The sequence below is a fragment of the Lithobates pipiens genome, unplaced genomic scaffold (assembly GCF_037356315.1).
Source record: "Lithobates pipiens isolate NorthernLeopardFrog02 unplaced genomic scaffold, aLitPip1_a1.2 Scaffold_13, whole genome shotgun sequence".
In the NCBI taxonomy this organism is placed as follows: Eukaryota; Metazoa; Chordata; class Amphibia; order Anura; family Ranidae; genus Lithobates; species Lithobates pipiens.
The window spans coordinates 449,995,645-450,104,828 of NW_027507718.1; the positions used below are offsets into that span (position 1 = coordinate 449,995,645).

Here is a 109,184-nt window from a genome sequence, read left to right on the forward strand (position 1 = left end):
ATGAAATTTTTTGGGAAAAAACTAACCAGTAAAGATGGCCCAATTTTTTTGGTATAGTGTGAAAGATTTTACGCGATCTTTTATTCTAAGCAAAAAAACTTGATTCTCATTTTGGCCAGAATCGTGCAGCTCTATTGGCTTCTTATTCTGAATTTTCCATTGAAATGCATGGCTGTCAGGGTTGCATATTTTATGATTTATATCACTTGGCTGAAGCCAAATTAAACTTTCCTATATAGTAGGATGCCCAATGAGTATAAAACAAGTTGAATTTGGGTGAGCCAAGATGGTTTTCATATAGTTATTTATTCAGAATTACCCCTTTAAATACATGGCAGTTAGGGAGACAGAATTGTTAAAGGGGCGTTCTGGCCAATACATTTTTTTTTAAAAGTCAGCAGCTATAAACACTGTAGCTGCTGACTTTTAATAAGGACACTTACCTATCCAGCGATCCCGCGATGTTGGCCACCCAAGGCCATTCCATCAATTGGATCGGCTGCCGGCGCCTCCATCTTAACAAAGGGAAATAGGCAGTGGAGCCTTGTGGCTTCACTGCCCGTTTCCTACTCCGCATGCGTGAGTCGCGCAGCGCTTTGTGAATGGCCCCATTGTTTTCTGGGACACACACATGTCCCAGAAGGCAACCGAGTCGCTCACCGAAGAGGAGGAAGCGCCGCGGAATAGGAAGAGGCAGATTAGGAAGACTGCCTAGCAACAGCGGTTTCAGGTAAGTGAAAAACATTTTTTTTTTTTAAGATTATTAATGCTTTTTTTTTTTGGGTGGCTCTCCACTTTAAAGTTCACAATTTGATTATAAACGTTGCAGATGATTGTTTAGTAAAAAATCACTTTTGTGAATAAAGATCCAATCTGAATAAGAAGCTGGCCAAATAAGGCTTCATAGTAAGATGATAGTGCTGATATAATAGCTGAATCAGATAAAATATATTCAAAATATATAACAGCAAACTTCCAAGAACACATCGAGAAATCTGCATTCTGGATCTTTGGTGCAGGGGCGGATCCAGGGGGGCAACGTGGCAATTGCCTTCCCCAGAGAAAATAGATCTTTGGGTGAGCGGCTTGGCAGGCAGGTGAGAGAACGGGAGGCAGGGAGGGTGAGAGAGCAGGTGGGCCGGGCAGTTGGGCGGGTCGGCGGGTGAGAGCCGGGCAGCTGGCCAATTAGCGAGCCGACGGCCAGGGGGAGCAGAGAGATTACATCATCTCCCACTGCCCGCCCTCACCGTGCAGGCAGCCGTGGACAGCAGAGAGATTACATCATCTCTCTGCTGCCTAACTCTGGGACACAGCAAGAGACAATCCCCACCTTAGCAGCAAGTGACAATCGGCAACGAGTGAAAGATGATGTGGCAAGTGACAGTCCACAACTTGTGGAAGGTAACATGGCAAGTGACAATGCAGATCTAGTGGCAGGTGACGTGGCAAGTGACAATCTGCATCTGGTGGCAAGTGACAATCCGCATCTGGTGGCAGGTGACGTGGCAAGTGACAATCCGCATCTGGTGGCAGGTGACGTGGCAAGTGACAATCCGCATCTGGTGGCAGGTGACTTGGCAAGTGACAATCCGCATCTGGTGGAAGGTGAAGTGGCAAGTGACAATCCGCATCTGGTGGCAAGTGTCACTCTCAGGGTTCCCACTGATTCTGCATTATGGCGAGTTGAACTATTTCATTTTATATAACAATATAATAATAGAATGCGCTTCAATTATCCTAACACAATAACACCCATGGTGCTGTGATGATTGAAGTGCCAATGCCAGCCATTTACCCGATAAATTGCCTGCAAAAAAATAAGATTTTTTGTAATCACCATAAAATCCTTTTCTCTGTAGTTCACCGACTGACACAGCTCCTCTCTTAGACCATTGGGTTGTTACGCCACCTTCAGGAGAGGACTAGGCATAACATGTTAACATGTAATAGTAAAACTAGAACTTTCTAGTTCCGCCCAAGGGGCGGTCCCCTTAGGTAACAACCCCACAGCCTGCATTACAGCTTCAGTACGTCAACAAGCAGTATAACGTAGAGAAAAATAGGAAGGGCGAGTGCTGTGTCAGTCGGTGAACTACAGAGAAAAGGATTTTACGGTGAGTACAAAAAATCCTATTTTCGCTTACGTTCACCGACTAACACAGGTCCTCTCTTAGCAGTGCCAAAACAACGGGTGGGAAAAAGGCATAAAACTTCACCCACAATGGCATGTGGAAACTAGTATAAAAACTTTACCCACAAAAACAACAGTGTGTGGGAATAACCAAAACTTTTTTACCCACAAAAAAACAGGGTGCTCCTCAATTGGGAGTCACTACCTCCAAACCGCACCAGAACTGCGGTAACAAATGCAACAGTGCATTACTTAAAGGTACTGCGTTTTTACCAAAAAAAAACAGGAAAAAAATGCAAGTGCAATTGCAATTACACGGCCGCCCGCAAAACTTTGCGGCCAAAACAGGCATCAGCCGAAGCACTGACATCTACCTTGTAGAATTTTGTAAAAGTGTGAACAGACGACCGAGTCGCGCTTTACACACTTGAGCGACAGACGCTTGATGTCGGAAGGCCCAAGGCGTTTTGATTGCCCTTGTGGAGTGGGCCGTGACCGGAAAGGGGGGCACCTGCCCCTTCAAAGCGTAGGCCTGTACTACAATCTGTCTGATCCACCTGGAAATGGTGGCCCAACGAGCCCACCATGCCTTTTTTCGGACCAGCCACCGAAAACAAACAAGGACCTGACTTTCGAAAGGGAGCCGTAGCAGACAAATACACCCTCAGAGCCCGAACCACGTACAGAGAATGAAGGGCCACCTCCTTAGGATGTGTTGGCTTAGGACACAGAGATGGTAACACAATGTCTTCATTGATGTGGAATGCCGAAACCACCTTCAGCAGAAAAGAAGGTTGCGGACACAACACCATCTTAACCTTATGGATAGCCAGATAGGGCGACTTGCAAGACAAGGCCGCCAGTTCCAAAACCCTCCTGGCTGAAATAATGGCCACTAGAAAGACCACTTTCTGGGAAACAGTCAACAGAGGCATCTCTGTGATATTTTCAAATGGCGGTTTTTGAAGCGCCGATAACACCAGGTTCAGATCCCACGGGGGTAACGGTGGACTCACCGGAGGAACTACATGTCGGACCCCTTGAACAAAAGTGCTCACTAGAGAGTGAGACACCAGGGGCGGCTGAAAAAGGACAGCCAAATCTGATATTTGTCCTTTAATGGTTCTTAGCCCCAATTTCTGGTCTACTCCTTGCTGAAGAAACAGCAGGATCCTGGAAATAGAAAAGGAACGCAGATGCCATCCTTTCTCCTCACACATGGAGATGTAGGCCTTGCAGGTACGATTTTACGAGAGGAAGATTTCCACACTCTCAGCATAGTTGGAATCACCAAGTCCGAAAGACCCCGGTTCCTCAACACCTGGCTCTCAATAGCTATGTCGTTTAAAACCAGCATTGGTAAAGCAGGATGGAGAATTGGACCTTGAGATAGAAGGTCTTCTCATAACGGTAGTCGCCAGGGGATGTCTGCCACCAGGTGCACTAGGTCTGCATACCAGGGATGCTGGGGCCAATCTGGGGCAATCAGTATTACTGGAATCCCCTCGGCCTCCACTCTGCGGAGCAGACGTGGCAACATTTTCAGCGGAGGAAAGGCATAAATCAGCTGGTACTGATCCCACGGAGCCACCAGTACGTCTGACGCGTCTGTCCAAGGATCTCTTGTCCTGGATAAAAATTTCGGTACCTTCCAATTGAGATGGGAGGCCAGAAGATCTACGTCTAGTTTGCCACATCGCAGACACAGTATCCTGAACACCTCAGGATGCAACGCCCATTCTCCTGGGTCCAGCATCTGGCGACTTAGATAGTCCGCCTGCCAGTTCTCAACTCCCGGCATGTAAATGGCCGACAGGGCCGGTACATGTCGCTCTGCCCACTGAAGGATGTGAGCGACCTCCCGTGTAGCGGCCGAGCTTCTTGTTCCTCCTTGGTGATTGACCTATGCCACCATGCGGCGTTGTCTGACTGGATCCTGATCGGACGCCCTCGAAGACTTATCAACCATGTGGAGAGGCATAGCCTGATCGCTCTAAGCTCGAGCAGACTGATCAGAAACTTGGATTCCTCCGCCTACCAGAGGCCCTGGGTCGACTGAACTCCCATTACTCCACCCCAGCCTGTTATGCTGGTGTCCGTTGTGATCACTGTCCATTTCAGAGGTAGGAACGACTTCCCAGACCGAAGTGCCGGGGACCTCAGCCACCAGATCAGGGAATCCCTGGCTAACTGGCTCACCTGAATATGCCAATCCAGGGACAACAGAGATTTGTCCCATTTTGTCAAAATCTCCTGCTGCAGGACTCTGGTGTGAAACTGGGCATACGGTACTGCCTCGAAGGAGGCCACCATGAGTCCCAAGACTCGCATGCTGAAGCGTAGCGACCTGCGGTTCATTAACAGTTTTACCACGGCTCTGAGAGTCTGCAGCTTGTCTGAAGGGAAAAACACTCTCACTTCCATGGAGTCCAGCAGTAAGCCTAGGTATTCCAAACGCTGAGTCTGCACAATCACCAACTTTTTTAGGTTCAACAGCCACCCAAATTCCTGCAGGGTCTGCATAGTGATCGTCACATCCTCCTCTAACTCTGAGGCGGAAGATGCTCTCCTGAGAAGACCGTCTAGGTAACCCATGATCGTGATCCCGATTACCAATGGAAAAAACATTTACATATTATAAGTCATGTATATATTATTTAGAAATGTCTAATCAGAATGTCTATGCACAAACTGCATGTGGCACCATAAGAACTCTATGAGTGGGATGAGGAGGTGTGCTACGTCTGAAGATCAGGGCACAGTTAATTGCAACGATTTGCATTACTCTTATCCAACAAGTGACTAAGCCACACCAATTCTACTCCCTGCACTGATGCGCTCTATTTCTCTGACGTCACGTGGGCGTGGCAGAAGGAGCTGACCAGCACGCGCCACAGAGCATGCGTGATAAAGCGATTGGAGGCGACGCTTCAGCAACCTCTCACAGCACGCATGCGCGGTGAAATGTTGACGGTGTTTCGTCAGATTAGGCGACTCCTCAGAATTTGTAGAAGTGACGTTCCGTTGCCGCCATCTTGCTACACCAAACACTCGCCCACGGTAACGCTACACTGAGAAGGCGGAAAGCGGACATCTTGTTACACCCACCGGAGTCTTGCATTTCACACTTGTGAGGTGAGGAAGGAGGGCTGCGCGTGCGCAGAGCGTGTTAGGCCGTAGTTGCGCACTTGTAATGAGGAGGAGGGTTGTTGCTGTTGGATTCCTGTGAGCATCGCTGGAGCCTTCGGTGGGCCGCCTGAGGACTCTGGACGCGCAGAGCTCTGTATGGAGAGTGGAGAATGGCTCCTTTCCCTGATGAGGTGGATGTGTTCACCGGGCCGCACTGGAGGATGAAGCAGCTGGTCGGGCGGTACTGTGACAAGGTGAGAGAGCGGTGCTGGGTACGGGGGGAGGAGGTGTGTGGTGGGGGGTGCAGGCCATTGTACAGGAAGCGCACATACGCCCCTCTCAGGTCATCACATCATCTGTGAAGGTGTACATAAGGTGACCACATACGGTACAATCGCCTGTACATCTACCACATGGGTAATCTAGTCCTGGGCTCACTCACCCCCGTGTGAGGGTGTTTTGTATGGGCTTCTCTACATGGGGGGACCCCAACCCTTTTTCTAAAACTCAGGAACACAGAACTCTGAGTTGCCCCCCCCCCCCCATCTGCATTATATGTTCTGTATTTGGGAACGTGTGTTGATTATGAGAACCTAGCCGTCTGCGGGATGGCGTGATATAACCATCCAACTTCCCACAGGTACCCGCTGCCAAAAATGCTCCGCTCTTTAGCAGATGTATGGCTGTGCCATTATTAAAAAAAAAAAAAAAAAAATATATATATATATATATATATATATATATATATATATATATATATATATATATATATATATATATATATATATAATTTGAAACTTAATCGCCGGCAGAAAACAATGATCACTGCTGCCAGCTAAAGCCACCAGCATTGATCAGGCAGACAAAACCCCCAACAGGCTGCTTGTGCTGAAGTCGATCGATGGATCAACTTAAAGGGGAAACTCTGCTCCACCCTCCTCTTCTTCCACATCTGGCACTTTTGGAGGGGGGTACCTGGTTTTGACAGGTACCTGCGCCAACCACCGTGTAAGAATGATTAACCGCTTGCCGACCAGCCGCCGTCATTATACATTATGGCACCATCGCCCAAACTGTCGTAGCTGTACGTTGGCTCCTCTAAGTGGGATAGCAGGCAGGCGCCAGTTTTATTGAAGCAAAGTCACATCAATAAAGACAGTGCAATGTTTCAGAGCCACGCAGGACCCCTATGTCAGGACGATGCAATCACATGCCTGACAAAGGGGTCCTACGCGGCTCTGAAATGTTGCACTGTTTTATTATGATGTGATCTTGCTTCAATAAAAATCGCTTGGACTAAATTTTGATGATCTGTGGTGTGCTGGCAAATCTCTTCTTCATTGTGGCTTTGTCATCGAGTCTTCAGCTGGTAGTTGCTACAGCACCCAACACTCCAAAGCGATGGGAGTGTGGAGTAAGAATGAGCTCAGGCGTGTTCGCAAGCTGCACATGTAGAGCTTGCCAAGAAGTCCGCACTGTTCTGCGCTAATCACAGGCAGTGAAACATTTCCCGATCTCTGCAGCCGTACATCGGGACAGTGTCTCACTGCCTATGATTAGCGCTGTGCAGTGCCGACTTCCTGCATGTGCGGCTTGCGAACATGCCAGAGCTCATCCTTAGCGCAGAGTATCACTTATGGGTAGGGGTGCAACGGTTCGTCACTGATCCGAACGGGTCACCCCGCTCGGATCGGCACATGCCGCGATCCGTGGTCTCGGCCTTAGGAAAGGCCACGGCTTTGGCCTAGCTCCGAAGCGGCGGCCATATTTCTACACCCATGTCGTTTACAATGTGATCGCTCAACAGAGCGATCACTTGTAAACAAACCGGCGTCATGCCAATACCCTGCCAATGCTCTGCCATACCCAGCCATACTCAGCCAATATTACAGTGGGGGAGATTGTGGATATTACAGTGGGGACTTTATGGTGGTGGAATTTTCAAAGGTTTTTGCAAATTCAATTATTTGCTGATCCGATCCCTGACTTTGATCCGAGGAACGATCCGATCCATGAGTTTTTTTTGATCCATTGCACCCCTACTTCTGGGTAAGATTACCGCGGCGTGGTATGTCTGGCCCCACTAGCCTACCCCCAACACATCTGAAAGTGCAGCACAACTCGCTCATGCGTAGTAGGAAACCAGCTGTGAAGGCTTAACTGCCGGTTTCCCTTAACAAAAGATGCCGGCTCCTGCACCCGAAGCCGATTGAAGAATTGGCTTGGATGTTGACATCGCTGGTTTCCTAATAGTCAGTCGTTACAGCATTTGGGGGACACTGGAGCTCCTCCCTTTTTAAGGCTGCTTTTACACTGGGGCAGGAGTTGACGGTAAAACACTGATAGCTTTAGCAGTGTTTTACAGTTGATTTAGGGGGCACTTTTAACCCCCGCCAGTGGCTGAATAAAGGGTTAAATGCATCCGTGTAGTGCCGCTGCTGCAGCGGTGCCCATTCATTTCAATGGACAGAGGCTGTGGAGGAGTGGTGTATACATCACTCCTCCACCGCCCGAAAGATGCTGATTGCAGGACTTTTTCTAATGTCCTGCAAGGGCGCCCCCCTGTGTGAAAGCACTGGGGCTGCAGGGGAGGTGTTTTTCAGGTGCTTTACATGCTCTATTTTTAGCCCAAAAGCTCCTGAAGAACGCCTCAGTGAGAAAGGGGTCCAAGTATAAACAGCCTGCCCATAGATGGACTGAAATTTTGGCTTATCCATGCTGAACTGACCACATTTTGATCTGGCAAGCTTAAAGTAGAAATGAAAGGCAAAACATTTGTGTACAGATATGGAAAAAAAAAGGGGTTTTATATATAATATATCTTTTCTTTTTATAAGTGATCACGTTGGCTCTGTTCTCAGCTACATGAGATTTGGGGGAGGAGAAGCAGCAACAGTACACTGAGCTTCCCTGTAAATGGCTGTGTGAGGGGGAAGTGATGTGTCAGGACAAGTCTGATGATTGGAGGAGAGTACACTGAGTTCCTATCACAGCTGGAGAACTGACCACAATGTGCTCTCCTGCTTAGTGTGGTCCGTTTTTAATAGGAAAGCAGAATGACTGGTAGGAACACCAGGGATGCAATACAAAGAGAACAGGATACTTTCTCATACAAGTACATTGTATAGCAGGCACATATCGAGGATATGAAGTGTTGGGCTAACAAACACTTAAGGGACTGACCGATGTAACTGTAAACTGTAATGTAAAGATAAACTTTAACAAGCCATTCTGTTTGTATACAAAGACTTAAAATCAGGTTGTAGTGTGTATGACCTCCCTCAAGCTGATGGCACACATTTTATGTTCTGCTTTGTACAATCTCCTTTAGGTCTGCCATTAGCTAGGTGTCATTAATCTGGTCTTACACCGTACAATCTCCATACAGTCTTTTTAGATGTACTAAAATTATGTAATTTGAGGTAAAACCTAAACAATCCATTCAGTCTGAGTTTGATCAGGCAGGCCCTTGCGCTACATAGTTGATTGCACATCTAAAGGAGATTGTTCGATTGCATTGTATAATGTATGGCTAGCTTTATATACAGGATAATGGTGGTACGATCGGTGCGATTCCCTTCCTGTCATTGGTGACCTTTGCACCTCAGCAGATAGATCCTGAATAGTAGAGATGCACTGTTAGGCGATTTTGGTGCTGAAACGGAGAGGTTTAAGAGAAAAGAATTTTATATATATATATATATATATATATATATATATATATATATATATATATATATATATATATATAATCATTTTTGACTTTTTAATTAATATTATGAATGTCGGCCATTATAGGCACCTTTTTAGCTCCAGAAAAATGCATACTTTTACATTCTGTGAATAGCCTCACACTGGTCCATTGTGGTGTTAAAAAGCCTGGTTGCTGCATTTTTGATCAGTTAACCACTTTCAGACCGGACCAATTTGCTGGCCAAAGACCAGACCACTTTTTGCGATTCGGCACTGCGTCGCTTTAACTAAAAATTGCGCGGTCGTGCGACGTGGCTCCCAAACAAAATTGACATCCTTTTTTCCCACAAATAGAGCTTTCTTTTGGTGGTATTTGATCACCCCTGCGGTTTTTATTTTTTGCGCTATAAACAAAAATATAGCGACAATTTTGAAAAAAACGCATTATTTTTTACTTTTTGTTATAATAAATATCCCCCAAAAATATATAAAAAAACTTTTTTTTCCCTCAGTTTAGGCCGATACGTATTCTTCTACATATTTTTGGTAAAAAAAATCGCAATAAGCGATTTATTGATTGGTTTGTGCAAAAGTTATAGTGTTTACAAAATAGGGGATAGTTTTATAGCATTTTTATTAATAATTTTTTATTATTATTTTTTTTTTTTTACTAGTAATGGCGGCGATCAGCGATTTTTATTGTGACTGCGACATTGTGGGGGACCCATCGGACATTTTTGACACATTTTTGGGACCATTGTCATTTATACAGTAATCACTGCTATATAAATGCAGTGATTCCTGTGTAAATGACACCGGCAGTGAAGGGGTTAACCAGTGGGTGGCAGTGTAGGGGTTAAGTGTTCCTAGGGGTGTGTTACTAACTGTGAGGGGGTTGGGCTTTCATATAGTGAACACTGATCTCTGCTCCAATCACATGGAGCAGAGATCAGCGTCACTAGTTGCTAGGCAGAATGGAGAAATGCTGTTTACAACGGCATTTCTTCATTTAGCCGCTCCGTGAGACGATCGCGGGTATGCCCGCGGCGATCGAGTCCGCGGGTCCTGCGACCGGACTCACGGGGGTCCCGACCAGCGCGGGAGCGCGCCGCCGGCTGCGCGCTCCCGATGGCAGGGCGGCAAATTTAAAGGGACGTACATGTACGCCCATTTGCCTGCCCGTGCCATTCTGTCGACGTACATCGTCGTGCGCTGGTCGGCAAGTAGTTAAAAACAGCACCTCCCTGTTGAAGTGTATTTTCGGTGCAATTAACCCGCACCCCTCCGCCGGTTACAGGAGCTGTTGGTAGCAGCGGAGGTGATCGTGTCCTCTCACTGGCTTGGCATGGAGACAAGTGAGGGGAAGGTGGCCCCCACCCATCTCCATACCATTGCAAGGCGAAAGCAACGTCAAAACATCGCTTCCTCCCATAGCTCTTAAAGATATATATAAAAAATTTTTTAGTGTAAATATAAGATCTGAGGTCTTTTTGACCCCAGATCTCATATTTAAGAGGTCCGTCATGCTTTTTTTTTTTCTATTACAAGGGATGTTTACATCCTTTGTAATAGGAATAAAAGTGACACAATTTTTTTTTTTTTTTTTTTTAAGAACAGTGTAGAAAAAAAAAGGTAAAATATATATATATATATATATATATATATATATATATATATAAAAGCACCCTGTCCTGCTGAGCTCGCGTGAGCAGTGCCGCGTTTTCAAACGACAGGTGAGGTGGCGCCACGATCGCTAGACCTCCTCTGTAACTCAAAACATGCAACCTATAGAATTTTTTTTTTTTTTAATCATTGCCTATGGAGATTTTTAAGGGTAAAAGTGTCGCCATTCCGCGAGCGGGCGCAATTTTGGAGTGTGACATGCTGGGTATCAATTTACTCAGTGTAACATTATCTTTCACAATAAAAATAAATAAAAATGGGCTAACTTTACTATCAAAGTAAAAATCTTTTTCAAAAAAAGTGCGCTTGTAAGACTGGGTATAAAAAGGGCATCTTAGAGAGTCGGTCTGTCTCAGAAGTAATGATGGGTGGAAAGCTGCATCAGAAAATTGTCAATTTTAGAATAATATTACTCAACATAAAATTTCAAAACTTTAAATATATCAACTACAGCACATTGGCAAGTGGATGGCGGAATACGGATCCGCACATGTGAAAGGGGCCTAAAGTAGTTATGTTGCTGTTCCTGCAAAATGTGAGGTAAACTTTGCCTTTAATGCAGTTGGATTGTGTCCTCTATGGTCATTTTAACTTGCATATTAAGTCATAGAAATACATGTTTAGGGTTATTCAGTAGACATCTCAGGCAGCACCAATCAGTCAGAAATCCACTCGTGCTGATTCATCCTCCACCATCTCACAAGAATGACTGTAGACATCGTGATCACTGACATGCTGTGCTGAAATGGACAAGATCAGGTGACCACCTTCAGTAATACCGTGCAGTCACAATGACTAGTTGCAGTGTATGGGGTCAGCTGGCAGAAGATCAAGCCTCGTATGAGAATGCACAATCGTTGACACATCACATGTAGTGAAGCAGAAAGAGTCCTGGAAGTCGCGCCTTTAGGCCCCATTCACACCTGAGCGTTTTGTAGCTTGAAGCATCAAGCTACAAAATGCTGGATGGGAAAAAAAATCAATTATTCTCTATGGAGATGGTTCACATCTTCACTTCAAAACGCCTGAAGCCAGAAGCTACAAAATGGCTGAAGCTCAAACAAGTTCTGGAACCTTTTTTTTTTTTGGCAGATTTGTGCGTTTTTCTTCTGTGTGCATTGACCTTTTGCCCTGCACAAAATTGCGGCAAAATGCCTCAGAATTGCGCAATGTTCTGCTTGAAAACTCAGGTGTGAATGGGGCCTTAGAGCTTGATTACACTCGCTCCCAAACATGGCTTCAGACATGCTTTGTTAAAGCTCTCTGAATGGCAGTCAAATCTCCTGTCCTTAACCACTACAATACAGGGCACTTTCACCCCCTTCCTTCCCAGCCCAATTTTCAGCTTTCAGCGCTCTAGCGCTTTCAGTGACAATTGCGCGGTCGTGCTACACTGTACCCAAATGAAATTGTTATCATTTTGTTCGCACAAATAGAGCTTTATTTTGGTGTTATTTATTCACGACTCCGTTTTTTTTTGCGATATAAGCGCAAAAAAAGCGGAAATTTGGAAAAAAAAACAATATTTTCTTTTTTCTATTTGAAAAGAAATCCAATAAAATCAAATTTTGTCATAAATTTAAGCCAAAATGTATTCTGCTACATGTTTTTGGTAAAAAAAATTCCGTTAAGTGTATAATAATTGGTTTGTGTGATCACGGACATATGTACGCAAATGATCATGTACATATGTGTGCAGGTGATCACGTACATATGTGTGCAGATAATCATTGGGACATGTGATTTTAGTGGGACATATGTGGGGGACATGTTTTTATTATTAGGGACATGTGTTTTTATTTGGGGACATGTATGTTTTGGGGACATGTGTGTTTTGGGGACATATGTGGGGACTGTGTACTGTGTGGTGTGTTGTGTGTTTACACTACACTGATGATCAGTGAGTAAAAATCTGTAAAAAGCAGCCCATACTCACTGATCATCAGCCGGCTGCAGCGTTCTGCTCTCCTCTCCTCAGCGGTGACTTCCGTGTGAGGAGAGCCGATTGCCTAGCAACCGGCTGTTTGTTTACATCACATGACGGCCGTGATTGGACACGGCCGTCATGTGATCAGGAGGGCCAATCACAGAGCCCTCCTGCCGATCTGAGATGTGGCGTGTCCAGGTGACACGAGCACATCGGGATCGCGCCGCTGCGCGGGCACGCGCGCGCGCGATCCCGCTACTCCTGAAGGACGTTCCTGAACGTCCTATCAGGAGTAGACGGCTCCCACCCGGCCGTATATATGCATTGGCCGGGTGGGAAGTGGTTAAATAAAATGGTTATCTTGCAGTCCTGTTTACACATTGTGTTTGTTATAAAAATACTTCAAAGTGCTTCAAAGCCTCCATAGAAGCCTGTGGCAAAGCTCCCTTGAAGCACCTGCAGCTTTTGAGAGGGTTTAACCGGTGTTACTGTGGCAGGTTGGCTCCGCTGCGCAAAATCAAGTTATATTAAGTGATCGCGCGGGGCTTGGATAGCAGACGCGTGCGTGCCCGCCACAAGCTCTGTGAGTTCAACCGCGGGCCACACGGACTCTTTGTCTGCGGGGATACCCGCAATCCTCTCAGAGAGGAAGAAACGCTAATGTTTATAAATGCTTGTTTACATTAGCATTTCCCCGTTCTGCCTAGTGACACTGTCATTGATCACAGCTCCCTGTGATCAGTGATGTGTCACACTTAGCCCGTAGTTACCTGCATGGGATGAACAGGTGTTCCATGTATCTGCATGCAGGCTGTCCCATTTATGTCAGTTGGAATGCAGTGGATACACAGACACAGCCGCTGTACTCCTTTTGATATCCTTGTGGGTGCAGGTCCCCAAGTGCATACTGTCTGTTGGAGGGACCCAGACGGATGTCTTATTGGGGGCAATGGCTGAGTCTGTTGACGATTAATAAAGATTAAAAATTTGCAATCTCGTTGTATCATTTATTAGGTCAGAGGGATGAACTTCTGTCTGTAAATGAGGTCAGTTTAACCACGTAAAGTGATTGTAAAGGTTCGTTTTTTTTTTTTTTTAAATAACAAACATTATACATACCTCCTCTGTGCAAGGGTTTTGCACAGAGTGGCCCCGATCCTCCCTTTCTGCTGTACCCCGGTGGCACTCCTGGCTCCTCCACAGCATCGAGGGCCCCCACAGGAAGCCGCATTCCGTGGGGGCACTCGTGCGGGCTCACTCCCGAGTCCTGCTGCTTACATTGACACAGACATCAAGAGTCCGCCCCGGCTCCCATGTCACTTGATTTGATTGACAGCAGCGGGAGTTATCAGTCTATCCAATGTGGACCCGAGAGTGGCTGGAGCTGCTGGGCTCATTTTTGTTGTAAAAGAGGGGGACTCTGGGGGGCAGCTGCACCACAAAAGTTTTTTCACAGAATGCATCAAGGTTAAACACCATGAGACTTTACAACTCCTTTTAGGCTGGGTTCACACCATTGCGAATTGGATGCGGAATCTCCACATCCAATTAGCAATAGCAGGATATTTTTACCGGCTCCCTATGGAGCCGGTTCACATATCTCTGCAGCGGGTCTGCTGCGTCTTTTTTGGTCCATTTCAGGTCTGAATTCAGCCCAAAATTCAGGCTGAAATCGGACCTGGAATGGTGAACACGCACGCACTGGACCCCCGCTGTGAGCCGCATGCGGTTCATATGTGAACCGAGCCTTAGAGACAGACTTTTTGCTTACAAGTTAAAATCAAGTAAGTGTGTATGTGTGTGTGTATATATATATATATATATATATATATATATACACACATACACTCAAAACTGATTGGCGGGGGTAGAAAATTGCATCATCTATGGCCTGTCTTAACTTTAGATACTTCTGGTTGCATGTTAAGGATCGTGGGTCATCTGAGGTCCTACACTTGTAAACAGCCTGATCTTGCACACAATCTCCTATCTTCTGAAAACACACCTTTATCTTAAAGAGACCGTTGGCACAGGATCATTTCTATACAGTAAAATGCAGCTAAAAGGCAATATATATATCTTTTAGAGCCCATATCTCACATCTTGCCTTTTAAGCATCTGATCAAACTAAGATTGGTTTGATCAGATGCTTGTATAAACCGGTAACTGTAAACAAACCAAAGCCAGAAGTGACAAACTCCTAGTCACTTGCAGTTTGATTTCACAGTGGGAAAGACATCATCAGTACTTCTGTGTGCCAGGAACTGGTGCTGCCAGTTGCATCCTTACTGGGCTCCCTGATTGCTCAGCAGAGCCTGGTAAAGGTGGGTGCAGTGGACCCCCTTCCTCAATCTGAAAAAAAAAAATCCAGCTGTTATGTTGCTGGTCATCAATTGGTTATTTAAATGCCTGTGGTATCCTGACTCAACATGCTTCTCATAAACCAAGCAGTGTGTTAAACATACTGTATAGCATGAGCTAAAACTGATGAATATGCATAATGCTCGTGTGTTAGTATGTCCATAAACACTTGCTGCACGTAGGATGTCCATAGATGTCCTTAGGTTTCAGTGATTATACTGAGATTATGTCTGCATGAGGTCATACAGTTGCCCAATAATTGCGCACACATAGCTATTCTCCTAAGAAAGCCAAAACCTCACTTTTAATTTCTTAAATACTCAGGTTTTAGGTTCACTAACATTTTGGATCGACCGAGAGCACTGTAGTGGTTCAATAATGAAAATAACTTGCCTAATGTACTCACAGTGTACACAAATGCTCGAAAAATGCACAAACCTGACACTCGGGTGCAAATGCAGCCTATAAGATTCTACGTTTCATTCTTCTCCACACAGATGAACTGCAGTGAGTCAGAGCAAACAGTCCTGTACAGTTTGTTCTTTACACACTTTCATTAATTGGGTGTACATTAATTGCTAATGATTACATCTCTGCCTTACACTGGGGTGAACATTAAATCTGAACTCCAGGAATTCAGACACTTTGTACAATGTGTGCTAGATTACCAGGGGTTCGGTCCAACAAGGAAAATGTAACCTCATGGACTTTTATTTGCATTTTGTTGATCGTTTTATTGAACACAGCATAGCTATCGTTCTACTTCTGGCCTTCCTACCTTCTGGTCTCAGCGCCTGCAGTAAAAAAACACCAAATATGTTTATGATTTGAACAAACTCTGATACAGATTTAGCCACCCAGGACGTTTTGAGGAGGCCTGTAATGCTGCACAGTGCTCTGGACGGTGGTCTCTGGCAGGTCTGTGGGATGGCCTGTAATGCTGCACAGTGCTGGATGGTGGTCTGAGGGATGGCCTGTAATCCAGAGTGCCCTGGATGCTAGTGGGCAGAGGAGGCCTGTAATAAAAGGTTGAACTGTCCTGTACTGTTTATGCACAACATTAGAAGCTTATGCCACACTTTTTTAACCACTTGAAGACAAAGCCCTTTCTGACACTTTTTGTTTACATTACAATTCCTCCCTCAATATAATTTTTATTATTAAAGATAAGACCATTACAGTAAATCACAACATAACCGTAGAGTTGATACAAAAGGCATATGTACATGCTCAATATTCTTGGTACAGCGTCTCAGCATAATTCAACATTAGACGTATTCCAAATATAGTTAAGTATAATTCTAACTGAACCTATTAACAGAATACAGCAAACTACATGATAATGTGATGTAGCAGGATGGCCGGTTTGGACGAAAGTTCAGGGTGCAGGTCGTAGAGGTGGTTCTAAAATCGTTCAAGTAGATCCAAAGTGTCCCCTCTTGACCTCTGCACCCCTAATAGGACCACACTGTGCGGGGGGAGTGGGGAAGTGAGTTTCTCACATCATAACGGTAGTATTGGTCTACATTTTGGAGTGAGACGTGCCTCTACATCGAGAGAGCCTATGAGCATAAACCGTAGTCCATATCATTTTGGGTATAGTTCAGTATATAGGGGAGTACTAATACATTTTTATGTGAAGTAGCTGTCTAGAAAGGGCTTGTAGATGACCCTATTTGCCAAGGTAGTCCAACCTTTTGGGAATCTAACATCCTGTCTCCTATAGGACATGTTTTGGTGGATCTGCCTTTATGTGAGGGCAATCGGTGAAATAACGTTCATTGTTTAGAGGAAGGGGCAGAGAGACATGGTGGATATGGTAGAATTTTAAACTTATAGGTATTTAGATTTGTGGAGCAACATTGCTCACCTACAGAGGCAAGCGCCCTACAGATTAAAATGATGGGTGTTGATTTTTATTTCCACGCAGTATTTGCGCACCTAAAATTATCTTTGAATTTTAATGCAATAAAACTGATTTATTGCCCAAATGTTTGCTAAAATATAAAAGATGATCTTATGCCAAGTACGTAAATACCAAACATGACTTGCTTTAAAATTTCGCACAACCGTGCAGAGGTGACAAACTACATAAATTTTTAAAGGCCTTTACAGGTTACCACTGCTGCCCTCGATCTGAAGTTTGCAGTGATGCCTCGCATGCATGGTGCAATTGCTGTTTACATATGACACAAGACCACCGATTGCGTTCGATTTGCATGCCTTTTGTTATTACAGACAATGTATCCCCTATGATAGCAATAGGTAGTGACAGGTACTCTTGTAAAAAAAAAAAAAAAAAAATAGAAAAAAAATGGGGTTTATTAGACCCTAGATCTCTCCTCTGTCCTCAAAGCATCTGTCCACACCAAGATTGGTGTGATCAGATGCTTTCCCAATGCAGCTTTTTATATCCGGCGAAACCAAAGTCATGAAATGCTCATAGCTTCTGGTTTCTTAGGCCATAGAGATGATTGAAGCCGTTCTGGTCTCCGATGGACTCTATGGTCAGCTGGTAGAACCACCGGCTGCATTATCGGGTTCCTCGGTGGGACAGGAGAGCCCAAGAAAACCATGGCGGGGGTTTGTTCCCTCCCGCTGATTGTAAAAGCAGTCTAGCGGCAAATTAGCTGCTACGATTGCTTTTACATGAAAGCCAAGCGGCGGCTGAGAAGAACGATACCGAGATAGCTAAACCTGCAGGCATCATTCTGGTATAACCACTCAAAGTCCAGCAATATACCAGTATGTTGCTGGTCCTTGTTGGGCTTATTATTATTATTATACAAGATTTATATAGCGCCAACAGTTTACACAGCGCTTTACAACTTGAGGGTAGACAGTACGATGCACATTAATACAGTAGGGATCAGAGGGCTCCTTAGAGCTTACAATCTATATTGTAATGTTCTTCCCCCCCCCCCTTTTTTTTTCTTTTTTAACTGTGGTGGTGAAATTGCCTCCTACAGTGCTGCAGTTGAATGGCGTAACTACAAAGAAAATGATGGTTAACAATAAAACACAGTAAATAGTAAAGTATAAAAGATTTCCATTAGGGATGCACCGAAATTTTGGCCGCCGAAAATACCCTTTTCGGCAATTTGCCGAAAGAGAAAAACGGCGATAATGGTGCCGAAAATGGGGCGTGGTCTGGGTGGGGGCCCCTGGTGCTGCCCATCATGGGGGTGTCCTATAGTGCAGGAGAGCCACCTCTGCTGCCTGTTTGATCAGAGCGCTGGGAACATCACAGCTTTCATTTCAATAGCTGTGTGTTCCCGACCGCGTGCTATCACATACAGCCCCTCCCCCTTGTCCGGGCACTTTGATAGACAGATCACCCATCCCATCCTGCGGGTGATCACAGCCAGGAACACACAGCTATTAAAATGAAAAGCTGTGATGTTCCCGGCGCTGTGATCAAACAGGCGGCGGAGGTGGCTCTTCTCTCTTCTCTCTTCCCTTCACACTGGCTGCAATGGGGGGCACTCTGGCTGCATGTGACGGGCACTGGTGAGGCTGCATTGATCTCTTGTATCATGTGTGCAGTTTCTGACCATTTCCTGTACCACGTCCCCAGTCTCTGACCATCTTCTGTAAAAAAAAAAAAAAAAAAAAAAATTTTTTTTAAATATGTTTCGGTATTGGTGCTGTTTCGGTTTTCGGCCTAGTGTATTTTTCACTTTTGGTTTCGGCACCAAAAAACCCATTCGTTGCACCCCTAATTTACATACCTGCAAAGTAAACGTGATAAAACATAGTAACATTAATCACTTTCAGACCGCACCATTTTGCTGGTAAATGACCAGAGGTTTTTTTACAATTTGGCACTGCGCTGCTTTAACTGGTAATTGCGCGGTCATGCAATGTTGTACCCAAACAAAATTTGCGTCCTTTTCTTCCCACAAATAGAGCTTTCTTTTGATGGTATTTGATTGCCTCTGCGATTTTTATTTTTTGCGATATAAACGTAAAAAGACCGCAAATTTTGGAAAAAAAATGATATTTTCTACTTTTTGTTATTAGAAAAATCCAATAAACTCAATTTTAGTCATACATTTAGGCCAAAATGTATTCAGCCACATGTCTTTGGTAAAAAAAAAGTAAATAACTGTATATTTATTGGTTTGCGCAAAAGTTGTCACATCTACAAACTAAGGTACGTTTTCTGGAATTTACACAGCTTTTAGTTTACGACTGCCTATCTCATTTCTTGAGGTGCTAAAATGGCAGGGCAGTACAAAACCCCCCCCCAAATGACCCCATTTTGGAAAGTAGACCCCCTAAGGAAATTGATAAGTGGCATGTTGAGCCCATTGAATATTTTATTTTTTTGCCTCAAGCGATTGAATAATGACAAAAAAAAAAATTATTTTTTTTTTTTTACACAAAGTTGTCACTAAATGATATATTGCTCACACATGCTATGGGTATATGTGAAATGACACCCCAAAATAAATTCTGCTGCTTCTCCTGAGTATGGGGATACCACATATGTGGGACTTTTTGGGAGCCTAGCCGCGTACGGGGCCCCGAAAACCAAGCACCGCCTTCAGGCTTTCTAAGGGCGTTACAGTTTTGAAGGCCATAAAATGCCAAGATGGCACAAACCCCCCCCCAAATGACCCCATTTTGGAAAGTAGACACCCCTAAATTTAGGGGTACACTAGTGAGACTAGGTAATAAATGGCAGGTGCCCTGAAACTATAAAAAAATAACTAACCAACCAGCGTCACCTGTAACAGTTATATGGTGATCACTGGTGAAAGGGTTAACTAGGGGGCAATCAGGGGGCTTTATGCAGTAGTATATGGGGGTCCCTGGCGCTATAAAAAGCTGCGGCGAACCTAAATGCCTACCTACCTGCCTAACTAGCGTCACCTGTGACACTAATACAGCGATCAGAAAAACGATCGCTTATTAGGCTGGGTTCACACTGGAGCGATGCGGAAACGCCACGAATCCGTGGCGGGTTCCCGCATCGCATGCCTCCCGGCGGCAGTTCACACTGCCCTATGCGAACTGCTGGGAGTGTCAGTGAAATGTTAATGACACCCCCAGATCAGTTCGCATATCGCAGTGCGATCTGCAAACTCGGATCGCATGGTGTGAACACCCATGCGATCCGATTCTGCTGCGGACCAAAAAAGGGTCCCGTGCGAATTTGCGGCGGGTGCGGCGCGAATTCAGCCATACTATCTGTATGGCTGAACTCGAATCGCACAGAGATCGGATGTGATTTGCACTGCAGTGCGGTGCGAATCACATTCGATCTCATAAACCGCTGCAATGTGAAACCAGCCTTAGTGACACTGGCGACGGGGGGTGATCACGGGGTTAAACCTTTATTGAGGGGGTTAGGGGGGTACATTAGAACTAAAGGGGGCTAACCCTAACTGCCCTAACAGTTATTACAGTCACAAATGACACCAATGCAAAAAAATAAATAAATTAAAAAAAATGACATTGGTGTCACTGTGACTTGGGGGGCAGGGGTAATTGGGGGGGTGATCGGGGGGGGTGTGAGTGTGCCTGGCATGTTCTACTGTGTAGTGTCGTGTTGGTGCAACTCACCGATCCTCTCTCCTCGGTGTCGGAACGAAAAATACCGACACGGAGGAGAGATTACATCACTTCCTCTCCTGTGTTTACATTACAGGAGAGGAAGTGATGTCACGGAGCATTTTCATTCGTCGGGAGCGATCGCGAGGGGGTGGCCATGAATGAATGGCCGCCCCCTCATCCCGGATCGCTCCCGAACAAATACCGACCGCCGCAGGCACAGGGGGGGGGGCCCGATCGGGCCCCCCACCCGCGGGAAGGCAGGGACGTACAGGTACGCCCATATGCCTGCCCGTGCCATTCTGTCGACGTACATTGTCGTGCGGCGGTCGGCAAGTGGTTAAAGCATTGCAGTTATAAAATACAGTGAAACAGAGCCGAACAATAGAGCGAACAATAAAACAACTATGTTTGGCTTTTTTATTTTATAACTTTTTTTTTATAAATATTTTTATTTTTTCCAGGTTCGGGTCTCTAAAAATGCGATGGCATCTTTGGAGACCCTGTGAAAGTGTGTCCTATGACTGTGCAGTGCTGTACCCTACTCTAATACTCAACTAGTGTGTGGTAGCGTTGGAAACATTCACCGATGCAGAGACCAGGTTGGTTACGACAGGAGGGACAATAAAAGCAGGTGTCACGCCTGTAGCCGTGTTTTCTATAGACATATCTTTTTTGGGGTGTTGTTTGGCCTAAGGAACTACAGAGGACTTCAAGGAAGTGCCTCTCGTGGAGACGGTTCACTGCATTTGCATTGGGAAGTTGGGCCACAGCACCATCTGGAAACGGAAGGGCTGTGATGAACTCTTCGGAATTTAAGGAAGGATTCAGTTCGTCCTGATGCTTGTATAGCACACAAGTGTTCAACAGAGCCAATTGAAATAGGTATACAGGTATACAGACTCACCACCCCCCCCCCCCCCCCCCCCTCTTCTTTTTTTTTTTTTTTTTTTTTGGTACCAGTGTCTGGCCTTATGGCCAATTGGGTGCGGTGCCAACAACTGGTCGTTGAGGTCCACCCCTCCCATATTAAGGTTGTATTCGTGGACCCAGGGGTTTCTCCACATCACCAGTCGCCGTTGGAATTTGGACTGCCATATCTGCGTGAAGGGAGGACAGAACAAAAACATTCCAATTATCCCTCCACTTCACAGCAAGCAAATTATTACACTTCAAGCAGGCTATCTCCCCAAGACTAAGATGGGACGCTACAAGTCGGTGGGGTAAGCCCCGGCGATTAGATCACACAGTGCCACATGCGCCAATTCCATGACCAAACAAGTGACTAAAAAGTGGCATGCTCGTGTAGTAATTGTACAAGTGATACCCCTTTCCGAATAAGGGTGACAACAAGTCCCACACTATCTTACCAGCGCTCCCTATGTAGTTGGGGCGGTTCTCCGGCCTTGTGTGACTATCCTTTTCCCTCGTAAACCATAAAACTATATGTATAGCCTGTTGCCCTGTCACAGAACTTATACATCTTGACCCCATATCTGTCACGCTTGCTGGGAAGATACTGTTTGCTAGACAAGTGATAGAAAATGTAACCGGGGACTCAACGCAGACCACTTGATCGGGAGTAAACAAAAGCTGCAAACTGTTGCTTGAAGTGGTTTACGAGGGGCTGAATTTTGTAGAGCTGATCAAATTCAGGGTCACCTCGAGGACGACAGAGTTCATTGACATTGAAATGCTTGAACCATAGAATCTGCTTGTATCATGTCCTGGATATGGATGCAAAGAACACGGGCATATGGTGAATTGGGCCAGTGGACCAATATGACCGCACTCACTCGCTATTTTCAACTATGCCCATGAGGAGGGATAGGACCAGAAAGGTCTCAAATTCAGAAACAATAACAGGCTTCTAATCTCTGGCAAGGGTCAACTGGGGATTAGCGGCAATGAATTGACCAGCATACAAATTGCTTTGGTTCAGAATAGATCTATAGAGATCTTCTGTGAAAAATAGTGAATAAAAATCAAGTGACGTAAAATCAACTGTTTCCACCTGAATTCCTGGTTGGCCGGTGAATGGGTGAGGGACGGGCGATGCAGAACTGGTGGGCTCCCAATTGGAAATTGGCAAATACAGCAGGAAGGGCACTATGAGCTCAACGGCCGGTGTTTGTCTTCTTAGTGGCTGTGAGACACTACTTGTGCTAGCCACCGCACCAGCTTGAACTGTGCTTACCGGACTCTCCAAGTCACCAAGTGTTACTGCAGTGCTGGATGTACGACCCGGATGTTCTAGGCTGCTGGTGCTTGCCAGCTCACCAGAAAGATGAGCGCCACTAGTACTGGCTCTGCTCCATATGAAAGCCCTGCAGTTCTTGCACCTCAACAACAGAAGAATGGATTCGGGTACAGCTGACCTTGGCTCTGACGACAGAGTAGTGGTCCGTGCTATCTGTCAGGGTGCCACTGCTGTCTACAGGTTTGTATTCTGAATCTGACAGATGGGCGAATTCCTCTTCGCTCTCATCTGTCATGCTCAGAAATGTGTAGGCCTCTTCACTAGTGTACCTTCGATTGGACATTGTGGCCTCCTAAATCTACTGGTACTACTAGTGAAACCCACAGGAAAAAAGAGCACCTGACTGTCAGCAACTGCTAACAAAAACTGTTAGCAGGGATCAGGCCTGACGCTGCGAATGCTGCAGTTATGTGTTTAGTGTTTTGTAAGTGATAGCGATCGATTGATGCTGCACTTGGGTGAGCTGGGCTGGCTGGAGGGGCTAAACGCAGGTGCTAGCAGGTTTCTGGGATGATCCCGCTAACGCTGTGTTTTTTTTTTTTGGGAAACCCTAAACTACTGGGGTGATGGTATTAATCGGATCAGATAAAAGATATTGATCTGTTCAGACACTATACTAGTAAGGGAGTTGTATGGTGTGTGGGTGTTGGCACTAATCTGACTCTCGCTGAAGCTGACCCTAAAACCTATACTGGGGGAGCGATCAGGGGGTTAAACCTCTGTTCAGCAATATATGGTGGATACCCTGATGCTATAAAAGCCTGACAGTGAGAGTAACCAGTTAACTGGCTAACTAGCATTACCCGTGACACTAAACAGTGTACAGATCTCTTTTGTGAACGCTGTCACTGGGGATAGGGTGAAGGGGTTAACTGGGGAGCGATCAATGGGCTAAAACTTTATTAGGGGGTACCTGGGCCTACTACTAACTGCCATAATGCTGATTAGTGTCACAAATTTAAACGTATCCTTTCACAAAGCACACTCCTGCAAGTATAGCTATTAGTAGTGACATTTGAACTGAATTTGTTCTGTAACGCTAGAGACTTTTCTCACGTTATCTAAGCCGCTTCTTGCTTTAATGTTTGCATAAACTATGAAACGGCTTCAACATTATAAAATCTCAGTTCAATGTGACTGGCTGGCTAGTATTTACTACTTATACCATGGACCTAGATAAATGAGAACTTTTACAGATCGCTGCAAGTGATACGAAGTCCAAGGAAACGTATTCACGGAAAATGTCAGTGTACAAAATTGAGACATCGGAAGGAAGTGATAACTGAGTAATGTTTCAAATGCCAAAACCCATATGTCTTGAACTACCACAGGAAAACAAATTGGAATCAACTCGGTAATGTTGATTTTTCAGTAAAGTTATATACTGCATAATGAAAGCATGTGTCGTGGACACAGCCTGGTGCGTTCTGTAAAGCGCCCTAAGTTGAACAGCATAAGATAATACACAATAGTAAAAGCCAGAAAGTTCTCAGGAACAGGGTGTATGCAACACATCTGAGGAGGCAGACCTCTGATAGCTGCGGCCACCAAGCAAATGCATTGCAATGAAGGGTTGTCAGCGGCCACAGCTATTCATGGCTGTTCGCATGACCAGCGATTGCCTGTGGTGATTGAAGCTGGATGCAGTGTTTTCAGGCTTCACTTGGCTGCTTGCTTGTCCTAGGAAATTGAATAACTTTAAGTAGAAGTCTGGTCTAAACCTGCTTCCACTCCCATTCTAAGTCCTATACCAGTGATGGCGAACCTTGGCACCCCAGATGTTTTGGAACTACATTACCCATGATGCTCAACTACACTGCAGAGTGCATGAGCATCATGGAAAATGTAGTTCCAAAACATCTGGAGTGCCAAGGTTCACCATCACTGTCCTATACTAACAAGCCTGTAGAAGAACGATGTCTATACTTATCTCAGGGGAGAGGAGAGATTGGTGACAACGGCTGCAGTGCCTGGGTGCTGACCTCACCAGTAGGCCTACTAGAGGCATCTATTGTCAGCTGTCGCACTTCCCCTGAACCCAGCACTGGGAGCTGATCACATGACCGTCATAGAGCGCCCTTAAGCCTCGTACATGCGATCGGATTTTCCGGTGGGAAATGTGTGATGACATCCCGTTGGCGGAAAATCCGACCGTTTGTATGTTCCTTCGGACAATTGTCGGATCTTCCGCGGAAAAATGTTGAATGACAGGCTTTAAAATTTTCCGAGCATGTGCACACAAGTTGTCTGGGGAAAAAAAAAAAAAAGTACAAACATGCATGCTCGGAAGCAAGGACCAGCCAGAATCGGTCGGTCTTGTAAACTAGTGTTTGTAATGGAGAATTGACATTCGTGTTTCAGCAAATTATGAAATCTTGAAATGCAGCGCACAATTCTCTTCTTCTTTTAATAGGTTAATAATGAAGCTGCTTTGCTGGTGATGCTGATGGAGTTCTGCCAACCATCTTAAATGACTTTTTATTTTCTAGTGATTTCAAGAATATTATAATTTTTTTTCTCTTTTGGGCAAGTTACCACAACACCATTATCCCCGTAGTTTTTTTAAGATCAAAGATACAACTATGTTGGTGTCCCTTGTTAATTTTACATTGGTAGTAGGCAGTTACATTTAAAAAAATACAAACTGACATTTTGAAGTAAAACACATAGCCAAGTATTATTCTCCACCATTTTTTTTTTTTTTTTTTATTGCGCATTTAAAAAAAAAAAAAAAAGGCAAATAAAATTAGACATGTTATCTGCCAATAGAACTTAACCCCAAAGTGCATTCTATGTATCCAAAAATCTAGAAAATATACCAAATCAAATCATTATTCAATTCAGTTCCTGGCCAATGACCTTCAGACAAAAGTCTGAGGCTTTGTCTGTAGAAAATCCGCTCGTGTGCACGAGGCTTTAGAATAGGTAAGTATACGCCTTTCGTCTACAAGCTTGTTAGTATAGGACTTAAAATGGGGGAGGGAGCAGGTTTATAATTAGACTGGACTTCTACTTTATGGCCTTGGAATGCCCATAACATGAAGATCTAGTGCTACAACCCCTATATCTCATGTAGAATGTAGCAAACGCCAATGGTGCCAAGCTGTAACCCAACATCCACAAATCCAAAAGGTTAGCACCCGGTTGTGCAATTCACTTAAAATCTTCTTACTTCCATACCCATAGGGATTCAAAATAATGACATACCCCAAATATTGACACATTTCCACCCTTACGGCCTTCACTCATGGCAACTTATTGCTTTGGAACCTACATTTCTAAAATCCACCAATGGCAGCTTCCATATTTTTATTCACAGGTTCTCTTTTAAACAGAATTGGTTTACTGTTTACAATTTTAATCTGACCAGGCATAATGGCTTGGCACACCCAAATGAAACGTCTTTCTGTTTTGTAATGTGCACGCTGTTGCATGTGTGAATTCCAGTTAGGGCCTTGTTGTTTTATGTGTGCTCTGTATTTTCGCAATAGCTGTCATCAGCATTTTTATGCACAGCACTGATTTCCACGTATATGTAACACACACTAGTTTGAGCTTGGTTGATGTGTTGCTGTAAAGCTCATTCCTTTCCTGTGCGCTTCTCCTCCACCATCATGACGTTCATTAAACTTTGCACGGCTTGTGTGCTAGGTTCTGAGTGTGTGTGGTCTATCTTTTTCTCTTTTCCCGTGCTTCTATTTTTGTAATATTAAAAAAAATATATAAAAGCGGAGTTCAGACTAAAAAAATTAAATAGTAGCTAAAAATACTGCAGCTTCTGACTTTTAACAATCAGACACTTGCCTGTCCCAGGGTCCAGCGATGCAGGGGGGGACGAAGCCCCGCTTGTCTCCCCCTACTCCCTGCGGCGCCAGCATTGTCACTGTGGTTGAACAGGGTAAGATAATACACAATAGTAATAGCCAGAAAGCTCTCAGGAACACGGTGAACTTCCGAGGCCGTGGTGTCACAGGAGGAAGTGGGAGCTGGAACCCTCAATCGGGAGAGAGGGGGCGGGGCCGGGTTGGTAGCTGTGTCTGAATGGATACACGGAGCTCTGACTTTGCTCGAGTGCCCGAGATCTGCTGGCTGTGGGGGTGCTTAATAGGGGAGAGGTGCCCAGGAGCAGCAAAGGGGACCTGAGAAGAGGATTGAGGCTGCTCTGTACAAAACAAGCTGCACAGAGAAGGTAAGTATAACGTGTGTGTGTTTTTTATTTTATTTTTATTTTTTTTACCTTTACAATCACTTTAACCAGTTCCCGTTTGGCAGGTTAGCGCTCCTGCGTGAATCGCCGCACATGTAGGGTGGGCCACGCACTAGCTTTTTTGCGGGCCCGCCGTGGGAATTTGCCCGATCTTGGGAAAGAGAGGCAGAAGGGGCATCTGCCAGTGTAAACATCAAATTTGTTTGTGTACAATGTTGCACATCCATGCAATTGTCGGTTAAAGTGATATATTGCAAAAAATGGCCTGGTCATTATAGTTTTAACCTCCACGGTTTAGGAGATATTTACTAAAATGATGAACAGTGATGACTATGGCGCATGTGCCCTTTAGGAAGGGCACATCGTGCCGTTTCTAATAGGGGTCATGCCGTGACTGGTGGCTCTTCCAGGAGTGAAGTCACGTGACTCCGGCCAGTCACAGAGCTGGAGTTTGCGGCCCTGGAAGGAAGAGGGGTGAAGATGGACACTCCCTGCTCGTGGGGACAGCGGTGACAACGTGGGCTTCGGTGCCCGGTAAGTGACACATAATGGGCTACTATGCGATGCATAGTAGCCCATTATGCTTTACCTTTGCATGGAAATAGAGGAAGTAAAACCCACCAGGGTTTACTTCCTCTTTAAGGGGGTAAATCCTTTCTGAGTGGCCAATTAAAAAAACTTCCTGACTTTTTTTAGTTAAATAAAAAAATCTGTGCTTAAAAGCCAAAATCTTTCCTGTATATGTATGGGGGGACAACTACTTTTGCCCATTATGGTAGCCTTGATCAATTGTTTCACCAAGATTGGCAACGTTTACCTATTTTCCACATGATTAAATTAGGTGTGTGTGTGTATATGTATATGTATGTGTATATATATGTGTGTGTGTGTATATATATATCTATATATCTATATATATCTATATATATATCTATATATCTATATCTCTAATCTCTATCCCACACATGGTCTGTTGGCTACATCACATGTGTTCAGAGGCCTGTACAGCGTGCAAGAGCCGTTTGTGTCTGGAGCAGCGTGCGGGTAGCTTATGTTGGTCAATGAAGATGCAGCGACTGTACAAAGTCGCCTACACTTCCAAGGATGACCGGCATGGAGGGACAGGAGCATGACACCGGATGCATACTAATAGCATTTGGGGCATGCCGTATGGGCCTCTGTGTCAGTGAGGCTTTGTGTTCTACCCGTCCTCTGTCAGCACTAGACTGACTGAAAGTAGTGCAGACTCTAGATGTGGTACCCGTCTCTATCTTGACCAGTACTAAAACAATAGTACAAATTGTGTTTAGTATATTGTGGGGCAGTGTGTGTATGATGTTGAGTGTGTCTTGCTCCCCTGATAATTAAATGGCAGCTCTTGGGAGATGGTGGGAATATAAATTAAATCACTTTGCCTCTTATTCTAGAATCTCCTTCACCCTTAAGCTGGCTATAAATGACGGTATTTTTCGTTCTGCCAGCAGCTGAATGAAAACTGAGCTGATTTCCCCATCCGCACATTTGAGGTGGATGGGAAAATCTTCCCTGCTGTGTCAATTGTATTCTGAAAGGGGGACGTTGCATGTGATTTGCGGTGCAGATCACATGCGATCTTGCGGAGCGCACTAATGTGAACCGGTACTTATGGAACGGACAGGTTTATTTTGAGTACTGTTAGTAAAGCAATTGCTACGTTTCGTAGACTATTGTTTGTTTGGTTTACTTATATTTGCTGAGCATAGATGTGGTTTGTTGTGAAATGTTTACATCATCACTGGCTGTTACCTGTTGCCCAGATACTGATTAAATGATAATTTAACAAAAATTATCTTAGGAAGTGTACATGTTGTGATAAGGGTGTCATAGCTGGACGTTGTCTCACTGAAATGTACAAATATCATCTACTACCTTCTGTACAACATAATCTTACAAAGCCTGATCCTTGCCCATACGTTACATTTGTTTTGTAAATCGCAGACGAAGCCCCCTGACTGCCCCCAATTAAAAAAAAAAGAAATCTTAAACACCCCAGCCACCTGGCAGCCAAACATTGTTACATAATTGGTTATAAACCCAGGCCTCTGGGATTCCAGACCTTTGTCATACCCTCCATAGTCTTATGCTCCTTGACAGACTAGACACACAACAGCACAAAAGAGACTATGTTTTTTTTTGTTTTGTTTTTTTAATCCATACTTACCTAGGTGAGCCCCCCCCCCCCCTCCCCGGAACCTCGAACACTGAGAACCGAGTGATCGAACACTGCTGATTACTTGTTTCTCACAGCTCCATGACCAGAGAGCTGGTGACTGTCAATCGGCAGCTCTCTGCTCTGCCCCTCCTCGCTCACTGGAGCGCAGATCTGTGGAGCTTTGGCTGTACTTCTCCTTTTTAAGGTTTTTCAAAACATGGACCCCATTTATGATCCATTATTACCCAAACCCCACCTCCTATTGACTTGAGTGTTCATTTTCAAGAACACTGGTTCCACTTAGGCCAACTAACAGGTACCCTCAATCCTCTGGAACTTAAAGCTGAACTCCAGCTTCTGCTACACTTTACATAGTTCGTTTGTGCCAGCTTGGCCAAAATGAACCATGTCCCTCACTAACATGAGGCCGCCGGATGTGCTGTATAAACTGTATGTGGCTGAGGCTACATACAGCATGCGGCACTGTGTTCATCCAATCTAGGAAAGCAATGTATTCTAGCAATAAATACAAATCTTCAGCTGGCTGAGTCAGAGGTTGTGACATCATCAGCCTGCCTCTCTGACTCAGCAAATCTCAGAGAAAGCTTTGTAGTCATTGCTAGAATACATGGCTTTCTCTGATTGGCTGAGCGATGATCAGATGGATACTAGTCTGTTCCGGTATGTTCCGTAACACAGAAGTACAGTATGCTGTATGTAGCCTCTGCCACGTACAGTTTATACTGCACATCCAGCGACCTCACATGGTAGTGAGGGACATAGTTTGTTTGGGATTTAGCCGGCTTTATCTCTCTCAGCTGAGCTAGAGCAAGCTGTCTGTCACTCAGCTGGGTGAATCCTGACAATATTCTTCCAGAGCCTGAAGTTGGCTGATCCTGTGTCACAGGAGAGCAAGAGTAAGTGCACTTATATGACCCACAAGAGAAGTATGGCCAAAAAAAGCTTTGGTGACCCAGGCCATCATGTGACCGTACACCGTAATGCACTAGTTTGTGGCCCAAATGACGGCTACAGCGCGGATCTCCTTTTCCGGGACTACGTCTATTGACGTCGTCCCGTGCACGAGGGGCGCGCACGGCGCGCTCTGTGATCGGCGAGTCCATGAGACTCGCCTGATCACCGATCCGTGCAAGGGGTCGATCCCGACCCCTTATCACGTGATCAGCTGTCAGCCAATGACAGCTGATCATGTGATATAACGGAGCCGGTAATCGGCTATTATTCCTCCTCGCGCTGTCAGCGCGAGGAGAAAAAAAAAAAGCCGATCACCAGCGGCCGTGATCGGGACATCAGTCCCGATCACGGCCAGCCCTGCCAGTGCCCACCTGTCCCCTGCCAGTGCCCACCTGTCCCCTGCCAGTGCCCACCTGCCCCCTGCAGTGCCCACCTGCCCCCTGCAGTGCCACATGTATTAAGTCAGTGCCACCCAGCAGTGCCCACAATCTGCCTCAAAGGTGCCGCCTATCAGTGCCGCCTATCAGTGCCGCCTATCAGTGCCGCCTATCAGTGCCGCCTATCAGTGCCGCCTATCAGTGCCGCCTATCAGTGCCGCCTATCAGTGCCGCCTATCAGTGCCGCCTATCAGTGCCGCCTATCAGTGCCGCCTATCAGTGCCGCCTATCAGTCCCATCTATCAGTGCCCATCTGTGCCCACCAGTGCAGCCCATCTGTGCCCACCAGTGCAGCCCATCTGTGCCCACCAGTGCAGCCCATCTGTGCCGCCTAATCAGCGCACTTCAATGAAGGAGAAAAATTACCTGTTTGCAAAATTTTATAACAAACTATTAACCACTTGCTTACTGGGCACTTAAACCCCCCTCAGTCCCAGAACAATTTTCAGCTTTCAGCGCTGATGCACTTTGAGTGACAATTACACGGTCATACAACACTGTACCCAAATGAAATTTTTATAATTTTTTTCCCACAAATAGAGCTTTCTTTTGGTGGTATTTAGTTACAGCTCAGAGTTTTATTTTTTGCTAAACAAACAAAAAAAGATGCAAAAAAAAAAAAAAATCATGTTTTAATAGTTTGTTATAAAATTTTGCAAACGGGTCATTTTTCTCCTTCATTGAAGTGCGCTGATTAGGCGGCACTGATGGGCTGCATTGGTGGGCACTGATGGGCTGCATTGGTGGGCACTGATGGGCTGCATTGGTGGGCACTGATGGGCTGCATTGGTGGGCACTGATGGGCTGCATTGGTGGGCACTGATGGGCTGCATTGGTGGGCACTGATGGGCTGCATTGGTGGGCACTGATGGGCTGCATTGGTGGGCACTGATGGGCTGCATTGGTGGGCACTGATGGGCTGCATTGGTGGGCACTGATGGGCTGCATTGGTGGGCACTGATGGGCACAGATAAGGCGGCACTAATAGGCACAGATAAGGCGGCACCGATGGGCACAGATAAGGTGGCACTGATGGGCAAAGATGGGCACAGATAAGATGGCACGGATGGGTGGCACGGATAAGTGGCACGGATGGGTGGCACGGAATGGGCACTGATAGGTACCACAGATAGATGGGACTGATGGGCACTGATAGGTGGCTCTGATGGGCGGCACTGCTGGGCACTGATGGGCGGCACTGCTGGGCACTGATGGGCGGCACTGGGGTGCAGCACCTTTGAGGCAGATTTTGGGTGGCACTGCTGGGTGGCACTGTGGGCACTGCTGGGTGGCACTGTGGGCATTGCTGGGTGGCACTGTGGGCACTGTGGGCACTGCTGGGTGGCACTGACAGGGGGGCACTTACTTTATTTCAGGATGGCACTGCGGGTGGCAGGGGGCAGGTGTCCGCTTGAATTGCTGGCCGTGATCGGAACTGATGTCCCGAACACGGCCGCCGGCGATCGGCTTTTTTTTTCTCTCCTCGCGCTGTCAGCGCGAGGAGGAATAATAGCCGATTACCGGCTCCGTTCTATCACATGATCAGCTGTCATTGGCTGACAGCTGATCACGTGATAAGGGGTCGGGATCGACCCCTTACACGGATCGGTGATCAGGCGAGTCTCACGGACTCGCCGATCACAGAGCGCGCCGCGCGCGCCTCTCAGGGGGCGCGCAGGCCGCTCGTAACCGGGACTACGTCAATAGACGTAGTCCCGGAAATGTAGGTCCGCACTAATGCCGTCATTTGGCAATAGCGCGGATCTGAAGTGGTTAAACATGATTTTTTTCTTTTTTTGTTTGTTTAGCAAAAAATAAAACTCCGAGCTGTAACTAAATAGCACCAAAAGAAAGCTCTATTTGTGGGGAAAAAAATGATAAAAATTTAATTTGGGTACAGTGTTGTATGCCCGCGCAATTGTCATTCAAAGTGCATCAGCACTGAAAGCTGAAAATTGGTCTGGGACTGAGGGGGGTTTAAGTGCCCAGTAAGCAAGTGGTTAAATATCCTGCTCCCCTGATATTTTTGACCCAGTGACGTAACCCCCCCCCCCTTTGCTCCCTCACTCTTAAAGAGGAAGTAAACCCTGATGAGTTTACTTCCTCTTTCATTCCCTGCAAAGGTAAAGCATAGTAGTCCATTATGTGTCACTTACCTGACACAGGAGCCAGCGAAGTCACCGCTGTCCCATGTAGTCCAAAGCATCCATCTTCTCGGTGGGGTCTCACAACTACGCCGCTGTCATTCGGCAAAGCCGCGATGACGTCACTCCCACGCATGCGCACGGGAGCCGAGACGCGCGGCATCTTCGTCATCGACGATGCTACGCTCAGTGCGACCGGAACGCCGCTGTGCCCGTCATCGGGCAAATATCTCCTAAACCGTATAGGTTTGGGAGATATTTCTTGGACCTACAGGTAAGCCTTAATCTAGGCTTACCTGTAGGTCAAAGTGGTTTGTAAGGGTTTACAACCACTTTAAATGCAATCCTCTTCTGATGGTTTTTGCAATGACCAATTGTTATATACAGTAGACGTTTTGTTTTGCACACGGTCTTATTCATAATATCCACTAGCCTGCCTTTGTTCTATAGTGGTTATACATGGAAAAATTTAACTTTCTGAACTGTCCACAGATTGCACATTTTTCCAGTTCTAATGTGTGTGTTACTATCTTTCTAAATACACAACACGCTGTATATAGCCGATATCCTTCAATAAAAAAGTTAAAGTGGAACTCTGGCTTTTCACTTAACTAGCCTTCAAGCTATCCGCCCCCCCCCCCAAACATGGCACATGTGCTAGTTAACCTGTGTAAGAAAAATGTGAAGTGCTTCTTGTGAGGCCACATGATCTCCCCTGTCAGCCAGCAGCAGCTGCAGGGGAAATTGGAGAGCACACAGACAATGACTACTATAACATGGAGCAGTGATGTCACACCTATAGGCTTCATCTGATATTGGCACTCCTTCCTCTATTCTGAAGCTGCACTGGCTTACATAGTGAAGTAGGATTATGTGACCGGACCGGAACAGCCTGAAAATAGGCAGGCATGTATACCTTTCTCACACAGGTTAGTGAGAAAATGTCATTGTGCTGTTTTCCCAAAGCCTGCTCGGCTGGCTTAGTCTTCCAATTGTGCTGACATCCATAGACCTAAAGATTATCTTCTATAGAGCTGAAATCTGCTGGATTGGTTGGCTGCCATTTTATGGCTAGAAGTACCTTTTGGAGGAAATGGTGGCTGCAAATCGAAGATGTCAAGTCCCCTTTTATTCCTTGATCCATAAAACATGATGTAACACCACAGGATGGTAGCAAGTATGGGTAGACGTGTTTCCCACAGTGCTTATTCATTAATGAATGATGACTGTTAATAAGCACCTTGTCACTGTGTGAAACACGTCTACCTGTACCTGCACCAGCTACCATCCTGTGGTGTTGCATCATGTTTTATGGATCAAGAAATAAGGGACTTTGTCATCTTTGGTGTGTAGCCACTATTTCTTTCTCCCGTATGCTTTGTGTGGCAGGCGAGCCAGGTTTTGTACCCGTAGGAGGCGTCCCTTCCCCAGCTCACCAGGAGCGGAGTTTCTTTTTCCTATTAAAAGTAGCTTTGCTTTGTAAAAGTAGTCCTGTGGGCAGAGCTAGAAATCAGCTTTTCATTTTAGTGGAAATGCTTGCCACATTGCTGCAATCATGTCACCAAGTTCCTTATGTTGAAATGGTCAGCTGTTCTTACTGATTTCAAAGAAATTGAGCGTGCCGATTTTATAACAAAAAAATGTCAACACTCTCAATCACGAAAATACTTTTATAAAAAAAAAAAACTGCTGTAAACTACTTTAGTAGTGAATATCCTGCACTCTCACGCCTCAGATCAGCCCCAATTCCTGCATCTTCACACCTCGGATCACTGTACTACCCGACACGTCTGCCCCACCGCCGTATCCCTGTGCTCTTCTCTCTCACTACTGAATCACCTTCTCATCCGTCCTAACACTGAACCCATCTGCCCTACCAATGTAACCCGCTTTCTCATTTGTCCCACCAATACACCTCCTTTCACATCTGCCCCACTGCTCTACCCCCCGCTTTTCTGTCCGTCCCAACACTCAACCCCCTTATCTCTTCCATCAGTGGTGACTGGTACTCACTGGGGGGGGGGGGGGGGGCACTAACAAACCGAAACATAAAAAAAAAAAAAAAAACCCCAATTGCAGCCACTGTGCCTCCGTGGGAGGTCCGGACCGGCACAGTGGCACTTACCTTGCTGTGTGGTGTCCTCCCCTGCTGTGTGGGCACTGGCAGCAGTGATGGCAGGAGTCTGCTCCTCATAATTCCGGTTTTCTCTCTCAGGCACAATGGGAGAGAGAAAACGGGAAATGACATCTAACTCTGTCAATTAAACCGCTACTGGGCGCTTCGGAAAGCGACACGAGGCAGGACAAAAGCCCGCAAACGAAGCGCCATAGATGTGGTGCTTCCCATAGTGCACTGTGTCTGACACCCAAACACAGTGCACGTAAGGAACTTTTTTTCTAATTAATTTTTTTGTTTTTTTACTACCTGGAAAGGGGGGGGGTGGGCACACTACTGTCTTCAATCATGATCGTACCTCCATGCTCATCTGCTCCACCCTCTTCTCATCTATGGCATGCAGAGATGAGACATCTACCTGTCCTGGCACACTTATCCTGTTGATCCAATTCTCGCATCAAGCCCAGGTGATGTATAGGCTTGTATGTATTCTATACATACAAGCATATGGAATGAATGTGCAATGATGAGCTCAGGTCAGGGGCATTTTCTAAAAGCCGTGGGCCTGTGTGCAATATCATAAGTTGGGCCCCCGGCCCCCGTATATGTATGTGTATATGTATATGTGTATATGTATGTATATATATATATATATATATATATATATATATATATATATATATATATATATATATATATATATATATATATATATATATATATATATATATATATAATCTTTTTTTTTTTTTTTTTTTCCATTGCACTAAACACTGGCTGTGGCTTAAAGGGACACAGAGGACAGAGGGGCTCAGTAGTAAGTGACTCAAAGGTTCAGGAATAATTTCAACAAAGTTCCCAGAAGCTCAACAGTAATTACACAAACGGTCACTTGATTGTGGTTTTCTTTATCGGTCAGAAATCCCTTCTTTCTGCAATTGGTAGTGACATCCAAGTGAGTCATCTTCCTCCAGATGGTGGGTGGGGCTAGCAGGATTGTGATTGGCTTTAGCAGTGGCCAATGACTGTTCTTCTCCTGGAAACAGTGACAGCCCCCCTCAAGCAGAACTGCACCTGGTCTCTTCTCCATCACAAAAGCTGACAATCGCAACTACAGCAAAGTTAGAGAACCAAACAATGTTTCCCATTTATTAAGATGTGTAGGTGCGGTGTGGGGAATTCTGAAATTGGAATGCATTAATGTCTCACTGACACTTCCCTGCGCTGCTTTGCTGATGGGGAGGGAGTCGAGTGACGGCAAAAGAGGCTTTGAGTGTCGGGGGTTACCTACACCTGCTTTAGAGTTCTGAAAACATTTTGTTGGTCTGCTGGATTGCAATATCAGGTTGTTGGTCAGTACACGGTTCTGCCCACTGTGTCCTGCTCTGTAATTTCTTCATACTAAGGTTATTCAGAAAGTCAGGAGATGAACAGGCTGCAGAAACCTGTAACGATTAGATTTCAGTTTACTGTGGCCACATTTCAGAAATGGTGTGGTTGGGATACTATTAAACATTAGGAATTGGTCCTCTGTGGAACTGGAAGGTTTTCTTTTCCTAGTGGATGTGTACTTTCATAAATAAGTGTGGTATTAATAAAGACCTGAAAGAACTACTGCTTCATCAAATTCTATAAATCATGCATTCCTTTGTACACATTTCTGTTGTAGAAACTTTTAAAAGCATCTGACCTATAATGTAATCCTAACTTATGAGATGAACTGTTTGAACAGAACTAATATGTATGTTGTTCTTCTCTTGCAGCTTTCCAAGACCAACTTTTCCAACAACAATGACTTCCGAGCTCTTCTGCAGTCCCTTTATGAGACATTCAAGGAGTTTAAGATGCATGAGCAGATTGAGAACGAGTGCATCATTGGCCTGCTGCAGCAACGTAGCCGGACCGTGTACAATGTACACTCTGACAACAAGCTGTCTGAAATGCTCGTTATGTTTGAGAGGGGTCTGAAAAACATTAAGGTAAACTATGCGTTAGGAATGCTTGCGGTCACCGTTACCTAGGATGGATTGAACAGCTGATTAAAATACACACCTGCTGGCGCTTAACGGCTCAATAAAGAAAAAAAATACATTTGTGCAGAGGTGTGTTTTAGCCTAGGTTCACGTTAATAATAATAATAATTGGACATGAGTCTGTAGTGTTAATACATGGGTTTCATGGGGATATTTACTCCTTGATAAACCCAACGTGTTTAATACTCTAAATGTGCAAATTCGTTTTTTGTTACACAAAAATTACAGTATATATAGTTATAAATATATACAGCGGGTAAAAAAAATATTGAACACTTCACCATTTTTCTTGGTAAATATATTTCTAAAAGTGCTATTGACTTGAAATGTTCTCCACATGCCGGTAACAGCCCATGCAATTCATACATACAAAGAAACCAAAACAGATGTGTTCAGAAATTAAGTTATGTGTAATAAAATGGAATGACACATGGAAAAAAAGTATTGCACATTACCAACAAGTCCTTTGTTGGTAATGACAGCTTCAAGAGGTTTACCGTATGGAGAAACTAGTCGAAAGCATTACTCGGGTGTAATTTTGGCACATTCTTCCACGCAGTTTTCAAATTGGAATAGAATAACACAGGGAAAAAGTATTCAATACACGAAGAAAGGTAGTGCAATATATTTACCTAGAAAAATAGTGACGTGTTCAATACTTTTTACCCGCTTTTTTTTATTTATTTTTTTCCCAGGTGGCCCACTTAAAGATTTACTGGAATTCCAGCTTTCCTCACAGCTTGTGAGGCAAGTCTTCTACCAGCTTTGCACATAGATCCTGCAATTTGTCAATCATGTCTTTTTCCATGTCACTTTTCTATAAAGCCCAGCTATATGGGGAGTATTGGGTTTCTAGACCTCTCATGGACTGTGAAACCGCTTTTGAGATCAGGGTATTTCTTATTTAGCTTTACCCATGGTCTCTTGGTAGCGTCTCTAATATATTCCTCAGGTAGGACATAGATTACTCGATTTTCATTCTATTCCCCCCCCCCCCCCCCCATCAACACATTTGGTGTTAAAGCGGAGGTCCACCCTACGTCTTCCGACGTAGATTCTGCAGAAGGTACGCCCCTTTCTGCAGAATCTACGTCTCTTTCCGAAGGTCCCCCGCTGCCTGCTGGGAAACACATGGATCCCAGAGACAGCGGGGACCATCCTTATTGCGCAGCGCGACTCGCGCATGCGCAGTAGGAAACCGGGAAATGAAGCCGCAAGGCTCCATTTCCTGATCCCCCATACCCAAGATGGCGGCAGCGGGAGTGCTGGGCGGGTAAGTGTCATTATTTTAAAAGTCAGCAGCTGCAGTATTTGTAGCTGCTGGCTTTTTTTTAAAAAAAAAACAGCGGACTCCCGCTTTAATGAGGGGATGTCTCCCAAGGTACTTTTGTATTCTGCCAGTGGGGGGGCACAGAGCGCATTCTCGGCAGGCAGAATACAATGGTTACTGCTTGTGGCTATAGCAGCTGGCAGTCATCGTATGTAGATCCAATCAGCCTGCCTGCCCATTCATGGACTGAAATTCGGCTGGTCCCTACTGAATCGGCCAAATTTAGATTAATGTATGGCCAGTTATACTCAGCCTAGAAGTTTTAGGGGACAACCTTATTTAAGCACCGCTGCTGTTTGTCTACTTTTAAATCGATGTAGATGATGATCAGAGCCTACAATATTTTGTTACAACCTCACTCTTAACTGGTATTTCTCCAGAGCTTTATCCTGGATGTGTTTTATGTAGCTCCTTATGGCTCGTACACACGATCTGATTATCGGAAGAAAAATACCGCTTTCGAATTGATCGTACGATAATTGGATAGTTAATACAGAGCTTTCAAGAGCCGATCATGACAGTTCATCCGATATTATTCGATCGTACAAACACAAAAAAAAATTCTCGTACGATACCAGATTGTATGATTTTCGTTTAAGTACAGTTGTCATTCGAAAATACAATAGAAATACACATTACATCACTTCCAATATTTTTTTTTTTTTTTTTTTTTTCTGTCGTGCGAGAATTTTTGTCACTTCGGTAACCTCTCTGATTTCGATATGCGACTAGCATGCAAAAAAGGGACAGTCTGATGTCTGATTTTCGGATCATGTGTATGGGCCATTAGTGTTTTTAATGCTATTTAGGTGTTCTGTTAGGCTACAATCACACATCCTATCTGCAGATCGCTTTCTGCATTCGGAAATGGCTAAACACCTCTGTACAAATCTGACTGCTGCAACTCTGTGCAGGCATTGTTTACAACCACAATCTACTGACTCTTACTGGCAGCCACCCCTGGCCACTGCTGTTTAGCCACGTGAATGCTGCTTCAAATTGTAGGGCCTTCTAGAAATTAGGTGTATTTTGAGGTCACAACGTTTTATTGGCACATAGTGGAATCTGTTGATCTAAATGTGCATCTTAAAAAAGCAATTGGTTGCTCTACAGCGAATTTACAGGTTTAGCAGAAAATCTGCAGTTCAGAACTTTGGTATTTCTTCTTGCACATTATAGCTTATTTTGAACAGATCTGACATTCAGTCCCAATGCATACATTTTTATTCATTCCAAGATGTAAGGCCACAGAATGTGGGTGCATACAAGGGGGTGACTAATTTATGCATAGCATTTTAAATAAGGAATATATAGGAGGATCTAGCAGAATAAAGAATTTTAACTAGCTCAGTAGTGTTTGTCTTCTGAGCCAGCGCTAAACCCAGAATAAAAAGGCTGCATGTAATCAGAATTTAGAGCAGTTTGCAAGTTTTTCCGTGTCTAGTTTCCTCCTAAATCCTCTCCTTTTTTACTTCTTACTCTTAGGTTGCATTCACACCTCAGCGTTTTAAATCGCAGGCAGGTTTGCTCGATTCTGGACGCGGGTTTCAAAGCACCGAGGTGTGAATTACAAATCACAGAACATAGCTCCTGAACTTTTTTGGACAAGCTTCTTGTGATGCAGCATGACAATTGCAGCAGAACCGCACCATGATTTTAGGTACCATTCAAATGAATGGCATCTCAAATGTGTGTTGTGTGATTTCATTTACATATCAGTGCTTTGAAAGCGTGGGCAGAATCGCAGCAAATCTGACCAGGATTTAAAATGCTGAGGTGTGACTGCAGCCTTGCCTATCTCCTTTTTTAAAATGGTTTCATGTTTAGTATCGCACAAGTCCTGCAGTGAATATTATTGGAAAGCATTTATTGTAAGATTTGTGTTTTTTTCTTTTTTCTTTTTTGTACATCACGGGACACGGAGCCACAGTATTTACTGAATGGGTTATATAGGCACCTCTAGGTGATGGACACTGACACACCCTAGACAGAAAGTTTAGCTCCCTATATAACCCCTTCCCTTACGGGGAGTGCCTCAGATTTTTTCGCCAGTGTCTTAGGTGTTGGTCACAAGTAACGATGTGCTGTGCTGAGCTCCCCTGGAATATTCCTTGCTGGGACAAATTTAATGGTACCCGGGCCTCTTGTCCGAAGAAACAAGGTTTTCCCTGTAACACTTCTCTTTTTAGAGAGCTGGGCCCCGGGATCCAGTATTTGTTTGTTCAGCCATATTTCAGGCGGGTTGCCTTTTTACGGGCCTAGGGCTGTGGATCTCCCAATGAAAAAGGGGACCCCAGTCCCTGAAGGTTTTTTAACGGATCCCATCGTGAGTGGTGAAGATTGGGTCTGTTTTGGTTTACCACAGAAAAGCTTATTTATTTTGAGTGGGATCACCCAGATAAACATTTTTCCCTCCTAAAAAGTTTTCAACACTTTTTATCCTATGGAGGAAAAATTTACAAAGATGTGGGGTATACCAGCAATTGACGCTGCTATATCCTCTGTAAATAAGTTTGACTTGTCCTGTTGACAACGCTCAAATGCTTAGGGATCCAACCAAAAAAAAAATTGGAATTCCTGTTAAACATTTTTTCCTTGGCAGGTTCAGTAGCTCGACCTGCAGTGGCAGCAATTGGGGTATGTCAATCCTTGAGAGATCACTTGAAACAGGTGCTCAAGGTTTTCCCCGAATAGCAGGACCAGGTGTTAGCTGAGCTGCCAGGGGCTTTGTGTTTTGCAATTGAGGCATTCAGAGATTCTATCCTTCAGATCTCTCTTCTTACACTTGGATTGGTGCATATGCGTAGAATCTTATGATTGAGTTTGGGGATGATTTGGACAATTATATCCAAAATATCTCAAGTGGGAAAAGTACCCTTTTGGCAGTTAAAAGGAGTAAACATCCCTCATTTTAAACGTGCTCTTTCTCCAGTGCCAGGGGCATCAGCCTCCAGCCATTCGGGACAGCCTCCACTGGCAGGTTCAAGGGGTAGCACTCGGAGTCAGGAGGAAATCTACAAGACAGAATGCTAAAGCCTCTTTATGAAGGGGCGCCCCCCTGCTCGTTCGAGTTGGGGGAAGACTGCTACAGTTCCCAAGGGTCTGGCAGGAGGATTTTCAGGACAGATGGGTGGTCTCCACAATAACTCTAGGGTACAAACTAGAATTCTGAGAATTCCCGTCTGATTGTTTCCTCAGATCAAATGTTCCCAAAGATCCAGAGAAAAAGTCTTTCAAGCATTGGAGTGACTTTTGTCGCAAAAAGTAATCGTGGTTACCATGGAAAAGCAGTGGTTTGGGTCTAGCTACTTAATGCTCCTCGGGTGTTTACAAAGGTCCTGGCCCCTCCTCTGGCCAGATTAAGGGCCCAGGGTATAATGATTATAGCATACCTAGACTACCTGCTCTTAATAGACTGGTCGGTAGCCCGCTTAGACCAACGTTTGGTCACCACAGTCAACTACCTGGAATACCTAGGTTGGGTCCTCAACATAGAGAAGTCTTCTTTAAAACCGGTAAGATGACTAGAGTACTTGGGTCTGGTTATAGATGCAACCCAGAAGAGGGTGTTTTTACCCCAGGCAAAAATCAGCACCAAAAAGGAGCTGATTCAGCTAGTCAGGGTGAAGAAGGGTCCTTCTGTTTTGCCTTTGAGGTTGTTGGGAAAGATGGTGGCTTCATTCAAAGTGGTTCTCTATGCTCAGTTTCATTCAAGACTGCTGCAAAACAGTATCCTGTCTGCCTGGAACAAGAAAGTCCAGGTGTTAGATTTTCCGATGCATTTGTCACCAATAGTGCATCAGAGTCTCGGTTGGTACCCGAGAATCTACGGAAAGGGAAATCCTCTTTACCAGTTACCTGGAAGGTGGTAACAGATGCCAGCCTTTCGGGTTGGGTAGCATTTCTGGAAGAGATGACTGTCCAAGGGAAATGGTCCTAAATTGAGAGGACCTTACCCATCAACCTTCTAGAGATTTGGGCAGCGTACCTAGCCCTAAAGGCCTGGACATTCAGGTTGCAGGGTTGTCCTGTCAGGATCCAATCCAGCAATGCCACAGCAGTGGCCTATATCTATCACCAAGGGAGCCCCAGGAGTCGTGCAGCCCAGGGAGAAGTACACCAGATTCTAACCTGGGCAGAAAAGCATGTGCTGTGCATATTGGCAATCTTCATTCCAGGGGTAGAGAACTGGCAGGTGGACTAATTAAGTTGCCAGCAGTTGTTCCCAGGGGAATGGTCTCTTCACCCTGACATCTTCCTGTCAATATGCCAAAAATGGGGGATTCCGGACGTAGATCTGTTTGCATCCAGGTTCCACAACAAGATTGACAACTTTGTGTCAAGAACAAGGGATCCACTCGCATGCGGAACAGATGCGTTGGTGACCCCATGGGATCATCTCTCACTGATTTACGCGTTCCCTCCTATTCTGCTGCTACCATGACTTTTTTGCAGGATCAAGCAGGAAAATAAGTCGGTACTTCTGGTGGCCCCCAGCATGGCCCAGAAGATCTTGGTATGCACAAATAGTAAAGATGGTGGTAGGGCTCCCATGAACCCTACCACCACGTCCAGACCGACTATCGCAGGGACCAGTGTTCCATCCTACCTTACAAATGCTAAATTTAACGGTTTGGCTATTAAAACCCACATTCTGAAGAATCGCGGGCTTTCAGGATGGGTAATATCTACCTTGATTAAAGCAAGTTAGCCAGCTTCCAGAGTAAACTATTATAGAGTCTGGAAGGCATATGTTTCCTGGTGTGAATCCAGGGGTTGGCATCCCAGAAAGTATGTCAGAGGGAGAATCCTTGTCTCTCTGCAAATGGGGGTAGAAAAGAAGCTGGCCCTAAGCACCATCAATGGCCAGGTCTTGGCCTTATCGGTAGTGTTTCAATGCCCGCTTGCTTTGCATTCTTTGGTCCGGCGCTTTATACGTGGGGAAAGCAGCTTGATCCACTGGTTAGAGCACCCCTGAACCCTTGTGACTAGGATTTAGTTCTGTCAGTATTACAGAAAACAGCCTTTTGAGCCGATACAACATATTCCCTTGGTCCTTTTTGACAAGGAAGCTAATTTTTCTGGTAGCCATTTCTTCTGCAAGAAGGGTATCAGAATTAGTGTCTTTCTTGTTAAGAGACTTATTTAATTATTCACAAGGATAAAGTAGTATTGCTTTCTACCGAAGGGGGTTTCAGGTTTTCGTCTAAACCAGGATATTCTGCCTTCATTTTTTCCAGAACCCTGTTCTATGGAAGAAAAGTCACTACATTCTCTGGATGTAGTGAGAGCGGTTAAAACCTATTTGGGGGCGACTGCTCAGATTTGGAAAACTGATGTTTTGTTTGTTGAAGGTCCTAAAAAAAGGACAGGCAGCGTTGAAATCTACTATTGCTAAGTGGATTTGACAAAGTAATCAAGCTTATGGTTTGAAGAGGAAAGTTCCACCTTTTCAAATTAAAGCGCACTTCACAAGGGCTGTTGGGGCTTCATGGGCAGTGCATCACCAGGTCTCCATGGCTCAGATGTGCAACGCTGCAACTTGGTCTTCAGTCCATACATTCACCAGATTCTATCAGGTGGACGTGGGAGGGCATGAGGATATTACCTTTGGGGCGTACTGTGCTGCAGGCAGCACATTATAAGGTCCTCAGGTGTGATTGCACCCTACTTTTTGTTTGTCTCCCTCCCCTCAGATAGCATTGCTCTGGGACATCCCACACAATAAATACTGTGGCTTTGTGTCCCGTGATGTACGAAAAATAAAATAGGATTTTTATAACAGCTTGCCTGTAAAATACTTTGAGTACATCGCGGGACACAGAGGTCCCTCCCCTCTTCTAATACACCTTTTATTGCTTTGCTTCAAAACTGAGGTACTCCCAGTAAGGGAAGGGGTTATATAGGGAGCTAAATTTACTGTCTAGGAGGTGCCCATATAACCCATCAGTAAATACTGTGGCTCTGTGTCCCGTGATGTACTTGAAAAAAAAGATTTTACAGGTAAGCTTTTAAAAATCCAATTTTTTGTACTCGATTTATGCTGGCCATGCACTATACTAAAAATTGGCCGAAATTTGGTCATTTAGACTGTTCCTTTATCGATTTTTGTGCCCATTAACTGGCCGAAAATCGTTGGGACGTTCAACATCAATGTTGCCCAGCAATGCCACCCATCAGTGTCCATGAGTGCCACGTATCAGTGCCTGTGCCACCCATAAGTACCCATCAGTGCTGCATACCAATGCCACCTCATTGGTGCCACCTTATCAGTGCCCACCAGTGCAGCCTTATCAGTGCCCGTTGTTGAAGAAGAAAATGTACTTATTTACAAAAAATTTGAACAGAAACCAAGACTTTTTTTTTCCCTCGAAAATGGTCGGTATTTTTATTTGTTGCACAAAAAATAAAAATCGCAGGAGGTGATCAAATACCACCAAAGGAAAGCTTTATTTGTGGGAACAAAATGATAAAAAAAAAATGTTTGGGTACAGTGTTGTATGACCGCAATTGTTATTCAAATTGCTACAGCACTGAAAGCTGAAAATTGCCTTGGGCGGGGAGGTATCTAAGTGCCTGGTATTGAAGTGGTTAAGGAACTCTGAGATATAGGAAGTTGTGACATTGCTCATGTGAAAAATCTTTTCACGACGCTTTTATGAATTCTTTAGGAAGCTAATTGCGTACAGTTCTCCCTTCTCAGTCCTATTTTGCTAGCCTAGTGGATTAAAGGCTTGGTTTACCAGTTTTAAGCTTCATATAAAATGGCACACCTTAAACATTATGGTTCTTTCTCAGGATGAATATGAACAGCTGAACTATGCCCAGCAACTGAAGGAGAGGCTAGAGGCTTTTACCAGTGACTTCATTCCGCATATGAAGGAAGAAGAGGAGGTGGGTGGAATGTTCCATTATCTGCTTGGCTTTCCTAATCTACCAAGAGTTCCTCTTTATGCTTTTACTTATTTGCTTTGCCCTGACATTCCTTCAATTAATCAAATGAATATTGATCAAAAATTTGCAGCGCACAGTTATCAACTTATTTTTATTTATTTTTTTCTTGTGTAGCTTTGGCTAAATGATTTTATAGCATTATTGTTTAAGATTCCTGCTGGTGTATATATGGCGCTGCTTCTAATTTCCTGCTGCACCAGCAGACAAAGAACTCGAGTCTATTTTTTCCCCTAGTCTTGTAATGTGCTGGTTTAATGGAAGATCCTAAACATGTTAGTTCAGCCCTAGTGATTATTAGTGTGACCAGTGCTTGTAAGAACGGTCAAAACTCTTTACTTTGCAGACACTCTTCAGCACAGATGCGTAAACTCTAAGGCCGCATACACACGGGCGGACTGTCTGACGGACTTGGTCGGACAATCCGCTCGTGTGTGGGCTTCAGCGGACTTTTTCAGCGGACAGTCTGGCGGACTAAGTCTTTCGGAATTTCCGTAATATTGTCCGTCCAAACTTGGTTTCAGCGGACAGTCCGCTCGTGAGTAGGCTAGTTCGACGGACTAAGTATGGCGCATGCTCAGAAAGGATTTACACGGCCGAAGGTTGCATTGCAGTGTATTGGACGTCGTATTTCTAGTCCCATCGTACGTGCTGTACATGTCATCGCACAAGCTTTCAGCGGACTGTCTGTTCATCGTGTGTGGTCAAGTCCGTTCATTCAAAAGTAGGACGGACTGTCTGTCGGATTGTCTGACGGACTTAGTTGGACGGATAGTCCGCCCGTGTGTACGCGGCCTAAGGCAGAGTAGTAGATTCAGAGTAGCTAATTGATTGGGATCAGGGGAAAGATACTTTGTAAGTCTGGCCAAATCACAAGTTGTAGGGAATTGATACACCCACTTTAATTAAATGGTCATGGATCCTCCTGCAGTAGGCGGTATGCTTATGTAGTGACACTTTTAAGAATGGTATGTCTTTATGTTTAATAAAAAAATTATTTTTTGCTATATAAACATTTCTTAATGTCTAGACGTTTAATTGAGATGTAATTTTCTCAGGTATTTCAGCCAATGTTGATGGAATATTTTACCTATGATGAACTGAAGGACATTAAAAAGATGGTGATTGCCCAACATTGCTCTCAGAAAGATCCATCAGAGCTCCTCAGAGGTCTCAGCCTTTGGAATGAGGCTGAAGAGCTGCAGAAAGTGCTCAAGTATTCAGTGGATGAGAAAGCAGAGGAGGGTAAGATGTTACCTACCTAGATGAGCAGATTGACAAGCCCAGCAATTAAAATCAGATACTTGTGATAAATCCTGAATCTGTATTAGCTGGGTTTCCTGATCTGCATACAACTGTGAAATGCATAAATTACGGCAACTGAGATTTTTGAATTGCAACATGTTTCCGAAGAATTGAGGTTTGCAATGTTAAGTATTTAAAATTGATTGTTCATAAATGGAATGTATGATCTTGAATTTAAATGGTTGTACATGCAGTTGGAGCATCCCTCCTGTCCAATTGTAATCAGTGACATTTTGGTTATTGCTATTGGGCTGTCTATAGTCCTAGAGCTGCCTTTTTAAATAGAGAAGTATGGGATTTTTTTTTTTTGGCCCCTAATCCTACTTACCTAGGTGGATGCAGGATCGATCCCCCGCCACCTCTTCACTGGGAACCGAGATGCTGAACACCGCCGGTGGCTCGGTTCTCTCACCTCCCCGGGCGGAGAGCTGCTGCCTGTCAATCAGCAGCTCTCCTTGGCTCCTCCGCGCTTATTGAAGCACTTATTGAAGCACTGAGCTGTGGAGGGGCGGGGATCGGCCGTCTCAGCGGCTCGTTGAGAGGCTGAGACTCCAGGCATCTGGTAGATCCAGACTTCCAGAGTCGGGATGACGTGGTGCCTGGACTGATCCTAGTAACGTCAGCAGAGAGTGGCATTCAGACCGCTTGTCTGCTGAAAACAGGGAACAGGAGTGCAAAACGAATGGCACTCCTGTGACCCATAGGAGGAGCCCAGCTGAATGAGCTCAGGCTGGACTTCTCCTTTTAACCACTTCAATACCTTAGGGCATTATACGATGTCCTTGAGTTTGTGAGGGGATATCTGTAGCTACAGGCATCATTCAAATATCATTCTTTCCAGCCGGCGATTCTGTGCACGCTAAGAATGATCATAGCTGCAGTTCCGCCACTTGATCGTTCTTATAGGCGATGGGAGGGGACGTGTCTCTCTCCCCCCCCACCCGCCACCATCTGGTGCTTCTCTGGGCACCTGATGGCATGGGAGAATCGGCCGGCGCCGGATGACGAGGATAGAGATGGTCCAGATGGTCACCAGTCATCTCTCTGACTGTCGGAGGCCCGGGCGCGACATTGTGACGTCATGCCCGGGTTCCTGGAAGTAAACAAAGCCGCGATCATGGCTGTCAGCATATCGGTGAATTTTTTTTTTTTTTTTCATGGTCTAATGCTTTCCAGCGTGGAGGAGAGATGCGGGGTCTTATTGACCTCGCATCTCTCCATAACGAGGACCTGTCACAATAGATTCCTCTGCAAAAAAAAAAAAGAGCCCCCATGTCAGCAGGTGAACCTTTCTGCTTAAGTTCTATAAAAATCTAGTTTTGTAAGTCTTTAAAGCCTGCATATCAGATTTATCAGTGAGATGGAGTTTATTAAACTTTCAGTACGTATGTTTTTTTCCTTCTATGTTCTGAAGTGTGTTGTGTTTTTTTTCTCCCCCCCCCCCCCCCTCACTTCTCCACAGAAATCACAGCTAAGCCGAGCACTGTATCTATTTCCCATCTTCCTCCAGAGGTAATGCTGAACATATTCAGTTACCTTAATCCACAGGAGCTGTGTCGCTGCAGTCAAGTAAACAGCAAATGGGCGCAGCTGGCAAAAACTGGATCACTTTGGAAGCATCTTTACCCAGTCCTGTGGGCCAGAGGTGAGTTATCCGTTCGGTTTGTTTTTCAAACATAAAATAAAATTGTCTAAGCTAATCCTGTAGCGTAGGTCCAGTGCAATTTCAGACAACTACACTTTTAAAGCAGAACTTATTTACATGTCTTTTGTTACTGATTTCCTACCTTCGCTGAATGTCATCCATCTTCTGGTTCTCTCAGTACTTGATCTGAAATAGCCTATTCATTTTCAAATCAAAACATTAACGCACTTTGGTTTCCTGTTTGTAAGACCAGTGGTTGCTATGCCTCCTATTGCCCCAGCCACTTGTCTTGGCACATCCCTTCTGTAGGATGCTGTGATGAAATGCTGCCCCACTTGCTGTGGTGGGCAGACCAGGACCCTCAGGCACATTCAACATGTGCAGGCCTAGCATACCTGCCCAGTGTGCCCACATTCACTACAATTCCCTGTGGTTGATGGGAACTGTAGTTTCCTTTTCACTGAGGAGAGGATATGACATCCCTGCTGTTACACCTCCTACTTGACAGAGCAGATGCTGTTATCCTTTGAATTACAGAGATGAGGTAATAAAATTAAATTTAATGTTTTGTTTACCTATCCCAGAGTTCTTCTTTTAAAGGTAGCTTGTGGTTTGATACCTGTAAGGACCTGTTTGGACCCTTCTGCAACATTGTAGTGTTATTACCAGGCTAACATTAAAGAGGAAGTAAACACTGGTGGGTTTTACTTTCTCTTTCCCTGCAAATGTAAAGCATAATGGGCTACTGTGCATTGCATAGTAGCCCATTATGTGTCACTTACCTGAAACCGAAGCCCGCAATGTCACCGTTGTCCCCACTAGCAGGGAGCGTTCCATCTTCGCTCCTCTTCCAGGGGCTGCAAACTCCGGCTCTGTGACTGGCCGGGGTCGCTTGACGTCACTCTTGCGCATGTGCACTGGAGGTGTTAGGTTTATATACAAATGACACGTGAGGATATACAGTTGTGCTCATAAGTTTACATACCCTGGCCAAATTTGATTTCTTGGCCATTTTTCAGAGAATGAGTGATAACACAAACTTTTTTCACTCGTGTTTGGCAGAAGCCATTTATTATCAACTGTGTTTACTCTTTTTAAAGCATAATCACAACATAAACTACCCAAATGACCCTGATCAACAGTTTACATACACTGGTGACTTTGGCCTGATAACATGCACTCAAGTTGACACAAAGTGGTTTGAATGGCTATTAAAGGTAACCATCCTGCCCTGTGATCTGTTTGCTTGTAATTACTGTGTGTGTGTGTGTGTGTATATAATATATATATATATATATATATATATATATATATATATATATATATATATATATATATATATATATATATATATATATATATATATATATATATAGCATCTTTCATCCAGTGCTGCACTGATATTTCTGGTTTCTGAGTCGTGGGGAAAGCAAAATAAAATTGTCAAAGGATCTGCGGAAAAAGGTAGTTGAACTGTATAAAACAGGAAAGGGATATAAAAAGATATCAAAGGAATTGAGAGTGACAATCGTCAGTGCTCAAACTCTAATCAAGAAATGGAAAATGAGGCGCGCTGTTGAAACCAAACCAATGTCAGGTAGACCAACTAAAGTTCCAAAAACTACCAGGAAAATTGTTCAGGATGCAAAGAAAACCCCACAAATCACTTCAGGTGAAATACAGGACTCTCTGAAAACATGTGGTGTGGCTGTTTCAAGATGCATAATAAGGAGGCACTTGAAGAAAGATAGTCTGCATGGTCGAGTCGCCAGAAGAAAGCCATTACTACACAAATGCCACAAAGTATCCCGCTTAAAATGCGCCAAATCGCACAGAGACCAGCCTCAAACCTTCTGGCACAAAGTGGCCACAACCATAAAAAATTTGGAGGAGTCAACAAGGCCTATGATGAAAGGTACACTATTCCTACTGTGAGACATGGAGGTGGATTGCTGATGTTTTGTGTGTGAGCTACAAAGGTACAGGAAATTTGGTTATAATTGATGGCAAGATGAATGCAGCCTGTTATCAAATACTGGAGGAACATTTGCATTCATCAGCCAGGAAGCTGTGCATGGGACATACTTGGACATTCCAACATGACAATGATCCAAAACACAAGGCCAAGTCAACCTGACATTGGCTACAGCAGAATAAAGTGAAGGTTCTGGAGTGGCCATCTCAGTCTCCTGACCTCAATATCATTTAGCCACTCTGGGGAGATCTCAAAGGTGCAGTTCATGTAAGACAGCCCAAGAATTTCCAGAAACTGGAGGCTTCTTGCTAAGAGGAATGGGCAGCTTTACCATCTGAGAAGATAAAGAGCCCCATCTACAAATACCACAAAAGACTTCAAGCTGCCATTGATGTTAAAGGGGGCAATACATGGTATTAAGAACTGGGGTATGTAAACTTTTGATCAGGGTCATTTGGGTAGTTTCTGTTGCCATTGTGATTTAAAAATAGTTAACTGGCTTCAGTCAAACACTAACCATGAGTGAAAGCGGTTTTTATTTATTTTTTATTTTTTTATGTTATCTTTCATATTGTCTGAAAAATGGCCACAAAATCATAAATTCTGCCAGGGTATGTAAACTTATGAGCACAACTGTATGTACACAGTTTATATAATTTTTTTCCCCCCTATCACCTAGGATCAAACTATCTTTTGCTAGTAAGTAATCAAACGTGTGTGTGTGTGTGTGTGTGTGTGTGTGTGTGTGTGTGTGTGTGTGTGTGTGTGTGTGTGTGTGTGTGTGTGTGTGTGTGTGTGTGTGTGTGTGTGTGTGTGTGTGTGTGTGTGTGTGTGGAAATTTTTTTTTTTTTTTTAAAGGAACCGTTGCTTTCTTGATGTTAGGCTTTAGCTAGAAATCTACTTTAAAGTGTTATTAAACCCATTAATATGAAAATAATTCATCCGCCCAAACCCCTCCTCCATTCGCCCCAGACCCCCCCCCTAAGTGCCCACAGCTTAGAAATCTTTTTTTACATTAAAATATTGCCACTATATACCTTTTTGGATGATCTGTATACCACGGTTATATCATAAACTGCACAGTTTCTTCAGAGCTGAGAGTTCAGGAGGTGGAGATTTTCTCACTGCAGCCTGTATACATGCCCACATGTGTAATGCCAATATCATGGGACCTGGCTAGCTCTGAGAACAAGTAACAACTGTTTTTTCCAGCATAAGACACAACTGAGCACGTGCAGGTTGAGGTTGGCTACCTTGCCTGTTTCCTAGGTAGACATTTTAGGAGGGGGAGAATCTATGCATACAGGATAAAACAGCCTTTTTCACAATGCCGAGGATTAACCCCTAAAGTTCCACAGTGAGTATAACAAGCATGCTATGCTGCATATACAGACTGATTTTTACTGTTGGTTTAGTAACACTTGAACCATTTGTCGCCTGCCCACCCTCAAATGATGGTGGGGCGGTGCGGTTATTCTGGGTGGATGTCATATGACGGCGCCCAGAACGGCTGCTCTTGCGCGCCCCCGATTGTTGCTAGAACAAGGTGCAACACCCATCTCTGTGTAAGCCGGTAAACGCAGAGATGCTGGTAATCGGCTCTCATCGCCTCACACTTGACAGAGTGTGAGGAGAGCCGATCAGTGGCATCTAGGCATGTAATCGGTGTCCTGATTACAATAAAGCGCCTACCAGTGGCAGCAAACGGTACCCATTAGTGATGCCAGTCAGTGCTGGCTATCAATGCTGCCTATCAATGTCAATCACTGCTGCCCATCAGTGAAGGAGAAAAATAATTTGATTACAACATTTTACAAGTTGTAAAATTTTGACAGAAAGTAAAACTTTTTTATTTTCTTCAAAATTTTCATCACATATGGGTATTTAACCCATAAGTGATTAAATACCACCAAAAGAAAGCTCTGTTTGTGTGAAGAAAATGATAAAAAATTTCACATGGTTACAGTGTAGCATGGCCACGCAATTGTCATTCAAAATGTGACTGTGCTGAAAAATGGCCTGGGCATGTACAGTGCCTTGCGAAAGTATTCGGCCCCCTTGAACTTTTCAACCTTTTGCCACATTTCAGGCTTCAAACATAAAGATATAAAATTTGTATTTTTTGTGAAGAATCACCAACAAGTGGGACACAATTGTGAAGTGGAACGAAATCTATTGGATTTTTGAAACTTTTTTAACTAATAAAAAAAATGAAAAGTGGGGCGTGCAAAATTATTCAGCCCCCTTGCATTAATACTTTGTAGAGCCACCTTTTGCTGCGATTACAGCTGCAAGTCACTTGGGGTATGTCTCTATCAGTTTTGCACATCGAGAGACTGAAATTCTTGCTCATTCTTCCTTGCAAAACAGCTCGAGCTCAGTGAGGTTGGACGGAGAGCGTTTGTGAACAGCAGTTTTCAGCTCTTTCCACAGATTCTCGATTGGATTCAGGTCTGGACTTTGACTTGGCCATTCTAACACCTGGATACGTTTATTTGTGAACCATTCCTTTGTAGATTTTGCTGTATGTTTGGGATCATTGTCTTGTTGGAAGATAAATCTCCGTCCCAGTTTCAGGTCTTTTGCAGACTCCCAACAGGTTTTCATCCAGATTGGTCCTGTATTTGGCTGCATCCATCTTCCCCTCAATTTTAACCATCTTCCCTGTCCCTGCTGAAGAAAAGCAGGCCCAAACCATGATGCTGCCACCACCATGTTTGACAGTGGGGATGGTGTGTTGAGGGTGATGAGCTGTGCTGCTTTTACGCCAAACATATCGTTTTGCATTGTGGGCAAAAAGTTCAATTTTGGTTTTCTCTGACCAGAGCACCTTCTTCCACATGTTTGGTGTGTCTCCCAGGTGGCTTGTGGCAAACTTTAGACGAGACTTTTTATGGATATCTTTGAGAAATGGCTTTCTTCTTGCCACTTCCATAAAGGCCAGATTTGTGCAGTGTACGACTGATTGTTGTCCTATGGACAGACTCTCCCACCTCAGCTGTAGTTCTCTGCAGTTCATCCAGAGTGATCATGGGCTTCTTGGCTGCATCTCTGATCAGTCTTCTCCTTGTCTGAGCTGAAAGTTTAGAGGGACGGCCAGGTCTTGGTAGATTTGCAGTGGTCTGATACTCCTTCCATTTCAAAATTATCGCTTGCACAGTGCTCCTTGGAATGTTTAAAGCTTGGGAAATCTTTTTGTATCCAAGTCCGGCTTTAAACTTTTCCACAACAGTATTACGGACCTGCCTGGTGTTTTCCTTGGTCTTCATGATGCTCTCTGCGCTTTCAACAGAACCCTGAGACTATCATAGAGCAGGTGCATTTATACAGAGACTTGATTACACACAGGTGGATTCTATTTATCACCATCAGTCATTTAGGACAACATTGGATCATTCAGAGATCCTCGCTGAACTTCTGGAGTGAGTTTCCTGCACTGAAAGTAAAGGGGCCGAATAATTTTGCTAAAAAAGTTTCAATGATCCAATAGATTTCGTTCCACTTCACAATTGTGTCCCACTTGTTGGTGATTCTTCACAAAAAATTTAAATTTTATATCTTTATGTTTGAAGCCTGAAATGTGGCAAAAGGTTGAAAAGTTCAAGGGGGCCGAATACTTTCGCAAGGCACAGTAAGTGCCCTCTATCGAAGTAGTTAAAGTGCTACACAATACTTATTTCAACTTAAAACTGTTATAAATTTTCTGCTGCTATTACCACAGACTTTTTGCTTGGTCATGCTTTTTATTGTTTTCAGTAAGTAACTTTTTTTTTTTTTTTTTTTTAATCTGTGAATTTTTGTTTACAGAATATAGTGCTATTTCCTGTATAATTTGGCTAACACTGTATACAAAATGTATTATTAGTTATGTTATGTATTATAGAGCAGCCAAGCCAATCAGAAATGAACCTTCAGTGGACAGTTAATGGGTAACTCCATTTTTGTGGGAATAAAATGACAAATAAAAAAAATGTTCTTAGATCCAGTTGCTACCAAAGCTATATTGTAAATGAATGTTAATAAAAATTACCTTCCAATCTGCAGAACTGTAATTTTCTGTAAAATTCAACGCACTATGGTAACTTGGAGGTGTTCTGTACACCTCCAGAAACGTAATTTTCTGCTTGTGAGAATGGCTTGCTGTTTTTCCCAGAAGTCTGCACTAAGATACAAGTTGTTTTAGTCATACTTTGCAACAAAAATTGAATTTTTGGTGAGAAACTCCAGAGAGTTAATCACTTAGAGGATTCGGATACTGCAGTTTTCTTTATTAGAACACCCAAGTGCAACAGCTGATTTATACTGAAGGTTCTTCCCATTCAGAGTCACATGACATAACCAAACATCCATTTCTTCAGAGTAACAAAAGATAGAAATCTACAACAAAGTTTAAAATCCTTGCAATGTACATAGATCACCCAGAGGGGATATTTTTTTCCTAAACAAACGTGGGACTACTGTTTAAAGAATGAAACATTTTAGCTGGTTGCTATATGGGACAGTGCAGTTCTCCCTCAATCTTTGACAAACAAGACCAGGTTTATAAATGTGTATCTTTAGGATATTGGTACAATGGAGCGGCTACAGACCTTGACACAGAACCGAATGAGGAATGGATTTGCAGAAGGAAGGATGAAAGTCGGGCCTATCAAGAGTGGGATGAAGATGCAGATATTGATGAGTCTGGTATGATTTTATGGTGTTCAGTGAACAATTACTTTTAATAAATAAATTTTTAGAAACTGTTTCTTATCTCCTAAAAATGCTATTAATCCTGGTTATTCAGTGGCTTTGCTATTTAGAGTTGCTTATCTGAAAACAATAGACTTGGGTCTCATCCAACAGAATGCATACGCAAATTTAGGAAATTGCCAACTCCAGTACCCTACAATGACAGACTACCGGCCACAGAAAGGAGACATGTTAAATAAAATCATTAAATTTTTATTTAAGACTAGTTTAAAATATTTTGAAAAAAGGTTGTAGTACCCCAGCAGGGCTATACATGCATACATTTTATAGTGTGTGTGTGTGTGTGTGTGTGTGTTTGTTTTTATTTATTTTTTATTTTTTTTTCCCCTGCTGCGGTGCTACAACTTTCAAAATATTTTAAACAAGTCTTAAAATGATTTTATTTAACATGTTTCCGTTCTGTGGCTGGTATAGTCAGTCATTGTAGGGCACTGGGGTTTTCATTATGTAAATCTGCTTATCTGAAGAAAAATTTAATTTGAGTTGCTACATATACTGCAGCTGCTGACTTTTTAATACATGGGCATTTGCCTGTCCAGGGAGCCTGTGCTGTTGGTTTCAGCCCGCCACCTAGTAAGGGAACCTGGCAGTGAAGCCTTTTGGCTTCACAGCCGGTTCCTTACTGTGCATGAGCGAAGCGCGCTGTGCTTTCTGCTTGGTGTGGATGGAGGAGGGGCTGAACCTCTGGGAGACGGGGCCGCAGGGAACGATACCTGTCAAAAACAGGTACCCGCCCCCCTCCCACATAAAGGTGCCAAACGTGGCACTGGAGGCGGGTTGAGACTGATAAACGGAAGTTCCCCTTTTGAGTGGAACTCCGCGTTAATAATCAGCCAATGTAAATTTGATGTCAATAAGGACTTTAATGGTGCAAGTTTATAAATAAGTCCAACTCCAGCGCTCTTAGTTGATTGAAAGTTCTCATATGCTTCAAATAGTACTCTTGTGCTTCAGCCTCTGTGCTTACACACCGCTCACCTCCTGTATTTGACCCATAAATATCAATAGGTCAATTGTGCACCTTTCCCTTCAATATAATATGTATGACCTCAGGTTTCTTCTTTCTCCTTTTGATGTATACTTTAGGCACTTGTCACCCTTGAAATGGGTGATTGCTCCAACATTATTCACACTCAGTTCCACCAGATTTAGTGCAAAAATATACAGGGAATACACACATAGACCCCTGATTGCTGCCAGCCACCCATTCCTGCTCTCGTGATCGTGGGTGGCCGGCAGCGATCTCGCTCACTGGTCACTCGTATCAAAATAAATATATTAAAGTGTGTGTATGTATGTGTGTGTATGTATATATATTCGCGCACGAGAGCCATTCTGCTATATACAGGAGCCTGTCAGGAAGCGCTTAAGGCTACTTTCACACTGAAACGCTTTACAGGCGTCTTGGCGCTAAAAATAGCACCCGCCTCTCCAGTGTGAAAGCCTGAGTGCTTTCACACTGCAGCGGTGCGCTTGTGGGACGTTTAAAAAAAAAGAAAAAAAAAAGAAAAAAAAAGTCATGCAAGCAGCATCTTTGGGGAGCTTTAGGAGCGGTGTATACACCGCTCCTAAAGCACCCCTGCCCATTAAAATCAATGGGCAGTGGTGCTACACGCACACTATTAACACCCTTCATCGGGCGCTAGTAGGGGTTAAAAGCAACCCACTAGTGGCCAAAAAGTGCCACTAAAATGACGGTAAAGTGCTGCTAAAAATAATGGCGCTTTACTGCCGACGCCCCCACCGCCTCAGTGTGAAAGTGCCCTAAGGACTGAACACTTGCAAGTAGCACTGCTCGGCCTGGTGCATGCTCACTTCTGGTACAGCGTGATGTCACTGGCCGTGCACTGATGGGTTTTGTCATACACATGACTTTCTCAAAAGATCCTTGAGTGATGTCATCATGTTGTACCTAAAGTGAGCAGACACCAGGCTGAGCGGCCTAAATGACAGGCATAGTGTTACATGAGGTCTGTTTGAGGAGGAACAGCCAACGATGCATAATGACGTATTGTATGAATCTTGGTAGACCTCAATTTCTTCTTTTTTGTATTCTAGAGGAGACAGAAGATGATGGTTATTCTTCCTCTATCTGTGTGGCTCAGCAAGAAAAAGAATTCCTGTATGGCATCATTCATAATGTTCTTCCCTATGTTGGACACTCAGTGAAAACACTTGTTCTTGCCTACAGTTCAGCAGCTAGCAGCAAAATGGTGAGCACTATATTCCTCATTGCCAGTCCAATATAAAATATGATACAGAGATGTTAGTAACAGAATTTGTCACTTTATATAGATACGTCAGATGCTTGAGTTTTGTCCCAACTTGGAACATCTGGATCTTACTCAGACAGACATTTCTGATTCGGCATTTGATGGGTATGCATTGCATTCTTTTTACTTTGTGCTATAAGTAGGTTTTAGCTGAGCAGCTGTCCTTTACCCCCACCATTTACCTTGTATATTCTTTCTCCTAATCTTTGAGAGAAACCTTTTTTTTTTTTTTTGTATATCCATAAAGTTTGAAGCCAGTATAAAGAGATGTGTTCGAGTGTGTGTACATGTATAAAATTATATTGTGATATATTTGTTGCACACACTCTCTCTAAATTTACCTATAGATAGTAAAAATGTATAGCCAAAGCTATTGGGTATACTTCACCTATGGATCACAGGAGCGTAGTTAGTGTTGCACTCCTGTGACCGGTTTCAGCCCACTGTCGGCTAACATCAATGAGTCAGTTCAGGCTCCACCCAGCAGCCTAGACAGCCAGCCCGGCACTCCAGTGAACGCTGGAGGGGCAGAGCAGATAGCCGGAGACTTACAGTCCCAGCTCTCGGCTCAGGGAGAGCGATCAGCGGTGTTTGTTTAGTTCTCACTGCAAAGCTAGTGGGGGGTAAATGCTGCATCAGATCGATGCTGTGTACACCTAGGTGAGTATAAATGCTGATTTTTTTTTTTTTTTTTTTTTTTTTTTACGAAGTTCATACATCTTTTTAAAACCATTTTGTCAGCAGGATTACTGTGAATGTCCTTGGTGCTGCAAATAAGGATTATTTTCATAATGAATTCGTTGGCTGATTGTTTCGATTTAATGGGATAACCACCTCAATATCAAATCAACGTTTTTATTCAAAGAAAAGAAGGAATTATCTGCAACTGAGCTGCAGATATTTGTTTTTATACTCTAAAGGGCTAATTTGATGTTTTTAACACCTTAATGAAGGTGATACAAAAAGCATGCTGCTACCAAATATCTTGACAGCAGGAGGTGGTAGCTGGTATCAGGTTACCCATCTATGACAAGGCACTCTGCCTTGCATATTATTAAAGTCCTCTCTGAAAAACCATGCTTTACTTATTTTTTATAAGTAAAGCATGGTTTTTCAGAGAGGACTTTAATAATATGCAAGGCAGAGTGCCTTGTCATAGATGGGTAACCTGATACCAGCTACCACCTCCTGCTGTCAAGATATTTGGTAGCAGCATGCTTTTTGTATCACCTTCATTAAGGTGTTAAAAACATCAAATTAGCCCTTTAGAGTATAAAAACAAATATCTGCAGCTCAGTTGCAGATAATCACAACTATAAGGGCTTGACTCCAAGACACCCCTCAGGCATAGAAGTCGGGGACCAGCTAAGTCCTCTCCCTGAGGAAAACTTCCTGCCCTTGGGACAAGTAGGGCCCCTGAAGGAATATTTGTATTCCTAACCTTAGATGGTGGACTAGGACCAGCTCTGATGTTTTCCCACTCAGAATCGTTAGTATCATCCAGACACAACTGTTTCTTCTCAGGACTTTGCTTCTGGTGCTGGACCTTTTCCCTTTTCCTTGCATTACCATTGTGGAACACTCGGTTGACCTTTCCCCTAAAGGACCAAACACCTGCAACATTTTACCAGATCTGGTTTTGTGGGGCTTTAGCACTAAAGTCTACCCATCATCTGGGAGCATGGTTAACCACTTGCCGACCGCCTCCTGTACATATATGTCAGCAGTTTGAAGATGGATATCTCTGTAACGGCAGCTGCTGCCACAACCTAGATATCCATTTTTTCAGGAGCCGGTCGTGTTTATGATAATGATGGTCTCTACGGCGGATTCGCCGCGAGATCAGCGTTTATCAGCATCGGGAGAGAACGCCCCCTCCCGCCGCTCTCCCGCTCCCTTGGCAGGAGGGGTGGGCCCTCTCCCGCCGCCGATAACGCTGATCTCGCAGCGAATCCGCTGCAGACACCACCATGGGATGTTTACATTCCTTGTAATAGGAATAAAAGTGACTAAATTTTTTATTTAACGGTGAAAAAATTATTACAATTAAGTAAAATAAGGGAAAAATAAGTTTTAAAGCACCCCATCCCGACAAGCTCACGCACAGAAGCGAACGCATACGGGCGTAGCACCCACATGTGAAAACTGTGGTCAAACCACGCATGTGAGGTATCACTGCGATCGTTAATGAGAGCAATAATTTTAGCCCTAGACCTCCTCTGTAACTCAAAACATGCAACATGTAGAATTTTTTTTTAAACGTTGCCTATGGAGACTTTTAAGGGTAAAAGTTTGACGCCATTCCACAAGCGGGTGCAATTTTGAAGTGTGACATGTTGGGTATCAATTTAAAAAAAATTTGGGCTAACTTTACTGTTGTCGTCTTAATTTTTTTTAATAAAAAAATAAATAAATTTTTTTCCCCAAAAAAGCGTGCTTGTAAGACTGCTGCGCAAATACAGTGTGAAAAAAAGTATTGCAATGACCGCCAGTTTATTCTCTAGGGTGTTAGAAAAAAAAAAACAATTATAGACCCCTTTCACACGGGGCGGATCAGTAATGATCCGCCCCGTGATGATCCGCTCGCTCAGCGGGGATCGCTCCGTTGTCCCCGCTGAGCCGGCGGCGGACAGGGCGGTCTCCGCACACTGTGCAGGGACCGCCCTGTCAGCTCTCCGCTCTCCTCTATGGGGATCGGACGAGCACGGACCGTCTGTCCGTGTTCATCCGATCCGCTCTGCAGACGGTTAGAAAAATAGGATTTTCCTCCGTCTGCAGAATCGGACAGTAGCGGAGGCGGACGAAATCGGGGGTTTGCGGATGTTCATCCGCAGACACCCGCTATCCCATAGGGATGAATGTATGTCCATATTTCATCCGCAAACGGATGGATGAAATACGGACATATCGTCCGCATGTGTAAAAGGGGCCATAATGTTTGGGGGTTCTAAGTAATTTTGTAGCAAAAAAAACTGTTTTAAACATATAAACACCAAAATCTCAAAACGAGGCTAGTCTTTAGGCTCCATGCACACCGAAGCTCAAAAAAGCTTATTCTGGATGCCAGATTTCTGGCAGAAACCGCTGGTTGAAAAATTTGCTTTTAACAGCGTTTTGCACTAGTGTTTGAACTTTTTTTTTTAGTGTTTATGGGCGTTTTTAATAAAAAATACACGGAGGACACTCCAAAAATCACACAATGCATTCCAAACTCCCACAATGCATTGAAAAAATAAAATGGCGAATGCTAATTAATGCGTGTTTATGAGAGAGTATTGGCGTTTGGCATTTTTTTGGTGGTGAAAAAAGGCACTTTGAACGCAAATTTCTGGCGTTCAGAACAAAGCCCATAAACTCCACTGCTCATTAAAGCTAAAAAACCTCCATGTGCATGGACACATAGGCTAACATGGAGTGGCGTTTATGGGCTTTTATAAAAAAAAAAAAAAATGCCCAAACTGCAGTTTGAGCTCCAGTGTGCATGGAGCCTTAAAGAGGAAGTAAACCCTGATGAGTTTACTTCCTCTTTCATTCCCTGCAAAGGCAAAGCATAATGGACTACTATGCATCGCATAGTAGCCCATTATGTGTCACTTACCTGACACAGGAGCCAGCGAAGTCGCCGCTGTCCCCTGTAGTCCGCCGCATCCATCTTGCTGGTGGCGTCTCGCAGCTCCGCCGCTGTCATTCGGGGGAGCCGCAATGACGTCACTCCCGCGCATGCGCACGGGAGCCGACACGCGCGGCAGATCCATTGTTGGAAATGCCGCGCTCAGTGCGCCTGCGCGCCGCTGTCTACGGCGCATGCGCCGTAGACAGCGGTGCCTGTCTTCAGGCAAATATCTCCTAAACCGTATAGGTTTAGGAGATATTTCTTGGCCCTACAGGTAAGCCTTAATCTAGGCTTACCTGTAGATCAAAGTGGTTTGTAAGGGTTTACAACCACTTTAAGTGGTTAACCAGCTTAGTTTCTCACTGTGAAGGTCCACAGCATTAAACCCTTGCCATTAGACAGGGAGTTTCCCCTTTCTACTCCATAGCAGGGATAAGTGTCTCTCTGCCCCATTGTCTTTGTTGTGGGTCTAGTTCCTAAGCAGCCTATTGTGTCTGTTTCTATGGACCAGGTAGTTTCTGCCTTGATCACTCTCCAAGGTGCTGTTAAGGCCTGTTCAGCTCATGACTGGGGGTTTACATATTTTTCTCTGAGACTGCCTTCTGGGGTTCCAGAAAAGGTGGTTCCTTCTACTTTGTGGGACCTTGCGTAGGGCAATTCATCCATTTTGGACTCCATTGGACATCATCTAGGTGCTGCTGTTTTTTTCACTAGTCAGAAGAAATAGGAGTCTTCTGTACATCAGGGGAGTCAGGTTTCTGTGCTGGATAACACCATGAATCTCAGTCTCGCTTGCACTGACCATTTTAAGAGCAATCCCTTGCAAACCAGTCCTCACCTAGTATTATCTGGCTAAGGAGGGGAGCTTTGAGCATCTAATTGAGCCTCCGTCCTTGTGAGGCAGGTGAACATTTAGGAGTGGAGGGCCACAGTCCTCTCTGGTTTTTCAGCAGGCAGAAAACACTCTTCACTTTCAGAGCATACGGGCTGCATGACACTAAACTGGAATGCCTTGGTGACTTTGAGGGAACTATCCCACCTGGGGTGAGGTCCTCTTTCCTTGGGAACAGCCTCTTCTTTTAAACACCCTCCCTTGTTTGGCCTCCAATAAGGCGATATTCACTATGCCGATAATATCCCTGTTTATTGCTCCTTGGATGCATCTGAGCAATCGGGACCATTCCTAAACCTTTCAATTTCTAGTGAAGGCAGTCTGATGGGTTATCCCCACCTGTCCACACATCTATGTAAACCTTTTCTTACAAAAAAAAAAATGAAATTTTCCTTCTCTCCCATCATGTGTCTGTTGGAGCTACTGCTGCCTATACTCTCTCTCTTAAGGCTATGCCTACACCCTTCCAGGTGTTTTTCTTTGACTTTGTATTTTCCACATGCAAGAATCCCTTCCTTACATATTCCTTCAGCATAACATACTTGTCTATTCCTGATCCATAAGATTGTTTGAGTTTCTTGTGGGCGCAATTCATTTGACCCCCTTGAAACTGTTTTATTGTAAGACAATTCAACCTAATGGTGTGATGGGGAACTTCATGCCAAGTTTTCATCTCGTTCTTTATTCTGAACACCCTTCTGCCTCATTCTAATTACAATATGTCAATTTGTAGCCTGTAGATCCTGGTCGACTTTGTACATCCTCTCCCTATCTCCTTAGATCTTACATCTCCTGTGTAACTTTTATCTGAAGATTGCCCCTCCTTGTCAATGGGAATCCTGTTTTTCCTGGCCAGGTCCTCACCTAAACCATAACCAGAACTGTTTCCTATACAGGCCCTATTCTGATTAAAGGGTTCCCCCTGGATGGCATGGCCTTTCATTCCCCCCCCCCTCACCTTAGGGGCCGGGCCTACTAATTACACCTCTCTGCAGTAGGCCTTAATTTTTATTTTTTTTCTGCTTAGTCAGGGATCTGTGGTCCTGCCAATTTTTTGTTTTTGCATTTTTTTTTTGTTTTTTAAGCAATTTTTTTTTTTTTTTTTTTGGACTTTTTCCTGTGAGCTCTACAATAAGCGGCCGGACTGGGTGATGGGCTGGACACTAAGATCCAGTGGCCTCCTCAATCTGGCCAGCGAGCCATGCAGACCGCAGCTATGTGCTAGGTCGGCCGTGACATAACACCACTGAACAGGGGAAGACCCTGTGAGTTAAACATCTCACAAGGTCGCATACAACCGGGTCTCGGCCTGTGTTGCAGTGTTCCTCATGGCCGACAGCCCCCCCACTTCGAATGGTGAAGAGGACCTGTCTGGGAGCCTTACCCACACACTCCCTGTAGTAGTAGTAAGGGGCCCCATCCTCTCCTTCCCTGGAGTGGTGTGGGATGTAGTTACTCCCTGGGGTGGTCAGTCCCTCTGGGGTTCTTCTCCACATCCCCCCCCTCCCCGAGTGAGGCCCAGGCCTCTGGCTTAGGTGCTTCGGACACTCTGTCCAACACCGCCCCCTCCAGGATTGTCACTATTGGGGAGAGGAGGATACACCTTGGCACCTGATGGTTGGATGACTTGGCATTGCAGTGGCCCTCCGCAAATTTAGGCCGTGGCTTTGCGGCCTACTGAGCACTCGCGGCGGGGGACCGAAAATTTAGGCCGCCGCTTTCTGTTGCGGGCATCCGCCCTCCTTTCTTGGCTCTATCCTGGTCCGGTCCCCCCCACGGACCTGTGCACACGCAGTGGGCAGCTGAAAATTTAAACCTCGGCTTTTGCAGCCTATCCAGAGGGGCAGCGCTGTGGGGGACGGAGGGCGACCCACTTTTGGAGGGGGGGGGGGGTGGTTTTTAAGTGGGACCTCCATAGGTGCCCCCTGTGAGGGGCCCAGTGGTGTCCCCTGTGTGGGGCATCCTACTCCTGAAGGGTGCGATATAATCCTATGGTTCTGTATAAGGAAGCGCTGTGTCTGTCAACGAACTCTGATGAAACTGATTTTACGGTAAGTCAAAAAACCTATTTTTTTCTTAGTAAAGCTCAACAATACCTGCTGTTTGCGAGCCCCCCCCCCCCCCCCCCCCCAATAAATTAAAGTAGCACGAAAGGCAAATATTTTCTTTTCATTTTAGATTGTATAACCCTGTCGAGTTTTTGTTTGCCATATGTGTCCTGTTGAGGTGATTTCCTCTCACTTCCTGTCTCAAAGCTAAAACGGGAAGTGAGAGGAAATCCCTTGAAAGTGAGATCCCTGGCTGTGACCAGGGTCAGCAGAACTTGTGTCCTCATTGGAGTTTTTCTCTATTACAGTTCTTGGGACAACCCAAAATATGGGATATTTATTTATTATTATTTTTTTACGCTTTTATTTTTGGTGATAACGGGAAACAGTATAAATAGAGGGTAAATATTTTTAACGGGGACACAGACCATAATAAAAGTCTGTCAGCTGTTGTGTTCCATCTCCACTCTGTCCAAAACTTACATAAAGTTTTTGCCTTTTAGTTCTACCTTGTGTTTCTGATGACTTACATTGTTTGTTTTTAATTTTGTAGATTGTGTTTTAGTATTGACAAAATATTTCATAGTTCAGGAGCCATATAGTCATTGACCTGAACAAAAACTGTCACAATGGATGAATTATTAAAGCGTTAACCCCCCCCCCCCCCCCCCCAAAAAAAAAAACTAAGATCCTGCTCCTTTTAAAGCATGTTATATAGCACAGTGCTGTGTCATTTGGCCCTCTGAATCGCCTGTAATATCTGGCTGATCCTGGCAGTTTCTATCTTTCCCCTGTAACCTGACCACTCTATATCGGGGGGCTGCTGAGCCCTGACATCGTGGTCAGAGTACGTGCCTCCGTCATCCACTGCTATCTGCAGCTCTCCTCTGTCCCTCCCTTCCCTGCCTGCCCGCTCTCACTAGAGCTGCTCTGCTCCTCTCCCTGCTGCTTCAAAACATCTGATCCTTTACATCATCCGCTTTTTGATTAAAAAGAAAAGCTGTATCCTAGTGCCTGGGCTTTATTTAACCACTACAATACAGGGCACTTTCACCCCCTTCCTTCCCAGCCCAATTTTCAGCTTTCAGCGCTCTAGCGCTTTCAGTGACAATTGCGCGGTCATGCTACACTGTACCCAAATGAAATTGTTATCATTTTGTTCGCACAAATAGAGCTTTATTTTGGTGTTATTTATTCACGACTCCGTTTTTTTTTTTTTTTTTGCGATATAAGCGCAAAAAAAAGCGGAAATTTGGAAAAAAAACAATATTTTCTTTTTTCTATTTGAAAAGAAATCCAATAAAATCAAATTTTGTCATAAATTTAAGCCAAAATGTATTCTGCTACACGTTTTTGGTAAAAAAAATTCCGTTAAGTGTATAATAATTGGTTTGTGTGATCACGGACATATGTACGCAAATGATCATGTACATATGTGTGCAGGTGATCACGTACATATGTGTGCAGATAATCATTGGGACATGTGATTTTAGTGGGACATATGTGGGGGACATGTTTTTATTATTAGGGACATGTGTTTTTATTATTTGGGGACATGTATGTTTTGGGGACATGTGTGTTTTGGGGACATATGTGGGGACTGTGTGTGTACTGTGTGGTGTGTTGTGTGTTTACACTACACTGATGATCAGTGAGTAAAAAGCTGTAAAAAGCAGCCCATACTCACTGATCATCAGCCGGCTGCAGCGTTCTGCTCTCCTCTCCTCAGCGGTGACTTCCGTGTGAGGAGAGGAGAGCCGATTGCCTAGCAACCGGCTGTTTGTTTACATCACATGACGGTCGTGATTGGACACCGCCGTCATGTGATCAGGAGGGCCAATCACAGAGCCCTCCTGCCGATCTGAGATGTGCAGTGTCCGGGTGACACGAGCACATCGGGGATCGCGCTGCTGCGCGGGCACGCGCGCGATCCCGCTACTCCTGAAGGACGTTCCTGAACGTCCTATCAGAAGTAGACGGCTCCCACCCAGCCGTATATATGCATTGGCCGGGTGGGAAGTGGTTAAAAAAAAAAAAAAAAAAAAAAAAAAGCTGATTTCTACCTGTTTTAACAGCATCTCCCAGCTTTCAAGTGACTCCAGGCTCTCTCTCCTCTCCCCTCCGGCTGACATCAGCAAAGGGAATCTCGGCCGCGCCCGCTGGAGATATCAGACTGGGAGAGCAGAGTCATGTGATCGCTGGGAGATGCAATTAAAACTGGTAGAAATCTGTTTTTTATTTATATATATTTTTTTTTAAGTAAAGCGATGAAACTAAGATGAGGCTTTTTGTCTGACAGAGGGGATGATATAAAGATGAGATGTTGGCTTAAACACTTTAAGGTCAGTGGGGAGCATTAATGATGATGCTGGTCTGCTTCGGTGAAGATTGCATGTATATATTAATGAGGATCAGCAAACGGATTCCTCTGTCCCATATTAGGGCCAGTTCACACCACATGCAGTCCAGTGCGTGTGTTTTTTTTTTTTTTTTTTTTTTTTTCTGCAACAAAAACGCATGGAAAGTTGGTTACCTGGTTTTCAGTGGCATAGTTCCAGTAGTTCATAAAACCAGTGCTTGCAGTTCCATCGTGTTCTGGAAAATAAAATGCATACCGCATTTTTCCTGCACTGACTGTACTGGAAAGCTGTAAAACGCGTTAAAACGCACATGTCCTTTAATAAGGGCCAGTTCACACCACATGCAGTCCAGTGCGTTTTTTTTTTTTTTTTTTCCTACATCAAAAACATGGAAAGTAGGTTCTATGATTTCCAATAGCATAGTTCACACCAATGCTTGCAGTTCCAGTGCATTCCAGTTCCAGAAAAATTTAGAACTTCATGCAATTTTCCTTTACTGGACTTACTGGAATGCTGTAAAAAGCATCACAAATGCACTGGAACGCATGTCCTTATTTAAGGTTAAGAAAAAAAGGGGGGGGGGGGGGTTAAAATGCACTGGACTGAATCTGGAATTTATCAAGAACGCGTTAAACGAGCATACAGAAAAGTATCTGGAACGCATCCGGACTGTTTCTATGGTGTGAACTGGCCCTAAGGTTTGCTGACCTGCCAATAACTGCAGATCAGTTTGCTTATCCCTGATCCCACAACTTAGGAGCTAGCAATAGTCTTGAGGGCATTGGCCATCTGGCTCTTGGAACTTGTCCAGCCTTGATGTCTTGTATTCTTTATAATGTATGAAAAAAACATGCATTAGGATTTTTTCTTGCTCTCTAACATTTGCACATTTTCTGGCCTTGTTTTCCAGATGGTGTTTTGGCCAGTGCCGAAATCTTCATCATGTTGATTTGTCTGGATGTGAGAAAATTACAGACCTAGCCTTGGAAAGACTGTCCATTGCTCTAGGCATCCTACCATCGTACAAGAAAGGCATGCTGAAATGTCGCCAGAACAGTAAAAATTCTAAAACCTGGGGAAGCCGAGACATGAGTCAGAGGATGAGGACTAGTAATGTTCAGTGTATTGGTGGCCAGTGTGTATTACTTTATGGAGGGGATTACACCACTTCACCTGTGTGGATCCTGGATTCTGAGCGCCTGGCTGACATTGAAGATGCAGCAGACTGGAAGTATAAACACAATGGACTCTGTGTTTTGGACTTGCCATCCAGTCGTAATTGTTTTAATAGCGGTTGCTGCTTCAGGAAGCAGATACCTGGATTAAGGACTAGTGTCAGCTGGCAGCAGCAGTACTACTCCAGTGGTTATACTAATTGTGGCCATTCGTTCTGCTCAGCTGGTGCTAAGCTAAGGACTATACAAGCTCTCCCGGAGTCCTCTGCACTGTGCAAAGTAGAAAAAAGGACTCCTCAGTCAGAGGTCAGAGACTCATACTCTGGGAGTGCAGAAACTGAATCTAGTGCTGCACGAGTTTTACAATTTCTCAGTCTTTCTGGATGTCATCAGATCACAGACAGTGGTCTCAGGTGGGTGATTTCAAGTTTTTTTTCTATTTATATAATCTTTAATTTACTTTAAAATTTTAAGCCATAGGAAACAGTGGACAGAAAAGGATAAGGTGAAAGGGAAGGCAGAATTCATCAAGGACAAATACTGAGATCAGTAGCGCAATAAATCAGTACACTATAACGAGCCCGTCCCTGTCCTAGATTTTCGATCTAAGGGCTCCCATAATCAAAAAAGTTAATTGGCTGATGGGATATGACTAAACTAAGAACACCAATTCTAGTTCTGTATCTGGTTCTGAACCAGATTCAGGTTCCAGTTCACCTGAACAAGTTGCCCAAATGTAGGATCTGCTAAGGTTAGCAAAGCAATATCTAGGCTAGAAGAAACGGGCCTGTCCAGAGGTATGATTCCACTGAGGCCTAGATTCAGTTGAAGCGCTCACGAGTTCCCTTGAATGTGGCCACCATTCCTCTTCTTCCATGATCTCCGTCACCTTCCCAAACCAGTCCAGCTCATTCGGAACTCGCGGTCTCTTCCAATGAATTGGTATAAGGTGCTTTGCGTCATTGAGGAGGCGAGGGAGAGCACTCCGTTTATAGTGAGAGTGGGGGATATGGGGGGGGTGAAGAAAAAAGTGCTTTGGGGAAAAGATTTCACATCTTTTTTAAAGTGACTTTTGTATAGAAATGTTGGAATTTAGACAGCCACATATGCAGCACACTGTTACTCTTGAATTCCAGGTACATAGAAAGACGCAAATTAAAGCGGCTCTAAATTAATTTATAGGTAATTGTGTTTTTCTCTTATATTCACCGACTGACACGGCTTCTCTCTTTAGACCATTGGGTTGTTATGGTACCTTCATTACTGTTGAGTACCTTCAGGAGAGGACTAGGCATTACATGTTAACATGTAATAATTAAACTAGAACTTTCTAGTGCTGCCCAAAGGGCGATCCCTTAGGTAACCCCTCAGCATGCTACTGCAGCCTCAGTTTTATTTTGCCTAGTGAAGAAGGACCTAGGAACCCTGACGGGCCCATCGGTCCGTGGATTTTTCTGCAGAAGCTTTGCTTTTTTTGCAAGTTAAATGATCCTGTGATCTGCTATCAACAGCCAGCTGGGCGACAGACTTGATACCCTTAGCCTTGTAGTCTCCCAGCCTGGCCAGTGAGCGCGTGCAGGTCGAAGCTACGTGCTAGGCTGGCCACGACATGCTTCAGGGGTGGTCGGTGAATGTAAATGCCCCGGGGCACACATATGACCGGGCTACTGATGTCTGCGTCAGTGTGCCGGGCCAGCAGCCACCCCGTACTGATCTGAGTGGGTCTGTGATGGAATGTCTCCCAGCTCTTCAGGACTGGTAAGTACAGCTCTCCCTGCCTCGGTGGGGCTGAGCAGCTAGACATTCCCTGGGAGGTCGATTTGGGGGTCCCTCACCTCCCTCTCCTATCCCTGTCCCTATCTTCCCTCCCCCTCCCTGTGGGGGATGCTGCATGTGGCTGCTGAGTGGTGTGTGTGTGTGTGTGTGTGTCTCTCTACAGGGGCTCTCCGGGGGGGGGGGGGGGGTGGGGGGGGTGCGGCTCACCTGTGGGGGTGCTGCGCTGGCTGGCTGTGTGTGTGTGTGTGTTTGTTTTTTTTTGTTTTTTTTTTTTTATTTCCCTGGAGGTGCCTGTGAGGCTGTCTGTGATCTCTGCAGCGCTGATCACCGCCATTTTCTATCACTGTCCCTCATGGTTTTTCAGTGTCAGCGCCCATCTTAGGTATGGGCAAGGGACAGCATGCTCTTCTTTTTCTCAGCGGCCATTTTCCCTATGGTTTTGTCCTTTCTACTGGACGCCCGGCAGTCATTTTCTCAAAGCCTGAGCATGTTTTTTCAGCATTCTCCAGAGACAGCATGTGTCCCTGTAGTCCGGCGGCCTTTTTACCAGTGCTTTATGCCCTTATGCTGGACGCTTGGCAGCCATTTTCTTTGAGCCTGAGCACATTGCAGAGTGGTTTCAGCGCCATAAGCAGCAGCTTTGAATGAATCCCTCTGCACCTGGGAGCTGTCAGAACACGGGCACTACTTGCTGGACAGCGCATGTCAGGGTGGTGAGTCCTGCGAGAAGAGCCCCTCAGCCAGCAGCAGTAAGGAAGGGTGGGACCATCACTGTCCTAAGTCCCCAACAGGTGGCAAACAGGGTTGGGTCAGCATGGCTTAAGAAACTGGTGTTTCTTCCCCTGAAATCCAGGCAATTGCAACCAGTTCGCCTGCGGAATGCGCAGTGCCCCAGGACGCTTTGTCGGTGGTTCTCAATTCGTTTGTTGCCAAGATGGAGGCGGTGCGTGGGCGCAAGGTGCTATAAAGCGCCCCCTGCCCTCCGGGGATAGCTCTGATGCAGACTCGGGCCCTGCTGAGGCTGGTGACCTCTGCTCTGTCATTTCAGGCGACGCTGACCAGGACCGTTCGGACAGTGAGGATGAGTCCCCGTCTGGGTCCGTGCGCGATAAAGCGCTTGTTGGAGCACTTATCACAGCTGAGCGTGATACCTTGAAAATTAGGAGCCAGCAGATCACTCGGCTGATGTAGCGGTCCCTTTTGGGTCCCGTAAGCCAGCCCGTTCACCGAGGTGTTTCCGTATCTGACTTATTTTGTCAAGTTCATTTACGAGGAATGGGGTCGACCGCAACTGACCTTTTCTGTCCCCAAATATATGGCGCTGCGTTACCCCTTTGAGGAAAGCCTTCTTAAGAAGTGGCCGGCTCCTCCGGTCGTGGACCCCCCAGTATCCAGGTTAAACAAAGTAACCACGATCCCGGTAGAGGGGACTTTCATTTTAAGGATCCCACGGACAGGAAGGCTGAGGCAGTGGCTCGTTCCTTGTTTACGGTTGTGGGGTCAACCATGCGACCAGTACTGGCATCCGCACTTGTGTCGCATACACTGAGTGGGCAAAACTGTTGCACTGCGAATTGGGAGAACAGGCTTCTCCTGTCTGCATGGAACTAGCAGACCAACTAGTACAGGCCTTAAGTACATTTGTGACGCGGCCCTGGATACCCTCCCTCTGTTATCCAGGGCTTCAGTGTCAGCAGTGGTACTGAGGCACCTGATTTGGTTAAAATGCTGGTCAGCTGACCGGGCATCCAAAAAAGCCCTGACGGATCTACCCTTCCTTGGCGACCGGCTCTTTGGAGCCTCTTTGGATGACATTATTAAAAATGCCACAGGTGGTAAGAGTACACTACTCCCACAGGCCAGCAAAGCTAAGGAGCCACGCCGTAGGCAAGGGCCCTCATTTTCCACTCACAAATGGCTTTCTTCTGCCCGGAGCTTCGGGCAAACGTCCCCAGCCCGACGGGATGACTTAGAAAGGACAAAAGTGCCCCTGGAACCGCAAGCCTAACAAGCCTGCGGGCAAAAGTGCTACCGCATGAAGCTTTGCCCCCACCCGCAACTCGGGGGGTGGGTCGTCTTCAGGAGTTTTCAGCCTGGTGTACCTCTCGGCTGTCTGACCAATGGGCATGCGATCTGATTTCCTCCGGCTACAAGATGGAGTTCCTCTCTTGGCCGCAAAACCGATTCTTCCCCTCCAGCATACCCTTACGCCCGGCACGCCGGGAGGCCCTCTTGGGGGCGGTAAGGGACCTGCTGAATCGTGGGGTGATAGTACCTGTTCCGGAATCGGAACGTTTCCAGGGGTTCTACTCAAACTGTTTGGACGTACCCCTTGCTTCTTGGGAACTACAATCTTGGACCTAATATCCCTCAATTACTTTGTAAAAGTGCAAAGGTTCAGAATGGAATCAGTTCGCTCAGTAGTTGCTGCACTCCATCAAGGGGTCGTCAATGGGCATATACCCATATGCCTTCGGCATCAGGTTTCTGCGATTTGCAGTTGGGGAAGCCCACTACCAGTTTGTGGCTCTTCCCTTTGGTTTGGCATCAGCCCCCCGAGTCTTTACCAAGGTATTTGCTCCTGTTTTGCCGTTGCCGCAACCACGCAGGATCGCGATCGTGGGTTACCTAGGTGATCTCCTCCTGTGAGCATCTTCCGCCTCAGAGTTGTAGGAGGATGCGGAGATCACCGTGCAGACCTTGCAGGAATTTGGGTGGCTGTTGAACCTAAGAAGTCGTTGATTTACATTCGGAGTACCTAGGCTTACTGCTAAACTCCATGGAAGCGCGAGTGTGTTTCTCCCTTCAGACAAGCTGCAGACTCTGAGTCGCAGTAAAACTGCTGAAGGAGATTTTGACAAAGTGGGACAAATCTCCGTTGTCCCTGGATCGGCAGATTCAGATGAGCCAGTTAGTCAGGGATTCCCTGATCTGGTGGCTGAGGTCCTTCAGTCCGGGAAGTCGTTCCTTCCAAAGGACGCCAGCCTATCCGGCTGGGGTGGAGTAATTGGAAGTTCAGTCGACTCAGGGCCTCTGGTCGACGGAGGAATCCAAGTTGCCGATCAATCTGCTCGATGTGAGAGCGATCAGGCTATGCCTCTCTGTGTGGTCGATGAGATTGCGAGGGCGACTGATCAGGATCCAGTCAGACACGGCTGTGGCATACGTCAATCACCAAGGAGGAATGAGAAGCTCGGCCGCCGCACGGGAGGTCACTCACATACTTTGGTGGGCAGAGCGAGATGTACCGGCCCCGTCGGCCATTTACCTCCCGGGAGTTGAGAACTGGCAGGCGGACTAACTAAGTCGCCAGATGCTGGACCCAGGAGACTGGGTGTTGCATCCAGAGGTGTTCAGGCTACTGTGCCTGCGGTGGGGCACACCAGACGTGGATCTTCTGGCCTCCCGTCTCAATGGGAAGGTGCCGAGATTCGTGTAAGAGACGCTGGTGGTTCCATGGGATCAGTACCAGCTGGTCTATGCCTTTCCTCCACTAAAACTGTTATCACGTCTGCGTCGCAGAGTGGAAGCCGAGGGGATCCCAGTATTACTGATTGCCCCAAATTGGCCCCAGCGTACTTGGTATGCAGACCTAGTGTGCCTGGTGGCAGACGCTCCCTGGCTACTGCCGTTGCGAGAGGACCTTCTGTCTCAAGGTCTGATTCTCCATCTTGCCTTACTATCGCTGGCTTTAACGACATGACTATTGAGAGCCAGGTGTTAAGGAACCAGGGTCTTTCGGACTCGGTGATCCCAACTATGCTGAGAGCACGGAAATCTTCTTGGAAGATATATCATCGTACCTGGAAGGCCTACTTCTCCGTTTGAGGAGAAAGGAGGATGGCCTCCGCGCTCCTTTTCTGTATCCAAGATCCGGCTGTTTTTACAGCAAGGTGTAGACCAGAAATTGGGTTTAAGCACCATTAAGATACAAATATCAGCTTTGGTTGTCTCTTTTCAGTGACCCCTGGCGTCTCACTCTCTAGTGAGCACTTTTGTTCAAGGGGTCCGACATGTAGTTCCTCCGGTGCGTCCACAGTTACAGACCCCGTGGAGGTATCGGCGCTTCAGAAACCGCCATTTGAATATATCAGAGAGATTACCCTGTTGACTCTTTCCCAGAAAGTGGTCTTTCTAGTGGCCATCACTCGGCCAGGAGGGTTTCAGAACTGGCGGCCTTGACTTGCAAGCCACCCTATCTGGTTATCCACAGGATAGGGTGGTGTTGCGTCCGCAACCTTCTTTTCTGTCAAAGGTGTTTTCGGCGTTTCACATCAATGAAGACATTGTATTACCATCTCTGTGTCCTAAGCTGAGGTGGCTCTCCATTCCCTGGACGTGGTTCGGGCTCTGTGGGGTATTTGTCTGTCACGGCTCCCTTCCGGAAGTCAGACTCCTTGTTTGTTTTGGTGGCTGGTCCGAAAAAAGGCATTGCGGTCTCATTGGCCACCTTTTCCAGGTGGATTAGACAGATTGTTGTACAGATCTACGCCTTGAAGGGGCAGGTGCCCCCTTTCCGGTCACGGCCCACACTACAAGGACAGTCGAACGTCTTGGGGCCTTCCGACATCAAGCGTCTGTCTCTCAAGTGTGTAAAGCGGCTACTTGGTCGTCTATTCACACTTTTACAAAATTATACAAGGTAGATGTCAGTGCATCAGCTGATGCCTGTTTTAGCCGCAAAGTTTTGTATAATTGCAATTGCAAATACAATTTTTTTTTTCCTGTTTTTTTTGGGTAAAAAACGCAGTACCTTCTTTTTTTTTTTTTTTTTTTTTTTTAACCACTTAAGGACCGCCGTATTGCCATTGTACGTCATCACAATGGCACAGGCAGGCACAAGCACGTACATGTACGTGCCTGCCTTCCAGCGGGTGGGGGGGGCCGATCGGACCCCCTCCCGCTGGATACGGCGGTCCGGTTCGCTTCAGGAGCGATCCGAGATGAGGGGATGGCCGTTGGTTTCTGGCCATCCCCTCTCGATCGCTCCTGGCCAATGAGAAGCTTCCTCCCACAGTGTATTGTATACACAGGCAGGGAGAAAGTGATGTCATTCTCCTCGGGCGGTCTTTTTGACCGGACTACAAGGAGAAGACTAAGTAAGTGTGCACCAACACTACACTGACATGTAGGTGCACACAAATCCCTCCCCCCCAGTCACAGTGTCACTGATTGCAGTGATCATTTATTTACTGATCACTGCATTCAGTGTCAGTTGTAACAGTAAAAACTGTCAGGGCAGTTAGTGTTAGGTCCAGGGTAGCCCCCTACCACCCCCCAATAAAGCTTTAACCCCCTGATTGCCCCCAGAGTTAACCCTTTCACCCCCTTTTGCCAGTGTCACTAAGCGATCATTTTTCTGATCGCTGCATTAGTGTCGCTAGGTAGCTAGTTTATTTTATTTTTTTATTTTTTTTAGGTTCACCGCCAGGTTTTTATAGCGTTAGGTACCCCCATATACTACCCAATAATGGTTTTAACCCCCTGATTGCCCCTAGTTAACCCTTTCACCAGCGATCACGGTATAAGTGTCACTGGTGACGCTGGTTAGCCAGTTAGTTATTTAGGTTCCCCGTCAGGTTTTTATATAGCGCCAGGCACCCCCATATACTACCTAATAAAAATTTGAACCCCCTTAACCCTTTCACCAGTGATCACCGTATAAGTGTTACGGGTGACTCTGGTTAGTTTGCTTTTTATAGCATCAGGGCACCCACCATTTATTACCCAATAAAGGTTTAACCCCCTGATCACCCGGGGGTGATATCAATTAGGTTTTAGGGTCAGGGTCTGCGTCGCCCCAGGCAGCGCTAGGTTAGTGCCAGTACTGCTAACACCCACACGCAAAGCATAAACCTCCCGTAGTGGTATAGAATCTGAACAGATCAATATCTGATCAGATCTATACTAGCATCCCCAGCAGTTTAGGGTTCCAAAAAAACGCATTGTTAGCGGGATCAGCCCAGATACCTGCTGCCACCTGCGTTTTGCCCCTCTGCCCAGCCCACCCAAGTGCAGTATCGATCGATCACTGTCACTTACAAAATACTAAACACATAACTGCAGCGATCACAGAGTCAGGCCTGATCCCTGCGATCGCTAACAGTTTTTTTGGTAGCATTTTATATTTAAATCCGGAAGGCAGTGCTTGGTTTTCGGGGTCCCGTACGTGGCTAGGCTCCCAAAAAGTCCCCCACATGTGGTATCCCTGTACTCGGGAGAAGCAGCAGAATTTATTTTGGGGTGTAATTTGACTTATGCCCATAGCATGTGTGAGCAATATATCATATCATTTAGTGACAACTTTTTGCAAAAAAAAAAAAAAAAAAAAAAAGTAAAATTCCTGCAACTTGTGGCAAAATATAAAATATTTCATGTACTCAACATGCCTCTCAGTAAATAGCTTGGGGTGTCTACTTTCCAAAATGGGGTCATTTGGGGGGGTTTTGTGTTGGCATTTTATGGCCTTTGAAACTGTGATAGGTAGTGAGGAGTGAAATCAAAAATTTGCACCCTTAGAAATCCTGAAGGCAGTGATTGGTTTTCGGGGTGCCGTACGCAGCTAGACTCCCAAAAAGTCCCACATATGTGGTATCCCCGTACTCGGGAGAAGCAGCAGAATATATTTTGGGGTGCAATTCCACATATAACTATGGCATGTGTGAGCAATATATCATTTAGTGACAACTTTTTGTAAACTTTATTTTATTTTTATTTTGTGTCATTATTCAATCACTTGGGACAAAAAAAAAAAATATTCAATAAGCTCAACATGCCTCTCCACAACTTCCTTGGGGTGTCTACTTTCCAAAATGGGGTCATTTGGGGGGGGTTTGTACTGCCCTGCCATTCTAGCACCTCAAGAAATGAGATAGGCAGTCGTAAATTAAAAGCGGTGTAAATTCCACAAAATGTACTCTAGTTTGTAGACGCTATAACTTTTGCGCAAACCAATAAATATACGCTTATTGACATTTTTTTTTTACTAAAGACATGTGGCTGAATACATTTTGCCCTAAATGTATGACTAAAATTTAGTTTATTCGATTTTTCTTATAACAAAAAGTAGAAAATATCATTTTTTCTCAATTTTCGGTCTTTTTCCTTTTATATCGCAAAAAATTAAAATCGCAGAGGCAATCAAATACCATCAAAAGAAAGCTCTATTTGTGGGAAGAAAAGGACACAAATTTTGTTTGGGTACAACAACCCCACAATTACCAGTTAAAGCAGTGCAGTGCGAAATTGTAAAAAGACCTCTGGTCCTTAGGCTGTTTATTGGTCCGGGGCTGAAGTGGTTAAGTTAATGCACTGTTGCATTTGTTGCCGTAGTTTTGGTGCGGTTTGAGGGTAGTGCTGCTCTGTTGAGGAGCACCCTGTTTTTTGTGATGGTTCTTCCACACTGTAGTTTTTTTTTTTGTGGGCAAAGTTTGTACTAGCTCCTAATATGCCATGGTGGATGAAGTTTTTATGCTGTTTTCCCACCTCTCGTTTTGGCACTGCTTGCGGACGTCCCAATGGTCTAAAGAGATAAGCTGTGTCGGTCGGTGAATATAAGAGAAAATAGGATTTTTTGTACTCACCGTAAAATCCTTTCTCTGTAATTCACCGACTGACACAGCAACCGCCCTCATATTTTTCTTTACGTTATACGTACTGAGGCTGCAGTAGCATGCTGAGGAGTTGTTACCTTGGGCGGAACTAGAAAGTTCTAGTTTTATCACATGTTGACATGTAATGCCTAGTCTTTTCCTGAAGGTGGCATAACAACCCAATGGTCTAAAGAGATAAGCTGTGTCAGTCGGTGAATTACAGAGAAAGGGATTTTATGACGAGTACAAAAAATCCTTTTTTTTTTTTTTTTAAGTGCAAAAAGTATAAAGTACTTGAATTTGATCTGATATCAGCCTTTTGCAGTTCCATGTACAGCAGAGCTCAGACTAGGAGAAGCGGCACAAGAAGCCAGTCCATTTTTGTTGCAGTGCTCAGGTGCCAACAAGCAAAATGCTGATAGTAGTAGGGAGCCTATTGTGGGGGGAATAGAGGAGGAAGCTGTATGCTTAACTGACTCAGAAAAATCAGGTTTTGTGCCCTGTAGGACATGGCTTAGCTGTGTATACCTTAAAACTGGATGGACAGAAATACAAACCCCTTGACATGTATAAATATTTTTTTTATGTATTCTATCTGTGCATATAGCAGTTTGTCTGTTTTCAGCTGACGCCACAAAGCCGGTCCAGGCTTTGAAAATATCCCAACCATGTTGCTCTGGATGCACCCAGATGCCTGGACCGGCGCCTGGCTCAGCCTCTCGGTGTGCTGCTGGGAAACTGAGCCAGCCGCTCCCACCCCAGCACTGGAGGGGCAGAGCAGAGAGCCGGTGACAGACGGTCACCGGCCCTCTGCAGGCTGAAGACCGAGAACTGAGCGATCAGTGGCATTCTAGGTCTTGGAGAGGGTGGGAAACCTAGGTGAGTAAAACTCCTCCTTTTCCTCTCCTTCCTCCTTCCCCCTCCTCTTTCTTCCTTCTCCTGCTGCTGCCGCCTCCTCTTTTTTTCTCCAAAACCTTTTTCTTTAATTTTTATACTGCGCTAGGAAGGGGAAAATCCTCTGTCAGTCTGTTCCTTTTGGGGCAGTAATTAATTGAAGCTATATGATGGGAACACAAAGCATTGTTTTCAGTAGATTGGGAATGAATTGAAACCCTTTAGGTTGTTGTTTTGTCTTTTTATACTAGTGGTGGTAACTACCCTCTATATTATTTGCTATCACAGTACAGGAAATGAGGTGAAATCTTTCTGGGGGAGTTGCATGCAGCAGTAAAAACATTAAGATAGGAGTAGGGCTGCAATTAACTTAACTTCATAATTGATTTGTTGACTGATTTTATTGTTTCACTTAATCTGATAATAACCTTAAGTGTGGTGTATAATTTTAGTTTATATATAAAGTTAAAAAAATAATTAATTAAACTTCTTAACCACTTCAATACCAGGCACTTAAACACCTTCCTGCCCAGACCAATTTTGAGCTTTCAGCGATGTCGCACTTTGAATAACTATTGCGCGGTCATGCTACACTGTACCCAAATTAAATTTTTTGCATTTTTTTTCCCACGAATAGAGCTTTCTTTTGGTGGTATTTGTTCACCTCTACGGTTTTTATTTTTTGCTAAACAAATAAAAAAAAAAAAGACGAAAATTTTGGAAAAAAAATTTTTTTTTTTTTTTTTTGTTTCAATTTGAAAACTTTGTAAATAAGTACGTTTTCTCCTTCACGGCACTGATGGGGGCGGCACTGATATGTGGCACAAATTGGTACTGATAGGCGGCAGGGGTGGGCACTGATGGGCGACATTGTATTGTTTTGTGCTGATGGATGCCAATCGGTGCCAAACCATAATGCATGCCAATCAGTAATGCCCATTGTGGGCACAGACTGGCATCCCTGGTGGTCTAGGGTGGCATACCTGCTACTGGGCATCCCTGGTGGTCTGGTGGTGTCCCTGGTGGTCCACTGTGGGCATCCTTGGGGGGCTGTGCTGATAATCGATGTAATCGTAGTTGCGGGGTGTCAGACTGACACACCACAACAACGATCGCCGCGTTGCGTGCCTCCCGGGATGCGCAGCGGCTCAAAATCCTGAGGACGTCCTATGTCTAGTCAGGATTTTGCCGCCGTCATTTGCCTATGGGCGGGCGGCAAGTGCTTAAATCTCTATATGCAGTGGCAAATATAAATAAACAACTATATGGTTAGGGAACAAAATCTCTAATCCACTCTGAGAATAACAGAAGAGATGTACTGTATATACAATTAGCGGGTGAATCTGGTAAATATCGTCACTCGGATCACATTTTTTTTATTTAAATAAAAAAAAATTTGACTGCTTTGTGAATTTTTGGACAGAACTATAATATATTAAGTTTGACAGAATGCCTTGTTCTAGGCAGGGGGCTTGATAAAAGTGACCTGCTCCTGCTGTCACTTATTGTTAAAAATGAATTTAAAGAACGTTTGTTCCATTTTCTAATCGTTACTATGGTCAAATCGACGTTTGTTTTCAACCGCAGTGATGGGAAAATTTGAAGGAGCAGAATAGAAAACGTCTTGGTCAAAGGAATTTTCAGACCCTATATTTTGGTTTTCGTTCAGAAATTACATTCATTTTAAAACTGAATGTTAAGTCAAAATTTCAAACGACATTCTTTCATTCAGCGAATGTACTAAGATTTTTTTTTTCGTATGCATATTCTCGTCCGAAAATCGATGTGTATGGCCATCATAAGGCTCTGTTCACACCTATGCAGTTTGCTTTTGATCCGTTTTTACTGCGCGTTTTGCATTTTTGCACATGTGATTTTTGCTGCGATTTGCAGTTTGCAATTTATTTATTTTTTGCCCATTTTGTTGGGCAGGTTAAAAAAATGCATACCGCTGCAAAAACACACTACATCTCAATTGAAGTCTATTGAACCAAAAAAGCACTGTTTTGAGTTTGAAAAAAGTCCTTAAACACTTTCCAAATACGCAGCGGCTGAAAAAAGCATAGGTGCTCTAAGCGCACAGTGGCCTCCATAATCCTTAAATGGAAGACGTTTGGGACAACCAGAATCCTTCCTAGAGCTGGCCGTCCAGCCAAACTGAGCTATCGGGGGAGAAGAGCCTTGGTGAGAGAGGTAAAGAAGAACCCAAAGATCACTGTAGCTGAGCTCCAGAGATACAGTCGGGAGATGGGAGAAAGTTGTAGAAGGTCAACCATCACTGCAGCCTTCCACCAGTTGGGGCTTTATGGCAGAGTGGTCCGACAGAAGCCTCTCCTCAGTGCAAGACGCATGAAAACCCACATGGAGTTTGCTAAAAAAAAACAAAAAAACCTGAGGGACTCCAAGATAATGAGAAATAAAATTCTCTGGTCAAATGAGACAAAGATAGAACTTTTTGTCCTTAATTCTAAGCGGTATGTGTGGAGAAAACCAGGCACTGCTCATCACCTGTCCAATACAGTCCCAACAGTAAAGCACGGTGGTGGCAACATTATGCTGCAGGGGTGTTTTTCAGCTGCAGGGACAGGACAACTGGTTGCAATAGAGGGAAAGGTGAATGTGGCCAAGTACAGTGAAATCCTGGACGAAAACCTTCTCCAGAGTGCTCAGGACCTCAGGCTGGGCCGAAGGTTTAGCTTCCAACAAGACAATGAGCCCAAGCACAGAGCTAACATAACGAAGGAGTGGCTTCACAACAACTCGGTGACTGTTCTTGAATGGCCCAGCCAGAGCCCGACTTAAACCCAATTGAGCATCTCTGGAGAGACCTAAAAATGGCTGTCCACCAACGTTTACCATCCAACCTGACAGAACTGGAGAGGATCCCCAAATACAGGTGTGAAAAACTTGTTGCATCTTTCCCAAAAAGACTCCTGGCTGTATTAGATCAAAAGGGTGCTTCTGCTAAATACTGAGCAAAGGGTCTGAATACTCGGGACCATGTGATATTTCAGTTTTTTTCTTTTTTAATAAATCTGCAAAAATGTCAACAATTTTGTGTTTTTCTGTCAATACGGGGTGCTGTGTGTACATTGAGGAAAAAAATTAACTTAAATGATTTTAGCAAATGGCTGCAATATAACAAAAAAAGATGAAATGTGAAAAATGTAAGGGGGTCTGAATACTTACGGAAAGTATTCAGACCCCCTTACATTTTTCACATTTCATCTTTTTTTTGTTGTATTGCAGTTATACCCCACTGTAATAATTTTAAATATAATGTACAATACTGGTAAACTTTTACTTTAAATATAATTGTAATGCCTTCTATTACCTCCAGTCTATCAGGCTTCACCTTCTGAGTTCAAATACTGATCTTCCTGCATACAGTCCTTTTTGTAAAGTAATTTTATTTTATTTTTTTAAACAAACTTTATACTTGCCTGCTCTGTGTAATGGTGCCCCAAAAGCAAGCAAAGTGTAGTATAGAGCGCCCCTATAGCAAGTTAAAAAAAAAAAAACTGTCCCATGAGGCATTGCTCTTCACACATTCACAAGTTCTCAGGCACTTACTGACATGTGTGGTGTACTGAGCTGTATGTGTGCTGCACTGTATTTTCTGATATGTAAACAAATAATGCATTCTGTATGCAAACCAACTAATTGGCTTGCTGATTAATTTTAATTAATTTACAGCTATTTTCATAATCGATTGTCGATTAGTTGTTTCGGCCCTAGATAATATTTACTCTTCCTATCTAAAAGTATAAAAACTGCTAAGACTACAAGTAAAAATTTGTGGTTGGACATCGACATTTTATGACATGGTCATTTGGCGCAGTGTAGCATGCCTTTTTTAAAGATGGTTGAAGGAGTTGTAAAGGCAAAAGGTTTTGTATATTAATGCATTCTATGTATTAAGATACAAAACCTTCTGTGTGTGGCAGGCCCTCCAGCAGCCCCTAATACTTACCTGAGCTTCACCTCTGTTCAATGATGTCCACGAGTGTCTCCGCTGTCTGGGACTCTCCTCCTGATTGGCTGGGGCACAGCTGTGACGCCATTGGCTCCCGTGGCTGTCAGAGCCAATTAGGGGAGAGAGGGGACAGGGCCGGGTTGGGGCTCCGCATCTGAATGGACACACGGCGCTCTGACTCGGCTCAGGTGCCCCCATAGCCGGTTGTTGGTCTATGAGGGCACTTGTCAGGAGGGAGGGGCCTGGAGCAGTGAAGGGGGACCTGAGAACAGGAGGATCTGGGCGCCTCTGTGCAAATCCAACTGCACAGAGGAGGCAAGTATGTTTTGTGTGTGTTTTTGCTTTTAAAAATAAAAAAAAAACTAACATTTCCGTTAAACTTGGAGAAACTGCAATTGTAACGATGAAGTTGCATAAGTGTCTGATTATCCACTGTTCCTTTTTTACATGATCACTTGCTTAAAGCTCAGTTCTACATTTGCATTCTGCTCTTAATATTTTGCAATCGGTTCAGTAGGACAATAAATCGTGTCATCTGGATTATGCCATCACTTAATAATTTAGGTGTTTTGTTTACTGTTGCAGGGCGTTGACTTTTGGTGGAGGATTACCATACCTGGAACATCTAAACCTTTCGGGATGTCTCAACGTGACTGCGTCAGGCTTGCAGGATCTGGTATCAGCATGTCCCTCTCTTAATGATGAACACTTCTACTACTGCGACAACATTAATGGTAATTGTGTTCTACTCAGTTTGAAAACCTGCACATGATCCTAAATGAGGTCACAATGACTTGCTGAGCAGCAGGTCAGAGACATTCTGATCATGTACTTGTCTGCACCTCATGTGTACTTTGCAGTTAGCTTGAATAGTACACTTCTTTTGATTCGGCCGTGGCTTAACAGAAAGGCATTTTGCTTGTGATTTGCCTTTCATTTTAGCATAAGTATGGTATAGGACCTGTCGGTCAGGTTGCTGGGATCCAAAAATGATTCCAGTATACAACACTTCAGTTATTAAAGTAGTTCTGAAAGCTGAAGGTTTTTTACATTAATGCATGAAGGTAAAGAACCTTCTGTGTGCATTTCCCCCGCTGCTGTCAATCAGACAGGAGGGCGCAGGGGTGGTGCTGGGCTACATCCTCTGTGTCAATGGACTCAGTGGGGCTCAGAGTGAGCATGCATGAGTGCCCCAAGTAGAATGCTATGGGGCACTCAGCAGGGGGGAGGGGCCCGAGGAGAGGAGCATCAGGGCTGCTCTGTGCAAAACCACTGCACAGAGCAGGTAAGTGTAACTTTTTTTTTTTTCCTTTTCTCTTTACTTTAGTATCACTTTAATGAATTCAGCATGTTGTGTTTCCAGGTCAGCCTGATTTACATTTTCATAATCCAGAAAATAGTTGTCAATTCTTAGTTCTGTGGTAGAACAAATTCTAATTGCCAGTATTTCTAGAATGTAAATCCTGGGTTTGCTTGTACTTGTGAAGCAACTAATAGATGACCTGTGAGGATAGAAATGTGATGTCTATCATCCTACAGGCTTGCTTTAAGTCAGCAATCCCCTAGGTGGTGGAGCCAGGTTTGGGTTGACTGATCTAGAACCTGGTCTGCACTGCCAGCTCCCATATTTCTGTCCTCACAGCTATTCTTCTAGGGCTAATCCACACAGACATAACAGAAGCTTCACATCTACACTCATCCTGAAGTAGAGGTTTGGGAGTCATTGAGTCTAATAAACCCAGAAATCTATGTGTACATTTACCGAAGCTGACATGGTAGTGATTATTTTATATGCATGCTTTCCTAATAAAATGGGTAGTTATTAACAGGCGGAGGTAAGTTTTCCAAATTTCATAGACACTGTGCAGGTAAGCAGATCCTGCCCTATCCAGGAATATATTCCCTACTTCATCTGTCTTGAGTATGTGGAAAACATGAATACTTGGCTAAAAATGATCCTGCCGTATATTGAAGAAACGTGGTGGAAAATCAGGCTGCACAGTGTTGACACGTGTCAGTGTATGTGGACATTGTATGGCTCCATCCATTGCCCCTTTTGTTATTGTAGTTCAGCTCCTAAGCAAAGTACTGAGGTCTAAATGATTGGCTGTAAAAGTGAACTGTTCTCTGATCTAGTGACTGGTAGTGTATGCAAAATGGTATTCGTGGAAATATTACCGTAACCAATCACTGCTACTTGCAGTATGTATGGGTATTCTGGTGGCTTCTACTGTTATACTGGATGCCTATTGAGCCAGTGAGTTTAGCTGTAAAAATCTCTGCCCACAATTTAGACTTAATTTTTGGTATTGTAGTTCCTGGTGACAAAAACCTGTAAAAATAAGGGTCCTTGACCATAAATTAAATCAGAATATCCCTTACCCTTCAGAAAATCCCTTACCCTATCCTACCAGATACGCCAACACATTTACCAGAAAGGTATCATTCAAATAGAATGGCACATCTCTGGAATGCGTTCACACTTCAAGGAGGTGTAAAGTCAGAAGGTTTTTTTATCTTAATGCATGCTATGCATTAAGATAAAAAAAATCTGTGTGCAGCAGCCACCCCAGCACCCTCTAATACTTACCTGATCCCCCATCTCTGTCCAGCAATGTCCACAAGTCCCTCAGCCATCCAGGACTCTCCCTTGATTGGCTGACTGATAGCAGCAGGAGCCAATGGCGTTGCTGCTGTGTCTCAGCCAATCAAGGGAGAGAGGGGATGGGGCCAAATGGCAGCTCTGTGTCTGAAAAGACACACAGTGCTGCGGCTCGGGTGCCCCCATAGCAAGCTGCTTGCTGTGGGGACATGTGACAGGAGGGAGCTGTTTGTTATTTAAAAAAAAAAGAAGACTTTAAATAATTGCAGGAACAAAACACATACTTGCCTATATGGTTGCAGCATCTGTGCGGTGATGCAGCTCTCCCCTACTGGCTCTAAGCCAGAGAACTGAATGATCACATGACCGCTGATCACTCAGTTCTTGGGACCTCTCTGACTTGGATCCTGCGCTTCCCCTTCAGCGCTCACTGGAGCGCTGGGCAGGAGAGGGGGCAGAAGCGGCTGGCTTCAGCGACATTGTTGGGATGCACCCAGAGACTGGAGTGGTTCAGTGATGTCACCCGAAAATGGGCTTAAGCCTGCTGTCAGTTCATTGTGGGTCACAGGAGTGCACAAGTTAAGTGCACGCCTGTGATCCTCGAGAAGTATGGCCACAAAAAGCTTTCACCATACTACTTTTTTAAAGCCATACCTAGACCGAAATTCATCTGGTTCATCAAAGACTGTTTGAATTTTAATCCACGTATGGACACTGTGATTGTGTAGAAGTCTATCTATCGATCGACTTCTGTACAACCGCCATGTTGGATTTTCTTTGCTCGATCAGCGCTGCTGGCTATAGCCTGCAACCTTGATCAGTGTATTCTGAAAGCAGGCAAGTCTCTTCACTGTCTGAATACAATCGCTTAGGGAGGGAGGCTTCCCCCATCCACATCAAGTGTGGGGGAATCAAGTCAGTTTCTTTTTATTTATTTTTTTCCAAGCTACATGTGAAATGAAGAAAATAAAAATGGACTCATGGGCTGCTTAACACATGCATGGTGCGTTATGCTTTGCGGTAAGTTGTAACTGTAAAGTTGGCCTAAGGAAGCGGTAAAGCATGTATTTCTTGTTTAGGCGAGAATGACACAGCCTGTACTGCCCGCAGACTCCTGGGATTTGAGCATTCTATATTTCAGAAGTCTTCAGGCAACTCGAAGAGTGCTGGAACCACGTGCAGCACCAGTCCTGTGCATGCAAACCCAACAAAAAATTTGATTGTTTGCATATTGCCAATACTATGGCAATGCGTAAACAAAACAATTTCCCTGCTAAAGCACTGGCCTCATATGCGTTTAGAACCAGCTCAGCAGACCAGGAAGGACAGTGGGGTAATCTTTTTGCCCATGTAGAAAATGGCAGTAAGGCAGAGATGAGGCACAGTATACACCATATTTAAAGGTAAATATTTTTTAAAGTCGACATTTTTAATACCATTTAAATTTTTATATATATATATATATATATATATATATATATATATATATATATATATATATATATATATATATATATATATATATATATATTCACTTTTTTTTTACTTATTTAATTTTACATTGTGGATGACCACTAGGAGGCAGCATTTGACTAGTGATGTAGTTGAATGCAAATGTCAACATTTTTAGAGTAAGCCCATCTACATAAGCTTTATTTTACCTTGTAACCTTGAGGTAACAGAGCAGCAGGAAGGGTCTTAACAAAATTGAGATTGGCATACTGAAGTGTCCTTGTCCCCGTGGAGGCCCATTGGGAATAATTTAAACCACTTCCTATCTTGCTAATGGTAAGACAGCGAAATAAAAATGTATTGAAAATGTATGCTTTTTAAATTGTAGTAAGGTTGTGAGAAATACGTGATTTGTATTACAGCTAAATTACACATGCATATGTTGCCTAATGCTGTAAGCACATTCATTTCACTGTTGGCAAATCACATGATTTCCAGCCTAGGTTTCCTTACCTCTTGCTCAGGTTATGTTTTTTTACAAGGAATCCTTTTATCCAGGTAGTTTAACTTTGCAGACCTGTCCAAGCAGGAGTACAGTGAAAGGATTACAGATCAGTTTCCTAAGTTTTACTAGATCACCCTATTCTCAAAGGGGAAGCCCCACTTATCTGCCTAACCCCCCCCCTCCGCTGACACATTTGGCACCTTTGGGGGGGTGGGTACCTGGTTTTGACAGGTACTTGCTCCCACGTCCGGCTCAGTTCACTGTGGTGAACTTGGACACCTGCAGCTGGGCCATGAACAAAGTGCAGTAGGGAACCAACTGAAGACGCAAGACTTCACTGCCAGTTTCCCTTAGGTGGCAGCGGAAGCACCCCAGAGCCGATTGAACAATCGGCTTGGGTGAGGACTGTATTCGTGGACAGGTAAGTGCCCTAATATTGAAAGTCAGCAGCCGTATTGTAGCTGCTGACTTTTTTATATTTTTTCTGAAGGAGCATGGAGCTCCTCTTTAATTCCGTTGTAATACTGTATATCAGGGCTGATTGTGGTCTGAGCCATTCTCTGTAGTAGGCTGTCCTGAGATGGTGTGATAGAGAGACCACACAGCTGAGAAATGCAGTGCCCAGATAGGGTGTGCCATCAAGAGCTACACAGAATGGGTAAGGGCCTTCAGGACAGTCAGTCGTGCCGTTTTTATGAATAAGCAGAAAGTGTAAGGCTAATCATACACATTACAATCTGGCCATGCAAATTCTGTAAAATCAACTTTAGATCTGCCAAAACTGTAATGAGGTTCTACTTAAGCTATCCAATCAGGCAGGACCTTGCACTAAATGCTGTTTGGTAGATCAAATGGAGGTTGTTCAATATGATTGTATTGTGTGCAGTGACCTTAAAGGGAGACCTATTGTAATATAAGTAATGGAGCTGTCATTGTCGACTTGTTTTTATAAACGTGCAGGTTCCAGGACTGTCCTCCTAATTCTAGCTTTACCAACTAGCATTTCATTAACCACCAGAAAAGTATGTAGGCAGTGAAGTTTTATCCCTTCAGCATGTTTGTTACAGCCAGTGACTCACTACGATGACCGTTGTACGCAAACAGTAATGGCAGTTTTCCTTATTTCTGTCAGCTCACCTAATACTGATCACATAGGTTTGCATTGTTTCCAGCAAGTTAGTCACATGCTAGCTTTTTAGGCCATTTTGACACTGGTGTGGTGGAGCCCAATACTGCAAGAGCAGTGCGGTGTACCTATGTGTTTGGAGCGTGTTAGCTGCACTTTCCCATAGAGTTATATTGTGTCCTGCGTATTTATTTATTTTTCCTGTGTTTTTTTTTTTTTTTTGTGCGCTTTCTAAAAGTGCACCATAGATTCAGCATGCAGGAGTTTGGTGCTCTTTCAGAATGCGCACCAAAACTACGTGACCTATTATAGGGCAGCTAACCAGCTCCACACATGTGGGTAAGATACAATAGTTGAGATTTCCTGGTCTCTCCTTTCTCTGTTTTATCCAACAAAAGGCTAGATGATTGTGTCATGCTCTTCATGATCTAGGTGGAAGATATGGTAGGAAGCTGGCAAGCGTTGTAGCCCACCCAAAACTGAAATAGTGTACATTAAAGGCAATACAGAGCTGGCCCCGGACTAATTTCTGCACAACCTCTTTAAAGTGTATGCAATGCTAAAACAAGTAGTGAGGTATACAAGTGTGTCTTTTCTATTTGTGTGTTCACCTGGTTATGTTCTTGTGCAGGTCCCCATGCTGAAACCGCCAGTGGATGCCAGAACCTGCAGTGTGGTTTTCGGGCCTGCTGCCGATCTGGTGAATGACCTTTCCTACCTCCCCCACTCATCTGAGCAGCCATTCTTTCATGCACTTTACCCTTTCTAGCACACGTTGTGTGTTCAGGAGTCCTTCTGGAGTTTTTTCCTTCTGAGTTGCATTCATCATATAGTCTTTGAGCAAACTGTCAAGCGTAGTAACAGTTTTCGCTAAATAAAATCTTCATTCTCCAAGCTGTTTGTTTCTTTCTTGGACTACTTTTTTTTTTTCTCCTTAAGGTAACATAATTGTTTGCAAATGAACAAAAAAATAAAAAAAAAGGTAATGCAAGCCTACAGAAACGATGAACAACATAAGCTCAAAATGTCCATTCCACATATCGATGGTTAATATGGAAAGATCGCATAATCATCGCATTGTTATATTATTAAGAACTAAGTGCATAAAAAGCTGTATGCTCCATGGAATACCTTCATCAATATAGCCCAGGAGACACCTTATGGCAAGGGAGGGTCTCAAAGTGAAACTGGCAGCCCTCCAGCAGTTGCGAAACTACAAGTCCCATCGTGCCTCTGCCTATGGGAGTCATGTTTTTAACTGTCAGCCTTGCAATGCCTCATGGGACTTGTAGTTTCGCAACAGCTGGAGGGCCGCCAGTTTGAGACTCCTGCCTTAGAGGCTTACATGTATTGGGCTGCTGCGTAAGTGAGGTCACGAGACTCCAGACAAGGAAGTGAATGACACAGTGCTGAGGAAACAGTGGAGGGATGATCACAGCACAAGGACTCCATTGAGCTTAATTGGGCTGTAACTTCTGACCAAAGGGCCCTAATACGTGGGCATTCCCAAACCATATGGAAGAATGTACCATCTGCAACTGAGCACTTGGCAAGCAGCAGAGGGTCGTTTACCAAGGTGGAAAAGAAGGCAAGGAGTGTAACATGATTAATACAAGAGTTTAGTTTCTAAAACCTTATCCATAGATGAGATGACCATAGGAACATGTATAGGAAGGATTTTATGCACACTGTCCATGAGATCTGGAATATCTTCCCTCTAGTAAACTTCAGTACTTTTGCAGACGGTCAGTTTTTAAAGTGATGAAACAAGAAATATGTGGAAACTAGTTTAGAGCAAGTTGGATCATGAAACAAGTTTTCCAGAGCAGAGGGTTCCATGGGGACATTAGTCAAATCAAATTGCGCCACTGCTGTGTGTCAGTCGCAAATATCGGAAATGGGCAGGAAAGCAAAGTTTGTGCTTCCTTTTTGATATTCCAAAAGGGCAAAACACACCGAGCCAGTATAAGAGGGGGGGGGGGGGGGGGGGATACAAGTTTCACCCTGTGTTTAGTCCAGAGCAATCCATTGGTATGTTTAGAACACTCCTGCAAACATGGATTGTGCCAGAGAGTGGTATCGGCACAATACGGCACTTCCTCCAAAAGCATGCAGCTTAGCATGTTTGTAAAATACGCAGCTTAGCATGTTTGTAAAATACGCAGCTTAGTAATATACCCATAACATATAGACATACTGTCTATAAATTGAATTCTGTAGGGATTCATAAGATGTAAGGATAGCGGCTTCCAGGCCTGTAGCAGCATTATCAACTTCAAGGTTTCTTGGGCAGCTTTAAGGCCCCTTTCACACTGGGGTGGGAGCTGCGTCAGCGGTTACCATCGTTTTTAGCGGCAGTCTGCGGCCGCTAGCGGGCGAAAAAGGGTTAAAACCGCCCGCAAAGCACCGCTGCAGTGGCGCTTTTCCGGCAGGTATAGCCGCGCTGCCCCATTGATTTCAATGCGTAGGAGCGGTGAATACACCGCTCCTTTCACAGCTCAAAAGATACGGCTAGCAGGACTTTTTTCACCGTCCTGCTAGCGCACAGCTCCAGTGTGAAAGCACTCCCTCACTGGAGTGAAAGGGGCCGTTTTTTTCAGGCGCTATTTTTAGCGCTGTAGCGCCTGAAAACCGCCCCAGTGTGAAGGGGGGCCTAAATGTGTATGTGTGTGAGTAATAAGGCAGTTACTCGAGGCAACCTGAAATTGACATGATATCATCATCCATCATAACTGGCTTCCTCCTGAGAAATGTTTTACTTGATGTTCATTACAGAAGTGAGTCATATGAAATATTCTATCAGGCTGGCTGCTGCATTCTGTATAAATCAGTGATGCAGGTCGACTAAAGTGAACCTGTGCCCGGTGCTAGCAATGCTAAAGTATTTATATATTCTGAACAAACCATCTTCAAATTCACAAGAGGCTCACTAAAACTTAAGATTTTTAATTTATATAGCAGTGGTAAATGGAGTAGTGAAGGAAAGATGTGTGTATGGGGAAGGAGATGCAGTAAACCTGTTACTATGCAGTGCATGGGCAAAGCGCAGGCTCTCCTTTACTGTGTGCCTAAAAAGGGGGGAACCTCCCAGGACACAAAAGATCAATAAGCAATATATTCTGTGAAATTAACCTGGCTGTATATATGTGTGTAAAATTTCCGATGGATCCATAGCCATAATACTGTGTTACAGGATAAATTGTGAAATTGGTAAGTACTGGACTGGGTGGAGGTTTTTTATTTTTATTTTTTTAAATCCAGCAGTCGGTGTGATGGATCTACATAAGGGAACATTGTTTTTTTAATAAAGGATTTGTCAAAAACTTGTGTCTTTATTCACGTTTACACTTTATTTTGGTGAATGAGTAGGGGTACAACGTACGCCATACACAAGGGCTTTATTAAAGGGGGGCTGCCTTATTCCAATAATTCCACCACAGCCCAGGGCTGTGGGGATGAGGCCCTTGTCCCTGATCATGTGTATGCTCAGATAAGTGTCTGGTATGGCTTTTGTGGGGACACCACGCTGGGTTTTTAAAAATTTTGTTGAGGTTCTCCTTAAAATCCATACCAGACCCGAGGGGGAGCCCCATGTTGGTGTTTCTAGTTATTTTTCTATTGCCGGTGTACTATCATAGTGTCAGCTGTGTACTGCCCATGCGCAATACATAGGACACACAGATTCCGAAAATAGCCGAAGATGAATGACGCTTGTGCCGTGAGTCCAGATTCTAGCCCCACCATCCAAGTGGACATAGTTAGAATAAAAAGCCGAGCCCGAAGCGTGGTGAGCGGCCCTCTAATATGTGCAGCCCTATGTCCACTTGGATGGTGAGGCTAGCACCTCGACTCATGGCGCAGGCGCTGTTCATCTTCGGAGATTTTCAGAATCTCCTTTTGCTCTGGACTGTGCCTACGCATTACGGGGTGGACACTTCTAGATGGTCGGACGCTATATGGCAGAACACCGGCATGCGTTAGTCTTTTACACTTACATTTAGCTGTCGGTGAGGAAGCACGCTGCCAGCTGATGCCTTTGGTTGTTAAGGATGCGGCAGCTGGCTTCCCAGCCTGCTGCTTAACAGCCAGCTATTCTTCACACAGAGTTTGAGTCGGTTAAACGTTTTTCGCCTGACCTGATCTGAATTGTACACGTCTACCCCCTAATTTCCTTTCCCTCTCCTCCACCTAGGGCTTTCTGTTGGCTAAACAAAAACACCTGAAGCTGCAAAAACGCCAGTTGGGTTCTATGCTCAGGTGTAAATGGAGCCCAAGGTGAGCGACTTGCGTGGGGAGACTGCAGACTTTATATTAACCATGTCAGCTCCAGGAGGTTTTACACCCTTAATGACCAAGCCATTTTTTTTTTTTTTGCTATATGGAACTGTTACTTTAACTGACAATTGTGCGTGTGACGCTGTACCCAAATAAAATTGCTTTCTTTTGGTGGCATTTCATCACCGCTGTGTTTGTTTTTGCGCTATAAACAAAAAGACTGACAATTTTGAAGGGAAAAATAATAATAATTTTACTTTCTGATATAATAAATTTTGTAAAAAAACGAATTTCTTCATCAATTTAGGCCAATTGTATTCTACATAATTTTGTATTGCGTTTACTCGTAATGGTGGCAATCAGCGATTTTTTTTTTATTTTTTCCAGGATTGTGGCATTCAGATCTGACCCTAAGTGACACTTTTTGGGGACCAGTGACACCAATACAGTGATCAGTGCTAAAAAGAAAACGAAACACTAATCCCTGTATAAATGACACTGGAAGGGAAGGGGTTAACATCAGGAATGATCAAAGGGACATGCGGATTGGCTTCCCCAGCACCCACTCACAGTATCTATTGACTGAAAAGACGCGTTATTTCACGCAAGAGAAGCCATGGTGCAGGTATATATGTGGTTGATGGTTTTTTAACCAGTTGCCGGCTGGACCATAGCCCAGCGACGGCTAGAGCGCGGTCGGATAACTCTAGGAGGCTGTGACGGCCTCCCAGAATCGCGCACCCGTCTTCAAGACCCGGCACATCATGGATCGGGGTAAAGATCTAATGACAGCGGCCCTTTACCATGTGCTCACGCTGTCCAATAATGGGGCGATCACTTGTACACAAACCGGAGCATGTCTGTTTCGGCTCCTCATGCCGATCAGTACAGTATGTGAGTAGAGGAGGGGGGCGAGTGCAGCAGCACTGTGGGCTTGATCTGAAGTGCCCACAGCACTGATCTGTAACTGACCCTGGCTCATTTATGCTCATCAATGCTGCACCCATCCCTTGCGCACCGATCCCCAGCCATGGCTCATTCATGCTCACCCATCCCAATTAATGGCTCCATCCCACTACAGTGCCTCACAAAAGTGTAATAGGTAGTCAAATTAGATTTGAACTTGCTGTCCCTAGAACACCTGATGGTGCTCCCTGCATGTTGGGCATGTGTAAAAGTCTCACACATGTGGTATCGCCATACTCGGGAGTAGGAGAATGTATTTTGGGGTGTAACTTGTAGTATGCATATGCTGTTTGAGAGAACCTGTTAACATGACAATTTTGTGAAAAAAAAAATCTTGATTTTGCAAAGAATTATGGGAAAAAAATTACAACTGCAAAAAACTCACCTTGGGATGTCTATTTTCCAAGAATGTGTAATTTGGGGGTATTTGTACTTTCCTGGCTTGTTAGTCTCAAGAAATGAGATAGGCCATCAGTACATCAGGTGTGATCAATTTTTAATGATTGGCACCATAGCTTGTAGACTCCTTAAGTTTCCACAAAGACTGAATAATTTGATGAAACTGATTTGGGTTATTTATTTATTTATTTTTTTACCAAAGATAAGATATTGACAATATAAAAGAAGTTTGTTTGAAATCTTTGCAAATTTATAAAAAAAAAAAATATAAAAAACTTACATGTACATAAGCATTCAACAGCCTTTGCTATGACACTCAAAATTGAGCTCAGGTGCCTCCTGTTTCCACTGATCACCCTTAAGATGTTTCTACAACTTGATTGGAGTCCACCTGTGGTAAATTCAGTTGATTGGACAGGATTTGGAAAGTCACACACCTGTCTATATAATGTTCCACAGTTAGTGCATGTCAGAGCACAAACCAAGCCATGAAGTCAAGGGAATTGTCTGTAGACCTCCGAGACAGGATTTTATTGGAGCACAGATCTGGGGAAGGGTACAGAAAAATTTCTGCAGCATCGAAAGTCTCAATGAGCACAGTGGCCTCCATCATTTGTAAATGGAAAAAGTTTGGAAGCACCAGGACTCTTCATAGAGCGGGCCGCCCGGCCAAACAGCCATTGGAGAGAAGGGCCTTAGGGAGGTGACCAAGAATCTAATGGTCACTCTGACAGAGCTCCAGTGTTTCTCTGTGGAGAGTGGAGAACCTTCCAGAAAGAACAACCATCTCTGCAGCACTCCACCAATCAGGCCTGCATGGTAGAGTGGCCAGTCGGAAGCCACTCCTCCGTAAAAGGCACATGACAGCCTACCTGGAGTTTGCCAAAAGGTGCCTGAAGGACTCTGACCATGAGAAACAAAATTCTCTGGCAGCATCATGCTGTGGGGATCTTTTTCAGCAGCAGAAACTGGGAGACTAGTCAGGATCGAGGGAAAGATGAGTGTAGCAATGTACAGAAGAGACCTCCTTGATTAAAAAAAAAAAAAAAAACCTGCTCCAGAGAGTTATGGATCTCGGACTGGGATGACGATTCATCTTCCAACAGGACAACAACCCTAAAAACACAGCCAAGATAACAAAGGAGTGGCTACGAGACAACTCTGTGAATGTCCTTAAGCAAGAGCCCAGATTAGAACCCGATTGAACATCTCTGGAGAGATTTGACAATGACTGTGCACTGACACTCCCCATCTAACCTGATGGAGATTGAGAGGTTCTGCAAAGAAGAATGGAAGAAACTGCCCAAAAATAGCTGTGCCAAGCTTGTAGCATCATACTCAAGACTTGAGGCTGTAATTGGTGCTTCAACAAAAAGTATTGAGCAAAGGCTGTGAATACTTATAGACATGTGATGTTTATTTTATTTATTTTTTTTATAAATTTGCAAAGATTTCAAAACAAACTTCTTTCACGCTGTCATTACGGGCTATTGTTCGTAGAGTTCAGAGGAAAATAATTGAATCCATTTTGGAATATGGCTGTAACAAAAAAATGAAGCACTGTGAATACTTTCCAGATGCACTATACACATTTATTTCAGTTTTCTAATCTGAATGATCTTGATGTTTGTAAAATTTAGTCTGCCTTTTGAACTACACCGATGCTGAGAGGAAGAGTTTCAGGGGGTAGAGTCAGTACAGGAATCACTGCTTACAGGCAGGATGGTACCATGGGATATGTAGTCCTTAGAAATTGAATGTAAACAGCAGAGGAGAAACTGCAAAGCATGTAAGGAATCCAGGAAATTGTGGAAAGAGATGATCAGTAGACAGGCAGCAATCACAACATGAAAGCCAATAGTTCAGGTAAGCTTATACTGGATTGCTAATAATTATTGTAATGCTGATGTTATAAAATGAAAGTGTATGCTGTGACCATACATCTCCCTTAAAGATCACACGATTTTCCTTTCCTGTTTTGTAAATGCATATTCAAGCTCTAACGAGCAGGGCCCTCTGATTCCCCTTGTCTTGAATTGTATTGTACTGTCTACCCCAATGTTGTAAAGCGCTGCGTAAACTGTCGGCGCTATATAAATCCTGTATAATAATAATAATATTCATTGTTGTCTTTCTTCCATACTCAATTCCTACAAGTCAGAACTTGTAGGAACTTTTTAACTGCTTGCCGACCATATAAATTGCATATACAGCGGCAAGCTGATCTGTAGGTACCGTGGACTCGATACCGGCGGATCATTAGAGAGCCAGAGATGTAAACAAGGCAGATTGTCGATCTGTCAGTAAGGAAGGCATTTTGTTCCTGCAAAGCAGGGACATGGATCCATGCCTTCCCCTAATACCATAGTAAAAGCACCTCCCAACCACTGCACAAACACACTGGCTAGGAACATGTGTAACCTTTTGATTGCCCCTGGTGTTCACCCCTTCGCACCCATTGTCATTAATACAGTGACAGTGGATCTTTTTTAGCACTGATCACTGTATTAGTGTCATTGGTCTCTAAAAAGGGTCAGTGTCCAATTTGTCTGCTGCAATATCGCAGTCCCGCACTATAAGTCGCTGATCACTACCATTACTAGTAAAAAAAAAAAAATGAATTCCATAAATCTCTGTTTGTAGACGCGATAACTTTTGCACAAACCAATCATACACTTTTTGGGATTTGTTTTACCAAAAATATGTAGCAGAATACACATTGGTCTAAATTAATGAAAAAAAAATTGATTTTTTTACATTATTTTATTGAATATGTTTTATAGCAATTTTTAAATTGTTGGACTTTTTTGTTTATAGCGCACAAAATAAAAACCGCAGAGGTGCTCAAATACCCCAAATGAAAGCTCTGTTCATGGGAAAAGGACATACATTGTATTTATGTACAGTGTTGCACGACCGCTCAATTGACCGTTAAAGTAAAGCAGTGCCGTATAGCAAAAAAAAATGGCCTGGTCATGAAGGGGGGTAAATCATCTGGAGGTCAAGTGGATAAAATGCACTTTCAGTCAATTTTCCCTAGTTTATGTTCTCTATGACGTATCAACAAAAACTAGACCACTACAAACAAGACTCCAAGTGGCTAAAGGAAACCAAATAATGTCTGAAAAAAGGAACAAAAATGTTGTTAACTGAAGGATTCAAAACTGATTGCACAAAGTATAACTGCACTCAACTTGTATTTACTATAATCTTTATATGCACATTGTAATTTGCATTCCAAACTTTCAATGGATGTGATCACTACTGCATTCATTTTTTTTCATTAGTTGCTTCGTGTCATAATTACTGCTACATATCCAACCTAATTCCTGCTGTAGAAGAAGCGGTTTCTATAGTAACTGTAGCGCATGTCCCCTTCTCATTTAACCTTCTCAGACTGCAGCAAGGTGAAGGAGAAATTCACCCCAGAATGCAGTTGTTACATCAGTCACATACAGCTCTTGAATCACAATGAAGTTCATGTAGATCCGTGGGAGGGTGTGACTAGTGTTATCCATGGTGACCAGGCGCTCAATGCATTACTCGACCGCAGGATAGAAAACCATCTAGATACTATGAGAAAAGGGTTAAATCACAAGCAGTTTTACCATTTTTAGTGAGAGAAGTTGGAGCAGCTCACTGTAAGTGCATACAACAAACCTTTTAGGCTGGGTTCACACCATTGCGAATTGGAAGTGACTTCTCCACCTCCAATCGCAATAGCAAAAGATTTTGACCGGCTCTCTATGAAGACAGTTCAAATTTGCACAGGAGCCCTGTGAGTCTTTTGGCCCTTTTAAGGTCTAAATTCAGCCAAAAATTTGGGCTGAAATCGGACCTGAATCGGTGAACCAGGACGCACCGGACTCCTGCTGGGAGCCGCATCCGGCAATGCTATGAGCCCAGCCTTAGTCCTACTACCCATTACCAAACAAAACTTAAATTGTTACTAAACCCAGGACCCTGCATTCACTATATCTGGTCTCCCACAGTACATAGAATATGGAAATGCATTTATTTTAGTAAATATAAACTGCTAAATAAATTTTCTCATCAGCAGTATATAGCAGTCTTGTGACTTCTAGCAGTTCCTGAAGCTTGTAGGAGGAGTTTTCATACTGCACTGAGCTGTCCTATGAGGTTGCAGGGCAGTGCCGATTGGCCTTGTGCTATGTTTCATATATGCAGCAGCCTGTAAGAATCTTGGCGGAGGGGTACACACGATCGCCTATTCACAGTGTACCTCTATAGCGGCCTTTCTCAACCAGTACAACACTAGGGTTCTTTCTGCAACAAGCAATTTCTGCCTCCGATAAGTATCCACTGAGTAGGGCTATCGCTTTACTTTTGGCACTCCGACGCTGGGCCTTCGAGTCTAATCTGCAGCTGCAACGTGTGCAGCCGCTCTGCTCCTCCTGACTTCTTGTTCAGTCGCGAAGTGCTCTGTATTATATGAACCCATTCACAAAATTCAAAGCCTTTTGTGAATGGAGAGGGTAGGAGTGGACAGGGGCGGCTAGAAGCAGAATCGCTGGGAATATAGTGATATCCGTACTGCTGGTGCTCAGTAAAACTGTAAATTGAAAGTAAAAGACAGAAGTCCAAGAGGCAACATACACCTCCTTGGATTTGACCTATTGTAAGATAGAACATTTTAAAAAGTGGCCACATTTCTGGAGTTCTGCTTTAAATGAGTAGTGATTGGCAGAATACCCAATTGTAATAAGTGATTTCTCTCCCACTCACTACAGTACAGCTTCCTTTTCCTGCCTATAAATTTGTGAAACGGTGTCTTTGTAGGACATAGCAGGATATGAGTTGTATGGCTGTCTGGTATGGATAGCTATGAAAACCCCAATTATACTAACATCACCTCTGACCACAATAACACACCAATTAACTGAAACTACATTCAAATCAAGTTTGATCAAAACGTATTTTAATCATTGCCATTTAGATAAAGTAGGAAAATAGAAATCATTTCTATAAATATATATTTACAGTTAAAAAACTGTTAAAAAAAATAAAACAATACAGATAAATGAAAATGTTCAATGCACCATTGCTCACGAGCTGCATATTTGGAGAAAACATCATCCAAGCTTTTACTAGTTTACATAGCAAATAAGAAAATAGGCTTTGCCAAGGATGAACCAAAAGGAAAACTCCACTTTTGTTAAAACAAGAGCATTAGCAGGTTAGTTACATTGGTCCAGCTTGGACTGATGTAACTACATACAGTATATGACATACCTGGTCAATGCCGCTGGAAACAGAAGTAGATGCCTCTACATCAGTGATCTTCACTTGCTTTCATGTCCCGTACGGAGTTACTGAGTCGCTGCTCTCTTGCACTGTGGACCCAGAAGGTCAGCCATCACTAAATTTTTAGCATTTTCCAAATGAATGTAAAGCTTTCTCTGATTGGATGAGGTGGAGTGTTAACATCACACTCTCCACCGCGTCCAATCAGAGAACACTGCATTCATTCAGAAAATGCAAAGCATTCTCTGAATGGCACCTGTGCTGAGTGGCGAACCTCCTGTATCCACAGTGCAGATGGCCTGATGCTTTGGAATTGGAAGCAAGTGGAGATCACTGGAGTAGTGGTATCTACTTCAGTGATTTCCAGTGGCATCGGCCAGGTATGTCAAGTACAAAGTTACATTGGGTATAGCATGTCTGGAATTCCTGAATGTTATTAAAAAACAAAAATTGCTACTATAGTAATTGTATATTGAATATTTTTTTTAGCAAATGTGAAGTTGTCATTAAAGGTTTTCCTTTGCGAATATCCATTTTATTTTTTGCTGGTTGCAGTATCATCAGAAAACGAACTGTATTAATATTAAGCAGAAGTAGTAAACTGGCAAGAATAAGACAGAGAACGTAGGAGTCCTTGTGACAAGCCTGTTTATACCCAATCTAAATTCCCTGCATAGAACTGTTTTGTACCATTGATCACACAGCACATATAAACAGTCAATAAAATGATACTGCCCAGAACATGACCATTAAAAATACACAACTTTTTTTCCCAATATGATTGTTAAAGCAAGATTGTAAACCAAACTTTATAGACAACTGTAAACAAGATTACACTCTTCCCAGAGGGGAAGTAAATCATGGAGCACACACAGAATAAATACATATGTAAAAGTATAACAAACTTGCTTAAAATTAAACCACAGAGTTGAAAAATCTTCCAATGGCTAACACTTTGTGAGACAAGTGAATTGTGAAAACTGCCAAAAAACAAAATATTGCATTTTTGAATATCGAACTTGTAGAAAAAAGGAGAAAAAAAAACAAAAAGCCATGTCCAAACAAACATGTCCAAAACTAAAATAGGTTTTGTTTGAACTGACCCTTTAAAAACCTGTGCTATGAGAATTGGGGAGGCTGCCACCGCTAAATTGCTAGACAGCCTGGTACCTCCATCTTAAGTACTGTGCTACTCAAATGGAACAAGAACATGGGAAGGTGCTTCTATGTTGGGTCCCTGAGGTGTCCCTATTGCATTGTTGGCTGGGTTTAGGAAAATCCTGGGGTGTCCAAATGAGCATTTATTCATGTTTGTACCAACACCAGTGCATAACAGTGCTGATTTACAGTCAAAATCTACTGCTTTACCAGTGAACCCATCACAAACTGTGCATATGAATTAAATCCATCAGTTCTGTAAACATCTTACTTTGAGGAATTACCGTATATACTCGAGTATAGGCCGACCCGAATATAAGCCGAGGCCCCCAATTTACCCCCAAAAAAACTGGCAAACTTATTGACTCGTGTATAAGCCGAGGGTGAGACATGCCTGTCCATCCCTGTGTGTGTGTCCGTCCATCCCTGTGTGTCCGTCCATCCCTGTGTGTCCGTCCATCCCTGTGTGTCCGTCCATCCCTGTGTGTCCGTCCATCCATCCCTGTGTGTGTGTGTGTCCATCCATCCATCCATCCCTGTGTGTGTGTGTCTCCATCCATCCATCCATCCATCCCTGTGTGTGTGTGTCTCCATCCATCCATCCATCCATCCCTGTGTGTGTGTGTGTCTCCATCCATCCATCCATCCATCCCTGTGTGTGTCTCCATCCGTGTGTGTGTGTGTGTGTGTGTGTGTGTGTGTGTGTGTGTGTGTCCAGCCTACCTTTGTCCCGAGCCTCCGTCCCGTGCCTTGCCTCCGTCCCGTGCCGTGACTTGCCTCCTTGCATCCGTCCCGTGTCGTGCCGTGCCTTGCCGCCGCCGTCCCGTGCCTTCCCTTGCCTCCGTCCCGTGCCCTCTTCGTCGGCGGCCATTGTAAAGTTCAAAAGCTGCGCCGCCGCCTTCGCCTGTGATAGGCGGAACACTGAATTTCCCAGCAGCCTGTGTTCCGCCTATCACAGACGTCGTATCATCCTCGTCCGTAGTACGAGGATGATACGATGTCCGTGATAGGCGGAACACAGGCTGCTGGGAAATTCAGTGTTCCGCCTATCACAGGCGAAGGCGGAGCCGGAGGCGCGGCTTTTGAATAGAATGGCCGCTGTCTGTCTGCTCGACACGCTGATCGAGCGGGCAGACAGCGATGACTCGAGTATAAGCCGAGGGGGGCACTTTCAGCCTCAAAAAAGAGGCTGAAAATCTCGGCTTATACTCGAGTATATACGGTACCATTTTCTTAGTAAAGGTACATTATGGAAAAATACAAGGCATTATTGATGTACTTCTGCCATCGATAAGCAGCTGTGAAAAATCTGTGCATGACAAGATGGATGGTTGGGCAGGATTGGTATCCATGAATGAATTAGTGTAGAAAACTTCTATCAGGGCTTCTCTAGCCCTGATCACCATAGGCAAAATTTGCAGACAAGACTATCTCACGCTGGTTCAGATTTGAAAATACATCAACACTCCATACATTTTGCATTACAGGGATTTGTTTCAAGTAAAAATGGTACAGCTTCTAATAGGTAGCTTGCAAATCACATTTCACACAAACATTCTAACCCCAACTCTATTTGTCAGAACACCTGTGTTAAAAGCATGTGTGCTGGGAATATTTTTCATACTGTACAAGTTTTGTTATTTGAAATAAATCTATGGACCAGAGAGCATGTGTTGACAGCCTATGTTTACATAGTTGTAACATTCCTTTTTTTCCCATCATCTGTTTCGAATCAGAGAGGCAACATATATCCAGATGGAGTAGATGTTCTTGGGATAAGGGTGAACATACACAGCCAGAGCAAACTCCACATTGGGCACTACGTTATTATGGACTCCGGTGCTGTAGACAGCTTCTATGAGAGGGGTCACTTCTGAGAAGGCCATGTTTATTGGGAAGCCGGAAAACTGAAACAAAAACATCTGATTATTGCTCTTGTCATGTATAGTGAAACATGAAACTGATCACAGGCATCACTTAAAATGCAATGCTCTTTGATAGTTATAGTCTTACTATATGAATAAATACCAAGCCCTCCATATTACAGCTGTTCTGCCCCTGTATGTGAAGACCATAGCAAAAATGAAGGTCCTAAAACTCTTGACTCTTCTCTTCATTTACAGGAATTCTACTAATCATAGACTCCACTATACTGAACCCGACCTTGAGTATTATAAGGCACAGCAAAGCTGATCTGAAAACAGGTAGTTTGTTCAGTGATCGATGACCTATTGTGTCACTGAAGCTACATTTTCAAGAATATATTAATTTTCGGTCCATAAGATAGAAGCCTTAATTCAGTATATGTTCAGTGCATATGCTCTTCATAAGTACATATGTGTATTCAGTCTGCTAAAAGATTCTGTTTTGGGTGCCAACATGATCTCCCGTATGACAGGAGTGCACACGAGGTTCTAGTAAAGCCTTCGATGAAAGCCATCAGTCCAACTTAGAGCTTGTGACATCAATCACAATGAAGCTGAACAAGCTCAGCTTCAATGTCCTGGAACTAGCAGGTAGGGCAAAAATCAGAAACCATAACAGATTTTCCTTATAGGGAATCTGTCCGGATAGAAATATGGACATTTTACCTACAAAAGTTTTTGAACAAGCAAGCTACAGGACTGTCATCCTTATTTCAGTGAATCACTCACCCAGCACAAGCATTCTAAGCCCTTGTACACACGGTCAGACATTCTGCCAACCAAATCCGTTGGATTTTGTCCGACGGATTGTGTCCGAAACTGTTGCATACACACGGTCGGACCAAGTTGTCGGAAAATCCGATCGTTCAGAACGTGATGACGTTATTCCGTTACGACGGGACTACGTTCAGGCTAGTAGCCAATAGCTTTGGTGTAGGAATTTGATCTGAGCATGCGTGGCACTTTGTCCGATCGGAATTCTCTACACATAATCGGAGTATGTCCGATCGGCCCAGTTTGTTGGAAAATATTTCCAACAAGTTGGAAAATTGGGTCCGATGGAATCAGTCCGATGCTAAGCCCCCGTACACACGGTCGGAGAATCCGTCGGAATGTGTCCTATCGGACCGTGTTGTCGGATAATCTGACTGTGTGTGGTATGCATCGGACTGTTTCCGTCGGAATATCCGTCGGACCAAACTTTCCAACTTGTTGGAAATATTTTCCGGCAAACTGCTCCGATAGGACATACTCCGATCATGTGTAGAGAATTCCGATCGGACAAAGTGCCACGCATGCTCGGATCAAATTCCTACATCAAAGCTATTGGCTACTAGCCTGAACGTAGTCCCATCGTAACGAAATTACGTCATCACGTTCTGAAAGATCGGATTTTTCGACAACTTTGTCCGACCGTGTGTATGCAACAGTTTCGGACACAATCCGACGGATTTGGTTGGCAGAATGTCTGACCGTGTGTACGGGGGCTAACACCTAATATGTACATGCTTGTTTCAGGTGAACAACTAGTAAAGTAAAGACAAGAATGGCAACCCTGGAGATTGCATCTTTAAATGCAAGCCAACACTGGCAGCAGCCATATTTTTGTTTGACCAATAAAGCTCACCCTGTAATCTCCTAGTTGTCTCTGCAGTTCTGCCCGGTGGTCCTCCTCCACATCTTTGCCGTAGTTTTGTTCTAGTAATGGCAGGAAGTGTCTCAGAGTAGATGTGCAATATCTGTTCCAGCGAGTAGGATGTCTCGGCCTCCATTCCATAATCTTCTCTTTCAGCAGTTTCTCAATCCTTACGATAAGAAAACAGTTAGCAAATCATCATCATTACAAAAGTACATGGCCAGTGTATTCCATCACAAAGTGCCATTCATCACTTTGATTACATCTGATCCTGTGTGAGGAATGGTGAACCGACCATCCATTGGCTTCCTATATCCTATATACACATATATGGGGATATTAGTGGTAAGATTTCCTCTCTAGAGTTTACAGCTTTACACCCAAACCAACCATGGAGTGTCATGCATATCCAGAATGTGTCAGAAATGGAAAATAAACCCTGGAGAGTAAATTTCTTTGTACAGTGTTCTTCTAGCAGGCAGACCTAAGATATACTAAATGCTGGAGTCAGTTAGATAAACAATAAGCAGGTAGGAAATTCTACTTACTGGCCCCTGACAAAAGCTGAAGTATCAGTTTTCAGAGAACTGGTGTTAATACTATTTTAGAAGTCTGTAAATATTGTCTGTGAAGGTTTGGTGAACAAAGGAAGCCACTTGGATGAGTGCTAAATCTTCAACATTACTTCAGTGGGCATGACTAAGGCTTTGGCTGATAGGCGTTAGTGTTCTTGCTGGGTTTATTTGGATGTCCCAGATTGCCTAGCTTTTATAAAGTATTGTGAAGGATTGCGATCAGACTCCAGCTCTCTCTTCGAATTTATGTTTTGGAGGTGTACAGGGACCTGAGCGGTTGAGGCTGACATCCCTGACATTGTTTGGAGGTGGAGATAATCTTGTGATATTCCTATTTCTAAAGGGGTCTACTTGAATGTGACTTACCAGTACTAACTACACAGAATTGTTTTCCAGCTTTTTCTACAATATCTGTTATCTACTCTATGCAGCTTTTGATACCTCCATTCAGAATCTTGTGAGCAGGCTAAAGCTGCAATGCAGCTCTACATAGCAGACTGGGAAAGTATCACAAATGCTTTAATTCTTTTGCAGCTTTGTTGGGTTTTGGAGGAAACAGAAACAGGGTTTCTTGCTATAAAAATGTGCTTTGTTACATTGCTTTATTACATAGTACTGAGTGCACTTTATACCAAGAAAACTGAAACAGAGGTGCTTCACCAAAATGTCTAACTTGTTTATGACTTTAGAGAGGCCATGCTCTCCAGAGCAGTGGTAGCATTTGGAAATGCCAAGTGAGCTCTCCTAAATGTCTGCCATCATACAGTTTAACATGATCTTAGTATAGATTTCCTTTACCTGTCTTGAAGTTCCGATGCAGCAGCCTTATCTGTGCGCTGATATATTAATTCTTCTGGCTAGAAGATAAACATATACATACAGGATTTTATTATATTTTACCACAACTCCTAACTCTGAAAAGACTACTTTAAACCTCTTATGCCGCGTACACACGATCAAACTATCCGGCAGAAGAGTCCGCCGGACAATCCGCCTGTGTGTGGGCTCCGGCTGACTTTTTTTTTTACCCAAAAGTCCAGCGGACTTAGAAAGTAGTTTTGACTCAAAAACTGTCAAAACGGCCGTTTGTGTGCTAGTCTGCTGTACTTTTGAAATGAACGGACTTTTCCGCATGGAGAAAAGTCCGTTCATTTTGAGCGCGGCTCCAGGTAGCCGGGACTAGCAAAGGAAGCCAATGTCACCGCCTTTGGTGGCCAGATTGACACGTCGCTGGCCCCGTCACCTGGTATTGAATTAAAGGGGAAGCCCTACAGCGAAAAAATGGTGTGGGCCCCCCCCCCCCCCCCCCAAGTCTGTATCAGACCCTTATCTGAGCACGCTACCCAGCCAGTCAGGAAAGGGGGTGGGGATGAGCGAGCACCCCCCCTCCTGAGCCGTACCAGGCCACGTGCCCTCAACATGGGGGGGGGCTTTGGGGAAGGGGGACCCCCCACCCCAAAGCACCTTGTCCCTATGTTGATGAGGACAAGGGCCTCTTCCCGACAACCCCAACGTATAATCTTTGAGGCATAATGAGTCTTTTTAATGGTTCTTTTTTTTTCCCAGAAGTTTTTGGAAAATGTGTAAAAAAAAAAAATGTTTTTTTTTTATACACAAAGTTGTCAATTTATAAGATGTTTCTAAAACATTGCATTTATATAGCAAAAATTACACCCCAAAATACATTCTGCTATTCTTCCTGAGTATGGCGATACCACGTGTGAGACTTTTACACAGCCTGGCCAAATACAGAGGCCCAACATTGATGTAGTACCTTTGGCGTTCTAGGAGCATAAATTACACATCTCATTTCATTCCTACCTATGACACTTTTGAAGGTCCTTGAGCACCAGGACAGTGGAATTACCCACAAAATGACCCCATTTTGGAAAGCAAACACCCCAACGTATATTCAATGAGGCATGGGCTGCAGATAGGTACTCGGGGACTCTGATGGCCTGGTGACAGGTACTCGGGGACTCTGATGGCCTGGTGACAGGTACTCGGGGACTCTGATGGCCTGGTGACAGGTACTCGGGGACTCTGATGGCCTGGTGACAGGTACTCAAATGGACTGTGACAGGTATTCGGGTACTCAGATGATGGACTGTGACACGTACGTATATGGACCGTGATAGGTACTCGGGTACTAAGATGGACTGTGACAGGTTCTTGGGTGGACTGTGACAGGTACTCAGGTACTTGGATGAACTGTGACAGGTACTTTGATGGGGGGTGACAAGTACTTTGATGGGGGAGGGCAATCAGTGTGTATTGGTGTACACTGTAGGCGGTAACGAGATGTTACCGCAATCTCCTTCTCACACACGATCGGTGTGTGAGGAGGAGATCTCGGTAACATCTCGTTACAGCTCTATGTTTACATTTAGTGATCGGCTGTGAAAGGATCACAGCCGATCACGTGGTAAACAGCTGCTGACCAATGGCTGTTTACCAGTGTCGGTGACAAGCCTGGGAACATGCCGCCTCCAATGTAAACGAGCAGCGCAATCACATGCATGTGCCGTGCAAAGTGGGGCGGTACCATCTGTGATCAGCCGTAACTTCATTACGGCCGATCACGTGGTAAACAGCCATGCCCAATGGCTGTTCACCCCCCTCAGTGGCGAGTGGTGTCTCCGTGACACGCCGCTACAAAAGGTACAGGGGTGCGCGCACACGATCGACCAGAGAAAGAGCCGCGCCGCCTGGCCGTCATATGACGGGCGGCAAGCTGTTAAGGAACTGATCCAATATCTTGCTCTGACTCTGAAAGTCTTTTCAACATAACAGCATTTATGGGGCAAAATTAAAGACACTATATAAAAGGCCTCATTTTTGGTGCTATTTTTTAACCCGCTGTACACTGCAAAATTAATACCAATTTAACAACATTAAGGTGTTGTAAACTCCTTTCTCAACCTTTTCAACACAGAGGAACCCTTAAAATAGTTCTCCCTGCTAAAAATGAGAAATCTACAAATCATGATACATTAGTATGATGGTCAGTGGGATGAATGCTCAGTACACTTGTGGTCATTGGGAAGAATTGCCTCCTTACAGATAGCTAAAAAGATCAATGGTATCGATGGGAACTTATCCGAAAGGCAGAAATGGCCCAATACTGAAGGAACCCCTAGCAACCTCTGGAGGAACCCTGGTTGAGAATCACTGAGTTAGAGAATAGGAGGATAGTGACTGAGAAAGGCCTAGGGACAGAGCTCTGAAGTCCCTGCTCCGCAAGTACCTGCACACTGACCAATCCTGGATTTGGATAACTTCTTGAGAAGAAGGCTTTCCACTGGTTGGATCGGCCTGTATCAAAGCTCATGCTCATTGGAACATCATATTGCTGTATATTAAACCAGATCTAAATAAAAACACACCAAAAATCTGATTAACACATCAACATAACATCAGACCTCTAACCTTAAGTGCTCATTCACATTTGTGCAGTGTGTTAACCATGTATGTCATATCTTTAAATGGGCTTCCAAGGGATCAGCACAGACAAAAAAATGCATCTGTGCCATTTTTCTCATTGCAGTGCTTTACAACACACTGTACAGCATTGTCATGCGTTCCCTTAGTGTAATGTCAAGAAAATCTATATACAAGCCCATTATGTATCACTTAACAATATATATTTCAGTTCTTATACATTTGTTAGCGGTGACTTAATTAAAGAAAACATATATAAAACCCTACACATTCCATTTGAGAATAGAATTCCCAATTCTTACAAATGCCCACCATGGCTTCTTAAAGTGTAAGTAAACCCCCCCTATAATTTCCAGCCAAGGAAACTGCCATCTTGGCATTTGTTTAATCTACAACTTTCATGATGCTGCACGTGTGATCAGTTATGACACCAGCCATTGGATGATTTGACAGTTTGGTTGAGACCACAACCAATGGGAGTTTTACAATTCCGGCACGTGCAAACTGTTTTATGGATGGGTTTACTTCTGCATTAAGAGCATAGGCCAATTCAATTCTAGACAACACAGACAGCTCTTTTTCAAATTGCTATAATGTATACTGTAAAGGGTAAATACTAAAAATGGCAGTTAAATGATATTAAAAAAAAAAACAATATAATAAAGCATATGAACATACATCCCCATGCATAGAGAAGAAGAGTCCCGGTCAGAAGAGCCCTGGTCAGAAGAGCTTACAATCAAAACCTCTTTACAAGCAATAGAACAGAATTTTCAGCTTTACTTACATTGTCTGCGTTGATCAGGCAGCCGACACTTTGCAATGGACAGAAGGTGTCATACTGACCATAAAAGCAGCCATTGCTTGGATTCCATATGATGTACTGGTTCTGCTCCAGTGTTAGTACATAAGCAGTGGGACCCTTTAATGCAAAGAGGAACGCTTTAGACACACATAGAAGTTCTGGTTTATGTGGACAGCACTCATTTCTCCAGCATTCATCACCTGACCTAACAGAGGACATGTAATGCTTGCAAATTCATTTAATGCTGGAAATCAGTGTAAATCTCATTACAGGTTCTGCATTTAGAACAAGGCGATTGTGTTTTGTGCTGTGTGAAGATCAGCTGGGAAGATAAGTTAATGTGAATAATTTTTGCTTCAAATCTATCAAGCATTAGTAACACACTGATGACTGTAGTGTTACAGAGCAGACCTCTGGAATGGCGTTTCCGATGATAAGCCACGCCTTCTTCCCCATCGCCAGGAAATAGTTACACAGCAGAACTGCATGTTCCTCTTCATCGCCGGCCAGGAGGTCAAGGAATTGCTGATTAATAAAAAAAAGAGAAAAACATAAATCAGTCGGTATTGTTTCAGGATTTTATAGAGAACATCTTGCAACTCCCTTCTGTAAAGGTAAAATCGAAGAACAATTTATTCTTAGATGGATTTGAAGAATTTCATAATGCTAAATGTCCATAGCATGGCCACAGGTTGATTTACATATTGTTAACAAGCAATAAATGAACTTTAAAAAAATCCTTCCCTGACCTCTGTTACAAGGATGTTGGAGAAATTCATCCTCAAAGTTCACACATATAACACGGACTTCTTTCTCAGCTCCCACTCACTCTGCTCCTACTCCCAGCAGTGAACTGGCAGCCTTCCAATTTACTGATGTAAACACCAAGTAGGAGCTCTGAGGAAGAGAGGGTAAGGTGGTGCTGGGCTACTGAGTGAAATGACTTCAGTGCTTCTGCTGTGAACTGTAAGGATGAATTTCTCCACAATGCCTTCAGCTACAGAAGTCAGGGAGTTTTTTTTAAGCTCATTTACTGCTTGTTTAATGTAAATATTTGAATGTACATAGCCTGGCCATAGGTTCACTTTAAGGGGAAGCTATCCAGATAAAATATGGAAGCTGTTATTACTGATGGATTTTAGAAGTACAGCGTTCCAGGGTTAACATCTTCATTCTTGTTTCACATTTGACCCAGAATCAGACAGCATAGACCAGGTTTCCTTGATATTTACATGCGTATTCCAGGTTAGTAACACACCAAGTTGTTAAAGTAGAAGTATAGGAAAAACATTTTTATCCCCATCTTGGATAGAGTAAAGGAGGCTTATAACTCCTGTTAGATTTGTTTTCACCATCTGTGTCCCATTGTGGAGATTTCCCTTCACTTCCTGTCCCATAGCCAAACAGGAAGTGAGAGGAAATCCCTGCAAATTAAGGGAATTCCTTTGGGACCCCCAAGTCACCAGAACTAGTGTCCCCATTGGAGGATTTCCCCTGTAATACTTCTATGGGGACAATCCAAAATTTGGGATCTTCTTTTACTTTCAATGATAATGGTAAACGGGACAAATAGAGAGAGTGAATCTCCTTAATGGGGACACAGACAGCAATAAAAAGAGAAATTCCTCTCCACTCTGTCAAAAAAAATAAA

The 109,184-nt window shown here is 44.2% G+C and overlaps 2 protein-coding genes across 3 annotated transcripts in view; one reads left to right on the plus strand and one right to left on the minus strand.

Annotated features, from left to right (window-relative positions):
- The first annotated feature begins 5,282 nt into the window (after window positions 1-5,282).
- Window positions 5,283-87,982, plus strand: FBXL5 (F-box and leucine rich repeat protein 5). Its single transcript, XM_077477756.1, has 11 exons — window positions 5,283-5,514; window positions 36,577-36,792; window positions 44,975-45,070; window positions 46,186-46,372; window positions 47,895-48,077; window positions 54,613-54,738; window positions 56,863-57,017; window positions 57,100-57,182; window positions 66,901-67,578; window positions 81,989-82,137; window positions 87,720-87,982. The coding sequence occupies exons 1-11, from the start codon at window positions 5,431-5,433 to the stop codon at window positions 87,794-87,796; spliced, it is 2,034 nt and encodes a 677-aa protein (XP_077333882.1). The 5' UTR covers window positions 5,283-5,430; the 3' UTR covers window positions 87,797-87,982.
- A 12,398-nt stretch (window positions 87,983-100,380) lies between these two features.
- The window catches only part of CC2D2A (coiled-coil and C2 domain containing 2A), a 160,993-nt gene continuing 152,189 nt past the window's right edge, over window positions 100,381-109,184 (minus strand). For both annotated transcript variants that reach the window (XM_077477759.1, XM_077477758.1), the window contains 6 exons: window positions 107,945-108,058; window positions 107,516-107,650; window positions 106,535-106,657; window positions 104,086-104,144; window positions 102,704-102,881; window positions 100,381-101,058 (listed from right to left, as the gene is read on the minus strand). In XM_077477759.1, coding sequence (XP_077333885.1) covers window positions 100,870-101,058; window positions 102,704-102,881; window positions 104,086-104,144; window positions 106,535-106,657; window positions 107,516-107,650; window positions 107,945-108,058 — 798 coding nt within the window. In that variant the 3' untranslated portion in view covers window positions 100,381-100,869. The remainder of the gene's footprint in view (window positions 101,059-102,703; window positions 102,882-104,085; window positions 104,145-106,534; window positions 106,658-107,515; window positions 107,651-107,944; window positions 108,059-109,184) is intronic.

Excerpts from the sequence above, each read along its gene's own strand:
- FBXL5 (XM_077477756.1), top strand. The coding sequence starts at position 5,431 with ATGGCTCCTTTCCCTGATGAGGTGGATGTGTTCACCGGGCCGCACTGG. Across the intron at positions 45,071-46,185 it reads ATATGAAGGAAGAAGAGGAG|GTATTTCAGCCAATGTTGAT; the intron begins GTGGGTGGAATG and ends TAATTTTCTCAG. Across the intron at positions 54,739-56,862 it reads TGCAGATATTGATGAGTCTG|AGGAGACAGAAGATGATGGT; the intron begins GTATGATTTTAT and ends TTTGTATTCTAG.